This window comes from Schistocerca gregaria, unplaced genomic scaffold (genome assembly GCF_023897955.1).
Source record: "Schistocerca gregaria isolate iqSchGreg1 unplaced genomic scaffold, iqSchGreg1.2 ptg000294l, whole genome shotgun sequence".
Taxonomy (NCBI): Eukaryota; Metazoa; Arthropoda; class Insecta; order Orthoptera; family Acrididae; genus Schistocerca; species Schistocerca gregaria.
In genome coordinates this window covers 70,219-214,397 of record NW_026061782.1, presented here as the reverse complement: position 1 = coordinate 214,397, position 144,179 = coordinate 70,219, and the positions used below count along the sequence as shown (strand labels likewise).

The following is a 144,179-nucleotide window of genomic DNA, read 5'->3' as shown; positions in this document are numbered from 1 at the left end:
CCTGTAGATACCAAACTAGTGACATATCGGTTCGGTTACACTGGCCACATATTCACAAAAAATGTAAAATTATTTGAGCAACTGGTGCGAGTAAGTATGACTCTGTTAAGGTAGCCAATTCCTCGACACCAGGAATAATGCATCAGTAAATTAGAGTGATCACTGAGGTGAAATAACGATGAGTTTCTTATGTTACACAACAAGTCACAACTAGCTTCTGGTAGACTGGCCACATTATCTAATAGTATGAAACGGTGAGACCAAATGGGACGAGTGAGAATGTCTCTTGTAAGGTAGTCAAAGACTCGTCACCAGGTGTATTGTATCAGTAAACTGGAGTAAACCCTGTCAGGCTAAGCGATGACCCTCTTAAGATACACACCTAGTTACATATCGCTACTGAAAGACTGTCCTCAGTAACAATGAATGTGAAACTCGTTGAGAAACTGGGATGAGTAAATAACTCTCTTAAGGTTGTCAAAGTTTCGTCACCTGGAGAATTGCATTAGTAAACTCAGGTAAACCATGGAATTAGTAACGATGACTGCCTGTAGATACCCATCTAGTGACATATCGGTTCGGTTACACTGGCCACATATCCACAAAAAATGTAAAATTATTTGAGCAACTGTTGCGAGTAAGTATGACTCTGTTAAGGTAGCCAATGCCTCGACACCAGGTATATTACATCAGTAAATTAGAGTGATCACTGAGGAGAAATAACGATGAGTGTCTTATGTTACACAACAAGTCAAATCTAGCTTCTGTTAGACTGGCCACAGTAACAAACAGTATTAAAAGGGGAGAGGAACTGATACGAGTGAGAATGACTCTCGTAAGGTAGTCAATGCCTCGTCACCAGGTGCATTGTATCAATAAACTAGATATACCCCTGTCAGGAGAAACGATGACTCTCTTAAGAAACACAACTAGTGACATATCGCTTCTGAAAGACTGGCCACAGTAACGAAAATAGTGAAGCTGTGTGAGAAACTGGGACGAGTAACTATGACTCTCTTAAGGTGAGTGTCTTATGTTACACAACTAGTCACATCTAGCTTCTGGTAGACTGGCCACATTAACTAAAAGTATGAAACGGGGAGTCCAAATGGGACGAGTGAGAATGACTCTCGTAAAGTAGTCAATGACTCGTCACCAGGTGCATTGTATAAATAAACTAGAGTTACTCCTCTCAGGAAAAACGATGACTCTCTTAAGCTACACATCTATTGACATATCGCTTCTGAAAGACTGGCCACAGTAACGAAAATTGTGAAACAGGGTGAGACACTGGGACGAGTAACTATGACTCTCTTAAGGTTGTCAATGCTTCGTCACCTGGAGTATTGCATCACGAAACTCAGGTAGACACTGCGATTAGTAACGATGACTGCCTTAAGATACTGGACTAGTTACATAGCTGTTCGGGCAGACTGGATACAATATCAAAAAACATGTAAAATTAATTTAGCAACTGGAACGAGTAAGTATGACTCTGTTAAGGTAGCCAATGCCTCGACTCCAGGAATATTGTATCAGTAAATTAGGGTGATCACTGAGAAAATGTAACAATGATTTTCTTATGTTACACAACTAGTCACATCTAGCTTCTGATAGACTGGCCACATTAACTAAAAGTATGAAACGGGGTGACCAAATGGGACGAGTGAGAATGACTGTCGTAAAGTAGTCAATGACTCGTCACCAGGTGCATTGTATAAATAAACTAGAGTTACTCCTGTCAGGAAAAACGATGACTCTCTTAAGCTACACATCTACTGACATATCGCTTCTGAAAGACTGGCCACAGTAACGAAAATTGTGAAACAGGGTGAGAAACTGGGACGAGTAGCTATGACTCTCTTAAGGTTGTCAATGCTTCGTCACCTGGAGTATTGCATCAGTAAACTCAGGTAAACCCTGCCTGTAGATACCCAACTAGTGACATATCGGTCCGGGAAGACTGGCCACATATTCACAAAAAATGTAAAATTATTTGACCAACTGGTACGAGTAAGTATGACTCTGTTAAGTATTGATGAGTGTCGTATGTTACACAACTAGTCACATGTAGCTTCTGGTAGACTGGCCACAGTAACTAAGAAAATTAAACGGGGAGAGGAACTGGAACGAGTGAGTATGACTCTCGTAGGGTAGTCAATGAGTAGTCAACAGGTGCATTGTATCACTAAACTGGTGTAAACCCTGTCAGGCTAAGCGATGACTCTCTTAAGATACACACCTAGTGACATATCGCTACTGAAAGACTGTCCTCAGTAACAATGAATGTGAAACTCGGTGAGAAACTGGGATGAGTAAATAACTCTCTTAAGGTTGTCAAAGTTTCGTCACCTGGAGAATTGAATTAGTAAACTCAGGTAAACCATGGCATTAGTAACGATGACTGCCTGTAGATACCCATCTAGTGACATATCGGTTCGGTTACACTGGCCACATATTCACAAAAAATGTAAAATTATTTGAGCAACTGTTGCGAGTAAGTATGACTATGTTAAGGTAGCCAATGCCTCGACACCAGGAATATTACATCAGTAAATTAGAGTGATCACTAAGGAGAAATAACGATGAGTGTCTTATGTTACACAACAAGTCAAATCTAGCTTCTGTTAGACTGGCCACAGTAACAAACAGTATTAAACGGGGAGAGGAACTGAAACGAGTGAGAATGACTCTCGTAACGTAGTCAATGCCTCGTCACCAGGGGCATTGTATCAATAAACTAGAGATACCCCTGTCAGGAGAAACGATGACTCTCTTAAGAAACACAACTAGTGACATATCGCTTCTGAAAGACTGGCCACAGTAACGAAAATTGTGAAGCTGTGTGAGAAACTGGGACGAGTAACTATGACTCTCTTAAGGTGAGTGTCTTATGTTACACAACTAGTCACATCTAGCTTCTGGTACACTGGCCACATTAACTAAAAGTATGAAACGGGGAGTCAAAATGGGACGAGTGAGAATGACTCTCGTAAAGTAGTCAATGACTCGTCTCCAGGTGCATTGTATAAATAAACTAGAGTTACTCCTCTCAGGAAAAACGATGACTCTCTTAAGCTACACATCTATTGACATATCGCTTCTGAAAGACTGGCCACAGTAACGAAAATTGTGAAACAGGGTGAGAAACTGGGACGAGTAACTATGACTCTCTTAAGGTTGTCAATGCTTCGTCACCTGGAGTATAGCATCACGAAACTCAGGTAGACACTGCGATTAGTAACGATGACTGCCTTAAGATACTGGACTAGTTACATAGCTGTTCGGGCAGACTGGATACAATATCAAAAAACATGTAAAATTAATTTAGCAACTGGAACGAGAAAGTATGACTCCGTTAAGGTAGCCAATGCCTCGACTCCAGCAATATTGTATCAGTAAATTAGGGTGATCACTGAGAAAATGGAACAATGAGTTTCTTATGTTACACAACTAGTCACATTTAGCTTCTGATAGACTGGCCACGTTAACTAAAAGTGTGAAACGGGAGGACAAAATGGGACGAGTGAGAATGACTCTCGTAAGGTAATCAATGACTCGTTACCAGGTGCATTGTATCAATAAACTAGAGTTACTCCTGTCACGAGAAACGAAGACTGTCTTAAGCTACACAACTATTGACATATCGCTTCTGAAAGACTGGCCACAGTAACGAAAATTGTGAAGCTGGGTGTGAAACTGGGACGAGTAAATAACTCTCTTAAGGTTGTCAAAGTTTCGTCACCTGGAGTATTGCATTAGTAAACTCAGGTAAGTCATGGCATTAGTAATGATGACTGCCTTAAGATACAGAACTAGCGATATATCGGATCGCGCAGGCTGGCCACAATATCACAAAAGATGTAAAATTATTTGAGCAACTGGTACGAGTAAGTATGACTGTGTTAAGGTAGCCAATGCCTCGACACCAGGAATATTACATCAGTAAATTACAGTGATCACTGAGGAGAAGTAATGATGAGTGTTTTATGTTACACAACTAGGCACATCTAGCTTCTGGTAGACTGGCCACAGTAACTAAGAGTGTGAAACGGGGAGATGAACTGGGACGAGTGAGAATGACTCTCGTAACGTAGTCAATGACTCGTCACAAGGTGCATTGTCTCAATAAACTAGATTTACTCCTTTCAGGAAAAACGATGACTCTCTTAAGCTACACAACTATTGACATATCGCTTCTGAAAGACTGGCCACAGTAACGAAAATTGTGAAGTTGGGTGTGAAACTGGGACGAGTAACTATGACTCTCTTAAGGTGAGTGTCTTATGTTACACAACTATTCACATCTAGCTTCTGGTAGACTGGCCACATTAACTAAAAGTATGAAACGGGGAGTCCAAACGGGACGAGAGAGAATGACTCACGTAAAGTAGTCAATGACTTGTCACCAGGTGCATTGTATCAATAAACTAGAATTACTCCTCTCAGGAAAAACGATGACTCTCTTAAGATACACAACTATTGACATATCGCTACTGAAAGACTGGCTACAGTAACGAAAATTGTGAAACTGGGTGAGAAACTGGAACGAGTGACTATGACTCTCTTAAGGTTGTCAATGCTTCGTCACCTGGAGTATTGCATCACGAAACTCAGGTAGACACTGCGATTAGTAACGATGACTGCCTTAAGACACAGGACTAGTTACACAGCTGTTCGGGCAGACTGGCCACAATATCAAAAAACATGTAAAATTAATTTAGCAACTGGAACAAGTAAGTATGACTCTGTTAAGGTAGCCAATGCCTCGACACCAGGAATATTGTATCAGTAAGTTAGGGTGATCACTGAGAAAATGTAACAATGAGTTTCTTATGTTACACAACTAGTCACATCTATCTTCTGATAGACTGGCCACATTAACTAAAAGTATGAAACGGGGTGACCAATTGGGACGAGTGAGAATGACTCTCGTAAGGTAATCAATGACTCGTTACCAGGTGCATTGTATCAATAAACTAGAGTTACTCCTGTCACGAGAAACGATGACTCTCTTAAGCTACACATCTATTGATATATAGCTTCTGAAAGACTGGCCACAGTAACGAAAATTGTGAAACAGTGTGAGAAACTGGGACGAGTAACTATGACTCTCTTAAGGTTGTCAATGCTTCGTCACCTGGACTATTGCATCAGTAAACTCAGGTAAACCCTGCCTGTAGATAACCAACTAGTGACATATCGGTCCGTGCAGACTGGCCACATATTCACAAAAAATATAAAATTATTTGAGCAACTGGTACGAGTAAGTATGACTCTGTTAAGAAACTATGAGTGTCGTATGTTACACAACTAGTCACATGTAGATTCTGGTAAACTGGCCACAATAACTAAGAGTATTAAACGGGGAGAGGAACTGGAACGAGTGAGTATGACTCTCGTAGTGTAGTCAATGAGTCGTCAACAGGTACATTGTATCAGTAAACTGGTGTAAACCCTGTCAGGCTAAGCGATGACTCTCTTAAGATACACACCTAGTGACATATAGCTACTGAAAGACTGGCCACAGTAACAATGAATGTGAAACTGGGTGAGAAACTGGGATGACTAAATAACTCTCTTAAGGTTGTTAAGTTTTGTCACCTGGAGTATTGCATTTGTAAACTCAGGTAAACCATGGCATTAGTAACGATGACTGCCTTAAGATACAGAACTAGTGACATATCGGATCGCGCAGACTGGCCACAATATCACAAAAAATGTAAAATTATTTCAGCAACTGGTACGAGTAAGTATGACTCTGTTAAGGTAGCCAATGCCTCGACACCAGGAATATTGCATCAGTAAATTAGAGGGATCACTGAGGAGAAGTAACGATGAGTGTCTTATGTTACACAACTAGTCACATCTACCTTCTGGTAGACTGGCCACATTAACTACAAGTATTAAACGAGGAGACCAAAAGGGACGAGTGAGAATGACTCTCGTAGGGTAGTCAATGACTCGTCACCAGGTGCATTGTATAAACTAGAGATACCCCTGTCAGCAGAAACGATGACTCTCTTAAGAAAGACTACTAGTGACATATCGCTTGTGAAAGACTGGCCACAGTAACAAAATGTGTAAAACTGGGTGAGGAACTAGGACGAGTAACTATGACTCTCTTAAAGTTGTGAATGCTTCGTCCCCTCGAGTTTTGCATCAGTAAAATCGACTAAACCCTGGCATTAGTAACTATGACTGCCTTAAGATACCCAACTAGTGACATAACATTTCGGGCAGACTGGCCACAATATCACAAAAAATGTAAAATTGTTTGAGCAACTGGTACGAGTAAGTACGACTCTGTTAAGGTAGCCAATACCTCGACAACAGGAATATTGCATCAGTAAATTAGAGTGATTACTGATTAGAAGTAACGATGAGTGTCTTATGTTACACAACTAATCACATATAGCTTCTGGTATACTGGCCACAGTAAGTAAAAGTATGAAACGGGGAGAGGAACTGGGACGAGAGGGAATGACTCTCATAAGGTAGTCAATGTCTCGTCACCAGGTGCATTGTATCAGTAACCTGGAGTAACGCCTGTCAGGCGAAGCGATGACTTTCTTGAGATACACAACTAGTCACATATCGCTCCTGAAAGAATGGGCACTGTAACAAAAAATGTGAAACTGGGTGAGAAACTTGGCCGAGTAACTATGACTCTCTTAATGTTGTCAATGCATCGTCACCTGGAGTATTGAATCAGTAAACTCAGGTATACCCTGCCTGTAGATAACCAACTAGTGACATATCGGTTCGGGAAGACTGGCCACATATTCACAATAAATGTAAAATTATTTGAGCAACTGGTACGAGTAAGTATGACTCTGTTAAGAAACGATGAGTGTCGTACGTTACACAACTAGTCACATATAGCTTCTGGTAAACTGGCCACATTAACTAAGAGTATTAAACGGGGAGAGGAACTGGAACGACTGAGTATGACTCTCGTAGTGTAGTCAATGACTCGTCACCAGGTGCATTGTATCAATAAACTAGAGTTACTCCTGTCAGGAAGAAGGACGACTCTCTTAAGATACACAACAATTGACATATCGCTACTGAAAGACTGGCCACAGTAACGAAAATTGTGAAACTGGGTGAGAAACTGCGACGAGTAACTATGACTCTCTTAATGTTGTCAATGCATCGTCACCTGGTCTATTGCATCAGTAAACTCGGGTAAACCCTGCCATTAGTTACGATGACTGCCTGTAGAAACCCATCTAGTGACATAACGGTTCGGACACACTGGCCACATATTCACAAAAAATTTAAAATTATTTGAACAACTTGTACGAGTAAGTATGACTCTGTTAAGGTAGCCAATGCCTCGGCACCAGGAATATTGCATCAGTAAATTAGAGTGATTACTGATTAGAAGTAACGATGAGTGTCTTATGTTACACAACTAATCACATATAGCTTCTGGTATACTGGCCACAGTAACTAAAAGTATGAAACGGGGAGAGGAACTGGGACGAGTGGGAATGACTCTCATAAGGTAGTCAATGTCTCGTCACCAGGTGCATTGTATCAGTAACCTGGAGTAACGCCTGTCAGGCGAAGCGATGAATTTCTTGAGATACACAACTAGTCACATATCGCTCCTGAAAGAATGGCCACTGTAACAAATAATGTGAAACTGGGTGAGAAACTTGGCCGAGTAACTATGACTCTCTTAAGGTTGTCAATGCTTCGTCACCTGGAGTATTGCGTCAGTAAACTTAGGTAACCCTGCCATTAGTAACGATGACTGCCTTTAGATACCCAACTAGTGACATATCGATTCGGGCCGACTGGCCACAATATCATAAAAAATGTAAAATTCTTTGAGCAAGTGGTACGAGTAAGTATGACTCTGTTAAGGTAGCCAATGCCTCGACACGAGGAATTTTGCATGAGTAAATTAGAGTGACCACTGAGGAGAAGTAACGTTGAGTGTCTTATGTTACACAACTAGACATAGATAGCTTCTGGTAGACTGGCCACAGTAACTAAAAATGTGAAACGGAGAGAGCAACTGGGACGAGTGAGAATGACTCTCGTAAAGTAGTCAGTGTGTCGTAACCTGGTGCATTGCATCAATAAACTGGAGTAACCCCTTTCAGGAAAAAACCATGACACTCTTACGCAACGCAGCTAGTTACATATCGCTTCTGAAAGACTGCCCACAATAATAAAAAATTGTGAAACTGGGTAGGGAACTGGGACGAGTAACAATGACTCTCGTAAGGTTGTCAGTGCTTCATCACGTGGAGTATTGCATCAGTAAACTCAGGTAAACCCTGCCTTTAGTAACGATGACTGCCGGAAGATACCCAACTAGTTACATATCGGTTCGGGCAAACTGGCCACAATATCACAAAAAATGTAAAACTATTTGAGCAAATGGTACGAATAAGTATGCCTCTGTTAAGGTAGCCAATGCCTCGACACCAGGAATAAATTAGAGTGATCACTGACGAGAAGTAACGATGAGTGAGAGGAACTGGAGCGAGTGAGAATGACTCTAGTAAGGTAGTCAATGAGTCGTCACCAGGTGCAGTGTATCACTAAACTGGAGTAACCCCTGTCAGGCGAAACGATGACTCTCTTAAAATACACAACTAGTGACATATCTCTTCTGAAATACTGGCCACAGTAACAAAAAAAGTGAAACTGGGTGTTAAACAGAGACGAGTAATTATGACTCTCTTAAGGTCGTAGCCTTCCGCGGTGTTCTCGTGGTTCAAGGCACGCAGTCCGGAACCGTGCGACTGCTACGGTCGCATGTTCGAATCCTTCCTCGGGCATGGATGTGTGTGATGTCCTTAGGTTAGTTAGGTTTAAGTAGTTCTATGTAAGTTCTGGGGTCTAATGACCACAGCAGTTGAGTCCCATAGTCCTCAGAGCCATTTGAACCCTTTGAAATATCTTGGGGTCGTCAATGCTTCGTCACCAGGAGTGTTGCATCAGTAAACTGGAGTAACGCCTGTCATGAGTAACGATGACTCTCTTAAGACACACAACTTGTGACATGTCGCTTCTGAAAGACTGGCGACAGTAACAAAAAATATGACTCTCGGTAAGGAACTGGGACTAGTAACTATGACTCACTTAAGTTCGACAATGCTTCGTTACCAGGAGTATTGCATCAATAAACTCGACTAAACCCTGGCATTAGTAACTATGACTGCCTTAAGATACCCAACTTGTCACATATCGGTTCGGGCAGACAGGCCACAGTAACACAAAAAATGTAAAATTATTTGAGCAAATTGTACGAGTAAGTACGACTCTGTTAAGGTAGCCAATGCCTCGACAACAGGAATATTGCATCAGTAAATTACAGTGATCACTGAGGAGAAGTAACGATGTGTGTCTTATGCTACACAACAAGTCACATCTACCTTCTGGTAGACTGGCCACATTAATTACAAGTATGAAACGAGGAGACCAAAAGGGACGAGTGAGAATGACTCTCGTAGGGTAGTCAATGACTCGTCACCAGGTGCATTGTATCAATAAACTAGAGATACCCCTGTCAGGAGAAACGATGATTCTCTTAAGATACAGAACTAGTGACATATCGCTTCTGCAAGACTGGCAACAGTAACAAAAAATGTGAAACTGGGTGAGGAACTGGGATGAGTAAATGACTCTCTTAAGGTTGTCAATGCTTCGTCACCTGGAGTATTGCATCAGTAAAGTCAGGTAAACCCTGGCATTAGTAACGATGACAGCCTTAAGATTCAGAACTAGTGACACATCGGTACGGGCAGACTGGCAGCAATATCACAAATAATGTAAAATTATTTGAGCAACTGGTACGAGTAAGTATGACTCTGTTAAGGTAGTCAACGCTTCGACCCAAGGAATATTACATCAGTAAATTAGAGTGAAGACTGATTAGAAGTAACGATGAGGGTCTTGTGTTACACTAGTAATCACATATAGCTTCTGGTAGACTGGCCACAGTAACAAAAAATGTGTAACTGCGTGAAAACTGGGAAGAGTAAATGACTTACTTAAGGTTGTCAATGCTTCGTCACCTGGAGTATTGCATCAGTAATCTCAGGTAAACCCTGGCATTAGTAAAGTGGTCTGCGTTAAGATACAGAACTAGTGACATATCGCTCCGGACAGTCTGCCCGCAATATCACAAAAAATGTAAAATTATTTGAGCAAATTGTACGACTAAGTATGGCTCTGTAAAGGTAGACAATGCCTCGACACATGGAATATTGCATCAGTAAATTAGAGTGATCACTGACTAGAATTAACGATGAGTGTTTTATGTTAGACAACTAATAACATCTAGCTTCTGGTAGACTGGCCACAGTAATTAAAAGTATGAAACTGGGAGACCAAATGAGACGAGTGAGAATGACTCTGGTAAGGTAGTCAATGACTCGTCACCAGGTGCATTGTATCAGTAAACTGGAGTAACCACTGTCAGGAGAAACGATGACTCTCTTAAGATACACAAGTAGTGACATATCGCTTCTGAAAAACTGGCCACAGTAACAAAAAAAAGTGAAAGTAGGTGTAAAGCAGGGACGAGTAATTATGACTCTCTTAAGGTCGTTGCCGTCCGCGGTGGTCTCGCGGTTCTGGGAGCGCAGTCCGGAACTGCGACTGCTACGGTCGCATGTTCACATCCTGCCTCGGGCATGGCTGTGTGTGATATCCTTAGGTTAGGTAGGTTTAAGTAGTTCTAAGATCTATGTGACTAATGACCACAGCAATTGTTTCCCATAGTGCTCAGAGCCATTTGAACCATCTTAAGAACATCAATCCTTCGCCACCAAGAGTATTGCATCAGTAAATTGGAGTAACCAGTGTCAGGAGTAACGATGACTCTCTTACAATACACAACTAGTGACATATCGCTTCTGAAAGACTGCCCGCAGTAACAAAAATGTGAAACTGGTTGAGAAACTGGGATGAGTACATGACTCTCTTCAGGTTGTCAATGCTTCGTCACCTGGAATATTGCGTCAGTAAACTCAGGTAACCCTGCCATTAGTAACGATGGCTGCCTGTAGATACCCAACTAGTGACATATCGATTCGGGCAGACTAGCCACAATATCATAAAAAATGTAAAATTGTTTGAGCAAGTGGTACGAGTGAGTATGACTCTGTTAAGATAGCCAATGCCTCGACACGAGGAATTTTGCATGAGTAAATTAGAGTGACCACTGAGGAGAAGTAACGTTGAGTGTCTTACGTTACACAACTAGTCATAGATAGCTTCTGGTAGACTGGCCACAGTACCTAAAAGGGTGAAACGGAGAGAGCAACTGGGACAAGTGAGAATGACTCTCGTAAGGTAGTCAATGACACGTCACCAGGTGCATTTTATCAGTACACTAGAGTTACTCCTGTCAGGAGAAACAATGACTCACTTAAGAAACACCACTAGTGACATATCGCTTCTGAAAGACTGGCCACAGTAACAAAAATTGTGAAACTTGGTTAGAAACTGGGACGAGTAACTATGACCCTCTTAAGGATGTCAATGCTTCTTCACCTGGATTTGCATCAGTAAACTTAGGTATACCCTGCCATTAGTAACGATCAGTGCCTGTACATACCCAACTAGTGACATATGGTTTCGGGCAGACTGGCCACAATATCACAAAAAATTTAAATTATTTGAGCAACTGGTACGAGTAAGTGCGACTCTGTTAAGGTAGCCAATGCCTCAACACAATGAATGTTGCATCAGTAAATTAGAGTGATGACTGATTATAAGTAACGATGAGTGTCTTATGTTACACAACTAGTCACATCTAGCCTCTGGTAGACTGGCAACAGTAACTAAGAGTATGAAACAGGGAGAGCAACTGGGACGAGTAAGAATGACTCTCGTAAGGTAGTCAATGACTCGTCTCCAGGTGCATTGTCTAAGTAAACTAGATTTACTCCTGTCAGGAGAAACGATGACTCTATTAAAAAACACAACTGATGACATATCGCTTGTGAAAGCCTGCCCACAGTAAAAAAATTTGTAAAACTGGGTAAGGAACTAGGACGAGTAACTATGACTCTCTTAAGGTTGTCAATGCTTCGTTGCCTCGAGTTTTGCATCAGTAAAATCGACTAAACCCTGAAATTAGTAACTATGACTGCCTTAAGATACCCAAGTAGTGAGGTATCGGTTCGGGCAGACTGGCCACAATGTCACAAAAAAATTTAAATTATTTGAGCAACTGGTACGTGTAAGTATGACTCTGTTAAGGTAGCCAATGCCTCGACAACAGGAATATTGCATCAGTAAATTAGAGTGATCACTGATTAGAAGTAACGATGAGTGCCTAATGTTACACACATAATCACATATAGCCTCTGGTATACTGGCCACAGTAACTAAAAGTATGATACGGGGAGAACAAATGGGACGAGTGAGAATGACTCTCGTAAGGTAGTCAATGACTCGTCACCAGGTGCATTGTATCAGTAAACTGCAGTAACCCCTGTCAGGAGAAACGATGACTCTCTTAAGATACACAAGTAGTGACATATCGCTTCTGAAAGACAGACCACAGTAACAAAAAATGTAAAACTGGGTGAGAAACTAGGACGAGTAACTATGTCTCTCTTAAGCAAGTCACTGCTTTGTCACCTGAAGTATTGCATCAGTAAACTCAGGTAAACCCTACGATTAGTAACGATGACTGCCTTAAGATACAGAAATAGTGACATATCGGTTCGGGCAGACTGGCCACAAAATCACAAAAAAATTAAAATTGTTTGAGCAACTGGTACGAGTAAGTATGACTCTGTTAAGGTAGAATCGCCTCGACACCAGGTATATTGCATCAGTTAATTAGTGTGACCACTAATTAGAAGTAACGATGAGTGTCTTCTATCACACAACTAATCACATATAGCTTCTGGTAGACTGGTCCCAGTAACTAAAACTATGAAACGGGGAGACCAAACGGGACGAGTGAGAATGACTCTCGTAAAGTAGTCTATGACTCGTCACCAGGTGCATTGTATCAGTAAACTGGAGCAACCCCTGTCAGGAGAAACGATGACTCTCTTAAGAGACACAACTAGTGACATATCGCTTCTGAAAGACTGCCCACAGTAACAAGAAATTTGAAACTGGATGAGGAACTGGGATGAGTAAATGACTCTCTTAAGTTTATAAATGTTTCGTCACCTGGAGTATTGCATCAGTAAACTCAGGTAAACCATGGCATTAGTAACGATGACTGCCTTAAGATACAGAACTAGTGACATATCGGTTCGGGCACACTAGCCACAATATCACAAAAAAATTAAAATTGTTTGAGCAACTGGTACGAGTAAGTATGACTCTGTTAAGGTAGCATCGCCTCGACACCAGGTATATTGCATCAGTTAATTAGTGTGACCACTAATTAGAAGTAACGATGAGTGTCTTCTATCACACAACTAATCACATATAGCTTCTGGTAGACTGGCCACAGTAATTAAAAGTATGAAACGGGAAGAGGATCTGGGACGAGTGAGAATGACTCTGGTAAGGTAGTCAATGACTCGTCACCAGGTGCATTGTATCAGTAAACTGGAGCAACCCCTGTCAGGAGAAACGATGACTCTCTTAAGAGACACAACTAGTGACATATCGCTTCTGAAAGATAGGCCACAGTAACGAAAAATGTAAAACTGGGTGAGAAACTGGGACGAGTAACTATGACTCTCTTAAGGTTGTCAATGCTTCGTCACCTGGAGTATTGCATCAGTAAACTCAGGTAAAACCTGCCATTGGTAACGATGACTGCGTTAAGATACCCAACTAGTGACATATCGGTTCCGAAAGACTGGCCACAGTAACGTAAAATGTGAAACAGGGTAAGGAAATTGGACGAGTATCTATGACTATCTTAAGGTTGTCAATGCTTCGTCACCAGGAGTATTGCATCAGTAAACTCAGGTCAACCCTGGAATTAGTAACGATGACTTCCTGAGGATACACAACTAGGGACATATCGATTCGCGCAGCCTGGTCACAATGCCACAAAAAATTAAAATTGTTTGAGCATGTGGTACGAGTAAGTATTATTCTGTTAAGGTAGGCAATTCCTCGACACCAGGAATGTTGCATCAGTAAATTAGAGACAACAATGAGGAGAAGTAACGGTGATTGTCTCATGTTACACAACTAGTCACATATACCTTCTGGTAGACTGGCCACAGTAAGTTAAAGTATGAAACGGGGAGATCAAATGGGACGAGTGAGAATGACTCTTGTAAGGTAGTCAATGACTCGTCACCAGGTGCATTGTATCAGTAAACTGGAGTAACCCATGTCAGGAGAAACATTGACTCTCTTAAGATACACAAGTAGTGACATATCGCTTCTGAAAAAATGGCCACAGTAACAAAAAAAAGTGAAACCAGGTGTAAGACAGGGACGAGTAATTATGACTCTCTTAAGGTCGTTGCCGTCCGCGGTGGTCTCGCGGTTCTGGGAGCGCAGGTCGGAACTGCGACTGCTACGGTCGCATGTTCGAATCCTCCCTCGGGCATGGATGTGTGTGATGTCCTTAGGTTAGTTAGGTTTAAGTAGTTCTAAGATCTATGTGACTAATGACCACAGCAATTGTTTCCCATAGTGCTCAGAGCCATTTGAACCATCTTAAGGACATCAATCCTTCGCCACCAGGAGTACTGTATCAGTAAATTGAAGTAACCAGTATCAGGAGTAACGATGACTCTCTTAAGATACACAACTAGTGACATATCGCTTCTGAAAGACTGCCCACAGTAACAAAAATGTGAAACTGGTTGAGAAACTGGGATGAGTACATGACTCTCTTCAGGTTGTCAATGCTTCGTCACCTGGAGTATTGCGTCAGGATACTCAGGCAACCCTGCCATTAGTAACGATGACTGCCTGTAGATACCCAACTAGTGACATATCGGTTCGGGCAGACTGGCCACAATATCACAAAAAATGTAAAATTGTTTGAGCAACTGGTACGAGTAAGTACGACTCTGTTAAGGTAGCCAATGCTTCAACACAAGGAATGTTGCATCAGTAAATTAGAGTGATGACTGATTATAAGTAACGATGAGTGTCTTATGTTACACAACTAGTCACATCTAGCCTCTGGTAGACTGGCAACAGTAACTAAGAGTATGAAACGGGGAGAGCAACTGGGACGAGTGAGAATGACTCTCGTAATGTAGTCAATGACTCGTCACCAGGTGCATTGTATCATTAAACTAGAGTAAACCCTGTCAGGAGAAGCGATGACTCTCTTAAGATACACAACTAGTCACATATCGCTTCTGAAGGACTGCCCACAGTAACAAGAAATGTGAAACTGGATGAGGAACTGGGATGAGTAAATGACTCTCTTAAGTTTATAAATGTTTCGTCATCTGGAGTATTGCATCAGTAAACTCAGGTAAACCATGGCATTAGTAACGATGACTGCCTTAAGATACAAAACTAGTGACATATCGGTTCGGGCACACTAGCCGCAATATCACAAAAATATGTAAAATTATTTGAGCAACTGGTACGACTAAGTATGGCTCTGTAAAGGTAGCCAATGCCTTGACACATGGAATACTGCATCAGTAAATTAGAGTGATCACTGATTAGAATTAACGATGAGTGTCTTATGTTACACAACTAATAACATCTAGCTTCTGGTATACTGGCCACAGTAACTAAAACTATGAAACGGGGAGACCAAATGGGACGAGTGAGAATGACTCTCGTAAGGTAGTCTATGACTCGTCACCAGGTGCATTGTATCAGTAAACTGGAGCAACCCCTGTCAGGAGAAACGATGACTCTCTTAAGAGACACAACTAGTGACATATCGCTTCTGAAAGATAGGCCACAGTAACGAAAATTGTAAAACTGGGTGAGAAACTGGGACGAGTAACTATGACTCTCTTAAGGTTGTCAATGCTTCGTCACCTGGAGTATTGCATCAGTAAACTCAGGTAAACCCTGCCATTGGTAACGATGACTCCGTTTAGATACCCAACTAGTGACATATCGGTTCCGAAAGACTGGCCACAGTAACATAAAATGTGAAACTGGGTAAGGAAATTGGACGAGTATCTATGACTATCTTAAGGTTGTCAATGCTTCGTCACCAGGGGTATTGCATCAGTAAACTCAGGTCAACCCTTGAATTAGTAACGATGACTTCCTGAGGATACACAACTAGGCACATATCGATTCGCGCAGCCTGGTCACAATGTCACAAAAAATTAAAATTGTTTGAGCATGTGGTACGAGTAAGTATTATTCTGTTAAGGTAGGCAATTCCTCGACACCAGGAATGTTGCATCAGTAAATTAGAGACAACAATGAGGAGAAGTAGCGGTGATTGTCTCATGTTACACAACTAGTCACATATAGCTTCTGGTAGACTGGCCACAGTAACTTAAAGTATGAAACGGGGAGATCAAATGGGACGAGTGAGAATGACTCTTGTAAGGTAGTCAATGACTCGTCACCAGGTGCATTGTATCAGTAAACTGGAGTAACCCATGTCAGGAGAAACATTGACTCTCTTAAGATACACAAGTAGTGACATATCGCTTCTGAAAAACTGGCCACAGTAACAAAAAAAAGTGAAACCAGGTGTAAGACAATGACGAGTAATTATGACTCTCTTAAGGTCGTTGCCGTCCGCGGTGGTCTCGCGGTTCTGGGAGCGCAGTCCGGAATTGCGACTGCTACGGTCGCATGTTCGAATCCTCCCTCGGGCATGGATGTGTGTGATATCCTTAGGTTAGTTAGGTTTAAGTAGTTCTAAGATCTAGGTGACTAATGACCACAGCAATTGTTTTCCATAGTGCTCTGAGCTATTTGAACCATCTTAAGGACATCAAACCTTCGTCACCAGGAGTACTGCATCAGTAAATTGGAGTAACCAGTGTCAGGAGTAACGATGACTCTCTTAAGATACACAACTAGTGACATATCGCTTCTGAAAGACTGCCCGCAGTAACAAAAATGTGAAACTGGTTGAGAAACTGGGATGAGTACATGACTCTCTTCAGGTTGTCAATGCTTCGTCACCTGGAATATTGCGTCAGTAAACTCAGGTAACACTGCCATTAGTAACGATGGCTGCCTGTAGATACCCAACTAGTGACATATCGATTCGGGCAGACTGGCCACAATATCATGAAAAATGTAAAATTGTTTGAGCAAGTGGTACGAGTGAGTATGACTCTGTTAAGGTAGCCATGCCTCGACACCAGGAATATTATATCAGTTAATTAGAGTGATCACTAATTAGAAGTAACGATGAGTGTCTTATGTTACACATCTTGTCATAGATAGCTTCTGGTAGACTGGCCACAGTAACTCAAAGTGTGAAACGGAGAGAGCAACTGGGACGAGTGAGAATGACTCTCGTAAAGTACTCAGTGACTCGTCACCAGGTGCATTGTATCAATAAACTGGAGTAACCCCTGTCAGGCGAAGCGATGACTCTCTTAAGATACACAACTAGCGACATATCACTTCTGAAAGACTGCCCACAGTAACAAAAAATGAGAAACTGGGTGAGGAACTAGGACGAGTAACTATGACTCTCTTAACGTTGTCAATGCTTCATCACCTGGAGTTTTGCATCAGTAAACTCGACTAAACCCTGGCACTAGTAACTATGACTGCCTTAAGATACCCAACTTGTCACATATCGGTTCGGGCAGACTGGCCACAGTAACACAAAAAATGTGTTACTGTGGCCAGTCACGTGGAGCTCTGCATCAGTAAACCTGATTAACCTCTGGCTGGAGTAACGAGACTCTCTTACGATTTACATCTAGTGACATATCGCTTCCGAAAGACTGGCCACAGTAACAAAAAATGTAAATTTGTTTGAGGAACTGGGACGAGTAATTATGACTCCGTTAACGGAAGCCAATGCCTCGACACCAGGACCATTGCATCAGTAAACTCGAGTAATCCCTGGCAGGAGTAAAGATAACTCACTTAAGATACACAACTAGTGACATATCGGTTCTGGCAGACTGGCCACAGTTACCAAAATTGTAAAATTGGGTGAGCCACTGGCTGGAATATATGTGACCCTCCTGAGGTAGATAAAGCCACGTCACCAAAAGGATCCCATCAGTAAAATCGAGTAGTACCTATCAGGAATAATGATGGCAATCTTATGTTTCACAAATAGTTACGTATCACTGCTGGCAGACTGGCCTCAGTAACAAAAAATATGAAACTGGCTGAGCAACTGGAACGAGAAACTACGACTCTCTTAAAGTAGCCAATGCCTCGTCACCAGAAGTATTGAATCACGAAAGTAGAGTATCCCCTGGAAGGTGTAACGATAACTCTGTTAAGATACGCAATTAGTAATAAATCGGTTCATGCAGACAGGCCAATGTAACAAAAGAATGTAAAATTTGGTGAGCAGCTTGCAGGAATCTTTAGAACCGCCCTGAGGTAGCCAATGCATCATCACCAGGAATATTGCATCAGTAAATTACAGTAATCCCTGGGAGAAAAAACGATGAGTCTCTTATGTTACACAACTAGTAACATATAGCATCTGGTAGACTGGCCACACTAACTAAAAGTGTGAAACGGGGAGAGCAGCTGGGACGAGTGAGTATGACTCTCCTAAGGTCACCAGTGACTCGTCACCAGGTGCATTGTATCAGTAAACTGGAGTAACCCCTGTCAGGAGTAACGATGACTATCTTAAGATACACAAGTAGTGACATATCGCTTTTGAAAGACTGGCCAAACAAAATATGTGAAATTGGGTGAGGAACTGGGACGAGTAACTATGACTATATTAAGGTCGTCAATGCTTCGTCACCAGGAGTAATGATCAGTAAATTCGAGTAAACCCTGTCATTAGAAACGATGACTGTCTAAAGATACCCAACTAGTGACATATCGGTCGGGGCAGACTGACAAGTTACAAAAATTGTAAAATTGGGTGAGCAACTGACAGGATTATATATGACCCTCCTGAGGTGGATAAAACCTCGTCACCAAGAGGATTCCATCAGTAAAATCGAGTAATACCTATGAGGAGTAACAATGGCTCTCTTTTGTTTCACAACTAGTTAGGTATCACTGCTGTCAGCCTGGCCGCAGGAACAAAAAATGTGAAATTGGGTGAGCACCTAGGGTGCTACCTTAAGGTAGATAATGTTTCGTCACCAGAAGTATTGAATCAGGAAACTCGAGTATCCTCTGCAAGGTGTAACGATGACTCTCTTAAGATAGACAACTAGTAACATATCGCTTCTGGCAGACAGGCCAAAGTAAAAAAAGAGTGTTAAATTCTGTGAGCAACTGTCAGGAATACCTATGACCCTCCCGACGTAGCCAATGGCTCGTCACCAGGAATATTGCATGAGTAAACTCGAGTAGCCCCTGGCAAGGGTAGCGATGACTCTCTTAAGATTCACATCTAGTGACATATCGGTTCTGGCAGACAGGCCACAGCAACAAAAAAATTTAAAATTGGGTTAGCAACTAGCAGGCATTACTATGACCCTCCTGAGGTAGCCAATGCTTCGTCACCAGGAGGTTTGCAGCAGTATTTCGAATAATCTCTGGCAGGTGTAACGACGTTTCTCTTATGATAGACAACTAGTTACGTGTCGCTACTGGCATACTGGCAACAGTAACAAAAAATGTGAAACTGGGTGAGCAACTGGGACGAGTAACTGTGAATATCTTTAGGTAGCCAATGTTTTGTCATCAGGAGTATTGTATCAGTAAACTCGAGTAAACCCTGGCAGTAGTAACGATGACTGTCTTAAGATACACAAGTAGTGACATATCGCTTCTGGCAGACTGGCCACAGTAACAAAAAATGTGAAACTGGGTGAGGAACTGTGACGAGAAACTGCTTATGGTAGCTAATGCCTTGTTCCATAGATCATGAATACTAAACTACGTAATGATGTGCAACGTGTCAGTTTAATAAAAGTTTTCTCTACAAGATATTACATTACACGAAATATTGCATGACGATTATGTTTAAGTTTTTTTTTTTTTTCCTTAATTTATATTTAGCAATTCAAACAATGAGTAGAAGGAGTTGTCATCTGGAAATTCTTTTCATTTATTTTTAAATGTTAGTTGGCTATCTGTCAGCCTTTTTATGCTGTGTGGTAGATTACCAAAACCTTTTGTGGCAGCATAAATTACCCCTTTCTGTGCCAAAGTGAGATTTAACGCTGCATAGTGAAGATCATCCTTTCTCCAGGTGTTATAGCTATGCACACTGCCATTACTTTTGAACTGGGTTGGATTGTTGTTGTTGTGGTCTTCAGTCTTGAGACTGGTTTGATGCAGCTCTCCATGCTACTCTATCCTGTGCAAGATTCTTCATCTGCAGTACCTACTGCAAGCTACATCCTCCTGAATCTGTTTAGTGTATTCATCTCTTGGTCTCCCGCTACGATTTTTACCCTCCACGCCGCCCTCTAATACTAAATTGGTGATCCCTCGATGTCTCAGAACATGTCCTACCAACGGATCCCTTCTTCTAGTCAAGTTGTGCCACAAACTCCTCTTCTCCCCAATTCTATTCAATACCTCCTCATTAGTTATGTGATCTACCCATCTAATCTTCAGCATTCTTCTGTAGCACCATATTTCGAAAACTTCTATTCTCTTCTTGTCCAAACTAGTTATCGTCCATGATTCACTTCCATACATGGCTACACTCCAAACAAATACTTTCAGAAACGACTTCCTGATACATAAATCTATATTCGATGTTAACAAATTTCTCTTCTGCAGAAACGCTTTCCTTGTCATTGCCAGTCTACATTTTATATCCTCTCTACTTCGACCATCGTCAGTTATTTTACTTCCTAAATAGCAAAACTCCTTTACTACTTTAAGTGTCTCATTTCATAATCTAATTCCCTCAGCATCACCCGACTTAATTCGACTACATTCCATTATCCTCGTTTTGCTTTTGTTGATGTTCATCTTATATCCTCCTTTCAAGACACTGTCCATTCCGTTCAACTGCTCTTCCAAGTCCATTGCTGTCTCTGACAGAATTACAATGTCATCGGCGAACCTCAAAGTTTTTATTTCTTCTCCATTGATTTTAATACCTACTCCGAACTTTTCTTTTGTTTCCTCTGTTGCTTGCTCAATATACAGATTGAATAACATTGGGGATAGGCTACAACCCTGTCTCACTCCCTTCCCAACCACTGCTTCCCTTTCATACCCCTCGACTCTTATATCTGCCATCTGGTTTCTGTACAAATTGTAAATAGCCTTTCGCTCCCTGTATTTTACTCCTGCCACGTTCAGAATTTGGAAGAGATTATTCCAATCGAGATTGCCAAAAGCTTTTTCTAAGTCTACAAATGCTAGAAACGTAGGTTTGCCTTTTCTTAATCTTTCTTCTAAGATAAGTCGTAGGGTTAGTATTGCCTCACGTGTTCCAACATTTCTACGGAATCCAAACTGATCTTCCCCGAGGTTGGCTACTATAAGTTTTTCCATTCGTCTGTAAAGAATTCCCGTTAGTATATTGCAGCTGTGACTTACTAAACTGATAGTTCTTTAATTTTCACATCTGTCAACACCTGCTTTCTTTGCTATTTGAATTGTTATACTGTTCTTGAAGTCTGAGTGCATTTCGCCTGTCTCATACATCTTGCTCACCAGATGGTAGAGTTTTGTCTGTACTGGCTCTCCCAAGACCTTCAGTAGTTCCAATGGAATGTTGTCTACTCCGGGGGCTTGATCCGACTCAGGTCTTTCAGTGCTCTGTCAAACTCTTCGCGCAGTATCATATCTCCCATTTCATCTTCATCTACATCCTCTTCCATTTCCATAATATTGTCCACAAGTACATCGCCATTGTAAAGGCCCTCTATATACTCCTTCCATCTATCTGCTTTCCCTTCTTTGCTTAGAACTGGTTTTCTATCATAGCTCTTGAAATTCATGCAAGTGGTTCTCCTTTCTCCAAAGAACTCTTTAATTTTCCTGTAGGCAGTATCTATCTTATCCCTAGTGAGATAAGCCTCTACATCCTTACCTTTGTCCTCTAGCCATCCCTGTTTAGCCATTTTGCACTTCCTGTCGATATTATTTTTTAGACGATTGTATTCCTTTTTGCCTGCTTCATTTACTGCATTTTTATACACTCCTGGAAATGGAAAAAAGAACACATTGACACCGGTGTGTCAGACCCACCATACTTGCTCCGGACACTGCGAGAGGGCTGTACAAGCAATGATCACACGCACGGCACAGCGGACACACCAGGAACCGCGGTGTTGGCCGTCGAATGGCGCTAGCTGCGCAGCATTTGTGCACCGCCGCCGTCAGTGTCAGCCAGTTTGCCATGGCATACGGAGCTCCATCGCCGTCTTTAACACTGGTAGCATGCCGCGACAGCGTGGACGTGAACCGTATGTGCAGTTGACGGACTTTGAGTGAGGGCGTATAGTGGGCATGCGGGAGGCCGGGTGGACGTACCGCCGAATTGCTCAACACGTGGGGCGTGAGGTCTCCACAGTACATCGATGTTGTCGCCAGTGGTCGGCGGAAGGAGCACGTGCCCGTCGACCTGGGACCGGACCGCAGCGACGCACTGATGCACGCCAAGACCGTAGGATCCTACGCAGTGCCGTAGGGGAGCGCACCGCCACTTCCCAGCAAATTAGGGACACTGTTGCTCCTGGGTTATCGGCGAGGACAATTCGCAACCGTCTCCATGAAGCTGGGCTACGGCCCCTCACACCGTTAGGCCGTCTTCCGCTCACGCCCCAACATCGTGCAGCCCGCCTCCAGTGGTGTCGCGACAGGCGTGAATGGAGGGACGAATGGAGACGTGTGGTCTTCAGCGATGAGAGTCGCTTCTGCCTTGGTGCCAATGATGGCCGTATGCGTGTTTGGCGCCGTGCAGGTGAGCGCCACAATCAGGACTTCCTAAGACCGAGGCACACAGGGCCAACACCCGGCATCATGGTGTGGGGAGCGATCTCCTACATTAGCCGACAACCTCTGGTGATCGTCGAGGGGACACTGAATAGTGCACGGTACATCCAAACCGTCATCGAACCCATCGTTCTACCATTCCTAGACCGGCAAGGGAACTTGCTGTTCCAACAGGACAATGCACGTCCGCACGTATCCCGTGCCACCCAACGTGCTCTAGAAGGTGTAAGTCAACTACTCTGGCCAGCAAGATCTCCGGATCTGTCCCCTATTGAGCATGTTTGGGACTGGATGAAGCGTCGTCTCACGCGGTCTGCACGTCCAGCACGAACGCTGGTCCAACTGAGGCGCCAGGTGGAAATGGCATGGCAAGCCGTTCCACAGGACTACATCCAGCATCTCTACAATCGTCTCCATGGGAGAATAGCAGCCTGCATTGCTGCGAAAGGTGGATATACACTGTACTAGTGCCGACATTGTACATGCTCTGATGCCTGTGTCTATGTGCCTGTGGTTCTGTCAGTGTGATCATGTGATGTCAATAAAGTTTCCCCTTCGTGGGACAATGAATTCACGGTGTTCTTATTTCAATTTCCAGGAGTGTATTTTATTCTTTCATCAATTAAATTCAATATTTCTTCTGTTACCCAAGGGTTTCTACTAACCCTCGTCTTTTTACCTATTTGATCCTCTGCTGCCTTCACTATTTTATCCCTCAAAGCTACCCATTCTTCTTCTACTGTATTTCTTTCCCCTATTCCTGTCAATTGTTCCCTTATGCTCTCCCCGAAACTCTGTACAATCTCTGGTTCTTTCAGTTTATCCAAGTCCCATCTCCTTAAATTCCCACGTTTTTGCAATTTCTTCACTTTTAATCTACAGTTTATAACCAATAGATTGTGGTCAGAGTCCACATCTGCCCCTGGAAATGTCTTACAATTTAAAACCTGGTTCCTAAATCTCTGTCTTACCATTATATAATCTATCTGATACCTTTTAGTATCTCCAGGATTCTTCCATGGATACAACCTCCTTTTATGATTCTTAAACCAAGTATTAGCTACGATTAAATTATGCTCTGCGCAAAATTCTACCAGGTGGCTTTCTCTTTCATTTCTTAGCCCCAATCCATATTCACCGACCATGTGCCCTTCTCTTCCGTTTTCCTACTGATGATTTCTAGTCACCCATGACTATTAAATTTTCATCTTCCTTCACTACCTGAATAATTTCTTTTATTTGATCATACATCTCTTCAATTTTTTCGTAATCTGCAGAGCTAGTTGGCATATAAACTTGTACTACTGTAGTAGGTGTGGGCTTCGTGTCTATCTTGGCCAGAATAATGCATTCACTATGCTGTTTGTAGTAGTTTACCCGTACACCTACTTTTTTATTCATTATTAAACCCACTCCTGCATTACCGCTATTTGATTTTGTATTTATAACCCTGTATTCACCTGGCCAAAAGTCTTGTTCCTCCTGCCATCGAACTTCACTAATTCCCACTATATCTAACTTTAACCTATCCATTTTGTTGTGGTTGGCAGGACATCCAACACCGTGTTACTAAAGGCGGCCGAAATGCACCGGTTTTAGCTCACGCAGGCTGGCGTGACAGTACATGATTCACAATATTAATGGTAGCTGATCATGGCGCCTCGCTAGGTCGTAGAAAATAACATAGCTGAATGCTATGCTAACTATCGTCTCGGCAAATGAGAGCGTATTTACTCAGTGAACCATCGCTAGCAAAGCCGGCTGTAAAACTGGGCGAGTGCTAGGAATTCTCTCTAGACCTGCTGTGTGGCGGCGCTCGGTCTGCAACCGCTGACAGTGGCGACACGCGGGTCCGACGTATACTAACGGACCGCGGCCGATTTAAAGGCTACCACCTAGCAAGTGTGGTGTCTGGCGGTGACACCACACGTTTCTCTTTTTAAATTTTCTAACCTACCTGCCCGATTAAGGGATCTGACATTCCACGCTCCGATCCACAGAATGCCAGTTTTCTTTCTCGTGATAACAACGTCCTCTCGAGTAGTCCCCGCCCGGAGATACGAATGGGGGACTATTTTACCTCTGGAATATTTTACCCAAGAGGACGTCATCATCATTTAATCATACAGTAAAGCTGCATGCCCTCGGAAAAAATTACCGCTGTAGTTTCCCCTTGATTTCAGCTTTTCGCAGTACCAGAACAGCAAGGCCATTTTGGTTAATGTTACAAAGCCAGATCAGTCAATTATCCAGACTGTTGCCCCGGAAACTACCAAAAAGGCTGCTGCCCCTCTTCAGGAACAACACGTTTGTCTGGCATCTCAACAGATACCCCTCCGTTGTGGTTGCAGCTACGGTACGGCTTTCTGTATCGTTGAGGCACGCAAGCCTACCCATCAACGGCAAGGTCCATGGTTCATGGGGGTGGAGGTCGGTTGGAGTATAAACAACAAATTTCTTAAGTGAATATATACACTGTGAGGTTACTCTGAGGAACCCTAGACCGTTAAATAGATGTCTGCAGGATGACCGTGGGTGGGCTCCAGCAATTATTCTGATTACACGTTTTGAGCAATGAATACTTTTCTGCTCAGCGATGAATTACCCCAGAATATGATGCCATACGTCAGCAGTGAATGAAAGTAGGCATAGTAAGCTAATTTAATGAGATTCTTCTCACCAAAATTTGCAATAACGCTAATAGCATACGTATCTGAACTCAGACGTTTCAGCAGACCATCAATGTCTTGCTTACAGTTTAACCTCTCATCAATGGACACATGTAAAAATTTTGAAAATTCTACCTTAGCTACAGACTTCTGTTCAAAGTCTATATTTGTTACTGGAGTTGTGTCATTTACTGTACAGAACTGTATATACTGTGTTTTGTCAAAATTTAAAGAGAGTCCGTTTGCTGAGAACCACTTAATAATGTGAAAAACATCATTTACAATTACATGTTGGTTTTTGGATGTTATTACTACACTTGTATCATCAGCAAAAAGAACCAACTTTGCATCTCCATCAATGTAGAATGGTAAGTCATTAATGTATATCAAGAACAGTAAAGGACCTAAGACCGAACCCGGTGGGACCCCGTACTTGATAGCCCCACAGTTTGTGGAATCAACTGTTTTTTAACATTACATGATCCAGTTATTTCAACTAGCTGCATTCTTCCAGTTAAGTAAGAATTAAATCGTTTGTGCACTGCCCCCCTCAAACGATAATGATTTAGCTTATCTAAAAGAATTCTCTGATTTAGACAATCAAAGGCCTTTCAGACAACTACTGACGTATCGCTTCTGGCAGACTGGCCACACTAACAAAAAAAGGGGAATATGTTGAGCAACTGAGGTGTGTAACTATGACCATCTTAAGGTAGCCAATGCCTCCTCACTAAGTGTATTGCATAAATAAAATCGAGTAAACCCTGGCAGAAGTAACAATGATTCTCTTAATATACACAACTAGTGACATATCGGTTCTGGAAACTGGCCACAGTTACAAAAATTGTAAAATTGGCGGAGTAACTGGCGGAAAATATATGACCCACCTGAGGTAGATAATGCCTCGTTACCAAAAGCACTGCATCTGTAAATTCGTATAATCCCTATTAGTACTGATGACGGCTCTCTTATGATACACAACTAGTTACGTATCACTTTTGGAAGACTGACCACAGTAACAAAAATTATGAAACTAGGTGAGCAACTGGGACGAGTAACTATGAGTCTCTTAAGGTAACCAATGCTTTATCAACAGGAGTATTGTATCAGTAAACTCGAGTAAACCCTGGCAGTAGTAACGATGACTCTCTTAAGATACACAACTAGTAACATATCGTTTCTGGCAGACTGGCCACAGTACCAAAAGAACGTAAAATTTGGTGCGCAACTGGCAGGAATATCTATTACACTCCTGAGGTTGCCAGTGCCTCATCACCAGGAACATTGCATCAGTAAATTAGAGTAATCCATGGGGGAAGTAATGATGACTCTCTTATGATACACAACTATTGACATGAAGCTTCTGGTAGACTAGCCACTGTAACTAAAAGTGAGAAACGGGGAGAGTAACTGGGACGAGTAAGTATGACTCTCTTAAGGTAGTCAATCAGTAGTCATCAGGCGCATTGTATCAGTAAACTCGAGTAACCCCTAGCATAAGTAACGATGAATCTCTTAAGATACACAACTAGTGACATATCGGTTCGGGCATACTGGACACAGTTACAAAAATTGTTAAATTGTGCGAGCAACTGGCAGGAATAACTATGACCCTCCTGAGGTAGATAACGCCTCGTCAACCGGAGGATTGCATCAGTAAATTCGAGTAATCCCTATCAGGAGTAACGATGGCTCTCTTATGACGCACAACTAGTGATGTATCGCTTCTAGCAGACTGGTCACAGTAACAAAAAATGTGAAACTGGGAGAGCAACTGGGACGAGTTGCTATGAGTCTCTTAAGGTATCCAATGACTCGTCATCAGGAGTACTGAATCAGAAAACTCGAGTAACCCCTGGCAGGAGTAACAATTGCTCTCTTAAGGGTATACGGAACGCCCTATGCTTCCTATGTTAAATTGAGCTAAAAGTTAGGAATATTTTCTCATTTGTTATTTGGACGATACTCTGGATTTTTTTACAGAATGCAGAGATAAGTTCTGCTTTTATGCTGAATTATTAATTTTGAAAAAATAATGTATAGTTTTTCAGATATTTTATTTTTTGTAAATGTTAAAAAAGTTGCACATTTTAACAAGCATTTTAAAATTTACATCCATTAATACAAATAATTCCCCATATCTTTTAATTCAGATATAGTAGAAGGTCTTAAGGAACAACTACAGGAAATTTCACCTTTCTACTATAAATAGGCCCTGAGAAAATGTACCTTATACACGAAAAAACTAAAGTTACAGGGAATTAGCTTCAAAGTTTTTATTTCAGTACAAGCCTGCTCCATAGCTTGTATCATCAGAATGGTCCAACAGCTTCTCTTGATGGCTCTGCTATGCTGTCTAGCCATCTTTCAATATACTTTTATGGCATCATTTGAAGACCTGAGCCGTTCCTTGTCCAAACAAAGCATAGCTTCGGCAGTTCGTACTCCTACACAGAGCCCAAACTTCTGCAGAACTTTGCACTTTGTTATATTGTCCTGATTGAATGATGAAACAGCATGATAAACGCCAAAGTGAGGTGTGCTTATACCCACAAACACTGTTTTAGGTAGTCTATTCCATGTCACATGGTCCTCACACTCATTTGGATTTTGAGTCCGGCCATGAAGACATTTCTTTAGTAGACTAATATCTGCGAGGTCTCGGAATATTAGTTTTATTTCATCCATTATAGCAGGTGGCAGTTGATGAGGGTGATTGTGTTGTTTCTTAGTTACCTTGCCTCTGTTGTACTTGCACCAACTATCGTCTCCTTTTGGACATAGCCCATGTTGGGGATTCTCATTGTTTGAAGCTGTATGAAAAAACAGAGCCCAGACTGCTCTTCTCATTAATTCTGCATCTGCTGTATTCTGTCTTATTGCTAGATCATAGCACTTCTGAATATGATCTATTGTAGCATTTATCAGTCTATTTTTCCCATCTAAAGTTTTTCCATCGCTCAATTTCTTGCCTTTCATGCTAGCCTTGAGCCGTCGAAGTCTTGATCCCATCCTTTTCTGAACATGGCCAACACACTCCGGTTTGCAAATTTTAACATCGTGACCATAGGGTTTCAGTTCCTCAATTTCTTTGAAAGCCTTTGAGTCACCAATTTATGTATCTAACGTTGTACCATTTTACTGAGTGTTGATAAATACTTCTAACACCAGCAACTTCCATACCACCACTTGACCCATAGTAATTTGCCATGCACTCCTCTTCATGTTTAGTTTTCATTTTCTCCTTGCATCTGCAATGCTTGGAAAGTATTGCCACATCAACTACCTTACCAGCGTCCACCCTTGTAGCTGTTACTACACCATTCAGAGATGTGTGGCCTCTCTGCCAGTTTCATTTTGAAGGTGGAGGATTGAGGTTCATCACACCACACGACATGGCACCTGCAGCCCTGCCCTTTCCTATACACCATAATCCATAAACCAGTCTAACGTTTATATCGTATAGTTTACCTGTATCTGCAGTAACATGTGAGGAATTGAAGAAAGTAACACTGTGTTTGCAATAAGTGCACATCAACTCTAATTCACAAGCAAGTCCTACATGTAAGTTTGTTTTCAATGAAACAACACACTTTTCCACATTGTTTGCAGCACACATTGTTCTCCAAAGCGTCAGATCATAAATAGACGTTAATTACCTCGTATTTTGTAGTCCCAGCATTTAGTTTCTTGTATTCTTCTTCAATTACAGCTAGTTTTCTTCTTGAAGCACTTTCCGGTGTAGTGGCAGCAGTATCAGTCAATGTATCACTACCAGTGTTGACGGTAGTCGCTACTGGGACATCAGATACTGATGAAGATGAATTAGACGAATTTTTAGTACACTTTACTTTCTTGCGCCAATGTACACGCTTTCTAAATAACTTCAGACTAGGTCTTGGCATGTTGAAGGAAAGAAAACTCAATGACTTCTCCACATACGACTTTCACAACAATGACATGTATTTATTCACTAAGGAAACAATACAAGTGGTGCAGAATCTATTGTCAACTGTCTAGCAGTGTAGCCAACAGAAAAGATAACTCTCTTGTGCTAAATTATATCACTGGCAAGGCTGTCTATATCAGGTATATTTCCCCTCTCATATACAATGTGCCGAACATCGTGTCTTGAAATTATTTTAAAAAATTATTTAAAACATTTCTATTCACGTCATCCAAATATTTTATACATGGTATTAAATGGAAGAGTCTAAATTTTTCGAAAATGCATTTACCGAAAAATCGATTTTTTCATCGAAAAACTCATTCCGTATACCCTTAAGATACCCTGAGATAGCCAACGCCTCAGTATTTCGAGTAGTCCCTGGCAGGTACAACGACGACTCTCTCATGATAGACAACTAGTGACGTGTCGCTTCTGGCAGACTGGCCACAGTAACAAAAAATGTGAAAGTGGGTGAGCAACTGGGACGAGAAACTACTTATGGTAGCTAATACCTCACACCAGGAGTATTGCATGAGTAAACTCGAGTAACCCCTAGCAGGAGTAACGATGACTCTCTTAAGATACACATATAGTGACATATCGGTTCTCGCAGACTGGCCACAGTAACAAAAGAATGTAAAATTTGGTTAGCAAATGGCAAAAATTTCTATGACACTCCTGAGGTAGCCAGCGCCTCATCACCAGGAATATTGCATCAGTAAATTAGAGTAATCCCTGCCAGGTGTAACGATGACTCTCTTATAATATACTACTAGAGACGTGTCGCTACTGTCAGACTGGCAACAGTAACAAAAAATGTGAAACTGGGTGAGCAACTGGGACGAGTAACTATGACCCTTTTAAGGTAGCCAAGGCCTCGTCACCATGTGTATTGCATCACTAGTTGTGTATCATAAGAGAGTCATCATCACTTCTCCCAGGGATTACTCTAATTTACTGATGTAGTATTCCTCGTGATGAGGCACTGGCTACTTCAGGAGTGTCATAGATATTTTTGCCAGTTGTTCACCAATTTCTACATTCCTTTGTTACTGTGTGTCTGCGAGAACCGATATGTCACTAGGTTTGTATCTTAAGAGAGTCATCGTTACTCCTACCAGGGGTTACTCGTGTTTACTCACGCAATACTCCTGGTGTCAGGCATTAGCTACCGTAAGTAGTTTCTCGTCGCAGTTCCTCACCCAGTTTCACATTTTTTGTTACTGCAGCCAGTCTGCCAGAAGCGACACGTCACTAGTTGTCTATCATGAGAGAGTCATCGTTGTACCTGCCAGGGATTACTCGAAATACTGATGCGTTGGCTACCTCAGGAGGGTCATAGTAATTCCTGGCAGTTGCTCTCTTATGATACACAACTAGTGACGTATCTCTTCTGTCAGTGGGGCTACAGTAACAAAAATGTGTCACTGGTTGAGCAACTGGGACGGGTAACTATGAATCTCTTAAGGTAGCCAATGCCTTGTCACCAGGAGTATTGAATCAGCAATCTCGAGTATCCCGTGGCAGGAGTAACGAAGACTCTCTTAACATACACAACTAGTGACATATTCGTTCTGGAAACTGGCCACAGCTACAAAAATTGTAAAATTGCGTGAGCAACTGGTAGGAATATATATATGACCCTTCTGAGGTAGATACTGCCTCGTCACCAGGAGGATTGCATCAGTAAATTCGAGTAATCCCTATCAGGAGTGATGACGGCTCTCTTATGATACACAACTAGTTACGTATCACATCTGGCAGACTGACCACAGTAACAAAAAATGTGAAACTAGATGAGCAACTGGGACGAGTAACTATGACTTTCTTAAGGTAGCCAATGCTTTGTCATGAGGAGTATTGTATCAGTAAACTCGAGTAAACCCTGGCAGTAGTAACGATGACACTCTTAAGATACACAACTAGTGACATATCGGTTCTGGCAGACAGGCCACAGTAACAAAAAAAATGTAAAATTGGGAGAGCAACTGGCAGGAATATACAGGGTGAGTCACCTAACATTACCGCTGGATATATTTCGTAAACCACATCAAATACTGACGAATCGATTCCACAGACCGAACGTGAGGAGATAGGCTAGTGTAATTGGTTAATACAAATCATAAAAAATGCACGGAAGTACGTTTTTTAACACAAACCTACGTTTTTTGAAATGGAACCCCGTTAGTTTTGTTAGCACATCTGGACATATAAACAAATACGTAATCAGTACCGTTTGTTGCATTGTAAAATGTTAATTACATCCGGAGATATTGTAACCTAAATTTGACGCTTGAGTACCACTCCTCCGCTGTTCGATCGTGTGTATCGGAGAGCACCGAATAACGTAGGGATCCAAAGGGAACGGTAATGGACCTTAAGTACAGAAGAGACTGGAACAGCACATTTCGTCCACATGCTAATACCTTTTTTTTTGGTCTTTTTCACTGACGCACATGTACATTACCATGAGGGTTGAGGTACACGTACACACGTTGTTTCCGTTTTCAATTACTGTGTGGAGTAAAGTGTGTCCCGACATGTCAGGTCAATAGGTGTTCAATGTGGTGGCCATCATTTGCTGCACACAACTGCAATCTCTGGCGTAATGAATGTCGTACACGCCGCAGTACATCTGGTGTAACGTCGCCGCAGGTTGCCAAAATACGTTGTTTCATATCCTCTGAGGTTGTAGGCACATCACGGTACACATTTTACTTTAACGTGCCCCACAGAAAGAAGTCCAGAGGTGTAAGATCAGGAGAACGGACTGGCCAATTTATGCGTCCTCCACGTCCTATGAAACGGCCGTCGAATATCCTGTCAAGGGTCAGCCTAGTGTTAATCGCGGAATGTGCAGGTGCACCATCATGCTAATACCACATACGTCGACGCGTTTCCAGTGGGACATTTTCGAGCAACGTTGGCAGATCATTCTGTAGAAACGCGATGTATGTTGCAGCTGTTTGGGCCCCTGCAATGAAGTGAGGGTCAATGAGGTGGTCGCCAATGATTCCGCACCATGCATTTACAGTCCACGGTCGCTGTCGCTCTACCTGTCTGAGCAAGAGAGGATTGTCCATGGACCAGTAATGCATGTTCCGTAGATTCACTGCCCCGTGGTTTGTGAAACCCGTTTCATCGGTAAACAGATAGAACTGCAACGCATTCTCTGTTAATGCCCATTGACAGAATTGCACTCGATGATTAAAGTCATCACCATGTAATTGCTGATGTAGCGACACATGAAACGGGTGAAAGCGGTGACGATGCAGAACGCGCATGACATTACTTTGACTAAGTCCACCGGCTCTCGCAATGTCCTGTGTACTCATGTGTGGGTTCGTGGCAACAGCAGCTAGCACACCAACTGCACCCGCTTCTCCTGTGGCGGGCCTGTTACGGACCCGTTTGCGTGCTACGACCATACCTGTTGCATACAGTTGGCGGTAGATGTTTTGCGATGTGCGGCACGTTGGATGCTCTCTGTCCGGGTACCGTTCTGCATACACCCTGCAGGCTTCAGCTGCCATTCGTCGGCACTCGCCATAGATGAGTATCATCTGCGCCTTTTCAGAGTTCGAATACACCATGGTCACAGTTCCTACAACACTACACTATCACAGACGTTTGGTAACACTGTGTACTACAGTTCGTCTGCGTGCGGAGACGAATGCAGAATAACAATAGCAGCAAGCGCTAAAATTGGACACTGCGGCAGCTATACCAAACCCCAAAAGTGCACTACAGCCACACTCGTAAACACGGTCGTCATCGTAAACATGAACCTGCAGGTACTGCTCGCCGACCGTGGCCCGTGTTTGTTACAACGTCGGAGGTTTCAAGCGTCAACATTAGGTTACAATATCTCTGGATGTAATTAACATTTTACAATGTAACAAACGGCACTGGTTACGTATTTATTTATATGATCAGATGTGCTAACAAAACTAACGTGGTACCATTTTAAAAAAACGTAGGTTTGTGTTAAATAAACATACTTCCGTGCATTTTTGTATGGTTTGTATTAAACAATTACACTAGCCCCTTTCCTGAAGTTCGGTCTGTGGAATCGGTTCGACAGTATTTGATGTGGTTTACGAAATATATCCGGCGGTAACGTTATGTGACTCACCCTGTATATGACCCTCCTGAGGTAGATAATACCTCGTCACCAGGAGGATTGCATCAGTAAATTCGAGTAATCCCTATCAGGAGTGATGACGGCTCTCTAATGATACACAACTAGTTACGTATAACTTCTGGCAGATTGACCACAGTAACAAAAAATGTGAAACTAGGTGAGCAACTGGGACGACTCTCTTAAGGTAACCAATGCTTTGTCATCAGGAGTATTGTATCAGTAAACTCGAGTAAACCCTGGCAGTAGTAACGATGACTCTCTTAAGATTCACAACTACTGACATATCGCTTCTGGCTGACTGCCCACAATCACAAAAAATTTGAAACTGGGACAGCAACTGGGACGAGTAGCTATAAGTCTCTTAAGGTTGTCAATGCCTCGTAATCTGGAGTATTGAATCAGAAAACTCGAGTAACCCCTGGCAGGAGTAACGATGGCTCTCTTATGATACACAACTAGTGACATATCGTTTCTGGCAGACTGGCCACAGTAACGAAAAATGTGAAACTGTGTGAGCAACTGGGACTAGTAATTATGACTCTCTTAAGGTAGTCAATGCCTCGTAACCAGGAGTACTGAATCAGAAAAATCGAGTAACCCCTGGCAGGAGAAACGATAAATATCTTAAGATACACAACTGGTGACATATCGCTTCTAACAGACTGGCCACGGTAAGAAAAAATGGGAAACAGCGTGAGCAACTGAGACGAGAAACTATGACTCTCTTAAGGTAGTCAATGCCTCGTAACCAGGAGTACTGAATCAGAAAAATCGAGTAACCCCTGGCAGGAGAAACGATAAATATCTTAAGATACACAACTGGTGACATATCGCTTCTAACAGACTGGCCACGGTAAGAAAAAATGGGAAACAGCGTGAGCAACTGAGACGAGAAACTATGACTCTCTTAAGGTGGCAATGCCTCGTCACTAGAAACATTGTGTCAGAAAAATCGAGTAACACCTGGCAGCAGTAACGATTACTCTCTTGAGATACACAACTTGTGACATATTGCATCTGGCAGACTGGCCACAGTAACAAAAAATGCGAAACTGGGTTAGTAACTGGGACACGTAACTATGGCTTTCTTAAGGAAGCCAATGCCTCGTCACCAGCAGAATTGCAACAGTAAACTCTGGTAATTCCGGCCAGGAGTAACAATGACCATCTTAAGATACACAACTATTGATATATCGATTCTGGCAGACTTGCAACACTAACAAAAAATGTGGAATTTGTTGAGCACCTGGGAGCTGTTACTATGACTCTCTTAAGGTAAGCAATGTTTCGTCTTTAGGAGAATCACATCAGCAAATTGAAGGAACCCTTGGCAGAGGTAAACACGACTCTTTTAAGATACACAACTAGTGACATATTGGTTCTGGCAGACTGGTCACAGTAACAAAAAAAATGTAAAATTTTTGTGTGCAACTGCCAGGAGTAACTATAACCCTCCAAAGGTAGGCATTGCCTCTTCACCAGGAGTATTGTATGAGTAAACTCGTGTAACCCCTGGCAGGAGTAACGACACGTATTAAAATCCCCAAGTAGAAGGATGGGAGGTAGGAGTTGCTGAACCAGGGCAGTTACGGTAGCAGATTTTGGTGACCTGTCAGGAGGGTGGGAAGATTGCAAACCGTGATTGCACAGTCAATGGACCTGTATATATTTTCACTTCTCTGCGAAGGATGTACTGTGAAGCGTTGGAGGTATGCATCTATAGTCGCTACTGGGTATCACAACAAGCATGGAATGAACACAGTTGAAGCAAGTTTACATTAGTTCACATGGAGTGAAACAGTGACAACCTCGGTTCCATTAAGTCACGTATGTGCTGCAAATCGACTGTTGTGCCTTGCTGTAGTTTTTGTGACCTGGCTTGACACTGTTGTGTGTTAGCAGCTCAACACCTAACCGTTAGTTAATTGCACAGTGTACTGCTTCTTGCAACATTGCTACTTCAATTTTTTAATCACTGAAACTGTCCACCAAAGGGTGTAGTAACCTTTCATCCAAGAAATTTAGTAAAGTTTGCACTCAATAAAATTTGTTATTCAATGTGCCACAGACATATGTGAGGGTGTGGTGAAGTGGCTTTGGGGCCGAGTGGCCCACAAATCCCATAATTTATAAAACTTAACTCGTATTCACTGGCAGAGATAATTGAATACCACAACGCTCATGGTTATTGTCTGTGACAACGCTGTATACAAATTATGAATCCAGTTAAAAAAGCTTTAAAACAAATAAAGTGGTATTTTGAATAAGATCATATGAAAAGGGAGTGTCTCTTGTTCATGATTAACAAGACAGCTTTATAAAATATAGGTATTAAGCTGGGCATCTATGATGCCCATTTGCCTATGATAGTTAAAAGTCTCTTTTATGTTAAAATTATCCACAAGTAATAAGATTTAGTGCAAAATCGGCATGCACTGTCGGAAGCTGATTAAAAAGACATTCAAACAACATCTTACTTATCCCTATATGATTCTTGTGTGTCCAGGAAAAGGAACGTTGGCTTCAAATGGCTCTGAGAACTATGGGAGTTAACATCTATGGTCATCAGTCCCCTAGAACTTCGAACCATTTAAACCTAACTAACCTCAGGACAACACAGAACACCCAGTCATCGCGACGCAGAGAAAATCCCTGACCCGGCCGGGAATCGCACCCGGGAACCCGGGCGTGGGAAAAGGGACGTTGGTTTGAGAAATAAATTATATGAATAGAAACGGGTAGCTTTCTGAGTAAAGGCGGAACAGGATCAAATAGACAAAAGATGAGGCGTAGTGGAAGTCCTTAAATATCTTCAGAGATACTCTGCTTCAAGTAGATGATCCCATGGTGCATTCACTGCTCTCCCCCTGAAGAGGAATTACACAATATCAGATTTTATTATGGTAAAAACTGTATCAGGTACTTTGGTTACTGTGCTGTACGTAGGAACCAAAGACATGGGTCCTTGGATAAGAAAAGCGACCATTATAACTGAATGATCTCTGACGGTTTTATTCTCACTGTTGTTGAATGTAATGTTAACGAATCCATTTTTTTGAATGGAAAGTTAATCAACCCAATTTTTACTGTAATGTTAATGAGCCTAATTTTGTTTATCCTATGATAAATATGAAGGAAGCTTTCTCACACAAAGAAAATGTATGGCCTTCACCACACTTCCCTCACGTCATACATTGGAAATTTTTTTTACATATGCATAATTGAGTGAGATAGTCCATGAACCCTTAACTGCATCCATGATTCACAATTAAGATGATCCACATGTTTGAAAAACAAGACTATAATCATCTTGAAGGAGGTTAGCCTTGACTGGCTACCTCTCAGTCCTGCTTTGGACACCTCGATTCCCATTTGTATTATGAAGAGTATCATCTCTCTGCTAATGCACTCTGTCTTCAGGCCACGAGTGGCCTTCCTGGACCATCCTCAGTGGAGGATGCGGATAGGAGGGGCGTGGGTTCAGCACATTTGGCATCAAGACGCTGAGTGCACCCCGAAAAATGGCAACAGCGCATGGCGGCCTGCATGGTCACCCATCCAAGAGCCGACCACGTCCGACAGCGCTTAACTTCGATGATCTCACAGAAACTCTCTGGTAATGGGGCCAACATAATATTAATATACAGCGTGCAATGCAATCTACAGGAGCATGGTTATTATCTGACCTAAAACAAGTCTTGTTATATTTACATCAAAATCGAGGTCCATCATCCTATTTCTAAAATCAAAATGTGATGCAGACTATCCAGGTCTATCTACATAACACCAATGAGCCCAGGTAACTTACAAAAACCTCGTGTTTTGTGGAATTTTCTGAAATAAATGTAATTAAGAGGCGACACTGTGTTGCGAAGATTTGAATAATCTACATAGAAATTTGTCCTCAGTTGTTCCCTTATCGTATTTACATACTGAGATGTTTATGGTAGCATTAACTGCAGGGCTCTTGTAAACAGCGTTGATCAAATTATCTGAATACACTGTAAGGTCAGGCATAACAACGTTGTGGTACCTGTTGATAGTGTTTGTGTGTGCCAACAGGTCAATTGATGCAGCACAATAATACATGAACAGAAGATATTTGGCAATGCTAAGGTGTCAAACAGGAACAGGGTGCATCTCTTTTATACTAATGGGTAAGATACGTAATTCAAATTGTGTAGACTTAAGACAAAATAAAATTTCCTAGATTTGATAATCACTTGCAATCAATCTTGATTTAGTGTGGAAGTTAATCCTTACTTGATATTCATACTATTCAGGCTTTCAGAAAGACAAAAGAAAGATTTTATTGCCATAATTAAACCTTTACAGAGACGCAGCAATCTGTCATCACTAACTAGTGTAGTTTCAACGTATCCAAGAATCTCTTTTATAGTATTCTTCTGAGTTGCAAGACTGTTCGTATCTGTGTAGTGGATTTGGAATCATTTATCTTTTCAAGGTGGAGTTCAATACACCAGAGATGTCACTAATGACTTGAATAGTGATTCGCGTAGAACTAACTCCAAGGGCTGAAAGTGTTAATCATGAAAATGGGAATGATACCATACATTCTTCCTCGCTTATCCAGTTCAACGAAAGTGCACTTAGGTGATGTAGTGTACAATTGTTAGGTCACTCTTTTGCTGTTAACAAAGGCTATGGTAGAGGAACTCTTCTATTTTTTAAACTGTTATGTAGCACAATGCCTCTGTCAGTGAAATAGCTCCACTGCAGCTTTAACAGATATGGTGTGCTGAAGAAAACCGACATGTTCTCTGTGTCATCTGCTTCATTAAGAATATGTTTTATTTGTATGTTTTTCTCTATCCATACCATATGTGACAGGTACAGCATATGTTGCAGATTCTTAGACAGCCTTGATGATAACCTGAAGCAAACTACTAGTTATGACTGTATACTAATTGTGACAAACCAGTTGCTCATACAACACTTGAATCATGACAAACTAAACGTTGGAATGTGGACTGACAACTGTGTCCTTCAACGAAAAATGTAGGACATCTTCGAGGTTACCAGATCTGCCATCAAATTCCCTAATGCATTTGAGAAGTGTTTCCCTGCATGGCAAAGGAACTGCTCGCTTTTACAACTAGGCATATGATTTTGAGTAGTGCTCTTGACTGCAATGTGTGGGCAGTGTCTTCTGAATTCTATGTTAGCCTCTGTTCCTGCGTACCAGATGTCACATAAGTGTTGACAGTGTTGTGTCAAAGTGTTTTCTACCAGCACAAATATGACAGGTAGTTGTAACTTTCAGATTGGTTAACCCATTTGCCCCTCCCCCCATGAACCATTGACATTGCCACTGGAGGGGAGGCTTGTGTGCCTCAGTGATACAGATATCCGTACAGTAGGTGCAACCACAACAGAAGGGTATCTGTTGAGAGGCCAGACAGACTGTTGGTTCCTGAAGAGGGCAACAGCCTTTTCAGTAGTTACAGGGGCAACAGTCTGGATGATAGACTAATCTAGCTTTGTGACATTAACCAAAACAGCCTTGCCGTGCTGGTACTCCGAATGGCTGAAAGCAAGGGGAAACTAAAGCCATAATTTCTCCTGAGGGTTTACAGGTTTACTAAATGGTTAAACGATGATGGATTCCTCTTGAGTAAAATATTCCAGAGCTAAAATTATCCCCCATTTGGATCTCCGGGTGGGGTCTACTCAGGAGGACGTTGTTAACGTCATTATCAGAAGGAAGAAAACTGGCGTTCTATGGATTAGAGCGTGGAATGTCAGCTCCCTTAATCGGGAAGGTAGGTTAGAAAATTTAAAAAGGTAAATGGGTAGGTCAAAGTTAGATATAGTGGGAAGTAGAGAAGTTCGGTGGCAGGAGGAACAAGACTTCTGGTCAGCTACTGCAGAAGTAGGTTTAGTAACGAATTAAAAAAAATAGGAGCGCTGGTAAACTACTACGAACAGCATAGTGAACTCATTATTGTAGCAAAGATAGGTACAAGGCCGAGTCCTGCCACAGTAGTACAAGTTTATTTGCAAACTAGTGCAGACCGGTGTGGTCATGCGGTTCTAGGCACTATAGTCTGGAACCGCGCGGCCGCTATGGTCGCAGGTTCGAATCCTGACTTGGGAATGGATGTGTGTTATGTCCTTAGGTTAGTTAGGTTTAAGTAGTTCTAAGTTCTAGGGGACTGATGACGTAAGGTGTTGAGTCCCACAGTGCTCAGAGCCATTTGAACCATTTTTTGCAAACTAGTTTTGTAGACAAGTAAGAGATTGAAGAAATGTATGATGAGATAAAAGGAATTATTCAGATAGTGAAGGGAGACGAAAATTTAATGGTCTTGGGGGACTGGAATTCGATAGTAGAAAAAGCAAGAGAAAGAAAAGTTGTAGGTGAAAACGGAATGGGGGTAAGGATTGAAAGAGGAAGCTACCAGGTAGAATTCTGCATAGAGCATAACTTAATCATAGCTAACACTTGGTTTAGGAATCATGGAAAAAGATTGTATACATGGAAGAGGCCTGGAGACACTAGAAGGTTACAGATAGATTATATAATGGTAAGACAGAGATGTAGGAAGAAGGTTTTAAATTGGAAATTTAAGGAGATGGGATCTGGATAAACTGAAAGAACAAGAGGTTGTAGAGAGTTTCAGAGAGACCTTTAGGGAACGATTGACAAGTACAGGGGAGAGAAGTACAGAAGAAAAAGAATGGGTAGCTTTGAGAGATGAAATAGTAAAGGCAGCAGGGGGTCAAGTAGGTGAAACGACGAGATCTAGTATAAATCCTTGGGTAATTGAACTTAATTGATCAAACGAGAAAATATAAGAATGCAACAAATGAAGTATGTAAAAAGGAATATAAATGTCTAAAAAATGAGATCGATAGGAAGTGTAAAAAGGCTAAGCAGGGATGGCTAGAGGACTCCCTACTTGAAAGTTAAAGAGACCGTTGGAGAAAACAGAACCACCTGTTTGACAATCAAGAACTCAGATGGAAAACCAGTTATAAGCAAAGAGAGGAAAGCAGAAAGGTGGAAGCAGTATATAGAGGGTCTATACAAGGGCGATGTACACTCGACAGCAAAAAAAGTGGGTGACCCCTGAATTCCAACGTGTAGGCTGCACCTGAATGTATGCAACCAACATAGCGTATCTGTGTTTCACATAGTAGCAAACCCTCCACGGTACAGTCGTTGTAAGATACACAATGGGTACCGCTAGAGACTACTAGAGAACACCGGTCTTTATGACAGTCCGTCCAGATGTAAACTAACAACTCTATAGTACAGAAGAGATCAGACAGTCCTTAACATTTGTAAACTAAACTTAATTACAATAAGTGACACTTCAAATGTTATGGGACAACTAGTTTTGTCACATAAATCGTTCAGTAATCCTTAGGCACAATTAAATATTTGAGACAGTACATGGATTTATAAAGTGGTATGGCAATTGGAAACAAGTTCTTTGCTGTCTAAAAGGTTTACCCAACACATGCTGAAGGTCATTCAACGTTCAACGGTGAGTGGTTTCGCATCAACTTTATGTAATACTAAGCTGTTAAAAGAAATCGTGATTAACGGCAGCAACGACTCTATGGAAATCCCAACATTAACAGCGAATCACAAGTAATATCATTGTTCACATTACTCATCAAGAGTTACTTGTACACGAAGTTTTACTTTAAATGACATGACCAACGTCTTCGTTCAGGATCCGGATGGAAACCTAGCACGTAAAGCCATTGTTAACCAAGCAAAGCTTTGTGCCTTATAGAGACTCGATCACTAGGCAGAAAGAGACGTCAAATATTGACGTTTGCACCAGAACCAGTTATCAATTCTCAACTAGAACTAAATGACGATAATGTTTGTACGAAAGCAGGAACCCTAACATGACAATTACATTCTTGGTAATTAACCTTGAAAGACGTTGCATTGTCAAGGAATAAAGGATGCACATGTTTAAAATTTAAATGCCATCATGTAATGCTGGGGACAAGGATTCGAACCCAGCACCTAATCGGATTGTAGAATAAGTCCGTAAAATCAGAATGTAGACATCACAGTTTGTCACCAGTAGTGGGTTGGAACCTTAAATGACGACTGAAGTTGTATTGCCTGACCGGGATTCGAAACCGGCGCCTACCGCCGTCGTTGTCTAACCAGGAACAGACGAGAAATGTCCAATGTTGGTCCACCATCAGCGAGATGTGCACACGTTTAGCTAGAAATAAGGTGACGAAAACGTCTATGCTGTCTGAGAGTCGAACGTCGCACACATGGTTATGAAGACACGTTAATAAACAACTTCATATTCAGTAGTAGCTAGCAGTAGCATGTTTAGTTGCAAACCTTAAGGCCTTTCTCATCCCTAGTAACGTGTTGCCTAATATCTGCGATATCATGATGTTAATTTACAAGTGGATTGACGTAAAGAGCAATATTATCTAGTAGTCGTGTATCATTGAGATGTAAATGAAGTGCCTCAGCAGAAAGTAATTTCCGTCGTGCAGCACGTATTGTTTCAGACATGCTGAGTACATGTTACAAGTGCACAAAACGTGTATTATATACTAAGCATATACTATTATTTAGAGAAGCTGCCACCAAACCTGTTTACTTTTACATTCCGCTTAGTTGTCGTGGTTGAATACAGGTTTTCTTAAGGCTACATCTAATGCACAGCGCTTACAAGAAAATATAGTTTCCTGCGTCATGCTATTGCTAGCTAGGTGAAATATTTTGTGGTAGCTATGTTTAAAATGAATGTATTTTTGAAAGTATTGAACGTCAAATATTTGAATAAATCGTCAACTGTAGGTGTACCTGCACATGTTATAGCATAATAGCTGTAGCTGCGTTAGTTTGTACTAGAGACTTGGGTAGGTTAAGTGTAACTTTTGATCCCTCAAGGGGTGATCATGACTATACGGCCCAGGTCTGTACTAGACGCGGCTCGCGAGCTACGGGCCAGCCAGGGTGGCCGAGGCAAGACGCAAGTGAGCGAGCTGGTGGTAGCGTTGGTGGGCCAACAGCCCGGGACGAGCCAGCACGGCTGCGCCTCATGCCACTGGCTCTGCCGCTCCGCTTGACGTAAATATGTTTACCTCCTCTCCTGGAATCAGTATAAGAGCGGAGGGCAGAAATACACACCAAGCTGTCTGCCGTAATGGCTCACTGGGAGAGGTCTCTTCGAGGTAGAGTCAAAAAATGGTTCAAATGGCTCTGAGCACTATGGGACTTAACATCTGAGGTCATCAGTCCCCTAGAACTCAGAACTACTTAAATCTAACTAACCTAAGGACGTCACACACATCCATGCCCGAGGCAGGATTCGAACCTGCGACCGTAGCGGTCGCGCGGTTCCAGACTGAAGCTCCTAGAACCGCTCGGCCACTCTGGCCGGCCGAGGTAGAGTCGTCGCTCTCATGGAGGAAGGAGGATGTTCCACCAGAGAAGCTGGCAGACGGTATGGCGTACCACATACCACTGCAACGAGATGGTGTAGGATCTGCCTTGAAAGAGGCACCACCAACAGGGCTCCTGGCTCAGGCCGGAAGAGAGTGATCTCACAGCAGGAAGACAGGGACCTAGTGTCTGGGAGCAGAGAAAATCCCTTTCTGAACTCGAAGCAGTTGCGGCGGGAGACCAGCTTCCCAGGCTCCAGCGACACGATTCGCCGAAGGCTGAGGGACGCTGGACTGCATGCACGACGATCCGCCGTGTAACAAGAGCTCAGTGAAGACAACGTTTTATACCGGCTAGCATTTGCGGAGCTCCATCTGAGGGCGTCGTGGGACAACGTCATTTTCACTGATGAGAAGGTGTTTTCCACCAATAACGACGGTCCACGTATTGCTTACAGGCCGCAAGGGACTCGCCATCGACGCTAATATGTAACCATGACGAGAAGAAGTGGACGACTATCTGTTACCTGCTGGGGTTGGAATTGTGCGAGACGGGCGGGAATTCTTCTCATGATAGAAGGAACTGTGAACAGCGCGCAGTATGCCCACATACTGGAAAATGTGATGCTTCCGTCAGTGCGAATGCTGTGAGCAGAAGGGGACGTCACATTGGAAGAGGACCATTCTCCCATTCACAAGTCTGCATTTGTCCAGCAGCGTCTCTCCACGATTGGCGTCAACGTCATGGACTGGCCGCCACGGGTGGCTGATATGAACTCCATGGAAAACATGTTGGCTGAGGTCGCCAGAACATTAACAGAGAACTGGCCACGAAACCAACCAACTACTGCGGACGCTCTTTGGGACTGCGTCCTGGAAGCCTGGGAGGAAGTTGCTTTTTCAGGCTGTTACGTCCGACGGCTCATACATTCTATGCCAAGACGCGTGATAGAAATACAAAATAATGAAGGATTCTGGATAAAATATTAGAGTTCTTAAAATGTTTTGTTATGTCTTCTTTTTCGTCATTTTTCCTCATTGGAAGCTAGTGGAGGATCGCGTGGCAACAGAAAAGATACAATATGGGTTAGCTTTCCTTTGAGTTGCACTTTTAATTCAAGTGGGTTTCTTTTGAATATACAGTTTGTTAAGTATTCTATTTTGATTTCATTTATACCCTGTCTACATACTTACAAACTAATCAGCGTAGATGAACTCTGTCACAGTAGTTTTTGTTATTTCAAATACGTCTCTCTCTTCCCCTCCATCCATGAATACACCGGCCGTCCTCCACACAATACGCCAACGATTTCATATTATGTTTACTCGCCGTGCGGGATTAGCCGAGCGGTCTCAGGCGTTGCAGTCATGGACTGTGAGGCTGGTCCCGGCGGACGTTCGAGACCTCCCTTGGGCATGGGTGTGTATGTTTGTTCTTAGGATAATTTAGGTTAAGTAGTGTGTAAGATTAGGGACTAATGACCTTAGCAGTTAAGTCCCATAAGATTTCACACACAGTTGAACATTTATGTTTACTCGTTGTTAATATCTCTTCCATTCTCTCTCACACCCTCTCTCTCTGACACTACCGCCGCAAGTGCCCTTCTATTACACTCCCACAAAACTTCGTAAACAAATCTTGCGGTTTCCAATGACGCTACATTTTCTCTTTTAATTGCTGCTGTCTTTACTCTCTATCATTCCTCTCGCCACCTACGAAACCGTATTCTATGATCTCCCCTTCCATACAACCCATTCTTCGTTCTGTGAACAGTCATTCCTTATCTCTCGGTCCTAAGATAAAACGAACTGTGGCACACATCTACGTAAGCAATACTTTGCAAGCATTTCACGCTTATATTTTGCACTTATGCACTTCTATCCATTCCCAGATCCCGCCCTCCTTCCAGTTACGCGTCCCTTGACATCTGCATCTACATCTAAATGAATACTCTGCAATACATAAATATGTGCTTGGCAGGGGGTTCTGTGGTCTGGTGGATTGATCTTGTATTGATGTGTAAAACGTGTAAGTTCACATCTCACGTCAGGCATAGATTTTTAATACACACAAGTAGCTCTCCTTCACCCCTAGTAACGCCAAGTGCAGAACTCCAGTAAGCTCCGTAGTTCAATATAAGAAGTAAAGATAACATCCCTTCGCTGCCGACTGGGCATTCGTTTGAGCTGTGACAGATGGAGAAACCCCGTACGTAAGGCGGAGACTCTGTCACCAGCAAGCCGTCATAAATTAGAAAACGTATTTCATTTAATGAACAAATGGCCATGTAAGTTCACAAGGCTCTTACTTTATTTACTATGAGACGTTGAAAATTGTGGCGCTGGACTGGGATTAGAATTCGATTTCACTGTGTTCCGAAGATTGCAAACTCTTCTAGGCGTCCTCAAAAGGCACCTATCTGGTTTCGAATCCTGATCAGCACAAAATATTCATTATTTCATTTCAAGCCCTAGCATGTGCACTCCGAACTACTGGTGAGAAATAGTTGCATTTTCAACGTCTCTTCGTGCATTGTCAGCTGTAACGTGTTCGTTTCAACTCACAGCCACATGATGAGCTTTTCAGCACAACATTACAAGATCAAACGTTTCCTTACATATTTTCAAGTTCAAACATTCATCTCCATCCTACTGGTGAAAACGGATTTGGGTTTGACGCTGTGTTCGTTGTGATCACCAACAACGACATTTTGTGGATTCAACTTCTAGCCAGCAGAGTATTTTCCATCACATTATTGACAGTACAAACATGCCATTCCTAGCTATTATTGGAAAATAATATCATAGTTAAAGTTTCGTCATGACCACGTGTGCGGGGTTTGAATTCCATTCAGCACAGAACTTTTCGTTGCTTGATGTCTAGCTAAACATGCGCCCATCTCGCTACTGGTGAACCAACAATAGCTATTTATCGTCTGTTCCTGGCTAGAAAACGACGGTGCTAGATGCTGGGTTCGAATACCAGTCAGGCAAAAACAATTCTATCGTCAATAACGATTTACAGCATTTCGCTATTGGTGAAAACATTTGATATTTAACTTCTGATTTTATGTACAGTCGTGTTCAAAAGTATCCAAACTACCTGAATTGCATTTTACGGCAACAGCAAAAGAAATGCTGTAACTGTCTGTGTCTGAGAAGTCTAGATCCGGCCATATGCATTATCTCACAGCACTGTGGAATGCCGAATATCTGGAGGAACTGTTGTTCACTTCCAGAGCTGCTGTAGCTACGTCACAGCTAGTAGCGTAACGGTAAGCGTCCCGCACTGTTGATAAGACGTCGCATGTTCTATTACATTCGCTACTACATTTTTTTAAAAGGCAATTCTGCTGTCTGCTGAAGTTAACAATTTAATGGAACTTTGAACATAATTCTCTTCACTTCTCAACCCAAAATAGTCGCATGTGGAAAAAAGGCTAACTTCTGCGTCATTTTGTTCTTTTCAGGTTTAATAGACGACCAGGCAGCAGATGCGCTCCAAGCTTTTGTATTATGTATGGGGAGAACGCATCGTGCCTAAATAGTCAGAAAAGTAATTTCTACATTAGCTGTCGTCAGACTGTTATAGATAACATCAGAGAATTCGCATTTATCGTTGATGATTAATTTCTCTCTCATCTTTAGTATTGTTTTAACAATACTAAAAGAAACCTTACGAAAACTGTGCACTGTATTGTAAGAAATGAAATAAAACTACCCACGATAACCTTACGACGAAAGTAAGTCTGTTTTAACAAAACTGAGTATCTGTACACAAGCGTGTCTCTATCTGCACGAAATAGTAAAATACTACTCACGTATATTTCGATTGGGTCTGTGTTTAAACGGTATGCTGTGTCATAATCAACAGGTATGCAAATGTGGCATTTCATAAATAAAGTTACGTATTCCTAGAAACCCAAAATTTGCTTGTCAGCAGCGGAAAGAGGCGTTACCTGTTGTGCAGCATTGTAAGTGTTTCATCATTGCACTTTGAGCTGAAAGTTTTTTCTTGCGATTTGCTAATCAATTTATTTCCTTCACACTTATCACCCTGGCATGGGAGTCTTAAGTGAAGAACATTATTGAATTTCGTATCGTTGACGGTCGATTCGAATTTCCTCAGAGACGCTTGTATTCTATAGCAGCTTGGCAGTCAGAAAGCCGAGATCTACGACCATTAACACAACTTACTGAGTCGAGCTGGCAAGAGGATTTGATGTGTAAAGGTTTTCTTCTGATTTTGTTACAGAATTTTTTCTGGGAATTCGCAGCTCCATGAAATAATACACAAAAAAAACCTCGCACGCGCTGCTTCTACCACGGTTAGAACTGACGATTTTCTAAACCGTTGGAACACGAGATACGGGCGGTTCCACGGGGCTACGGACACACTGTTCGCAGCACGCCACTCTCGTTATGGTATTAGTCGCTCAGCCTCATAACGCATCGTGAAATATATTAAAAGTTGTCACTTATATGAAGAATAGAATTTCTTTAGACAAAAAAATTTAAATTTCTGTCTCAGTGTCTTACTTTACGTGAGGATTATATACCAAGAGTCATTCAAATGGAAAGGGAGAATCAAGCGAATTTAGCGAGTCAGTTCAGTACCATATGCGGAAGTGATTGCACTGTCACAGTGTTGCCAAATGTTTGTGACGATGTTGCCAATTCTCAGCTGCGCTAGGAACAGCTCTGTAGCGTTATAGGAGGAGAATCCTGTGCTCGTGTCATAGGAGGATACGGAGAGAAGGCGCTGGGTTTGGTTAATATGCTGCGTTTTCTCCTACCAGATGTATCAAACATTCATCTTCCATCACGGTTACAGTTCCCCACAAAATATACACTCCTGGAAATGGAAAAAAGAACACATTGACACCGGTGTGTCAGACCCACCATACTTGCTCCGGACACTGCGAGAGGGCTGTACAAGCAATGATCACACGCACGGCACAGCGGACACACCAGGAACCGCGGTGTTGGCCGTCGAATGGCGCTAGCTGCGCAGCATTTGTGCACCGCCGCCGTCAGTGTCAGCCAGTTTGCCATGGCATACGGAGCTCCATCGCAGTCTTTAACACTGGTAGCATGCCGCGACAGCGTGGACGTGAACCGTATGTGCAGTTGACGGACTTTGAGCGAGGGCGTATAGTGGGCATGCGGGAGGCCGGGTGGACGTACTGCCGAATTGCTCAACACGTGGGGCGTGAGGTCTCCACAGTACATCGATGTTGTCACCAGTGGTCGGCGGAAGGTGCACGTGCCCGTCGACCTGGGACCGGACCGCAGCGACGCACGGATGCACGCCAAGACCGTAGGATCCTACGCAGTGCTGTAGGGGACCGCACCGCCACTTCCCAGCAAATTAGGGACACTGTTGCTCCTGGGGTATCGGCGAGGAACATTCGCAACCGTCTCCATGAAGCTGGGCTACGGTCCCGCACACCGTTAGGCCGTCTTCCGCTCACGCCCCAACATCGTGCAGCCCGCCTCCAGTGGTGTCGCGACAGGCGTGAATGGAGGGACGAATGGAGACGTGTGGTCTTCAGCGATGAGAGTCGCTTCTGCCTTGGTGCCAATGATGGTCGTATGCGTGTTTGGCGCCGTTCAGGTGAGCGCCACAATCAGGACTGCATACGACCGAGGCACACAGGGCCAACACCCTGCATCATGGTGTGGGAGCGATCTCCTACATTGGCCATACACCTCTGGTGATCGTCGAGGGGACACTGATTAGTGCACGGTATATCCAAACCGTCATCGAACCCATCGTTCTACCATTCCTAGACTGGAAAGGGAACTTGCTGTTCCAACAGGACAATGCACGTCCGCATGTATCCCGTGCCACCCAACGTGCTCTAGAAGTTGTAAGTCAACTACCCTAGCCAGCAAGATCTCCGGATCTGTCCCCCATTGAGCATGTTTGGGACTGGATGAAGCGTCGTCTCACGCGGTCTGCACGTCCAGCACGAACGCTGGTCCAACTGAGGCGCCAGGTGGAAATGGCATGGCAAGCCGTTCCACAGGACTACATCCAGCATCTCTACGATCGTCTCCATGGGAGAATAGCAGCCTGCATTGCTGCGAAAGGTAGATATACACTGTACTAGTGCCGACATTGTGCATGCTCTGTTGCCTGTGTCTATGTGCCTGTGGTTCTGTCAGTGTGATCATGTGATGTATCTGACCCCAGGAATGTGTCAATAAAGTTTCCCCTTCCTGGGACAATGAATTCACGGTGTTCTTATTTCAATTTCCAGGAGTGTATATGAATAAAACACTTACCTAATTACTTTGTTACAAAAGATTATTTCAGTACAATAAAAAGTCTTTGGAAATCAACTTTGCCAACCTGTCACGAAAAGTAAGATAACAAACACTTTGCACCTCGAAATCTATTGCATCTATGTGCAGTCTTGCCATCATACAAGTAGAATTTCATGAATTGCACGAGTATGTAGAAAAATGTTGGTGCGAATTGAAGCTGTAAGATACACAGTTACCTATTTATTCTGTACCACGTAATAATCAATTCATTTGATAATTCAGAAGAAAAGAAACTGAAAATTATGCCCATTAAGACAGAAACTAAAGTACAGATGTGGGCATTGTGCAGATCTGTGCTTTTTCGTCTTCAGATCTATACAAATAATGTATACTAACCAACGTATTCATTGCTTTCGTAATGTTTCCCTCTTGTTTAGTCTTCTGATGATGAACTGGATCCACACCTATGAGTCTGATTTTTTCTTTCTATCCTTCCATCTACTATCTTTGTGTGTTATTGTTCAAAAAGCAAAATATTATGCCTGTTCCCACGAGGTGTTAAAGTGAGGTCGCAAAAAGGCTAACGAATTATAATCAAAATACAGTGAGACGCCAATTTGTCTGTCGTCATGATGTTAAGTGGACAGAAATAGTTGGGTGTTATTGTCGTCTTTTCTTATTGAGATTTTCATATTACCCTGACACAAGACGCCGAGATAAATGTGTATATTCTCCGTGACGAAACATCCCACATTCCATTCATCCTGATCCATTCGTTACGTGCATCGGCGGCAATGAGTGATAGGAAGCTGTTGTGGGGTGACGAATAACAATAGCAATGGTGGTAATTAGAAATCAATAATCAAGGATGCTTACTGCATTACAGACGATTAACAAAATAACCAAGAATGGCTGAGTGTTTAATTGGCGCACTGAGTAGGTGTTCTTACCACTTTGTTACTGAATTCTGTTCTAGTTGTTTGCAGAGAGATAACAAAGATTTCTGTTTTCTCTCTCTTTTTATTTTAATTTTAATTTTTTGAGGGAAGCATCGAGAAGCGCAGTAATAAGCAAGTAGGCATATAACCAGTTTACAGTTATTTTCATCGGGATACATAAAGCAAAAATACAACTTTTAAGTGTGTTATTGCGTAATTCCAGCTATTGACAGTCTATTCGTGAGCTCGCTCGCATTCAGTGGGGTGAAACCTATCACAGAAGCAAGCAAAAAACGAATATTTCTTGCACCATGCGCAACACATAAACGAAATCCCGCTGCACTGACGTGTTGTCCGATATATTGCAAGGAAAACATATCTGATTCAAGTTGCTAAATACAGCTCTATAAGATATCAATTTGGAAGCGTACCAGGTGTATAAAAGTATATCTTGAAATACGCAGAAAGGCCCATAGAGGTATTAGATTGAAACATAGCCATGAACAGTGGCCCAGGGGAAATATGTGTAAAGCGGCACATAGAAATCGTGGGACTGGTGAAGGATCGAACCTGAGACCTTTCTATCCACAGTCTTGCTCTTTATCACCTTGCCACCAGGCAGCCAACACTGTGGTTTCTGCTTGCCATTAAAATTAAGGATCTCTCGTTTGTGCCTGCGTTGGCACTTGCGTGTCCCTTAGGAGACCTTACCTTTGGGATTACCCACATATACGTGTGTGTAGTACTCGCTTCGGTGGTACATATACTAAAATTGGAACGATACAGAGAAGATTAGCATGGCCCCTGCGCAACGATGACACGCAAAATCGTGAAGCGTTCCACATTCCCCCCCCCCCCCCCCCTTTGAACCATGGACCTGGCCGTTGGTGGGGAGTCTTGCGTGCCTCAGCGATACAGATAGCCGTAGCGTAGGTGCAACCACAACGGAAGGGTATCTGTTGAGAGGCCAGACAAACTTGTGGTTCCTGAAGAGGGGCAGCAGCCTTTTCAGTAGTTGCAGGGGCAACAGTCTGGATGATTGACTGATCTGGCCTTGTAACAATAACCAAAACAGCCTTGCTGTGCTGGTAGCAAGCAAGGGGAAACTACAGCCGTAATTATTCCCCGGGGCATGCAGCTTTACTGTACGATTAAATGATATTGGCGTCCTCTTGGGTAAAATATTCCGGAGGTAAAATAGTCCCCCATTCGGATCTCCGGGCGGGGACTACTCAGGAGGATGTTGTTATCAGCAGAAAGAAAACTGGCGTTCCACGAATCGGAGCGTGGAATGTCAGATCCCTTAATCGGGCAGGTAGGTTAGAAAATTTAAAAAGGGAAATAGATAGGTTAAAGTTAGATATAGTGGGAATTAGTGAAGTTCGGTGGCAGGAGGAACAAGACTTTTGGTCAGATGACTACAGGGTTATAAACACAACATCAAATAGGGGTAATGCAGGAGTAGGTTTAATATCGAATAGGAAATAGGAATGAGGGTAAGCTACTACAAACAGCATAGTGAACGCATTATTGTGGCCAAGATAGATACGAAGCCCACACATACTACAGTAGTACAAGTTTATATGCCAACTAGCTCTGCAGATGACGAAGAAATTGAAGAAATGTACGATCAAATAAAAGAAATTATTCAGATAGTGAAGGCTGACGAAAATTTAACAGTCATGGGTGACTGGAATTCGGTAATAGGAAAATGGAGAGAAGGAAACGTAGTAGGTGAATATGGACTGGGGCAAAGAAATGAAAGAGGGAGCCGCCTGGTAGAATTTTGCACAGAACACAAATTAATAATAGCTAACACTTGGTTCAAGAATCATAAGAGAAGGCTGTATATATGGAAGAACCCTGGAGATACTGACAGGTTTCAGATAGATTATATAACGGTAAGACAGAGATTTAGGAACCAGGTTTTAAATTGTAAGACATTTCCAGCGGCAGATGTGGACACTGAGCACAATCTATTGGTTATGACCTGCAGATTAAAACTAAAGAAACTGCAAAAACGTGGGAATTTAAGCAGTGTGACCTGGATAAACTAAAAGAACCGGAGGTTGTACAGAGTTTCAGGGAGAGCACAAGGGAGCAATTGACAGGACTGGGGGAAAGAAATACGGTGGAAGAAGAATGGGTAGCTTTGAGGGATGAAGTAGTGAAGGCAGCAGAGGATCAAGTAGGTACAAAGACGAGGGTTAGTAGAAATCCTTGGGTAACAGAATATATATTGAATTTAATTGATGAAAGGAGAAAATACAGTAAATGAAGCAGGCAAAAAGGAATACAGACGTCTCAAAAATGAAATCGACAGGAAGTGCAAAATGGCTAAGCAGGGACGGCTAGAGGACAGATGTAAGGATGTAGAGGCTTATCTCACTAGGGGTAAGGTAGATACTGCCTACAGGAAAATGAAAGAGACTTTTGGAGATAAGAGAACCACTTGTATGAACATCAAGAGATCAGATGGAAACCCAGTTCTAAGCAAAGAAGGGAAAGCAGAAAGGTGGAAGGAGTATATAGAGGGACTATACAAGGGCGATGTACTTGAGGACAATATTATTAAAATGGAAGAGGATGTAGATGAAGATGAAATGGGAGATATGATACTGCGTGAAGAGTTTGATACAGCACTGAAAGACCTGAGTCGGATCAAGCCCCCGGAGTAGACAACATTCCATTGGAACTACTGAAGGCCTTGGGAGAGCCAGTCCTGACAAAACTCTACCACCTGGTGAGCAAGATGTATGAGACAGGCGAAATACCCTCAGACTTCAACAGGAATATAATAATTCCAATCCCAAAGAAAGCAGGTGTTGACAGATGTGAAAATTACCGAACTATCAGTTTAATAAGTCACATCTGCAATATACTAACGCAAATTCTTTACAGACGAATGGAATAACTATAGAAGCCCACCTCGGGGAAGATCAGTTTGGATTCTGTAGAAATGTTGGAACACGTGAGGCAATACTGTCCCTACGACTTATCTTAGAAGCTAGATTAAGGAAGGGCAAACCCACGTTTCTAGCATTTGTAGACTTAGAGAAAGCTTTTGACAATGTTGATTGGAATACTCTCTTTCAAATTCTGAAGTTAGCAGGGGTAAAATACAGGGAGTGGAAGGCTATTTACAATTTGTACAGAAACCAGATGGCAGTTATAAGAGTCGAGGGACATGAAAAGGAAGCTGTGGTTGGGAAGGGAGTGAGACAGGGTTGTAGTCTCTCCCCAATGTTATTCAATCTGCATATTGAGCAAGCAGTGAAGGATACAAAAGAAAAATTCGGAGTAGGTATTAAAATCCATGGAGAAGAAATAAAAATGTTGACGTTCGCCGATGACATCGTAATTCTGTCAGAGACAGCAAAGGACTTGGAAGAGCAGTTGAACGGAATGGATAGTGCCTTGAAAGGAGGATATAAGATGAACATCAACAAAAGCAAAACGAGGAGATGCTGAGGGAATTATATTAGGAAATGAGACACTTAAAGTAGTAAAGGAGGTTTGCTATTTGGGGAGCAAAATAACTGATGATGGTCGAAGTAGAGACGATATAAAATGTAGACTGGCAATGACAAGGAAAGCTTTTCTGAAGAAGAGAAATTTGTTAACATCGAGTATAGATTTAAGTGTCAGGAAGTCATTTCTGAAAGTATTTGTATGGAGTGTAGCCATGTATGAAAGTGAAACATGGACGATAAATAGTTTGGACAAGAAGAGAATAGAAGCTTTAGAAATGTGGTGCTACAGAAGAATGCTGAAGATTAGATAGGTATATCACATAACTAATGAGGAAGTATTGAATAGGATTGGGGAGAAGAGAAGTTTGTGGCACAACTTGACCAGAAGAAGGGAACGGTTGGTAGGACATGTTCTGAGGCATCAGGGGATCACCAACTTAGTACTGGAGGGCAGCGTGGAGCGTAAAAATCGTAGAGGGAGACCAAGAGATGACTACATTAAGCAGATTCAGAAGGATGTAGGTTGTAGTAGGTACTGGAAAATGAAGAAGCTTGCACAAGATACAGTAGCATGGAGAGCTGCATTAAACCAGTCTCAGGACTGAAGACCACAACAACAACAACCTGTGTGTAAACTCCTTCTAATGCCCACTCATGGAAGACAAGGATACCTAGTCTAGCTTTAATATTACAAATACGCCTCTGTTTCTGGGTAAACGCAGACTTAGGTTGATAATCATTTTGAATATTTATCAGTACTGCACCCATTGGTGTGAAACTCGTTTTCTACCAATGATTCCCACAGCTACAGGAACAGTACTTTAATACCTCTTACACAAAGTACTTACACAGTGCTATCAGACGAAAAGATCAACCTGACACAAACGGTGGGAAGTTTGTTTTACAACCTGCGTACCTGGATAAAGAGCTTTTCCTATTTGAGATATCTGTGAACGTTGCTACATAAGACGATTTAAGAAGAAACTAAATTCCTTCAGCTACGCCATTGCTTAAAGAAATCGTGTTAACGGCACTAAATCGTGGTTTTGTAAATCGTTTACCAGAGATACTCTGCCGCATTTCGCTGGTTCGAAGGCAAAAAGCTTACTGACAAATTTCACAGAAGGAAAAGGGAGACGAAATGTCTCCCACTAGAAAGTCATGTTGTTTTACTTAAATGGCCCGTTTAGGACAGGCATATTGTACACAGAAGTGGAAGATTAGATTAGATTAGTTTTCGTTCCATAGATCCGTGTTGAGGAGATCCTCGTGGATGTGGAACATGTCACCTTTATTTTATTTTTTTAAAGCTGAAATAACAATACTAATAATATAAATATGTACAACACATCATTTGGTTCTATTAAAAAATTCGTCAATGGACTAGAAGGAGTTGGTCACTAGTAAGTCTTTCACGCTCCTTTTAAACTGATCTCTATTTGTAACTAAATGTTTTATGATTGCTGGCAAATTATTGAAGATGAGTGTTCCTGAATAGTGGACCCCTTTTTGAATTAAAGTAAGTGCTTTTTAGTCCTTGTGCAAATCATTTTTGTTCCTGGTATTGTATGTATGAACTGAGCTGTTTGTTGGAAAAAGAGATATATTATTTAGGACAAATTTCATTAAGGAATAAATATACTGAGAGGCAGTAGTTAGTATACCCAGTTCTTTGAAGACGTCCGAGAGTTTACTCCACAAATAATACGTATTACACGCTTTTGGACTCTGAAAACTTTTGTTTGACTTGAAGAGTTACCCCAAAATATTATACCATATGACATTATGGAATGAAAGTAGGCAAAGTATGCAAGAGAGAGCACCACTAAATTCTACAATCCGTATGCATTGCATACACACAGAAATTACTGTTACAGTGTACTTATGGAGTCCAATGAGTGTATTCCATATTTTCCGGTGAGAAAGAGCACTGACAAACAGTCTTCGCTACATTAGGTTACTTAAACTGGCGTCACTTTGAGCTACAATTTATGGCCAGCGACTAAGTGTAAGGACAGTGAGTCGGATGTGGGTTTTGCAACTGTGAAATACTTTCCTTACATTACGAAAGCGAATATTAGATTTGAACTAATATTGCGAAAATTTTGGACTTGGATAGCTTAGAATGAAAATCTTGCTGTTTATGGCAAAGGAAAACAATAGATTTTCTAAAACATTCTGTGTCATACACAACTTGAAACAGGCCACGTCGACCAAATCATATGGAACAACCGACAGCGACGTATATTGGAAGGCAGTAAGCTCCCTTGGCTTTTGGTTTGGCAGTATTCGACAGCCATTTCTAGGCGCAAGTAAATGAAGAAAGGCAGCGCTTTTTCGTTATCAAGTAACGTCTTCATCAATTACCTTAGTTTTAATGTAATCTACGAGTAACTGTTGATGTTTGATATTAACATGAAAAGAATTTCGTTGACAGGGAAAGAACCTGTTATTGGGCAACTACTTCTATAATGATCAAAATGCAGTAAATGATCTTCAAGCACATGTGTTCCAGCAGCAGTATGAAGAAAATGATAGTAATAATGACGGTGATAATCGAATTATCCGGTAACTTCGCACTTCACAGTGGATTTTCTCGAACGAAGAAATTTCCTGAATTAGTGAAAATTTCAAAATGGCTTCAAATCGAGGCTATGACGCCTAGAAGAGTCTTTACATCCTGCTGACATGAGAATAGCAAAATCTTCACGTTAGAAGCTTGCTTCTACTTAACCATTTAATAGACTCGCGTTTTTTTCCACCGTGCCTAGTTTAGTAAGCTAAGCACATCATCCATTTCAGCACACTTCTGGGGCTGGGAAATGTGGCCACAATGGTCTGGTGGAACGAACTATCACAAGTACAATGCGTGGGTGCAGGCATTTACTTTTAAGAGGCACAAACAGATTTACTTTACCTCTCGTAACCTCAAGAGAAAGCTGTTATAATCCAGAATCGGCATTAAACATCACGTTCCTTCATTCCAAACTGGGCAGAGCCGGTTTACGTTGGAAAATGACATAGGTGGGGGTCAGGGTAAACAGAAATACTGTCACGAGTAAACTTACTTACATTAGAAAATTTTATTTTATTTGATGAACATATAGCTGTCTAAATGAACAGGGCTTTTATTTTACTTGTACTTGATTGAACTAGAGACTGGACTGGACTGTGATTCGAAGTCGTATCTCCTCTTTCGAGGATCATGAATACGACATTTCGTAACGATGTGGAACGAGTCATTTTAATGACAGATTTCTTTACATACAAGTATTCAATTTCTTTCAACAATTTTTTACCCTCTTTCTTTCTTTCTTTCTTTCTTTCTCTACCTCTCTCTCTCTCTCTCTCTCTCTCTCTCTCTCACACACACACACACACACACACACATACATTCTTTTTCTATTTTTATTTGTTTGTTGTGATCGACTATCGGCGAAGCACGGAAACGTCCGCGAATGAATTTCTTAGTTTTGAGTACAGTTACGAAAGAAATATAAAAACAACTATGAGAGTTACATATTTATGATGCTAAGTAGCAGTCAGTTCTGAGTATTATTAGTAACTAAGCTTCAGTCCCTAAACCTAGTTGCAGAAATGCGATTCAGACGCATTACGTATTCCAGGCCGTAGCAGCCGCGTCTTTGAGGCGCCAGCTATGGTCACTTCCCAGCCCGCTGTAGGATCACATCGGTTCGGCTTCTTCCTGCTGGTAATGTAGCTTAATTTGGCCACAACGCAAGGTATGTTTGGCAACTCTGTGATCGACGAGTTACTTCCTGGTGTGCACGGAATTAAGCCTCAAAGTTCACTTGATTTCTCGTCTCATTTCCATTGAATAAACTGAGTTTTTATCGCTTGAGGTGTAACAGAAGACTGTAAATTTACGGTTTTCAGCCCAGGAAAACCGTTGAACGTTGCAATCGCAACTAATCTCGTCCTGTAAATAGCGGTTTACGAGTTGTAGCCACTAATGGCATCGTAAGAGGAAAACTCAAACCAAATCTGTCCGCTAGCTCTGTGTTGACGTGCTGACCTGTAAAAAACGCGACTGTTATGGTTCATGGTTCCAGCCTCGCAGAATGTAATGTTTTTTATCCCTTCCGTGTAAGAGCTGCAATCAGTCAGATCAAACATCGATAAGCAAATCGTAAGAAAATACTTTCAGCTCATAGTGCAATGGTGAAGAACTTACAATTCTGCACAACAGGTAACGCCACTTTCCGCTGCTGACAAGCAAATTTTGGGTTTCTAGGAATACGTAACTTTATTTATGAAATACCACGATTGCTTACCTGTTGAGTATGACACAGCAGACCATTTAAACACAGACCCAATCGAAATCTAAGTGAGTAGTGTTTTACTAATTCGTGCAGATAGAGGCACGCTTGTGTACAGATACTCAGTTTTGTTAAAACAGACTTACTTTCGTCGTAAGGTTATCGTGGGTAGTTTTATTTCGTTTCTTACAATACAGTGCACAGTTTTCGTAAGGTTTCTTTTAGTATTGTTAAAACAATACTAAACATAAGAGAGAAATTAATCATCAACGATAAATGCGAATTCTCTGATGTTATCTATAACAGTCTGACGACAGCTAATGTAGAAAATACTTTTCTGACTATTTTGGCACGATTCGCTCTCCCCATACATAATACAAAAGCTTGGAGCGCATCTGCTGCCTGGCCGTCTATTAAACCTGAAAAGAACAAAATGACGCAGAAGTTAGCCTTTTTTCCACATGTGACTATTTTGGGTTGAGAAGTGAAGAGAATTATGATCAAAGTTCCATTAAATTGTTAACTTCAGCAGATAGCAGAACTGCGTTTTAAAAAAAAAATGTAGTAGCGAATGTAATAGAATATGCGGCGTCTTATCAACAGTGCGAGACACTTACCGTTACGCTTCTAGTTGTGACGTAGCTACAGCAGCTCTGGAAGTGAACAACAGTTCCTCCAGATATTCGGCATTCCACAGTGCTGTGAGATAATGCATATGGCCGGATCTAGACTTCTGAGAGACAGACAGTTACAGCATTTTCTTTTTTTTTTTTTTCACTGCACGATGGTTTCAACTAACAGATAGCGCAACAGAGTAGCTCAAATGTAAAGGAACACTTCCTATTTAAATTTCTGCATCCTACGCTGTTGGCAGTTCTGTGTAGGTGGCAGTTACGTTATTTTATTTCGGTGATTACAAAGTACAGTCGAATGTATGCACAGAGTAGCCAAGGCAGCTAGTTCATGGCGATTCGGTCAACCAAGTAAATGAATGTCCTGAACATCCTGCAAACCACTACAGGAAGCCTGTGTGTCAGAATTCTTGTGTGCCGCAACGGTATTATGATAGAGAAATGAGTCGTAGAGAAGCGGGTTTGGTGGTCTGTTGGACTGATGATAGTTTCATTTGATGTTGCCGGCACGGTAGCCTCAGCGTGTTCGGTCAGAGGGTTACGTACCCTCTGTAATAAAAAAAAACTGAGTTAATCGATCATAAAACGAACTTAATCGGATGTCTTACGACGTCCGCCCCGAGCAGATACAACGACCAAATGCGGAAAAAAAATGTTGGTCGCGGTTCGATTCCAACTTCTGCCGATGTTTTTTGATAGGGAGAGGCAGATTCTATTCTCTTCTGGCTACGCCAAGTGAAGAAGGTATAATGGCATTGTGGTCTGAAAATCACATTAAACATGATATTCCTTCTCTACCAAGTAGACGTTAGATGGAACCACAATAAAGAAGGAGTGGCGACATGTAGAAACTCTATCACCAGTAACCTTTCTTATACTAGTTATTTGTTTCTAGTGACGAAACAAACCCTTTGTATGGTCACAGGACACTTATTCCGTCTTTTATTTGAGCTTCTGTGTGTCGATAAAACTGATTCTGAACTGGGAATGCAACTGAGACCGTCCTTAACGTGGAATTTGATCCCTTCGTGGCAATACAACTCTACTACAACTTGTTGTTTGTTCAGAGCTTTAGATTCCTCAACATTTCCACATATTGCGCATGAATGGGTTGGAATCCTAGCCCAGCACTAAACTTTTCACTAAGTATTATCAAGCTCTAGCATGAGAACACCTATCTGCTGGTGGACAATAATTTTTATTTTTAATGCATTTTCGTTCGTTGTCAACACTAACGATATCTGACGTTTTTGAAGCCCAGTGAGACACAGAACTATTTTCGAGATCACTGGAAGTTCAAGGATGTTATTCCGAGCTGCTGGTGGAGAAAAATTCGGTAGCCGACGTCCCTTTTTTGTGTAGTCAACAACGATATGTTTGGGGTTCGATTCCTAGTCAGCACTGAACTCTTTCTCATATTATTTCTAGTTCAAACATGCTCACATGTCGCTGCTGGTGTAACAAACCCATACTTAACGTTCCTTTTCTCTAGAATATAACAGCGATATGTGCCGGGTTCGAGTCCTGGGAAGGAAAATATTAATGTTTCGTCTCTTCATTTCAGTTAATATAGCTACTGCCAAGAAAATCCGATATGTCAAAGTCGATTGTGCTTCGATAACAATCTCATTAGGTTCTGGGTTCGAATCCCTCTCCAACACAAAGCTTTACCTCACTGCATTTCAAGTAAGTTATTTCAATATTGAACATCTCTCGTAGTTGTTGGAACCATTTTCAATAGTCAAACGACTGTAACAAGGAGCGATTAGAGGACCTGCTAGACAGCTGCGTTATGTGGATTGCATGGGAAACAGACGAAATGCAATCCAGGTCGTTCGGATACTTTTGAGCATGACTGTACTTCGTTAACAATCCGATTAGGTGCTGGGTTCGCATCCCTGTCACAAGCTTTATGTGATGGCATTTCAATTTTAAACATGAGCGTACCTTGTTCCTTGTGAATGACACCATATTAAACGTCGCTGGGGGTAGTTCCCAGGACGTTAACTGTTATGACAGGATTCCGAGTTCAGTACAAACATTTTCGTCATTTATTTTTAGTATCTGAACTGATAACTGATACTGGTGCCAACGTCTATACTTCACGTCTCTTTATGCCTAGTGATCCGGTCTCAATAAGGCACAACCAAAGCTTAGCTTAGTTAGCAATGGCTATAAGTGCTGGGTTTGAATTCAGGTCCAGAACGACAACGTTGGCCATGTCATTTAAAGTTCAAATTTGTGTACACGTAGCTGTTGATGTGTTACGAGAACAATGATATTACTGGTGATTCGCTGTTAATGTTGAGATTTCCTTAGAGTGCTTGTTGCCATTAATCGCGTTTTTCTACTGGTTCGTCCAATTTCCAGTTTCCAGAGCCACTCGCCGTAGAGCGACCTTCAGCATGTGGATGGAAAACTTTTTAGAGAGCGAAAAACTTTTTTCCAGTTGCCGTACAGCTTTGTAACTCCATATATTGTCTCAAGTATTTAATTTTGACTAAGGATTACTGTACAATATATGTAAAATAATCCATTTTCTCAGAACTTTTCGAATGTCACCTGTTGTAATTAAGGTCAGTTTATGAGTGTTATGGGGTGTCTCATCACTAAGAGCGTGTTTTCTAATATGTTTTATATGACGATATTAGTTGATGCTTAGACTGACTGCCATAAAGACCTTCAGTCTCTTAGTAGTCTCTTGAGGTACCCATTGTGTGTAGTCAAACGACTGTACCCCAAGGGGTTTTCGTGTTTAGAGGACCTGCAACACAGCTACGTTATGTTGGTTGTATTCGGCAGTGACTCACTTTTGTTGCTGTCAAGTGTACTTGAGGGCGATATTGTGGAAATGGAAGAGAACGTATATGATGATGAAATGGGAAATGTGATACTCCATGAAGTATTTCGCAGAGCACTGAAAGACCTAAGTCGAAACAAGGCCCCAGGTGTAGTCAGCATTCCATTTACACTGCTAATAGCCCTGGGACAGCCAGTCCTGACAAAACTTTACCATGTGGTGAGCAAGATGTATCAGAGAGGCGAAATACCCTCAGACTTCCAGAAGAATATAATAATTCCAATTCTAAAGAAAGCAGGTGATGACAGGTGTGAAAATTATTGGACTATCATTTTGATAAGTCACGGTTGCAAAATACTACCACAAGTTATTTACAGACGAATGGAAAAACTGGTAGAAGCTGACCTCAGGGAGGATCAGTTTGTTTTCCGTAGAAATGTTGGAACACGTGAGGCAATACTGACCCTACAGCTTATGTCAGAAGATAGATTAAGAAAAGGCAAACCTACGTTTCTAGCATTTATAGACTTAGAGCAGACTTTTGATAATGTTGACTGGCATACTCTGTTTCAAATTCTGAAGGTGGCAGTGGTCAAATACAGGAAGCAAAAGGCTATTTACAATTTGTACAGAAACCAGATGGCAGTTATAAGAGTCGAGGGACATGAAAGGGAAGCAGTGTTTGGGCAGGGAGTGAGAGAGGGTTGTAGCCTATCCCCAATGTTATTCAGTCTGTATATGGAACAAGCAGTAAACGAAACAAAACAAAAATTTGTAGTAGAAATTAAAATCCATGGAGAAGAAATAAAAACTTTGTGGTTTGCCGATGACATTGTAATTCTGTCAGACACAGCAAAGGACCTGGAAGAGCTGTAAGTTGAATGGAATGGGCAGTGTCTTGAAGGAAGATATGACATGAACATCAACAAAAGAAAAACAAGGATAATGGAATGTAGTCGAATTACATTCGGCGATGCTAAGGGAATTAGAATAGGAAATGAGACACTTAAAGTAGTAGATGAGTTTTGCTATTTGGGGGTCAAAAAAACTGATGATAGTCAAAGTAGAGAGGATACAAAATGTAGACTGGCAATGGCAAGGAAAGCGTTACCGAAGAAGAGAAATTTGTTAATATCGAGTGGAGTGTAGCCAAATATGGAAGTGAAACATGGAAAATAACTAGTTTAGACAAGAAGAGAATAGAAGCTTTCGAAATGTGGTGGCACAGAATGCTGAAGATTAGATGGGTAGATCATGTAACTAATGGGGAGGTGCTGAATAGAATTGCGGAGAAGAGGAATTGGTGACACAACCAGACTAAAAGAAGGCATCTGTTGGTAGAACACGTTCTGACGCACCAAGGGATCACCAATTTAGTACTGGAGGGAAGCGTGGAGGGTAGAAATTGGAGAGGGAGACCAAGAGATGAATACACTAAGCAGATTCAGAAGGATGTAGGTTGCAGTAGTTCCTCGGAGATAAAGAGCTTTTCACAGGATAGAGTAGCGAGGAGAGCTGCTTCAAACCAGTCTCTGGACTGAAGACCACAGCAACAACAACAGTATCAGTACTGTGATGCTCGAGACAATCTACATCCATGTGATTAGTCTGTAGTTCAAAATAGTGAGTGGCAGAGAGTTCATTGACCCACCTTCGAGCTATGTATTCTGTTCCACTTAGGAAAAGTGCGCAGGAAAAACGAACACTTCTGTTTTACCATACGAGCTCTGATTTATTTTGATAATGATCTCTATGTACATGGATGCCAACAAAATACAGGGTGTTAAGTAAATAGCTATGCCGTTCATAAGTCGCCGTATTAAAGTCATGGAAGTTATAAGAGATGCTGGAAGTGATCCCCTTGAAGTTGAAGACAGAGTTGCACACTTTTCTGCATGTTTTTGAAGACCTTGTGTAGAACATTGGGCTAAATAGTCAGAATGTGACGTATCAGTGCTGCTTGGAGTTCTTGTATATTGTGTGGATAGCCATCATAGACCTTTCCCTTCAACACACCCCATAGAAGGTAATCCAATGGAGCCAAGTCTGGTGAATGCAGATTCCAGAGTCCTCGAGAGATGATGCAGCCACTGAAGGTGTCCTTTAAAAAGTTCCTGGCCTTGTGGGTGCCCCATCCTGTTGGAACCAGGCATTCTCAATTTCGTCCTCATTCAGTTCATCTAGGAAGGGCTCCAGAATACAGGTGCAATACCATTCTGCATTTATGATGTCCTGAAAGAAGATCAGCCCAAAAATGCTTTTACGAGTCACCAAACGCCAACCGTTTGAATATGCAGTGGGGACACCTTAAATTTATGTGGATTCTCCATAGTCGACACACGATTATTCTGGCTGGCTATTCACGTAACCGGAGAGGTGAAACAATGCTTCATCTGTGAAAAAAATTGTCAAGAATCCCCTCACCATTGACCTGCAGAAAGGACAGAAACCAGTTATATAAAGTTCACATAAGCCAGGCGATCAGTGTCTCTCAGTTCATGCACAACCAACATTTTGTACGGATACATGGACAGTAACTTCCGGAGACTATTTTGAGCAGAACCCATGGACAAGTGGGCTTGCTGTGCTACTCGTCTATCCGATTTCTTTGGACTTTTCAGCATCATGTCTTGCACCTCCAACACCTTCTCTTCGTATATGGATGTGGATGGCCTCCCTGACTTTGGCATTATGAACGTTTCCAGTCTTTCGAAACTTGGTGATGAGGTTCCGTACAGCATTGTAATTAGGCCTTTTAACTCATGAGAACGTTTCTCCTAATCAAGCTTCTACTGCTGAGGTAAACGTGTCTCCATTGCGGAAAACATGCTCCACAAGAAAAACTCTTTGTTCAATCTTCAGCATGATGACCTTGATCACAATTATATCACACAAGACGTTGGGTGTCAATCAAACCCGACCTGCGAACAAATAAAAAACATGGTCAAATATTATTCGAATACTTTAAACAACGGAAAATGTTGTGTTAATAATTGTCAATCGTATCAGTCGTTAGTTACTTTCTGAACTTCCGGTATTTTCACACTCTGGGAGAAAGTTGGTGATTGAAATGTCAACAGAAGATCTCACTACAACGAAAAAGACCTGTGTTGTAATGATCACCACCCCAGGTCGTGTATATTATCTATCACACTGTATCCCCTATTTCATGATAATATGAAACGAGCTAGTCTTCTTTGAACTTCTTGTTATCTTCTGTCAATCCAATGTGACGCAGATCCCACAATGCACAGTAATACTCCAGAAAAGGGCAGACAAGCTTAATGTAAACAGTCCATTTAGTAGACCTGTTGCACTCTCCAAGTGTTCTGCCAGTAAATCGCAGTCGTCATTTTGATTTCCTCACAACATTATGTATATGATTGTTCCAGTTTAATTCGTCTGTAATTGTAATTTTTAGGTATTAAACTGAACTGACAGCTTTTAGATTGATGTATCGTCAAATCGTAATTTACCATACCGGTACCGTACTCATGTGGATGATCTCACTTCTCTTACTGAGAGACAATAGCCACTCTTTGCAGCATACAGATATCTTTTTAATTTAATCAACTGTGAGTTCTTGGTGAAACATTGTAAATTAACTAAACAAACACTGTTATTAGCCTTGTTTCACAATTTATTATTAATGTTACTGCACAACCTAGGTTTCGGGTTATAAGGGCATTTTCAAGTACATTACTGATTCCCAAAGATGATAATACACAGATAAACATGATGGCAAGGCAAAGATAACCTTCTCAACTTCTTAAGGTATCGATCCATAGCTTAATATACAATTACGTCAATGATTAATTTGTTACAAATTACATATGTTATTACACATTTGCCAAGTAACTACAATGACTGGACTTAAGTTATGCATCTGCCAAGAGCTTTTTAAGTATGATTGACTGATACCCAAGGGTTTGTTTCATTCCTCGGTTTGTGATCCCATCTGAAACGTGAATAATTGATTGGGTTTGCTAGTTTAATAATAGGTGTTGGGATATACACATCTGTTTTTTAATGTGTAAAAACTTCAAATTGGTTGAGTTTGGCTCCCTTTTTCTCTGTGTGTAGGACTTTGGCTAAAAACAGTGTTTGCTTAGTTAATTTAATTTTACAGATATATTGTGTAAATCACTGTGCAATTCGTTTTGATCATGTGACGTCCTAACACGACGGTAGATGATGGCATCATCAGACTACCAATTTAAGAGGACTGCTCAAATTGTCTCCTAAATCGCCTGTCTAGATCAAGAACAGGAGAGGGCCTATAACACCTCCTTGGGGAATACCAGGTACTACTTCTGCTTCACTCGATATCTTTCCGCCAGTTACTAAAATCTGACAGGAAGTCATAATTCCAGCGCACAACCGAGACGATAATACATAGCCAAGGAATTTTATTAGTGTACGCATCTGAGGACAATGTCAAAAACCTTCAGGAAATCTAAACATGTGAAATCAGTTTGAGATCCCACTCTCGATAGCACTCATCACTTCGTGAAACTGAAGCACTGGTTGTGTTGTTTTGTATTGTGTTGTGTTGTGTTTCACGAGAAAGATATTTTCTGAATCCGTGCTCACTGGGTGTTAACAGATGTTTACTCGAGGTAATTCATGATGTACGTACACAGTTTGTTCCAAAATCCTGCTGCTAATCTGTGTTAGTGATATGGCTCTGTAAGTGAGCGGATTACTCATGTTTCCTTTGTTTGGTATTGGCGTGACTTGCACAACTTTCCAGCCTTTAGGTGTGGATCGAACGGTTGTATATGATTGCTAAATACGGAGTTATTGTATCAGTATACTCTGAAACTAACCTTACTGATATACAATCTGGCCCGGAGGGCTTCTTATTATTAAGTGATTTAAGCTGCTTGTCAACACAGAGGACATCTACTTCTAAGTTTGTCATATTGGCGGTAGTTCTTGATTTCAATTCTGGAATGTTTGCATAGTTTTCTTTGCTGAAAAAATATAACAAGACCATGTATGGTCACTCAGCTTCAGTGGAACTTCATCAGTAACATCATCATTGTTATCGCGTTGCGAAGATGTTGATTGTGTCTTGCTGCTGTTGTACTTTACATACAACCAGAATATTTTCGGTTACTGCCATATTTCGGGACAATTTCGTTGTATAAACTCTCAAAAGCATCCCACATCAAACTTAGCGTTAAATATCCAACTGTTGCAAAACTTTTTTTTTTGCCAACTTGGGATTTTATGTTCCAAATTTGGCATGGTCTTCTTTATTGCTTCTGTAAAAGAAGCAACGAAGAAGAGCAACAGTGTTCTGAACTGTTTTACGTACCATGCAGGATCAGTATTATTCCATATTAATTTATGTGGTCTATATCTCTCAACAGCCGACGGCCTTGGTGAAGCGGTAACACCGTTTCCCGTCAGATCACCGTAGTTAAGTGCCGGCAGGATTGACTACCACTTCTATGGGTCACCGCCTGAGTCTGCCGAGCGCTTTTGACAAGTGGGGTGTACTCAACTCTTTTCAGGCCACTTGCGGAGCTACTTGACAAAAGTAGCGACGGTTGACAACGGGCGACAGAGCAGTGTGCTGACCACATGCTCATCCACATCCAGTGACGCCTGTGGGCTGAGGATGACACGACGGCCGGTTGATACCGTTGAACCTTCAAGACCTGTTCGGATGGAGTTTAATTTTTATGTCTCTCTCAAGTGCCGTATTTATTTGAATCCAAACGACGCCTGGTCTAGGCTTACATATTCAGACTGGAAGGAGCTGAGGCTGCCACTTAGAAAGGCGTCAAGCGACGTCCTGTTCACTTTTTTTAATATACATACTTTTCATTTATTTTGGGCGGGTTTGGAACTTAGGATATTTTGACTCACTACAATAACTGTGTGGACGCTAACCCTAGTATCCGTCATGATGCTCCCTATTTGGTTGTGATTATTTGTTGCTAAGAGGTCAGCTACATTTTTGCAAAAATTTACACTTAAAGTGGGCACCTGGACAAATAATTATTGTTCAAAATACTTCCTTAAGAAAGCTTTTGGTACGATTTTGGGTGACGTTTTATGCCTATAACCAACTTGAAATACATATTTTCACCAACATACAGATGGTGGATTGAAGTCCTCACCAACTGTAATACTCTGTTTGGGGTATCTGTTTGAAAGAATGAGCTCGTCTTCGAACTATTTGACAACTGATTCAGGTGGTCGATAAAATGAAGCAATTATTAATTTGTTCTTGTTCTCAGATATAACCTACCCATACTAACTCACAGGTTGTATCTACTTAAATTTCACTACATGGTAAATTACTACCGGGAGAAATAAACATTCCACCACCTACTGTACTTACTCTATCTTTATGAACACGCTTCACTCCTCCATAAAAATTAGGGCTCAGTTTATTTGTGGATTTATCCGGTTTCCCATACCTATAATGACTTGAGGTTCAGTGCTTTATATTAGCGATTGGAGCTTTGAATTGTTGTAGCTGTACTGGGAAAGAACCACAGTTACATTGCCAATTGTAGTTAGATCTACCTTCGTCCTGTTTTCACTGTGCACCGTTTTAGACCGATGCCCTTCCTATAGCTTATGGATACCCTCTAACCTAAGAAGTCGGCCAATCCTCTCCACACAGCCCCTGCTACCCGCTACCCGTGCAGCCACATCCTGTGTGTAGTGGACCCCTGACATATTAAGCATATCCCAGGAATCCCACCACACTATGGCTCAAGTCAAAGAATCTGCAGACCACACAGGTGCAGAACTGTCTTAGCCCTGATACAGAGCTGATTTGAGGGTTGAATCAATAACCATGGGGTCAGTTCTGTCATGATGCTACAGATGGTGAGCTCCGCCTTCAAATAGCAAGACTGGTAGTCTTTACCAGTTCAGTTAACGTACCAAAACTGGATACACACTCTTCTCACCCAAAGCGACAGACAGCTTTAGCATCGACATAATCCACCACCTTCAGTTCAATGCAGCCTGTACTCTTCGTGGCATCCAGAAGCACCTGTTCGACGTCTAGAATGACTCCTGGTATGCATCCATTGTGCCCATGGATTTCTTTCCCTCCTTGGCAACCATATACCTAATGGGCCCCATTACACCTCTAATGTCGGAGCTCCCAGTAATCCCCACCCTTAGTGAATGCCCAGACCTTGGCAGGTCGAGAGGCTTCCTCTGGAGCAGTCCGAGTGACAGCAACTAACTCATTATCTTTGTAAGCCACAGATAGCGCCCAAAACTTGTTCATTGGATGAACTGGGGCAGCCCTCCATTTGGTCCCTAGGAAGCACTTTTTCTGCTTGCCACACCTCAGAACCTCTGCCCATTAGACAATGAGTGGAAGTTCCACGAATCTCCATGTCCAGCCCCCTGCAGTGATACGCATTGGCAACAGCATCGAGATGTGTGATTGAAGCAAACACCCCCTGGAGCTGTGAGTGAATGGTCACAAACTCAGCTCACATCTGAACACAGCAATCACAGTTCTTATTCATATTAAAGAAGGTGGAAGTATACTCTAGACAGTCAATAAAAGGAAGACCTTTGCATGATTAATATACTCACATATACAAGATGCTGATGATTAAGCTAAAGAGCATAGAGGAAATTTAGAATAAATAGCCTCCAATGAGATGCTGAACCGTGCAGTGAATGAAACGGTGTCCATCAGTGCTCTGCTGTAGTAATGAAAGCTGCCACATGACACTCGTTGATTGATTATCTAAGCATAATATTGCAAAGTGATATGAAATGAAACGAGCACTTAACAGAAATGTTGGTGGTCATGGAATATGGACAGGGAAAAAGAATAGCAGAAACAATATTCAATGAAATTCTCTCTCAGACACAAAAATCGCAAATATAGTGATGTTTATCGCAACCAGAACTCTCTGCATGGGTTCACATTTCGCACATTTCACATTGTACCCAGGAAAATTATGCCCCACAAAACATGCATTCTGTATATCCACTTCCTTGATTGAATGCATTCTTGCCACCTCGTCATTGGAAACTTACGGCTCCACTGTATCTGAAACACTGGAGTCAGTAGTTCGGCGCTCTTTCCCCCATTCAATTTCCTTTGAGGTTTTATTTGTCCTGATCGTTTCTGTTAGAGATTGATGCGATTCGACGTCTTCTTGTTTTGCATTATAGGCGATATGTCATAGGGACTCCCAGTAACTGGGACAGCAGACCACCCTGTCAGAAATAAAATATTTTGTGTTTATTTATGAAGTGCAGCTTGTTTTGAACATTGTACAATAGCAAATCAAAGCTTCGTATTAGTAGACAATTAATAAAGTCTACTAACCAGCTTTAGTTCGATCCTGATCTAGCTACTCCTGATTTTCCTGCCCAACAGGACGTTGCGTAGGTCTATTCCAAAGTCTTTGATTGTTTTCAGCAATGAAGTCACGACCTGCAAACATTTCTGTTGGGCAGGAAAATGACTGTGACCCTGAACACACTGACCACAATTTCAGCTGTCTGAACGTTCATATAGGCTCGACCAAAGAGTTTTGTAACATCAGTTGGAAGTAGGGTTCTGTCGTGTGCTCGAAGCCATTGCTCGAACTCTTTGCTATAGTATGTCTTCAGTGGTCCAGTAAACATTTTATCCAATGGCTGGGACTTACAGGTGCAGTGTGAATGGAGGATACCTAGATGAACATGATTAACCCTAGCCAATTCAGCTACCTGAGTGTTTTTCGTATGACTGTAATGGCCATCTAATATGAGAAGCACATGAGACTCCAAACTCCGATAGGTTTTGAAAATAAAACGTTCAAAAAACTGTTCAGCGGGTTGCTCTATACCCAACAAGAGGGATGACACGTGTAAATAGACCCATATGGTGCTCCTCTCATTATCTCCTAGTTCATGTTGTTTTCAGGAAGCTAATCAATGGAGGAACGAAGAAACCACCAACGCTGAAGCACAGAATGACGGTAATGAGTGAGCCTCTTTGTGTCACAGTGAGAGCTCATATCTGGCTTTCCTCATTGCGACTTACACTTTGAATGAGCAACCAACATCTTCTCTGTCAGTCCTTTCCTGCAATCCCAGTGCTACCAAATGGATTGTTCATACCATTCCTAATAGCCACTTTATAAGCCATATGGGTAATATCACTTCTTGTTCACACACAGAAAAGAGACTCCACACTTAGGACTGTGCTTCCAGCGAATCTCCAAGAGGCGCTAAATGCCTCCTGCCTAAGTGCTAATTTCGTTGTAGCTGCATCAGGCTCAACCAGCAGAAATGTGTCGTCCAAGGGACTTCAGACATTGTGGCAGCCTTCAAATATCTCATCTTCTTATCCCTCACTAATTTAACACCTTTTGCGATTTGCTCACAATCCAGTTTCTTTCATTGCTGGTGGTCTGGCGGTACAAGTTTCTTGTGACTGGGTATTACTGAGCTGTCGAAAAACATGGCGATTGTATTAGCAGACTACATTTACCAGTAATTGTTTAAAATACATCAAACAGCTTTGGAAACAGGAATTATGATTTACACAGTTGTGTAAATATGGAAGGTTTTTTTTTAATACTGGCAGCTTTCAAATCCCCTCAGGGGACATGTCGCTCTATGCCGAGTTTGTCTTTGGCTACCACTGGGGCCAGCCTTTGCAGCCTTCTGTGCTTCATGTCTATCCTCTTGATATTCTGTCTGCCCTACCTTGGGGAACATATCTGGGATGTTGTTGGAGATGTGTTCTGCATATTCAGATACCGATATCAGAACAGTCTCTCCACTGTTGTTTGTTCCTTTTTTCCTTCCTTCCTTTCTTCCTTCACCTTCTCCTATCCATCGTCCACTTCGGTGTTTGAGGTTCCTATTTTTCTTCTTCCTCCCTCTGCCCTCCTGAAGGCCAGCCCACGTGTCTGACACGTAACAGGCGTCTGGGTAACGTGCAATTCCCAGTCCCACGTCGACAGGTATGATTCACATGTACCCTCTGGTACAGATGAGGCCCAGGGAGGGGTGATAGCCTGAGCTGCTACATTCAAATTGCTGATTGGTCCCTCTGTCTGGTGTTCAGGAGGTGTGACCTGAGGTGAGAACCATCACATAAGGCCGGTAAGCCTCCCTCTGGAAGTACCACATTATCTGAGACACTGGCTGTCATGGGGGATTTTCTCCCAATAAGCCAATCACCATCTTTCCAGTCCATGTCTACCAAACGTAAATGGAATGAACCTCCCAATACAGAGACCCTCCCAGCTGCATCACGATTCCTTGTGGTTCAATGTACAGAAGATGGTCAGTCCTTGGCAATGGTAAAACCCTTTGTTATTCAGAAAAGTGTTTCTTTAGTTGCCAGCCCTGTTAAATCCAGCTCATGTTTTCGCAGTGGCACCTTGTTTTTCGAGTCTAATTCTAATTCTCAAGCACAAAAACATCTTGCCACTACACTCTTCCATGGCTATCCTGTTCATGTCGAGGCCCACTGAAATTTAAATTCTTCCCATGGTCTTAGTTATTTACACTAGGCTGCTCGATGGTATGACCAAGGTATAAATCCAAAAGTACCTCTCTGATCAGGGTGTCACTGCCATCCATCAGGTGATGAAAAAGGTGGATGCATCCTTAATGCCCACACACACACTCTTTTATTGCATCTCATCCATCCAAAATCAAAGCCGTCTATGAAGTTATCCATCCAAAATCAAAGCAGTCTATGAAGTTATCACAGTCAGACTGTACATTCTAAACCTGATGCACTGCTACTAGTGCCATCAAGTCAACCACACTTAAATGTCTTATCGACACCCAGCCTAATGTGTAACCTGCGGTAGGGATGGTTATGAGGGCAGTTGTCTGTATCCTTCTCCCTGCTATATCAACTGCAATGGTGACCATGCTGCCTACTCCCGAGATTGTTCCATGTGTCTTGATGAGTGGGCTGTCCAGGAGATGTGGGTGAAGGAAAAAGTGCCTTACCCGGTCACTCGGAAATTACTGGCCAGTCACAAAACCTAAGTTCTGCCATCTGACACTTATAGTTCCGTTCTTGCTCTATAAAGGATATGGCCATGCAGACATGCTACCTCAAATTTAGCACTGCGGTTATGAAATCGCCCAGTGTCATGATAGCATTGCTATCTCCTCGTCCAGATGTCCAACAAGCCAGCAAACATTTGCCTCCTGGCGCGATGTCACCTGCTACACACCTGGCAGAACATAAAGGACAGAAGGAATACTTCTGCAAAGCATTCCTATGTCCCTCCATCCAACAAACATCTAAGTCTTCCTCTGCCAACCGGAAAGGCTCCAAGAAGTCAAACAAAGGAAGATCTTAGAATCAGAGAATCCGCTTGTTCTCTGTTCTCTGTCTCCAGGAAAAAAAGTCATGTCCTACCGATCGAATTGAGCTCTTTCATTTCTTCCTGGTCCCTTTTATCTCCCCCCCCCCCCCAGCTCCCACCCCAAGGACGGCATTCCATCTCCTGGCGGAGTCATGCTGCCCATCCACCTGACTAATGGCCTTCAAGTTGTTGCAGATTGCCTTTTCCTTCCTCACTTGACCTTTGCCCTTGTAACATTCAATTATGGAAGAAAGTAAATGGTACAAAGGGAAAACTTTGTCCTCTTTCACATGCTGGGTGACTTTAATGTGCACTATTCCCTTTGGGGTTCTTCCAGAACCTGTCCAAGACGTGCCCTCTTGGCTGGCCTTCTCAGTCAACTTAACCTCTTTTGCCTTAACATAGGAGCAGCCATGCCCCTTTCAGACTCCACGCACAATTATTCCCATTTGTACTTATCCTTCTGCACCTCCCAGCTTGCTCATCATCTCAAGTGGTCCCTTCTCTTTGACACATACTCGATCAATCATTCCCCGTGTTTGTTAACTCCTATCCCACCTGCGTGCCCACCAACTAGCACCTTACTAAGGCTGACTGGAGGCTTTATTCTCTCCTGGCGACCTTCGAACAACAACATTTCCGCCGTTGTGATAACCAAGTAGAATATTTTACAAACGTTATCCTTACTACCACAGAATGTTCCTCGCATTGGCCCTTTAGCACGCCAAGTCCTGGTCTCTTGGTTGGAGGACTGAGGTGTGCCACTACGCAATTCGCACTTGGAGACATTGTCTCCGTGTTTGTAACCATCACCCTACGATGGCAAACTGCATTCATTATAAACATTTATGCACACAGTGTCGTCGCATTCATCGGGATACCAAAAAAGCTAGCTGGATTACATTCACTAGTTCTTTTCACAGTTCCTCTTTTCCGACATGTGGGCCAACCTCTGACGGATCTCCGGGACCGAGATCCATTACCCAGTTTCCGGGCTGACAGTAGCAGACGATATCATAGTGGACCCTAGTTCTATCTCCAAAACACTGGGCCGCCATTTTGCGGAGATTTCGAGCTCCTCCCGCTATCATCGTGCCTTCCTACTTTGGAAACGAATGGAGGCGGCTCGGGCGATATCCGTATCTTCACAGAATCGTAAGTGCTACAATGCCGCCTTTACTATGAGAGAGCTACATCATGCTCTCACTTCATACCGATCCTCTGCATTAGGGCCAGATGATGTTCACATTCAGATGCTGCAGCGCCGTTCTCTTACAGGCAAGCAGTTGCTGCTTAATATGGACAAGTGCACCTGGGCAGAGGGCATATTTACCAGACACTGACGTGAAGCCACTGTCATACTCATGTGTAAGACCAATAAGGAGGAGCACCTTCCTTCTAGATTCTACGCCATTTCTCTCACCAGCTGTGTTTGCAAGGTGCTGGAACGTTTGATTCATACCCATTTGATAATGAAGCTTGAGCCTCGCAATTTACTAACCAGTGCAAATTGTAGATTTTCAGCGCACCGTTCAGCAGTTGACCTTCTCGTCACTTTGTCCACCCATGTAATGAATGACTTTCTACGGTAATACAAGACTGTGACCACGTTTTTCGATTTGAAGAAAGTCTACGACACGTGCTGGAGCACTGGTATCCTCAGTACGCTCCACACATGGGGCTTCTGTGGCCACCTGTCCCGCTGGTTCAGGAATTTTTAAAAGATCGACTTTTCGAGGTACGTGCCGGTTCTCCCTTCTCAGAAATTTTTATCCAGGTAAATGGTGAGCTCCAGGGTTCTTCCTGAACGTCATCCTCTTTGTTAACGCCATTAACCCTATAACAGCTTGTCTCCTGCCGGGCATCTCTAGCTCCCTTTGCGTTGGTAATTTCACCATTTATTGCAGTTTCCCACTGACTTGTCTCATTGAGCAGCGTCTTCAGCCAGGTCTTGATCGTCTTTACTCATAGAAGATCGAAAATGGCTTTCCTTTTTTCACTGATAAAACCGTTTGTATGAATTTCTGATGGCGCCATTGGTTTCTCCCACCATCTTTACATCTTGGTCCTGTTACTCTTCCATTCGTTGAAACTACGAAATTCCTGGGGCTCATGCTCTCGATGGGAAGCACTGTTGGTCCTCCCACGTGTCTTACCTGGCAGTCCACTGTACGCATTCCCTCTATGTCCTACGTGTCCTCAGTGGTGCTTCCTGGGGAGGAAATCGAACCAACCCCTCCATTTTTACTGGTCCCTTGTCCGTTCAAAACTAGACTATGGGAGTTTCGTTTATGCATCTGCATGTCCATCCCTCTAACGCTGTCTCAATACTATGCACCATTGTGGCATTCATTTTGTCACTGGCGCCTTTTACACCAGCCCTGTTAAGAGTCTGTATGCAGAAGCAGCCCATCTACTGTTGTGCTACCGCCATGACTTCCTCTTGGGCAGATATGCATGCCATTTGTCTGCCACGCATGGCTACCCCTCATATACCTCAACCTTTGATGACTCCTTTGATCGCCAGAAAAGGGTATGTCCCTCTTCTGTTACCTCCTGGGGTTCACATTCGGCCCTTGGTGCGGCAGCTTAACTCCACGCTACCAGCAAGTTTCCTGGTGGGTGTAAACCCTTCACCACCTTGGCTTTCACTCCCTTTCTAAAGACACTACACTAACCTTGCTCTATCGTCTTTAGGCTCATGACCTTCACACAGAAGTTTGTGACAGTATGTATGCACTGATGGCTCTCGGGCTGACCATGGTTTCAGGTGTGTCTTTGTCATTGGCACCGAAGGGTTCAGTATTGGCTGCTGTAACACTGCTCAGTATTTACAGCAGAGCTCTTTGCCCTGTATCAGGCCCCGCAGTACTTCCAGCGACACAGTCTTTCCAATTGTGCCATCTGCTCCGACTCTCTGAGCACCCTTCAAAGCCTCTGTGCACTGTACACCACCCATCCGTTAGTGTAATGTGTCCAGGAAAGCTGTCACTTGCTCACTCTTGCTGGAGCCACTGTGATATTTATGTGGGTTCTTGGTAACGTCGGTGTGACAGGAAACGAGGTCGCTGACCCTGCTGCTAAGGTTGGAGTCCTCGTACCTCAGCCTGCTATTTATCACACTCCCTCAGATGATCTCTGTGTTGCCGTTTGTCAGCAGGTCATGTCACTTTGGCATCACCACTGGTCCTCCCTTCATAAGTACAAGCTCCAGACTATTATACCTCTTCAAGTGGCTTGGATGACATCCTCTCGGTCCTCTTGCTGCAAGGAGATTATTTTAACTAGGTTGCGTATTGGGTTCTGTCTCTTTAGCCATTGTCATTTGCTCAGTTGTGGTCCCCCAACACTTTGTGCACATTGCGTCCTAGTTTAACTGTCCACCATTTCTTGATGGAATGTTTTTTTTTTTTTTATCACTTACGTTCCCGTTTGTGTTTTTCATCTGAATCATAGGCGATTTTAGCGGACAACGCGCGGGCTGTCGACTGCATTTTGATTTTTATCCGTCGTAGCAATATGGCAATGGACATTTAATTTTTAGTTCTGGACGTTCATTTCTCTATGGTGTATTTTAAAGACCTTTATGCATGCCCCTGTGTTTATCTGTCCTCTATTACTTTGATTGGGATTGACGTGTAGTCATTTTTACATCCTCTCTGTGTTCTTGTTCTATAGTTTTGATATGGGTGTGTATGACCCTAGGTGTTTCTGGACACTAAAACAAAACAATCCAATCCACTACCAAATTCACTGCTAACCAAAAATACACTGGTCGAAATTGAAGCCTAAGGAGCAACAACATTGTCGGTTTGCTAGACCTGCAGTTCTTGCCCTGTGGCATCTTGATGCTTCCTACCTACACCAGGTTTTCCAAATTGCAAGGGTGGGAACTGTCCCTGCTACATAACCCATGTTCCCATAACCCCTTTGGCCTCACTGTTAGTCACTGTCCTTCACCCACCCACCCCTTCCCTGTTCCCACTCCAGCACTACACAGCCTTCTGTACCATCAACTCAACTACCACATCGCCCATCATCTGACTGCACTTAGCTGCCACCATACTATCTCCTGACCATGCTCCTGTATGCTTCCATAAGCAGCACTTCACTGTCCGCCACCCTTACTCTACTATTTCTTCCCCTCCATGAAACAGCCTCCTCCTTCCCATCACCAACCAGAAAGCTTCTCCCATCGTGCACAATGCTAGCAGTATGTCCTTGGCAGCCTGAGAGAGTGATTGTATGTGTTGGTTGTGCTTTTAGGTGATGCCTTCAAAGCTGAAGAAATTGTGGGTCATGGGACAACCAGGAAGGAGGTTCTAGATCTGGAATCTATTGTGTAATGCCAAAAGATTGCTTGGTCAACAGTCTTTTTATGTACTGGTCTGCAACTCTGCAATTCAGCTATATGGTGAGTAGTAATCTATCTTTTCATAACGTTGCCATTATTCCATGCTGGATTTTCAGTTGTTTCATTACACGCCAATAATTCTCATATGATTATTCTCATAACCAAGAGAGAGAAACAAAAGTAAGATGGTGACAGCTGTGACATAGCCATTCAGTTCATTTCCGGTGTTTTTCATTTTTGGTGTTTTGGTTGAATTTTACACGTATTTTCCACTAGTCTCGTTTCAGGCTTCTGTCAATTAGGCAGTTCTTATGCTGGGTCTTTTAAATGTAAATTGCACTGCTGGATTCCTGGGCCACTGAAGAAAGACAGCAGTTGTGGAAATGTGTTCCTTTTAGTTGCAAGAGCGGGTGGGACCTGGCAGTGTAGTAGAATGTGTGTGGCAACCTTGTGACAGTTATTTCTCTTGAGTTTCCAACAGACTGATACTATTAGCAGACTAATTAGGTTTGTTTTACTAAATTAAGGAAAATACTGAGATCAGTAAACATAGTTTTCCTTTTGTGCTGCTTGACTTTGTCATGAGCAGATAGTTCAGCACAGTAGCTCTAGTGAAAGGCAGCCGTTTCTAAAAAACTTACACATCCCACAGTGTCAACTGTTTCTGTAGCTGGCCATTATGACCTTTTATTTAAGTGATTACAAAATCAAGTTAAATTTACACATTAGGTAGCTACAGCAGTTGGGTAATTGTGATTTGATCAAACAAGGAAACAAATGTATTGAACAGGCTGTAGTCCACTCCAAGGATTCTGGGAGTCAGAATTCTCATCCATTGTTGCATAACTGTGTTAGGAAAACATCATTACCAGAGCAATTTTGGTGTTTGGTAGTCTGGTGTGTTGATGGTAGATTTGTATAAATAGTGTGTGGGTTCAACTACCTCTTAAGACAATGGTTATTAATGTTCACAAACAGACCCTGTTCAGCTCTTGTAGCACAAAGTGACTAACATAAAACTGTACTCAGGTTCCAAATTTACATCAAACCTAAAGCTATTTCGCTACTGGCCAGAGATTACTTTGTGATACTTTTGCTTGTATTGTGGCCCAATGTGCAGACTCCATCACAGGTAACGTTACTTACACTTGTAACTTTACTTTTGTTAATGAATCAAGTGCCATGTAATGTCACTGAACGCTTATACCATCTTTTGAGCTTGAGATGTTGAGAGTATTGGATCTGGACTTGGATTTGAGATTTTATCTTACCTGTTGCAAGATTTTATTCTACAGTGACAAAACAGTTCCACAAATTCGTTGCCTCCTCAAGAATCCAAACACCTCAATGTCTTCGCATGATGTGGATGTCTGCATTAGAACCCTGGACCAGCACAAAAATTTTCATTGTGTCTTTTCAAGCTCTAACATGACCACATGTATGTGCTCATGGAAAAATATTTTGATTTTAAATGTACAAAAACTGTTCAAAAAATTCTGGAACATTCATAATTTTGCACCAATGGTGTATTGGAGTAAAATGTGGGTCACAGTCCTGCACACACCCCTGTTTAATGTGTTACTGCCAGAAGTTTCATGGTTGTGCATTAGTTAATTATTGTTCAGTGCTATATTGAGTAGAACATTTTGTCACACAGTCTGCGAGTTTCGAGATAGTAGAGTTAGAGCAGTAATGCACCTGCATTAAATTTTGCATGAAACTTAAGAAAACCTTTACACAGACACACCACATAATGCAGAAAGCATAGGTGATGAGGGCTTATGCCATACTTGGTGTTATGAGTGGTTCTCACAGTTCAAAAATGGCCAGACGAATGTTCTCTGCCCCAACTGAACTGATTATTGACTGGAGATGCTCCTCTTCAGATACTTGGAGACCATTTGCAACCGTTCATTGACTTGACTTTCCCAAACATGTCACTCAGCCACATTTGTTCGCAAATGGTTTTAAGAACATTCTGGACAATTCAAGCAAATTATATGGCCACCCAGATTGCCTGACATGAATTCATCAAATGTTTATGGGACATAATTGAGAAGTCAGTGTGTGCATAAAATCCTGCACCAGATACTCTTTGGATGCTTATAGAGGCTGCATGTCCAATATTTCTGAAGGGGATTTCTAATGACTTGTTGAGTCCATGGCACATTGACTAGATGCATTATGCCAGGCAAAAGGAGGTCTGACATGATATTAAGAGATACCCAACAACTTGTCACCTCCCAGTGTGTATATATGCAGACTTAAGTGACAAATGAATTTCTGTAACGCAGTTTTTGCACTTCATCTCCATGACTTCTTACCTGTTCACAAAGTTCATTTTCAAGTCCAGTAACATTACAATGCACCACAGTAAGTCTATTTGAGTAAGTTTCTCTTGTATGTGATGGTCCATTTATCTGAACAAGGCTCCTCCCTTTGAGAAGGTAACAGGCTATTTCCAAACTTTAGCTCTCTTTGCTCTCTCCTTTCTTGGGACCTCTGCCCACTTCCTACCTTCTCTTTTTTCTCTTCAAATGTTCTAATTGAGTTTCTTTTTTCCATCAGACAGGTTAAAGTGCCAAATCTTTGCTTCTTGTCCCATGATCTTCATGTCTTTTAGAAACACAACTTACATAGCCATCGGAGTGTGTCACAGAATCCCTTCTCCTGCTCCACTACAGTAGTCCAACTGGAACTCCAAAACACAGTCACCATACACACACCTCTCCACCTCTGTCACATAATATTACAAATAATTACACACGTCATGTGTGTTTCTATATAATGGGCCTGTTACAGTTGTGAATATGTGTAAAGAAAGTAGACCTATTAATCAAGACTTCAAACAGCCAGTAACAGTGAAACCTGCATTAACTCCTGCAGAAAAATACAAAGTGAGGTTATATGTAGCACTTTAAATGAAACACAAGGAAAAGAAATATCAGGAGACAAACTTTATCACACACACACACACACACACACACACACACACACACACACACACACACACACACACACACACACACACACACATATAGGGAAAGAGGTTGTGCAGAAATAAAATTGTCGTAACTTCTGAATGGTTTGTGTAACGACATTCAAACTGCATGGTTGGCCATGGGGCATGACGGGAATTAGTATGCACATTCACGATTCGGTTTAACAATGAAGCTCACTTTCATTTCGATGGGTTCGTCAATAAGCAAAATTCATGTATTTGGTGGACTGAGAATCCACATTTCATGATCAGAAAGTCTCTTCACCCTCAATGTGTGACTGTGTGCTGCGCAATGTCTAGTCACAGAATAATTGGTGCAATATTCCTCAATGGCACGGTGACTACCGAATGGTATGTGAAAGTTTTGCATGAGGTTTCCATCCCCATTATCCAAAGTGACCCGAATTTCGATAAGACAGTGTTTGACCCCATCAAAGCAGGAGAGTGTTTGATGTCCTGGTGGAGCTCTTAGGGTACTGCATTCTGGCTCGGGGACATAGGGGCCACTGGCATTGGCCTCGATTGGCCGCCATATTCTACAGGTCTGAACACGTGCTACTCCTTTTTGTGGGGCTATATTAAAGATAAAGTGTATACACATAACCTTGAAACCATTGCTGAGCTGAAAACTGCCATTCAGGAGCTCATCAACAGCATCAACCTTCAACAGGTCGTGCAGAAGTTTGCTATTTGTCTGTGGCACATCCTCACCAATGATGGCAGGCATATCAGTCATTTCAGAACCTAGATCTGAATAACTGTTGTGATATTTACATGTTGAACAAAGTGTGTGCATGCCCTAGTTTGTAACTAATTTATGTTTCTTTTCCAAATAGTTTAATGATTGTTACCATTTATAAATTACTATTTGTAATATCAGAAGAGGGAAACTGCTGTGACTCAACTTTAAGAAAATGTTAACAGTAGGAGACAGGTAGCTGATACTTCCAAAATCTCCTGCCTTAGTGAATTTATTTTCAATAAACAAAAAATTACTCTAACTCTTGATAAAAGTGTGCGAAGAGCAATGAAACATGAGACAAATTCTTCTTATAAAGCTATTAAAATTATCAGATTAGGGAGAATATAATTTATGATCAAGAGAAATGTACAGAAAGGTAATATTACAAACGAAGTTTTGGAAAATCAACTGCACAAACATAAATGAAAGGATCCATAGGTCCATTAAATTTAATTATGAGGGCAAAAGTCATAATTAAGATAATATGTATGACAAGTTTCATAATTCAGCATAAAAATTAATAACATAAAAATATTTGGCAATCACATCATCAGCAGTTCTCATTTAACCATTTTTTTATGTTTAACAGTATGCGAATGACATGGTAAGAGCAATCTTTCATTATAATAGAATAGTAATAATAATATTTGGGGCAGTACTGATCATTTGTCGTATTGTAGTCATAAATGAATTTAGATGTCACTACTAGTTTTAGGTAGTTACAATATCGACAACTGGTGCATGAGGAAGTGAAACTTAATATCAACTGGGACCCTGAGAAGCTGGGTATGCTGCTTTTAGGCTAAAGTAGAAAGACTACATAGCGAGAAACAGAAAATATGGGACAGAAATATTGATCTCTGCATGTCTCGTTTGTGGACTACATAAGCAGCACAACTGATGCTGGGTTAAGTCAGATGACAGCTGTGTTACTCTGCCTACTGGATGGAATTTATTTTCATTTCATTTTTCATTTTATTATCTTCTTGTAAATCATTTACATGATGTAGGAATTGTCACACAAAGTTATTATAATAGTACAAGTACTACAGGCATAATAGTGGAATATCACTCTCAAGGCATTTTTTAAAAGTACAAATTTAGACACATAAATTAAAATTTTTGGCAAAAATTTACACACAATCAAAGTACTCATCTACGACATAACATAAAAACTGGCAGTATCTCCAACATCCAAGCAAAACATTCTGAGTCCATTTTTGTAACTGATGTTCCAATTGATACTGGAACATTATCTGAAATTGTATTTTTGTTTAAATCTTGAACTACAGTTGGCAAGTTTCTTGTGGCACTTTGCTGCACAGGGCAGATCCAGGACTGTTCAACTTAGAAAAAAAACTGCTATTGAATCCCGTAAGGCAATAACACACAGACTACCTATCTATTTATATGATCTCAGTTATTTTTCAGAGCTTTTTCATACTTTTTCACTAAGTTCCCCGACTGAAAATATATCAGCTTGTAGCTTCAGGCACCTGGACTGCAAGTTAGACAAGATCACTACACAACTGGAATTTAGTGTCAGTCAGTTCTAATACCCATTTGTTCACAGCATTCTATTTGTGCATTAAAGTGGTAACAATAGAACATACGAATATGTATTTATTTTACAGCTTATTACATATCTTCCAATTTATCTCTGTAAAATTTGCATTTCTTCACAGATGCATAAATGTAAGATGGTAATTAAGAGTAGGTATTAGCAAAAAAATTAATGAACTTTCCCTTAAACGAGTGGTCTCCTTTACTCCTAAATTATTTCTATTAAGCCAGAGTCAGAAATATCAGAAGATGTATGATACACTTTCCCAGAAACTTATAATTCCTTCAAGGTAAGATGTATAACCTTAGAAATAGCTACCATTGTCATCTGACATTTGGCTGAGTTTGCATAATGATCCACTGACAACTCTAACCACTTTCGGCCTGATAATTGATTTTATTTCTCTAATTTTGTATATCCTCCCACTTCCAATGCATGGAAGTAGCACAAAATATAAAAGAAAAAATTTTATATATTCACATATATTGCAGACAAATTACATGCAGTAAAAGAATATGCTGAAAGAACAGTTAGGCATAAAATTCTTCAGAAACATAGCAGTTACACAACTAAAAACTCTTAAGAGGCCAAAATATGTTGTGTTTAACATCACATAAAATGTAGATGCTTGCCTAACCCTTTCATATGCATGAACTGTGAAATGATCATTAAATAAAAGTTGGTTGTTTTATATTTTTATGTAGTCTTGTTTGCAGAGGTAAGGTTAAAGGAGAGATGCGGAGAAATGTTAACTGTCAGGTGTCTGCAGCAAACAAGCCTCCTGAGTCACCAGATAAGATTACACAATCCCCCAAGGATCCATTCTAAGGCCAATCCTCTTTTTCCCATATATAAATGATCTAGACCTGAACACTTATTCACAAACAAATACTTTTTCTGCAGATGACACAAGCATCTTAATTACAGGAAATACTCCAATTCAGCTTCAAACAGCTGTTAATAAGACTACACCTAAATAGATGGTTTGAGGGGAATAAACTTACGGTAAACACAAAAAACAACATTTCTAAATTTCTGTTTAAAAGGTGATGTATGCTCCACCAGTGTGACATTAAGTACAACAAAATTTCATCTTCTCCAGAAACAAAGTTTTTAGGCTTATGGCTTCAAAATAACTTTAAATGGCAGACACACATAAAAAAAAATTAATGGAACACTAGATAAAATATGTTACAGTCTGCGTGTACTCTCTGTCAAATCAAGTTATAGCACTGTCGGAACTGCCTGCTTTGCTCAATTCCACAGCATCCTACTGTACAGAATTATATACTGGGGTAACAGACCACCTAGTTCAGTCACCTTTTAACTCATAAACGAGCTTTAAGACCAATGCAATGTGCTCGACAAACAGATTCTTCCAAACCTGTCTTTCAAAAGTCATCAATTCTCCCTCTTCCCTATGTGTATGCACTAGAAATCTGTAAATATATATTAGCAGGAATTTAAAAGATGTTAATGAAAATTTTAATATCCATGAACGTAATACAAGACAAAAGGAAAAGTTTCATAACCAGTCAATAAGGATATCAACCTATAAAACTTAACAGTAAAACAGCGCTATACAAATTTACAATAGTCTTCTGTATAAAGTAAAAGATGTATCATCATTCTTATTCTTTTGTAAAACCCCAAGAGCATTCTTATTGGATCATTGCCTCTATTCACTAGCAGAATTTCTAGATCATATATCAATGAACAAACTATTTGAAATATGACTCTCATTATTACCACATAATTCATGATGTGCAAAGACGTGACTGGGAACATTGAGAATACACTGTGGTTAACAAAATGTAAACAAGACATTGAAATTTTATTTAAAATTGAAAACAGGATGATATCTCATGCTTTTCCCACATGAGTTAGATGCTAGAGTGTAATCTTACATATTTAACTTTTCTAACCCTGTTATTTGGTGTTCAGATAGGCACAGGATATGTATCTTTTCAGAAACTTGTAAATTTCCCAAGCAGATGAGAGAGAGAGATCCAGGTCACCTCTAATGCTGTAGTTACTAGCCTTAGCCAGGCTGCTCCCAGCTCCATCTACTATGACAACCTGATCCTCTTTGTTGAAAGCTTTCTCAAAATTTTCTGTTTCCTCTTGAAGCCATGAGCAAGCGTCAGCTAGGTGACAAAAACTTCTGACCTGGTACCCTGCACTAAATTTATTCTCTACCATGTAGCCTATTCCTCTGGTATGGTAACTACTTAGCAGCAACACTGTTTTTCTTCCTACCCCCCTTTGCTACTGACCTACAGGGCTTTGCATTGAGTTGCCCTGCTTTTAGTGGCTGTCAATGGTCTAGCTCCAGTTGTGGGGTCTGCAGTGTAACACTCCCTTATGCAGATGACTTTTGCATCTACTATTGCTTCTCAGTTGTGGGAAATATTGAACGTGCAACTGCAGGGTGCCGTATGAAAGCCACAGGCCTAGGCTCTTATCCATTGCTTCCGGTTTATCACTGCCAAGATGTTTGCCATGCAGTTCTGCCACCACATACAGTCCATCACCAAACAAAATTCTACATCAAGAACCAAATGCTCAGTGTGGTGGAGTCTCACTGTATTTTGGTATTGGTCGATGATGTCCAGTTGCAGTAGCTTCCCTGTCTCCTCCAACTTAAGCAAACATTCTGGTCACATTTTAATGCTCCTCACTGTCTTATTAACACTAGCTGGGTTGCATACCGTTCTACATTTTTGCAGCTCTATGAAGCTCCACTCTCACATTGTGGATGCCAGACACAGTACACCATTGTGGGATGCAACTTTTAACAGGTGTACTTATTGGATCAGCCCTCTGAACAACCTATTCACAGAAGCTGTAATCTATCCCATACAGATCAGGCACCAACAGCTGTTGCTCAACTACACAGTTGCTTCTCTCCTTAGCATCCAAATTACTGTGTCCTTTTTCTTGATTGGGAGATCTACCTCCCACAACAGAAGCCGAGGTCTGGAGCAATGATCCCCATTAACGTACAGAATCTCTGCTCTGAACTCACTCTTTTACCACTGTCACCTTTTGTCAGGGAGAAATCACATGCACCACATGGTGTGCACACCATCTTCTGATCTACCTCAACCTCTCCTCTCGGACAGATAGGCCAAATACACTTTCTTGTTTTTTGTGCCTGTTACTGGACAGCCTTGGGGCATTTCCTGGCTTAATGTGGTACACAGTGATGGTTCTACAGTTGGTGGTGTTGGCTGCACACATACAAGGTGCAGTGAAGTACACTCCCTGCTGCACAGGTGGAGTGTATTCACTTCAGAATTTGTGGCAATTGCTCAAGGCATTATCTACCCTTATTATTGCACTGGTGAGTAATTCTTAATTGGCAGTGACTCCACAAAAACTTGCTGACATGCTATCTTTGATGCTAGCGCTCAACACCAATGTGGCTCATTTGGTTTTGCGTATTACCTGTGAAGGTGGTTTTTACTCCTGTCTGTGATGTGGGGCACATTAGCCTTACCAGCCCCTTGGAGGACAGGAGAGGCACCCTGTTGCCTGCTCCAACCTGAGGGGCCCACGGTTCTTTCTTGATGGTCCAACCTGGTATTCCTGATTACATGAAAAACAGTGTATTAAAAATATTTCACTTCCTCTTGCAGATGTAGTAACTTCAAGATAGGCACATTTCCAGTCAATTTAAAAATTGCTAAAGTGATCCCTATTGATAAGAAAGGAGACAACACAAATACAGAAAGCTATAGACCAGTTTCACTACTATCAGGCTTTAGTAAAATCTTAGAAAAAGTAATGTATAATAGTTTGATGAAATTCTTAGAGAAAAACAAAATTTTCATCTACTCTCTGCATGGATTCAGGAAAAATAAGTCAACAACCAGAGCAATCTATGATTTTGTAGAAAATTCCCTGAATGTGATAGACAAAAACCAAAGAGCCACGGGCATTTTTTAGACTTAAGGAAAGCCTTTGACCTACTGGACCTTACCATAATGTTGGAGAAGCTACAAGTATATGGCATTAGAGGCACTGAACTAAAATGGTTCACTTCATACTTGACAAACAGGAAACAAAAAATACAAATAAAATATGAACTAAAGGAAACCAATAGTACATGTTTCTCAGATGCAGAGGTTTTTATTTTATTTATTTATTTATTTATTCATCCGTGAAACAATATATATTGTATGGATGTTGTTAGTTTTTAATACATGAGCACACAATTACATTTACAATGAAACAGATTTCTCATACTCTGTGTAGTTTTTATAACTAGTCACACATACATTCATAGTTACATCATATTTTGGGGATAATGTCATATGTTGCTAATAATCTACATCTACGTTAAATATTCCTTTACAGATAACAACTTTTACTTACTAAGAAGGTTTTAAGCTTTTGTCTGAAAGTGAGGGGCTCATTTATTTCTTTAATTTCCTGTGGAAATTTATTATACAGTTGTACCCCATTATAAAATTTATTTTTATGTGTCTTTGCCTTGTTCTTTGTATCTAGATGGAGTTGTTGACAAGATCTGGTTTCATGGTCATATATTAGGCTGTTTGTGTTATACATGTTGAGATTTTTCTTAATGAATATTATGTTCTGAAAGATATACTCACAAGAAACAGTTACAATGCCTAGCTTTCTAAATAATTCTAAACAGTGGGCCCTGTTGTTGCTGTTTGTCATTATCCTTATGGCTCTTTTTTGTACTTTGAACACAATTTGTATGTTACTGGCACTTGTTCCACAAAACATGATCCCATAGCTGAGGACTGAGTCTAGATATCCGTAATATGTTATTTTAAGACAGGTATTATTGCATACCAGTGCAAGATTCTAAGAGCATAGCATGATGTGGATAATTTCTTTGCCAAAATGTTGACATGGTTTGTCCAGTTCAGTTGGCTGTCTACATTCATTCCTAAGAATTTGGTACATGTTACACAATATAATTCATTATTATTGACTTTTATTCTAGTGGCATTTTGTTTTTTGTTCAATTGGAAGTTCATATAGATAGTTTTCTTTACATTTAGGGTTAGTTTATTTTTTAATGACCAGTTTTGGACATCATTGAGAGCCTTGTTTGCTCTTTCTGACAGTTGTGTTGGATTTTCACCTATTACTATGTTGCTGTCATCAGCAAAAAATATTTTTTCTCCAGGTCTGATACTTTGGGAAGTTGTTAATGTATGTAAGAAACAATATTGTGCCTAAAACTCTTCGATGTGGGACGCCTATATACAAATATTCTAGGTCAGACAGGCATTTTACAATTGAATTGTTTGAAACTTGTGATATCTAAACTTGTTGAACTCTGTTTTCCAAGTATGATTTGAACCACTTCTTTGTCACACCTCTTATTCCTATTTGCCCTAATTTATGAAGTAAGATTTTGTGGTCAAATGTATCAAAGGCTTTTGGTAAGTCTACAAAGATACCACTTACATTTTCACCATTGTCCAGTGCTTCTAAAATTACTTTAGTGAACTGTGCTATAGCAGATTGTGTGCCTTTTCCAGACCTAAAACCCAATTGGCCATTGGAAAGAAAGTTAAATTTAGTCAGGTAATTTAGCAGTCTCTTTTTGACTAGTATTTCTAGTACTTTAGAAATAATAGACAGTATGGAAATCGGCCCGTAGTTCTCAACATTTTCCACATCTCCGTTTTTAAAGAAAGGTATAAATCTTGCTTATTTTAGGTACCCCAGAAAGTATCCACATTAGAAAGATTCATTAATTATATCTGTTAATGGGTCCTTTATGGAGTCTATACATTCTGTAATTATGCAGACTGGGATTTCATCATCATGAGTTTCTGTTCAGAACACTCTTGCAAGGAAGAGTAGCTTCTTGTCATATATGGGATCAGTTGGTGAATGGTATTGAGCTCGTGAGGCAGATTCGAGCCCATTGTATTATATTAGAAGGTACTTGTTAATTGATTACGGAATTTGAGGTTTGTAATACACTGCTGTCACCCAGGAAGTTGTTCAAAAATCTTTTCAATTTGAGAAGAGTTCATTGCATCTGAAGGATCCATTAATTGAAATGTGTTTCATATCATTAACTTTTAAATAAAACAATTGAGTGTTCACAAAAAGCTGTAACATACTGAGGGGAAGAGCGGTTGTTAGCCACTGTTACTTGAGGAGGAATAGCTTTGTTTGCATATTTTAATGTTCAGGTTGTTGTTGTTGTTTTTGTTGTTGTTGTGGTGGTGGTCTTCAGTTCTGAGGCTGGTTTGATTCAGCTCTCCATGGTACTCTATTCTGTGCAAGCTGCTTCATCTCCCAGTACGTACTGCAACCTACATCCTTCTGAATCTGCTTAGTGTTTTCACCTCTTGGTCTCCCTCTACGAGTTTTACCCTCCACGCTGCCCTCCAATACTAAATTGGTGATCCCTTGATGCCTCAGAACATGTTCTACCAACCGATGCCTTTTTCTTGTCAAGTTGTGCCACAATCTCCCCTTCTCCCCAATTCTATTCAATAACTCCTCATTAGTTATGTGATCTGCCCATCTAATCTTCAGCATTCTTCTGTAGCACTACATTTCCAAAGCTTCTATTCTCTTCGTGTTCAAACTATTTATCGTCCATGTTTCACTTCCATACATGGCTACACTCCATACAAATACTGTCAGAAATGATTTCCTGACACTTAAATCTATACTCAATGTTAACAAATTTTTCTTCTTCAGAAACGTTTCCTTGCCGCTGCCAGTTTCAGGTAAGAGGTCAGAATTATTGGCTAGTTTGGAGTTACATTGGCACTTGCTCACAGCAACTGTTGTGTGTAATGAAGAAAATACTCAAAATCTCACTGTGTTACAGTCAAAATTAAGCTCCTGACTTCATTTCATAAGGTTATTTAATCCCAATGGTTTATGATTAGTATTAAAGGAAAGATCATAACAACATTGAAGGAAAAGTAGTACATGGCAAATAGAGAAATGAAGATTACTGTTGTAGTATTATGTGATCATTTTAAGGATAAAAGGACACCAGTAATCTCAACAGATAGTAGCTTTAGCGTACATAATTTTACGGTTAGAATTTAACATAACCATTGAGTTTGCTTATACTGATAGAGTTGTGTTTCTCAAGGTACTTAAAGAAAGAACAACACTGAATGATTCAAAACATTCCCTATAAAAGAAATATTCATAAAATACAAGTAAGCAAAAGAAAGAAGGTAATATAAAACAAGAATATACTTACAATTATTAATATCACTAGACACAGCACAGCCGAAAACAAGAATAAGCAATAACATTTCACACCATTCAGGTTCGGTCATGACAATCCTTGCATGCTACTTCAGATATTCAATACTCAATTTCATCATTATTTTATTGGTTGTATATCAGAAACTGTGTGTTATGACAGCAGGCTACTTCAAGACAATGGTGCATTGGAGATTAACACAAACTCCAGTCTTGGTACAGTTTGTTATAATTGTCAGGTAATGACAACACTGGCAAAAAGGTGTTGGAGACCCTAAGATAAACAGTACTGCAGAGAGTTTTATGTGATGGGCATGGTGCTGTTGTTTGAGACATGTGGTTATTGTGCCAGAAGAAATAGGTTTGCATCCTGCAACATGCTAATATTTTTTTCCATGTCTAGAACATAGAACTACTCAAACCTAAGTAAGAAATCAAACACATCCATGCCCGAGGCAGGATTCGAACCTGCGACTGTAGAGGTCGCACGGTTCCAGACTCAAGCGACTAGAATCGCTCAGCCACACCTGCCGGCCATGTTTTGCATTTGTAACTTATTCTGGTTATATCTAACCCACATAATACAAGCACATTCTGTTACTTACATATAAGAATGTGCTCTCTCAGGAATGAATTTCGTCTATTTTGTGACTACCGTCTGATTAAAAATTGAAACATGAAATACCCCCAAGAGAGACAAAAAACAAAAATATTTTTATTCTAACTCATTAAAAATACTCTGCTATATATCCTGAATACCTTGCAATTCCCAAAGGTGTGGACAGGCAGGAAACTAAGATAACAGGTTTAACTGCTGGGAGTGAAATGAGCAGAAATGAAATTTATATTCTTGCTTGTCACAAATATTTAGCTGCAGTTCAATGTTTAACAACACTTTCATAAATTCAGCAGTCAAGACAAACATCACACCACACAGTGAGTTACAATGAACTTTATGTAAGGTGGAGAATGGTGATCAACTGTGAATCGTACTATAATTTCCATATTTCACATTTTACATCTCATTGACTTATCATTTAATGACAAACTATACGCTTGAATGAAGGAAGCAACTCTGTCTGTTAAGACAGCTGTTCATTACACTGACTGATAAAAGTCAAAATAAAGTTTTGGTGAATCTTCACAATATGTGAATGTTCCTAAAATGTAAGCCAGCAACCCAAGCACTATGGTATTCAGAATACGGATGGATGGATGGGTTTAGAGGGACCAAACTATGAGGCCATCAGTCCTTTAATCCTTCATGTGTTAAGCCAGGAATAGCCCCTAGAGAGGAAGGACACAAAAGACAATTCCCAGTGCACTCAACCGTATCTGAAGAACAAGGAAGCAAAGAAGTAGAAGGAAATAGAAATGCAGGAGGTGAAAGTGGAAGAGTAGTTCTACCCAGAAAGCTGCTGGAGGCCTCCAGGGTGTTAACCAACCAGAGAGACACAGTCTGCATCCAACCAACACTTCCACACTCTCCATTACCACATGAAAACTAGCCACACACACAAGCTAAAAATCTCAGGAAAGAATGATGACGATGAATCTGTGATCCGATGACAGGTATAAAAGGATAATAAAAAGGGTATGGGCCAGGTCGGACCATCAAAAAAGAACCGTGGGCCCCTCAGGTTGGAGCAGGCAACAGTGTGCCTCTCCTGTCCTCCAAGGGGCTGGTAAGGCTAATGTGCCCCACACCACAGATAGGAGTAAAAACCACCTTCACAGGTAATACGCAAAACAAAATCAGCCACATTGGTGTTGAGCGCTAGCATCAAAGATAGCATGTCAGCAAGTTTTTGTGGAGTCACTGCCAATTAAGAATTACTCACCAGTGCAATAATAAGGGTAGATAATGCCTTGAGCAATTGCCACAAATTCTGAAGTGAATACACTCCACCTGTGCAGTAGGGAGTGTAGTTCACGGCACCTTGTATGTGTGCAGCCAACACCACCAACTGTAGAACCATCACTGTACCACATTAAGCCAGGAAATGCCCCAAGGCTGTCCAGTAACAGGCACAAAAAACAAGAAAGTGTATTTGGCCTATCAGTCCGAGAGGAGAGGTTGAGGTAGATCAGAAGATGATGTGCACACCATGTGGTGCATGTGATTTCTCCCTGACAAAAGGTGACAGTGGTAAAAGAGTGAGTTCAGAGCAGAGATTCCGTACGTTAATGGGGATCATTGCTCCAGACCTCGGCTTCTGTTGTGGGAGGTAGATCTCCCAATCAAGAAAAAGGACACAGTAATTTGGATGCTAAGGAGAGAAGCAACTGTGTAGTTGAGCAACAGCTGTTGGTGCCTGATCTGTATGGGATAGATTACAGCTTCTGTGAATAGGTTTTTCAGAGGGCTGATCCAATAAGTACACCTGTTAAAAGTTGCATCCCACAATGGTGTATTGTGTCTGGCATCCACAATGTGAGAGTGGAGCTTCATAGAGCTGCAAAAATGTAGAACAGTATGCAACCCAGCTAGTGTTAATAAGACAGTGAGGAGCATTAAAATGTGACCAGAATGTTTGCTTAAGTTGGAGGAGACAGGGAAGCTACTGCAACTGGACATCATCGACCAATACCAAAAAACAGTGAGACTCCACCACACTGAGCATTTGGTTCTTGATGTAGAATTTTGTTTGGTGATGGACTGTATGTGGTGACAGAACTGCATGGCAAACATCTTGGCAGTGATAAACCGGAAGCAATGGATAAGAGCCTAGGCCTGTGGCTTTCATACGGCACCCTGCAGTTGCACGTTCAGTATTTCCCACAACTGAGAAGCAATAGTAGATGCAAAAGTCATCTGCATAAGGGAGTGTTACACTGCAGACCCCACAACTGGAGCTAGACCATTGACAGCCACTAAAAGCAGGGCAACTCAATGCAAAGCCCTATAGGTCAGTAGCAAAGGGGGTAAGAAGAAAAACAGTGTTGCTGCTAAGTAGTTACCATACCAGAGGAATAGGCTACATGATAGAGAATAAATTTAGTGCAGGGTACCAGGTCAGAAGTTTTTGTCACCTAGCTGACGCTTGCTCATGGCTTCAAGAGGAAACAGAAAATTTTGAGAAAGCTTTCAACAAAGAGGATCAGGTTGTCATAGTAGATGGAGCTGGGAGCAGCCTGGCTAAGGCTAGTAACTACAGCATTAGAGGTGACCTGGATCTCTCTCTCTCATCTGCTTGGGAAATTTACAAGTTTCTGAAAAGATACATATCCTGTGCCTATCTGAACACCAAATAACAGGGTTAGAAAAGTTAAATATGTAAGATTACACTCTAGCATCTAACTCATGTGGGAAAAGCATGAGATATCATCCTGTTTTCAATTTTAAATAAAATTTCAATGTCTTGTTTACATTTTGTTAACCACAGTGTATTCTCAATGTTCCCAGTCACGTCTTTGCACATCATGAATTATGTGGTAATAATGAGAGTCATATTTCAAATAGTTTGTTCATTGATATATGATCTAGAAATTCTGCTAGTGAATAGAGGCAATGATCCAATAAGAATGCTCTTGGAGTTTTACAAAAGAATAAGAATGATGATACATCTTTTACTTTATACAGAAGACTATTGTAAATTTGTATAGCGCTGTTTTACTGTTAAGTTTTATAGGTTGATATCCTTATTGACTGGTTATGAAACTTTTCCTTTTGTCTTGTATTACGTTCATGGATATTAAAATTTTCATTAACATCTTTTAAATTCCTGCTAATATATATTTACAGATTTCTAGTGCATACACATAGGGAAGAGGGAGAATTGATGACTTTTGAAAGACAGGTTTGGAAGAATCTGTTTGTCGAGCACATTGCATTGGTCTTAAAGCTCGTTTATGAGTTAAAAGGTGACTGAACTAGGTGGTCTGTTACCCCAGTATATAATTCTGTACAGTAGGATGCTGTGGAATTGAGCAAAGCAGGCAGTTCCGACAGTGCTATAACTTGATTTGACAGAGAGTACACGCAGACTGTAACATATTTTATTTAGTGTTCCATTAATTTTTTTTTATGTGTGTCTGCCATTTAAAGTTATTTTGAAGCCATAAGCATAAAAACTTTGTTTCTGGAGAAGATGAAATTTTGTTGTACTTAATGTCACACTGGTGGAGCATACATCACCTTTTAAACAGAAATTTAGAAATGTTGTTTTTTGTGTTTACCGTAAGTTTATTCCCCTCAAACCATCTATTTAGGTGTAGTCTTATTAACAGCTGTTTGAAGCTGAACTGGGGTATTTCCTGTAATTAGGATGCTTGTGTCATCTGCAGAAAAGTTATTTGTTTGTGAATCAGTGTTCAGGGAAAAAGAGGATTGGCCTGAGAATGGATTCTTGAGGGACTCTTAAGCCTCAGAAACTCTTAGATATCTCAACTCCATAAAAAATAATCAATCTACCCCAGAAGTTCTGCAATTCTACAGAAAGTACAGGAAAATATACAGAAAGGTGCTGTTGGCTACAAAAAAACTTTCAAACAACAAAATATTACTTCAATCTGAAAACAAGAGCAAAGCAGCCTGGAACATCGTCAAACAGGAAACTTCTAACTCTGCTAAAAAGGACCTCAATTCATACATTAAAAAGAAAGATGTGCCAGTTGATAACCCTAAAAAAATTAGCTGATTTTGTAAACTCATATTTCAGTAGTATTACAAAAAAAAAAAATACAGCAGAAATTTCCAGATACATATGATTTACCGACTCAGAACCAGCCATCAAACTCAACGGTGCTCTTTCCAACTATACAAAGGGAAGTGGCACTAGTAGTACACCAACTAAAAAATAAAACTTCAGTAGGACTTGATGAAATCCTAGTCTGCATAATTTAAGAATGTATAGACTCCATAAAGGGTCCATTAACAGATATAATTAATGAATCTTTCGAATCTAGATACATTCTGGAGCACCTAAAACAAGCAAAAGTTATACCTTTCTTTAAAAACGGAGATGTGGAAAATGCAGAGAACTACAGGCCAATTTCCATACTGTCTATCATTTCTAAAATACTAGAAACACTAGTCAAAAAGAGACTGCTAAATTACCTGAATAAATATAACCTACTTTCCAATGACCAGTTTGGTTTTAGGCCTGGAAAAGGCACACAATCTGCTATAGCACAGTTCACTAAAGTAATTTTAGAAGCACTGGACAATGGTGAAAATGTAAGTGGTATCTTTTTAGACTTGTTAAAAGCCTTTGATACAGTTGACCACAAAATCTCACTTCATAAATTAGGGCAATTAGGAATAAGAGGTGTGACAAAGAAGTGGTTCAAATCATACTTGGAAAACAGAGTTCAACAAGTTTAGATATCACAAGTTTCAAACAATTCAATTGTAAAATGCCTGTCTGACCTAGAACATGTGAATACAGGCGTCACACACTGAAGAGTTTTAGGCACAATATTGTTTCTTATATACATTAACGACTTGCCAAAGTATCAGACCTGGAGAAAAAATATTTTCTGCTGATGACAGCAACATAGTAATAACAGGTGAAAATCCAGCACAACTGTCAGAAAGAGCAAACAAGGCTCTCAATGATGTCCAAAACTGGTCATTAAAAAATAAACTAACCCTAAATGTAAAGAAAACTATCTATATGAACTTCCAATTGAACAAAAAACTAAATGCCACTAGAATAAAAGTCAATAATAATGAATTATATTGTGTAACATGTACCAAAATTTTAGGGATGAATGTAGACAGCCAACTGAACTGGACAAACCATGTCAACATTTTGGCAAAGAAATTATCCACATCATGCTATGCTCTTAGAATCTTGCACTGGTATGCAATAATACCTGTCTTAAAATAACATATTACGGATATCTAGACTCAGTCCTCAGCTATGGGATCATGTTTTGTGGAACAAGTGCCAGTAACATACAAACTGTGTTCAAAGTACAAAAAAGAGCCATAAGGATAATGACAAACAGCAACAACAGGGCCCACTGTTTAGAATTATTTAGAAAGCTAGGCATTGTAACTGTTTCTTGTGAGTATATCTTTCAGAACATAATGTTCATTAAGAAAAATCTCAACATGTATAACACAAACAGCCTAATATATGACCATGAAACAAGATCTTGTCAACACCTCCATCTAGATAGAAAGCACAATTCAAAGATGAAAAAAGTAAATTTTATGGTGGGATACAACTGTACAACAAATTTCCACAGGAAATTAAAGAAATAAATGAGCCCCTCACTTTCAGACAAAAGCTTAAAACCTTCTTACTAAGTAAAAGTTGTTATCTGTAAAGGAATATTTAACGTAGATGTAGATTATTAGCAACATATGACATTATCCTCAAAATATGATGTAATTATAAATGTGTGTGTGACTAGTTATAAAAACTACACAGAATATGAGAAATCTGTTTCATTGTAAATGTAATTGTGTGCTCATGTATTAAAAACTAACAACATCCATACAATATATATTGTTCCATGGACGAATAAATAAATAAATAAGTAAATAAAATAAAAACCTCTGCATCTGAGAAACATGTACTATTGGTTTCCTTTAGTTCATATTTTATTTGTATTTTTGTTTCCTGTTCATCAAGTATGAAGTGAAGCATTTTAGTTCAGTGCCTCTAATGCCATATACTTGGAGCTTCTCCAACAGTATGTTAAGGTCCAGTATGTCAAAGGCTTTCCTGAAGTCTAAAAAAATTCCCGTGGCTCTTTGGTTTTTGTCTATCGCTTGCAGGGAATTTTCTACAAAATCTTAGATTGCTCTGGTTGTTGACTTATTTTTCCTGAATCCATGCTGTGAATCAGTGAGAATTTTGTTTTTCTCTAAGAATTTCATCAAACTATTATACATTACTTTTTCTAAGACTTTACTAAAGCCTGATAATAATGAAACTGGTCTATAGCTTTCTATATTTGTGTTATCTCCTTTCTTATGGACAGGGATCACTTAAGCAATTTTTAAATTAACTGGAAATGTGCTTACCTTGAATTTACTACATCTGCAAGAGGAAGTGAAATGTTTTTAATACATTGCTTTTTATGTAATCAGGAATACCATCAATCCCTGATGACATTTTCCTATGAGATGATGCAGCATTGATGATTTCATATGGGGTTGTTCCATCAATGTAGATTGAAGAAGAACATGAGTACACTTTGTTTGTCTGTTTCTTTCTAGTATCTGTTTTGCCACTGACTATTAAATTATTTGAGATCTCTGCAAAAGTAACATTTAAAAAGATTTGCGATGTATTGGGAATCAGTTATACTCTAGTTCTCATGGTTGAGAGTAATATTTTCCATTTTATGGGACACTTTATTTGCTTAATTCTTTATGACTTTCTCCATACTGCTTGGCTTTTATTAGCGACTCTGTTACAAACTTATCAGTGACACCCCCCCCCCCCCCTCGTCATATCACTCTTCTGTAGATTTGAATGTATTTCCATATGCAGCTGTTTGGAAGAATTGTATGTTATTGTTTTTCCTGTATTTGAGTAATGCTCTTTTCCTCACACTTGATATTTGAGCCCTGTTGTTATCCAAAGCTTTGCTTTTTTTAGTTTTGCCCCTTATTTCTTGTGTTTTGAGAGGGAATGCAATTTCAAAGTAATCAATGAAGATGATAGAGAGTTTCTCAAACTTTTTGTTGGTGTCTTCTATTTGCCAAACTACTTCTCCCATTTCTCCTGATAACAGGGAGTTGAATGTTTCTATATTGTGTGTATTAAACTGCTTGCTGTTACAGTCCAGTGATCACTAAGGCTTGTACTTTTACATTTTGCAGTACAATTTATATTCACAAATACCTGATCCAACACAGTAGCAGTAGTTTTTGTGATTATTGTTGGTGTGTTGTAGTCTGTTTTGAGTTGAAAGTATCTGTGAGGTTAAGCAATACTTCTTTTCTTTGGCTGGTTCCAAGAAAATCGAGGTGAAATCCCCTAAAAACACTCCTGATTTTTTATCTAGATGAAGCCTGTTTAGTATATATACAAGCTTATTTAGAATTGAGTAAAAATTTCCATTTGAGGAATGATAAATACATGCTACCAATGTATTTTCCTCACTGCCTTCAACGAGTGCCTGCTCAAAGCCTCTTTCTGCACTGAGGCTTTCAAACTTATTGACTGATTTATGTTTTAACCCATGCTTGATTAAAATTGCAGTATGGTACCTTAATTTTTATAGCTGTTTCTACAGAAATAATTTGTTAGTGTGTATCCTGGTATAGAAAAAGAGTCAATTTGGTCATTATTTAGTCAGTGTTCTGTAATGCACAGAACATTAATAAAGTTAAGTTCTGTATTTAGTAAGATCTCTACATCTAAAACTTTGTTATTGACTGAATATTTTGATGGCAGAAAGAAAGATGTTTGTTCCAGTAACTTATTTGATTAACCGTACTGGGCTTTACATTAACATCTGAAATTCCTAAGGGCCTCTTTATTATATCACTGACTTCATTCTTGCTTGGTAAGGGTCTGTCCATAAAAAACCATCTTGTGGGAGCCTGGAGTCTTCTTCTGCATTGATGAAGCCTGCTTCTTTTCTTCCAATGTGGTGTGTGTAACTTCTGCATAACAGGGAGATGATTGCTGTTTTGGCAAACAGAGAAGATGTGATGATGTATCTGTTTATTTGATGCTGTATGTCTTATCTCTGATTTATTGACTACACATATGTTTATTTTTTCCACAACAAGTTGTCTCCCTAGCCCATTTAGGTGTAGTCTGTATCCAGTGTGGAATCTACATCCTGTATCACTCAGATCAATGGCTTCTATGTTTTTGTATTGTGTGCATATTTTTGAGAGTAACACGTTTGCAGCACTTATCTCTCTGTTTACACATGACCGTGGTGGTAGGTCGTATTAGTATGGAACAGTCATTAACAGGGCATTTGTATGAGTCAAGTGTCCTGAAAACTTCTTTAATTCATCAGTAGCTTCTGGAGTTTAATTTTTAAATATGTCATTTGCTGCTCCAAACAAGACAATAAAATCATTATTAGTTAATCTGCCAACTTAAGGCAGGTGCATGAGATTTCTTATTTCAGATATGCTGTTGCTTTTTCAGATGCTCTGTCACCAATCCGTGTGGCAGTCCCACAAGCATGACTGTCAGCAAGGACTTTATGTTACTTTTTCATGTTTTGTCACACTGGGTCTGTGCATTGTTACGACTTTTGGAATTTGTGATATATAGGTGTGAATCTTCATTAAACATTAGAGAGATGCATTTCTGTGAGTCCTTTTTCTTTGTGTACACTTTGAAGCTCAATATGATTCGTAGTAGCAATCAGGACATCCTGATTTCTGTTTCCTCATCGCTGTATGCTGGAATTGTTTATATCGTCAGAGTTATTTTCGAGATTAGTAACAGAATAGATTGTCTTGTCTTGTAAAATTACACTCCAAACTGTTGGGCTTTAATGGCAAATCGTGTGCACCTTAACCCTCTTCTCTAATTCTATCTTATATTTTTTAGGCACTTTATTATTAGTATAACGCAAAATGCATTGTTGATCGACATACATAATCCTAGTTTTACAAGTCTGTGGCACATTTCAATACTGTTATCAGCATTAGAATTAAGAATCACACTGTAGACATTTAACATAGAGCACTTGGTTATTCACTTCAAAACACAGATGGCACAGAAACTGTATCACCATACTCATCTGATAATGTGGTGCTGGACATTCAAAACTTAGCACACAGCCAAGTAAGGTACAAGAAAAAATGTAAAATCAAGATTTATTCAGACAGTTACACCAGAGGATTAACAGCTATGTTAACAGAAAATGGATCTCATGTGATTACTGAGCTTGAAATAGAAGGTACCGTTAAATCAGGAGCTGAGTTACAAGATGTTTCAACATCAATCAAGAACTTGGACACTGAAGAAGACTCTCGGAGTGTTAACCCACACCAACGCGATTGTCATTAATGTGCCTCATCGACGTGATTTGCCTCAGTGGTCATGTGTGAATAAGAAAGTCAAGCAGACCAACAAGGAGCAAAAAACTATCTGTAAGCACTTTAAGAATGTTTCCTTAATTAACACCAATAGTTGTAGCAGAGAATGGCATACCAAGCATGGTCAGCATTTCAATAATCTAGGTAAACGTGTTTTAAGTGATAGAATTCTCAGAATGGTATTGGATAAACTACAGAAGGAAAAAAGACCAGTAATGTGTTTGGATTATGTTTCAACTTGTATGCATAGACCAGGTTGTGTGTTCTAGTAACATAAGGACACAACCTGGTCAACTTTCACGCACTAACATTAGGTCATGTCAACTATGAGAATATGAAAAAAAAAAAATTAAAAAAAAAAGAAATGCCTAAAGTGGAGTTTAAAATATGCTACCTCAATATTCAGGGTATGGCAGATAAAAACTTAATAGTCAACGAATTTTCAAATGAAAACATGGTATATATTCTATGTTTAACTGAACACTGGTGTAAAAAGGATGCGCTCGGGTACAAAGTATTGGATGATTACACACTACTTAGTTGCTATTGCAGAAAACAGCACTTACAGCAATATATGCAAAAACATGTCTTGCACCAAACTGTGGCAGGACAGATCTCAATACCCTTTGTGATGAAATGCATTTTGAAATATCAGGTCTAGTAATTGAGAGCCTTAAGCTAATGGTAGTAGTAGCAGTAGTAGTAGTAGTAGTAGTAGTAGTAGTGTACAGGCCACCTAGTGGTGACTCCCATATCTTTCTGGAGAAACTTGAGGAACTCTTAACGTACATATGCATACCGAAATGGAAAAAATACAATATTGTCATTGTAGGGGATATCAATTCAAGTTTTTATGTCCTGAAGGACAGAAAAATTGTGACAGAGCTCAAAAATGTGCTTTGACAATTTAACCTGTACTATGTTAACTGCAAACCTACCAGAGGCTCACCCTGTCTAGACCATATATTTACAAATATTAAGAGAACTTGTATGTCCACTGATGTAATTATTTTCCCTTTCTCAGACCATGATGCAGTATATCTTAGTCTTAATAATGTAACTTCAGACTGCACCAAACCAGAATCTAAAATTGTGATTACTAGAGACTAGCAGAGAGAGTATGGATAGGTTTAGACATGCCCTCACCTGTTTCAGTTGTGACACACATTTTATTAGGCTTCAACACTATTCATCTGATATTGTTTTCACCAAGTCTTTCTCGGCATTTTTAAATATATTTAAAAATAACATCCCCCTGAAAAAATGTACAGTGAATAGTAGTAGTAATTAAAAGGAAAGGAAAATGAAGGAATGGTATACTCCATGGTTAGAACAACTGAAAAATACTGTTGGGCTGTATTCTAGTCCTGTACAAAACGAGTAAATCAGAACGGTATAAAAACTGTATGCTAAAGCTAAATACAAGTATAGGGAGGCAATAAGTGAAGCAAAAAAAAAAAAAAACTGCATGACATAGTAACCATTGAAAAATCTAAAAATAAATGCAAAAAGGCCTAGAGTGTAATAAACTTCATTTTACACACTAAACACAAAGAGGAAATTGCCATTACCCCAGAAGAATTTAATAAATATTGCATTCAGTCCATTGAAGAAAGTAGTAGTTCAATAAACAAACCCCCTGAAAAAGCACTTAGTATTATGGACAGCGGCTTTGAAAAGCTTCCCCCAAGCACCTTCACTTTCATAGAAGTGAGCCCAAAATAATATCCTAAAAATAGTGAAAAAATTCAAACCTTCAGTTAGTGTTGAGTACTATGATATGTCATGTAATTTGTTGTTGTGTGATTTATCATTTAACTTTTTGTGTTAACAAATGCCTACTTGAAAGTAAGTTCCCCAGCATACTAAAAATTTCTAGAGTTGTGCCCATATATAAAAAAGGGGGGAAAAACTGTCCTGCTAGTTACAGGCCTATATCCATCGCCTTTTACCACCGACCTTGCCGTTAGTGGGGAGGCTTGCATGCCTCAGTGATACAGATAGCCGTACCGTAGGTGCAACCACAATGGAGGTGTATCTGTTGAGAAGCCTGACAAACATGTGGTTCCTAAAGAGGAGCAGCAGCCTTTTCAGTAGTTGCAGGGGCAACAGTCTGGATGATTGACTGGTCTGGCCTTGTAACACTAACCAAAACGGCTTAGCTGTGCTGGTACTGCGAACAGCTGAAAGCAAGGGGAAACTACAGCCATAATTTTTCCCGAGGACATGCAGCTTTACTGTATGGTTAAATGATGATGGTGTAATCTTGGGTAAAATATTCCGGAGGTAAAATAGTACCCCATTTGGATCTCCAGGCGGGAACTACTCAAGAGGATGTCGTTATCAGGAGAAAGAAAACTAGCACTCTACGGATTGGAGCATGGAATGTTGGATCCCTTAATCGGGCAGGTACGTCAGAAAATTTAAAAACAGAAATGGATAGGTTAAAGTTAGATATAGTGAGAATTAGCAAAGTTCAGTGGCAGGAGGAACAAGACTTTTGGTCAGGTCAATACAGGGCTACAAATATGAAATCAAATAGGAGTAATGCAGGAGTAGATTTAGTAATGAATAAAAAAATAGGAGTGCAGGTAAGCTACTACAAACAGTATAGTGAATGCATTATTGTGGCCAAGATAGACATGAAGCCCACGCCTACTACAGTAGATCAAGTTTATATGTCAACATTCTCTGCTGATGATGAAGAAATTGAAGAAATGTAGGACAAGATAACAGAAATTCTTCAGATACTGAAGGGAGACGAAAATTTAATAGTCATGGGTGACTGTAATTTGATAGTAGTAAAAGAAGAGAAGGAAACGTAGTAGGTGAATATGAATTGGGAGTAAGAAATGAAAGAGGAAGCCACTTGGTAGAATTTTGTGCAGAGCATAACTTAATCATAGCTAACACATGGTTCAAGACTCATAAAAGAAGGTTGTATATGTGAAAGAAGCCTGGAGGTGCTGACAGGTTTCAGATAGTTTATATAATGGTAAGAGAGAGATTTAGGAACCAGGTTGTAAATTCTAAGACATTTAAAGGAGCACATGTGGACTCTGACTACAGTCTATTGGTTATGAACTGTAGATTAAAACTGAAGAACACTGCAAAAAGGTGGAAATTTTGGGAGATGGGACCTGGATAAACTGACTAAACTGGAGGTTGTACAGAGAGAGCATAAGGGAACAATTGACCAAAATGGTGGAAAGAAATACAGTAGAAGAAGAATGGGTAGCTCTGAGGGATGAAGTAGTGAAGGCAGCAAAGGATCAAATAGGTAAAAAGATGAGGCCTAGTAGAAATCCTTGGGTGACAGAACGAATATTGAATTTACTTTATGAAAGGAGAAAATATAAAAATGCAGTAAACAAAACATGCAAAAAGGAATATAAACGTCTCAAAAATGCGATAGACAGGAAGTGCAAAATGGCTAACAAGGGATGGTTAGAGGACAAATGTAAGGATGTAGAGGCTTATCTCACTAGGGGTAAGATAGATACTGCCTACAGGAAAGTTAAAGAGGCCTTTGGAGAAAAGAGAACCACTTATATCAAGAGCTCAGATGGAAACCTAGTTCTAAGGAAAGAAGGGAAAGCATAAAGGTGGAAGGAGTATATAGAGGGTCTATACAAGGGTGAGGTACTTGAGGGCAGTATTATGGAAATGGAAGAGGGTGTAGATGAAGATGAAATGGGAGATATGATACTGCGTGAAGAGTTTGACAGAGCACTGAAAGACCTAAGTCGAAACAAGGCCCCAGGAGTAGACAACATTCCATTAGAACTACTGACAGCCTCGAGAGAGCCCATCCTGACAAAACTTTACCATCTGGCGAGCAAAATGTATGAGAGAGTCGAAATACCCTCAGACTTCAAGAAGAATATAATAATTCCAATCCCAAAGAAAGCAGGTGTTGACAGATCGAAAATTACCAAACCATCAGTTTAATAAGTCACGACTGCTAAATACTAACATGAATTCTTTACAGACGAATGGAAAAACTGGTAGATGCCGACCTCGAGGAAGATCAGTTTGGATTTCATAGAAATATTGGAATACATGAGGCAATACTGACCCTATGACTTATCATAGAAACTAGATTAAGAAAATGCAAACCTACATTTCTAGCATTTGTAGACTTAGAGAAAGCTTTTGACAATGTTGACTGGAATACTCTCTTTCAAATTCTGAAGGTGGCAGGGGTAAAATACAGGGAGCAAAAGGCTATTTACAATTTGTACAGAAACCAGATGGCAGTTATAAGAGTCGAGGGGCACGAAAGGGAAGCAGTGGTTGGGAAAGGAGTGAGACAGGGATGTAGCCTCTCCCCAATGTTATTCAATCTGTGTATTGAGCAAGCAATAAAGGAAACAAAAGAAAAAATTGGAGTAGGTATTAAAATCCATGGAGAAGAAATAAAAACATTAAGGTTCGCTGATTACATTGTAATTCTGTCAGAGACAGCAAAGGACTTGGAAGAGCAGTTGAAGGATATAAGATGAACATCAACAAAAGAAAAATGAGGATAATGGAATGTAGTCAAGTTAACTCAGGTGATGATGAGGGAATTAGATTAGGCAATGAAACACTTAAAGTAGTAAAGGAGCTTTTCTGTTTGGGGAGTAAAATAACTGATGATGGTTGAAGTAAAGAGGATATAAAATGTAGACTGGCAATGGCAAGGAAAGTGTTTCTGAAGAAGAGAACTTTGTTAACATCGAGTATTGATTTAAGTGTCAGGAAGTCATTTCTGAGAGTATGAGTATGGAGTGTAGCCATGTATGGAAGTGAAACATGGACGATAAATAGTTAGGACAAGAAGAGAATAGAACCTTTCAAAATGTGGTGCTACAGAAGAATGCTGAAGTTAGATGTGTAGATCACATAACTAATGAGGAGGTATTGAAAAGATTTGGGGAGAAGTGGAATTGTTGCACAACTTGACTAGAAGGGTTCGGTTGATAGGACATGCTGCGAGGCATTAAGGGATCACCAATTTAGTATTGGAAGGTAAAAATCATAGAGGGAGACCAAGAGATGAATACACTAAGCCGATTCAGAAGGATGTAGGCTGCAGTATGTACTGGGAGATGAAACAGCTTGCACAGGATAGAGTAGCATGGAGAGCTGCATCAAACCAGTGTCAGGACTGAAGACCACAACAACAACAACAACAACAACAACAACAATAACAACCACCCCAGTTTTTTTTCAAATATTTTGGAAACAATTATATATGAGCAATTTTGTGTCTTCTTGGATCAACCAAATAGAATTAGTTATAAACAGTTTGGATTTAAGAAAGGTAAATCCACAATAGATCTAATGGACTCCCTCGTAAAATTAGTCCTAGATGTGTTAGAGGCTAGGGACTATGCCCAGGCTACATTTGTGGCCTGAGCAGAGCCTTTGACTGTGTAGAGCATGACACTGAGCTGAATAAGCTAGTTTACTATGGTTTTGATGACAACTGTATAAATATGTTCAGGTCTTTTCTAGAGAACCATCAACAAGTTGTGTGCATTGGTTGGGAGAAATCAAATTTGGTTAATGTTAGGTACAGAGTGCCTCAAGGGTCAGTGCCTGGACCTTTACTGTTTATACTAATGATTAATGACCTGCCCTCATTCATAAATTCTCACACAATATTGTCTGCTAATGGCACAACTTTTCTACATAAAAGCTCTGATCTAGGTACACTAAAAACACTGACCAAAAATACCCTTGCTCACTCTTAATTATGGTTCAAAGCTAATGGGTTCTTACTACATGAAAACAAGGCCCAGACACTTTACTTTAGCCTCAAAGAAATTCGTAACTACCAAGAATTAGAAACTGTAAAATTTTTAGGTGTTACTATTGACAATAAATTGACATGTGAACCACACATTAGAAACATATTGGTTAGAATTTCAAGATTTGTTTATCTAATTAGAAATTTAAAAAGACATGCTCCCAATGGCTATGTGAGATCAGCATATTTTGCCTTCTTCCAAAGCATCATCTCTTATTGAATCTTACTGTGGGATAGTAGCTGTCTTGTAAATGACATTTTACTTTTACAGAAGAAAGCAATAAGAATAATAATAGATTCTGATAAAACAGAACATTGTAAACCTCTGTTTATTAAATTGCAGTGTCTTACAGTAGTAAACTTATTCATCTATAATGTTTTATTGTACATTAGAAATAATGTCTCTAATTTTGTGTTGAGGAGTAATATTCTTAGCCATAATACTAGAAACAGAACACTTGCAGACATGCCATATCATAGATTATCAAAATTTCAGAACTCCTACCTAGTTCTAGGACTAAGTGCTGACCTTAAAGAACTGTCTGTAAATATTTTTAAAGCTAAATTATACAAGCTACTAGTGAACAATTCATTTTAGACCATTGATGAATTTTCTGAAGATTAAAATACTGTATTCTAACGTGTACCTATTTTATGTAAACCAATTTACATCGATATAGTAGTTTATGTAGAAATATATGCTCTTGACTTTGTTTATTGCTTTTATCAGCTGAATGTCAATAAAATTATTATTATTATTATTATTATTATTATTATTATTATTATTATTATTATTATTATTCCATAAATTAGCCACATCCTTCTGAGGCTTTGAATTTCATCAACTAACTTCTGGCACATTAGTGATAGTTCACAATTTAAGTCAGTTTCCTTTACTTTCACTGTTTTCGTTGTTTTTGCTGCAGCATTTGATGCACTTCCAGAGTGCTAGCAGTTTCGGATTTTCTTTCACTGAAGGATCAATTCTTCCACGGTGAAAATGGAAGACAGTTTTACACAGCACACAGATAATGGCATTCATAACTGTTTTGTTGCACTTTTGTGACTTTTTGCCAGTTAGATAAGATTTTTCATGGGAGCCCACATGAATTATTCTAGTTACCGGCATATAGAAACTCATTAATGATTTAATTAAAGATATCAAAACAAGGTTTTTTGCAAATGATATCATGCAATGAGGCACATGTGTTGTATGGTAAACCCTCCAAATTTTTTATTCAACGAGATATGGAAGGAACTTGACAGCAGTGATGTGAGGTCAGTAGCTCAGGATGCATTCATCCACAGCACAGTAGGAAAACCCAAGTGACGCATTTATATGTTTCAACACCTGGGGACTGCATAGCAGGGCATGTATGCACACCCACACCCACAGGATTGAAAGGGTTAAATAACAACATGGACACTTCTTGTAGAGTTTGAACACAGATTGGGTTAATATTTAGGAGAGACCTGAGAAGTGTGCTACGTCAGATATGTAAACACAAATCTACACAGTTTTTGAGATCCCTCCCAGCAGCACAGTAGGTGTGCATATGCCACGCACCACTGGGGGCTGCTGCTGTTGCTACTGCTGCTGCTGCTGTATTAAGGACAGCTGTGCAGTGAAGCAACTGCAACAAACCAGATATTTACATATAGCAAAATGTATGTCCACTATTCTGTAAGTCACATATGCTAAAACGTACTGTTTGTGTATCATTAAAACTGTTCTTAGCACTCACAAAGAGTTCTTTAGACCCTTGTGGTCAGAGGGAGAGGGGGGAGAAAAAAGAAAAAAAATGATATGTATTGTTTGGCTCTAAGGTACTGCAGTGTCAAAAACAGAAGTGACAATCCATTTTTTTCATGAGAGACAGCACTATAAACATTCACTTTAGGTAATTCTCTTTCAGGCTCAATAATTTCATGAAGATTCTGGAGTCGCCACATGCACACGTTATGTTGTTTTACTTTGTTGCTACCATGATACGTTGCTTCATCACTGAACATTAATTTATTGTCTTTCATGTCCTCTAATATTGGATTGTTAAAGTCAGCTTGTTTCCTTTTATCACCAACCTGAAGAGCTTGCACTAATTGTAGCCTGTATTGTTTATAGACCAAACAGCACCTAAACACCTGACATACAGTCATTTGAGGAACTGACAGTTATCTCATCCACGGCTAGTAGACTTCTGTGGATTCCATTCATCAGAAGAGGATGTCGACTTGGACTCTCACCTATGCACACTCATTCTCTCTCCTCAAACAGGTGATACCAATGACAATTGCTTTTATATGCAGACAGATCAGTGCCAAAATGCCAGTGAAAAGGATGCTGGACTGAAATCACTGACTCCTACTGGCATCTGCATATCAGAAGGCATTATGTATGCTGCAGTGTGCAATCTTACCTTTGACTGACTGCAAACTGAGAAGATGAATTGGCTGACATGTAATGGCCATTTTCTGAGTCTTTAGGCCACACCCAATCAAGCAACAGGTATTTTCTTGCTGGCACAAACCATACTTTATGATTATTACCATCAAACATCAGGTTGTTCTTTTTGAAACACCCTGTATTATGAGGTACAATATCTCTCAGTGAGTGTCCCCTTGTTTTCCACTCAGGAAACCGAATGAGAGGACAAGAATGTAGTACTGTGTTTTTCTGCTTCACTTGGCAATTTTAAGATCCTTTGTGAACATACAAAGTGGATGTTAATTGTGTGCCATTGAACAAATTGTTACCTGACAGTCTTTAAGCATCTACTTGTGCTCTAGTTTTGTGTTCTTTGGTGGAAGTCCCAAATTGCTTCTCATGTGTGACATGAGACTCCATGTAGATACTCTCCAATTTAGAGCTAAAATGTGCATAATATATTACTAACTCACAGTTAAAAAAAAGCCTTGTCATTTATTATGGTCCACATTTATGACTTAAGGGCCAATTTTACCCCCACAAAGTGTCGGTTGTGCTCCCGACATCCAGCATGGACAGTTCAATAGCTCCAGTGTCGGACACTGTTCCTCAGCTACTACTATTATATTGTTAAATATAAGCCAAAAGCCTGAGTCACAAATGCCAATACCTTACCTTGCCTATGCGCAGCCCCAGACCCACCTTTGAACCACAGGAAATCTCTTGTTCCCACACAAATGTGGTGTTGCAGCACACCTTATTGTAGCAGTTTGGGCAGGCATAATGGGAAACCAGACACATGATGCAACCCTATTTGATGGTGCATCATAAACTAAGGGCTTTGCTGGGGGTAAGGCCAGGGACTGGGGGACTGGTAGCTAATGTATTTTTCAAAGGGTGGCAATGTCGAACTCTGCAACTGGACTCACCTCACCTGGCATTTATCACTCATCTCCAGTGTTCTCTTGCTCATTGTGGAGGCAGATACCACCTGTGTCATCATCCCCATCCCCCTGCCCCTCCCCCTCCCCCCCCCCCCCCCATGCCCCCAATAACCAGAGCTCTTACGTTTTGCAACTCCTCTGCAATGGGCATAGGGGTATGTCATAGATGAAAGCCTTCGGCAGGCAACACAGGCACTGGCTGCTACTGAACAAAGACATGGAAGCCACAGCACATGGCTGTTCCTCTTATTCTAACTTCCCCTACACAGTCAGCAGAACTTGCACTATCACTAGTTAACTTTCCTAAAACGATTTTAAAGGGGAAGAATCTGGCATTCCAAGCTCGTGAGTTTGAATGCTTGCCAAAATCCGTGGATCTCGATGACAGACACTAGACGGTACTGCTATGAGCTGCAAGCACTGCTGTAGCACAGAATACTGAGCCACATCTGACTGGCAAGCACTTGTAGCTACCCTTTGAATCACTGTGCTACCAGCTATAGTCAGTCAGTTGTGATTCACTGCAGTCTATCACTGATCTCACTACACATCATTGTCTCAATTCTGAATTTGCTACATCCTAGGTTTGCAATCTGGGTTACTTGCAGGGCTTGTTATTTTTCCATGCCATCTCTAATGTCTATCCTCTTGTCATAATCCTGCCATTTAAATTTTAGGACTCACTGTTGATGTACTCTGTCAGTTCTTTCAGCTCTCGAGTCATTCGATGTCTTGGCAGATTCCAGACACAGTAACACTGAAGACTTGTTCTCATATAATAAGCCCTGTCTTTACTGAAATAAATTATGTATTACTAACTCCATGCATTTTTCCAGAGAGAAGGAAGTATGAAATTGTCAAACACCTCTATAAGCAAGGTGCTAGGAGAGATTTCATAACTACTGACCTGTTTTACCATTGACACCTGTTCAAAAATGTTTGGTTTAGTAAGGATTTTATTGTTGCTCAGGGGGATGATATTCTAGAATACTGCACCTCCTCACAGTTAGCACCAGCTGGCATACTTCACAACACATCCAAGGCCTTTGGCTCTGTAAATCACAATATTCACCTAGATACACTGGGGTTTTATGAAACTTACAGTTTAGCCAACCAATGGGTAATGTCATATCTAACTTAAAAGAATGGAGAAGTTTGTATATACAAGGGAAACTACCCATTGCACCCCACTCAGATTAAGTGGTGAGATGGGTCAGTGGATAGCCTGTCAAAAACTAAACACAGATCAAGCATGAAAACTGGAAAGAGGTGAAAAATGCAAAATAGAAACAGTTAATGGTCAAATGATAACCATGTAATATAGAGCAGCCTGTAACAGCAACAAAATAGTGGTTAAGTCGTTACAGTGATTGACTGCCCTGCTGGTGAGCCATGAGCCATGTTCAACTCAATATCATGTCGTCCTTTTTTCCCCCACAATATTATGATCTGTGTGTCTGGTCTCTGAAACATTTGGTGTCATTCTGTAGTCTTGGCAGTGTCACACATTAGTTATAGAATACAAGTCATGTGGTAAAAATACGTTACCATCACAAGTAAGCATGATGAATAGTGCGAGCAGTTGAGATACCACATATATGTCTCACAGAAATGAAAACAAGAAATAGATAGGTGTGAACTATGCTAGAACAAAGGAATTCAAAAGTCAAAACTCTGAAAACTGGAATGCAACTTCAGAAATGTTAGAAACATATGAAGGGCTTATTTCAATAGTGGTACAAGTCCATTACCTCCACTTTTCTGCCTATAATGCTTCTGAAATTAATGATCCAAACAAACAGACAGATAGGTTCATCTCTAGCAAGAAGCCATATGCTTGAATATTTCTGGTATCTCAACTGCAGATTCTTCAGTGTTCATTTAGCTTTAGGACTCTGTATCTCAAAATGAACAAAAATGAACTTGTACCACTATTGAAATACGCCCTTCACATGTTTTAACAGAGCACAGAGAAACTGTGTGATTGTTATGTTCATTTGTTCCAGCTGCTGTGACAGTTTCACAAACTATTATGTTTTCATCATTTCCTTGAGAGTGATCACATTTGCATTCATACAAATACCTAAATTGGACAAGGAGACAAATTTCATGCACTTACTGGCATACAAATTAGGTGCGTTGGTAATGAGATTCCTATTGTATAACACACTTGCTCTCACTAATGACACATATGACAAACCAGATGTGTTTTCTGGTGGAGGATTTGGTTAACCTGTCATCAAATGTTTGCAGTTCCCATTGGAAAGCCACTTCCTTTCAACTGCTAATAGAGTAGTTATGCAGAGTAAACTGTCATTATGGCTCCCTTCCTTACACTTTGCTGTTGCAAATGGATGTTACACTACGAAACAGATACAAATTTGAATACACTGAACAGTTGAAGGAAAAATAAAATAAAATTAGCACAAGGCAGGTTTAAACACAGCTTGTGTGCATGGATGTCCAACACCATAACCACTTAATGACAAAATTGCTGTTATACCCTGCTCTGTATGTCACGTCTTGTCCTTTGACCATTCACTGTTTCCATTTTGCTTTCTCTCACTGTTCAGTACAGCTTCTTCTGTTTCTATGCACGATCTGTGTTCACTTTTTGATGGGCTATCCATTGAGCCATCTTACCACTAAATCAAAGGGTGATGCAATGGAGAGTTTCCCTTGTTAGTATTTCAATCAGTGTAATCTTGGGCGATTATTGTCCTGGGGAGAAACCATATGGAACCCCCCCCCCCCCCCCCCCCAAGGCTCAATGCTAGATCCACTCTTGTTCATCATACATATAGACATTCTTCCATTTAATATACAACAAGGAGAATTAGTTCTTTTTATGGATTACAATAATATTGTAATAAATCCAGTCATACATAAAGCAATAGAATAAATAGTAAACAACATTGTTAAAAGTATCATTGATTGGTTTTCATTGTGTTTAAAACTGCACAACTGAACATGTTGTGTCTTTTTGAAAGTGTCCATATTGATGAGGTTTAAACCAAAAAAAGCTTATTTTGGAAGTCATAAAACAACGTAGATCAGCCACACTTTTCATTTAGAATCATTTTAGTTTTTGGGGAAGAGACAGATTGGTAGGTTGACATTTCTGCACACTTTCATTCAGTTATGTCATATGGAATAATATTCTGGGGAAACATATCTTTAAGAAAGAGCCTCATTATTATTCAAACATGCTGCAAGGCAACATGTGGTGCTGACCAACAATTATCATCTACAGATCTTTATAACGAGCTGAGCATTCATACTAAGTTCACAGTACATTTATATCCTCATGATGTTTGCTGTCAATAATTCACTGCAGTTCAGATGGAACAATGATGCAGATTATTATAACACCAGAATATAAAATGATATTCATTACTCCATATTAAGACTGTCTTTAACACAAAAATGACACCACAATGCTGCAACCAAAATTTTGGATCAGTTACCCAGTAATATAAATTTTCATATACAGCAAAGTAAAACTTTAAAGCAAATGAAAAAAGTTTCTCCTTGACCTTTCCATCTATTCAAAGTCATCAAATCCTTCTATTCTGTACCAGTAGAAGAATCTTTAATGTTGTAATGCATGAAAGGCAGTATATGGAAATTACTAACTTTCATACATATATTTAAAAAATATAAAGGTTGAGCCTGTAGCCATATTTACAAATTGATCTGTGATATTGACTGTTATATCTCTCCCACCAAATCATTACAATTTATCATGCAAATAATCAATGGACTTTATGTGACCAAACATGGAACTAACTCATTTCCAAGGACTGATAAAATGAAATAAGAGAGTATTTATAGTCAAAGCATGTATACCTTACAAGGTCACTTCCTCTTTTGTGTTGGTACTGACCTGCTTTCAGACACCAGCCATTCTTCTTGCATGCTCTGTTAGCCTCTATCCACCACCTTCTACAGAAAGTACATTGTGTGTAAAGACAGATACACATAAATAGTTAAAATATTAGCAGAGCAGACATTATTCTAATGCTATGACTGTTTGTGTGAACTGGCAGAAATAAAACTGAAGAAAGCTTGTGAGTTACACTTCCATAGTTAATTCGGTAATAGAACAAACCACAAAATGCAAAGTTTCTGTGTTTTATTCCCAGTCCTACACACAATTTTCCAGCAACCTTCATGTTGGGACACACACAGTTTAGAGTGAAGCAATTTCATAGCTTCTGTGATCTCAAATATGTGGCACTTAGCTCCTTGCCACAAAAATTTGAACTGAAAGGCTCATTTTGGTCAGGAATGTGTATCATAAAATTGCTTACAAACAACAGAGATGTAAAAGAGCCCCTGGCACTATGCTTCAGCCCTACCTCCTTATCCAGGAGGGGTTTAGTGATTGCCATGTAACAAAGAAATTCAGTGTTTCACTTAATTATGAGATTAGTTATCCTAACATGAAACCTATAAATTGTTTCAGATATGTAACAAGGGGTTCGGTTGTTTGGGGGAAGAGACCAAACAGCAAGGTCGTCGGTCTCATCGGATTAGGGAAGGATGGGGAAGGAAGTTGGCCGTGCCCTTTCAAAGGCACCATTCCACTGCTTCCCTGGAGCAATTTAGGGAAATAACGGAAAACCTAAATCAGGATGGCCAGATGTGGGATTCAACCTACGTAACAAGATATTCTGAAAAATAAAAATAGTGCACCCATAATATGCTGATGGACTACACATTAAATGTAAAAAAAAAAAAAATACTAGTTTTAATATACACCAAGGAAAGCTTTTTTTATTTGGAGAAAAGGGACTCCAAGAACAAAGGAAAGATGCACAGGTACTAGACGAAGGAAACTATGTTTTAGGAGGCATAAAGGGTAGCAAAACCTCCAAAGCACGTCCAATTTTCAAGGTTGGTAACATTTATATTTTGTTTCATATGATGTGGTACACCCATATTTTTACAGTGACATCAGAAATTAATTTGCTTTTCTTAAGAGTACACTGGAGATAAGTAAGAACATATTGTGCTACACAATATACTAGTACTGATTATTTTAATTTTACAAACCTTAATTGTTACTAGTACATTCTGTTCATATATGGAGGAGGATGGTGGGGACAGCAGCACATGCCAACAACTATTGGGTTGTAGTCACAATGGGCAGATCTACAAGACTTTTGACTGCCATCTCTCGTTAGTTGCTCCAGAACAGAACAAAAGTGGAGATTTCAGATATTTTGTATTTCAGAGACTCACAACCTCGTTCCAAGACTTACAAAAATAATTAAGTAAACAACATATCGAGTAGTCTAATATGTCTGACTAATGATCTTAATTGTGTACAAAGTGTCAGTGGTATAAGGTGTGCAAAACATGCTCTGTAGGAATTCCATCACAAAAGAGCATCATACAAATATATAGAACAGGACCAAGAGAATCTCAGAGAGTGAATATGGAGGAATTGGACCAGGACTGTGAATAGGTGGCAATTGGTGGGAATGTGGATCACTGTGTCCTGGATGGTACCGTGGTTAATGCAGCTGAGTGGTAAGCAGGAGATCCCGGATTTGAATCCTGGTCTGGTACACATTTACAATCATCGCTGCTGATTCCACATAATATACTGATGTAGCTGACAGCAATGATCACCTCCATTTCTTTTTACCCCCCCTCTCCACCTCCAATTTACATATAATGTATAACATCTGTGGATTCAGTGTGGTATCTTTTCTTTTGGACATGCATGTGTACAACAATAATTGGAGATAATGGTAAGGTAGGTTTTTAATTATGAATGGCAGCAGCAATTGTCACAAAGAAAGTGGTGGAAGAGGGAGGAAAAGAGGAAGATGATATCACACAGTTAAAGAACTCAAGGGAATAGAAGGTGGCATGACTCATAGAAACAGGAAAAGAGAAAGGAGCATAAATGGAAGAAGGCAGGTGAATTGGCTTCAATTTTTGACAGAGGAAAAGTCAACCATATATGTTAATTTTGTTGAAGTCCTATGAGGATGCCAGAAGAAAGAACTTTTCTTAAAAATAGCAGTACAATGAACTGTGGGGTCAACTTGTTCCAGAAATGGATAACAACAATACAAAAGGAGTTTGCAGTTGTTTTTGTTTTGTGATTTGGCACAGCTAGGACTGAAACACTGTGTTTATACAATGTGTTCCACCTAAAACCAGCATGGCTCACGCCTGAGATTCACGTAACAATGAACTAACTAAAAAAGAATAAATAACAGTAATGGTAAAAAAAGTGTAGTTACCTGTTTATAAGAGATGCTGGAGGTGGTGGCCATGGACATCCAGGCATCGCTGACATCCTGTGATTGTGTCACCAGTGAGACATTGTAATTCTGCAGGTGTGATGATGTTAATTTCTCTAGAAACATTAAATTTAAGATCATATAACATGTGAGGATTGTCAGCATACACATGGCTTTTTAATGTACCCTAAAATAAATAAAATCACACAATGTATAGTTCTGGAACCTTAGGGAGGGGGGGGGGGGGGGGGGGCAGAGGCCTCTACTGGTAAGTACGTCTTCAGGGAACAAATTGGTGATGTGGGTCATACTCTGGTTGGATGTATGAGCAGTTGCTCCATCTTATTTAAATACTGCATAGGGCTTCTCTGCATCTGTTTAACTGTGAGTAGGAAGAGTCAAAGTTCTCTAGATGTCTGGCACTGTTTAAGGTGTAATGTAAGAATATGGGGCCAATAATGCACATTCCAGACAATGTACATGAAATACCTATATCGTTTAGTACATGATGCACATTTAGTACAAGATACACCAACATGCTGCAATAATCTCCTTACTGACTTGTGGGGATTCTCATAATGTCCGTCCATGCATCCATGCAAATTCTGTCTATATTTTTAGGGGTCCTCACTGTTGGTCACTTATTCCTCTGCACATTCTGTATGGATCCTATAATCCTCCATTTCTTGTACAGATCTTGAATAGTGTTGGTCATAGGGAGTTTCCTACCAGGATACTTTGCTTGAAACATGTCTTTACATTCCTTTGTGAAGACTGTCTGTATGTAACACTCCAAAATATCGGTTTGCTGTTCTAATGCAACATGCCTCATTTCTATAACAACTCAACAACATGAGCTTCTCACAACTGACACATGAACACACAGCTACACTCAACGTTCCAATAGAATGCAGTGTAGCCAACCCTTAAGACAGTGTTAACACTTCACAAGCAGTTTGACTAGAGATTATCAACTGGTATGTGTAGCATACTGTTTTTATGTAGGATGCGCTGTATTACAATGCAATGACAGGTGTTCAATCTCTGGCACTAAGGAACAGTGGAGTAGACATACTGCATGGTAGTCCTCTAACTTGTCGGGTCACAACCACCCTCACTTTATTTATATAGCCACGAAATCATGTTCATGATATGGAATACATTACAGAAATACCTAGTAGAAGTAAACCTTTGTCTTATATATATTTATAAATATACGTTAACTGCAAAGTAGTAGTTTACATTTTGGACAAAATTAAAGTTATATGTGTGGCTGATTAACATCATTATGAGCATGATGATCATGCACATAATTATTTGTTTAAAGGAGATGGAGGTTATTTTTTATAAATGAAACTTTCTCTAGAATATACAAGCATGGAAGAGGTAATATTTCCAGTTCATTAAAGATTTGCTTGATAGGTGTGTGAGGTGGCACTCTTATCACGATCTTGACAATTTGCTTTTGTATAACATTGTGTCTATTGACGACGAAAAAGGAATTACGTATGAGATGACTGAGTTGACAAGTGCACAGATTTAATGGCACACCACTGACAGAACTTTAAACGCACAGCAAAGGCTTTTAATTTTATGCTGTAGTTTGTGATGAAGCAAGGTGGGATCTTTTTACTTCCTCCCTTTTTTGCCACCTGCCGTCTTAAATTCATTTTACTTTCATTTTTGACTAATAACCATTAATATACGTGAGTATAATCAGCATTTTCATAAAGGAGAAAGGTTCGCACTCAGTCTTCAGAAATATAGCAAAAGATTTCATTTTGTGGTTAGCTTTGTGTATGCTCTCAATTTCGTAATATATTTTGACTATTCCCAGTTAACATATTTTGTTATAGGGTGAAATCAGTAATTTTTCGTGACTTAGATTCTATTGTTGACTTACAAACAACTATAAATACTGTACTAACTATAAACATTTTGAAGAAGAACTACCAGCATTCTTAAAATATTTATTTGGCTCTATTCAAAAACCTATTAGCGAAGCCAGCCCTTAATTAGTTCCAAAATAATGACCAGTTTTGTCAAAAGTATTATTTGTATGACTGTATCTGTTAATTTCAACATTTGAACAAATAATTTGGCCTAACTCTTGTAGTAAAAGAAAGTGTTAGAAAGAAGGAATTTTTCTATATATTCAGTTAATTGAAATTTCTGTAACTTAAACATGAAACAATGTATAGTTTTAGTATCTGTTGTTGTGAGGATATATAAAGGGCAAATTTTTGGTCCTGAGACAGTCAGTCCACGGCCGAATTTCAGACAAGAAACCTGTGCCGCTTAAAACAACAACAATGCATCAACTTAACTGTGAAATAAATGTAACATTATAGGCTGTGTGTTAAAACAATGACGGTGTCTGTTCAATCGTGTCACATGTACTGTATTGTTCTGCAATAACTGTGTAGCTAGGTTTTTACTGCTCGTAGATGTTCAACAGTTAACGGTTGTACCAGTATGCTCACATTTGACAGCAGACTATTAATGAGTGAAATGGCCTTTTTTTTTTTCTTGTCATTAGTCTAATGATTGGTTTCATGTGGCCCGCCACGAATTCCTTTCCTGTGCTAACCTCTTCATCTCAGAGTAGCACTTGCAACCTACGTCCTCAATTATTTGCTTGACGTATTCCAATCTCTGTTTTCCTCTACAGTTTTGGCCCTCTACAGTTCCCTCTAGTACCATGGAAGTCATGCCCTCATGTCTTAGCAGATGTCCTATCATCCTGTCCCTTCTCCTTATCAGTGTTTTCCACATATTTCTTTCCTCTCCAATTCTGCATAGAACCTCTTCATTCCTTACCTTATCAGTCCACCTAATTTTCAACATTCGTCTATAGCACCACATCTCAAATGCTTCGATTCTCTTCTGTTACGGTTTTCCCACAGTCCATGTTTCACTACCATACAATGCTGTACTCCAGACATACATCCTCAGAAATTTCCTCCTCAAATTAAGGCCGGTATTTGATATTAGTAGACTTCTCTTGGCCAGAAATGCCTTTTTTGCCATAGTGAGTCTGCTTTTGATGTCTTCCTTGCTCCGTCCATCATTGGTTATTTTACTGCCTAGGTAGCAGAATTCCTTAACTTCATTGACTTTGTGACCATCAATCCTGATGTTAAGTTTCTCACTGTTCTCATTTCTACTACTTCTAATTACCTTCGTCTTTCTCCGATTTACTCTCAAACCATACTCTGTATTCATTAGACTGTTCAATCCGTTCAGCAGATCATTTAATTCTTCTTCACTTTCACTCAGGATAGCAATGTCATCAGCTATTCGTATCATTGATATCCTTTCACCTTGTATTTTAATTCCACTCCTGAACCTTTCTTTTATTCCCATCATTGCTTCCTCGATGTACAGATTGAAGAGTAGTGGCGAAAGGCTACAGCCTTGTCTTACACCCTTCTTAATACAAGCACTTCGTTCTTGATCGTCCACTCTTGTTATTCCCTCTTGGTTGTTGTACATATTGTATATGACCCGTCTCTCCCTATAGCTTACTCCTACTTTTTTCAGTATCTCAAACAGCTTGCACCATTGTATATTGTCGAACGCTTTTTACAGGTCGACAAATCCTATGAACGTGTCTTGATTTTTCTTTAGCCTTGCTTCCAATATTAGCCGTAACGTCAGAATTGCCTCTCTCGTGCCTTTACTTTTCCTAAAGCCAAACTGATCGTCACCTAGCGCATTCTCATTTTTCTTTTCCATTCTTCTGTATATTATTCTTGTAAGCGACTTCGATGCATGAGCTGTTAAGCTGATTGTGCAATAATTCTCGCACTTGTCAGATCGTGCTGTCTTCGGAATTGTGTGGATGATGCTTTTCCGAAAGTCAGATGGTATGTCGCCAGACTCATATATTCTACACAACAATGTGAATAGTCGTTTTTTTGCCACTTCCCCTAATGATTTTAGAAATTCTGATGGAATGTTATCTATCCCTTCTGCCTTATTTGACCGTAAGTCCTCCAAAGCTCTTTTAAATTCTGATTCTAATACTGGATCCCCTATCTCTTCTAAATCGACTCCTGTTTCTTCTTCTATCACATCAGACAAATCTTCACCCTGATAGAGGCTTTCAATGTATTCTTTCCACCTATCTGCTCTCTCCGCTGCATTTAACAGTGGAATTCCCGATGCACTCTTAATGTTACCACCGTTGCTTTTAATGTCACCAAAGGTTGTTTTGACTTTCCTGTATGCTGAGTCTGTCCTTCAGACAATCATACCTTTTTCGATGTCTTCACATTTTTCCTGCAGCCATTTTGTCTTAGCTTCCCTGGACTTCCTATTTATTTCATTCCTCAGCGACTTGTATTTCTGTATTCCTGATTTTCCCGGAACATGTTTGTACTTCCTCCTTTCATCAATCAACTGAAGTGTTTCTTCTGTTACCCATGGTTTCTTCGCAGCTACGTTCTTTGTACCTACGTTTTCCTTCCCAACTTCTGTGATGGCCCTTCTTAGAGATGTCCATTCCTCTTCAACTGTACTGCCTACTGTGCTATTCCTTATCGCTGTATCTATAGCGTTAGAGAATTTCAAATGTATCTCGTCATTCCTTAGAACTTCCGTATCCCACTTCTTTGCGTACTGATTCTTCCAGACAAATGTCTTGAACTTCAGCCTACTCTTCATCACTACTATTTGTGATCTGAGTCTATATATGCACCTGGGTACGCCTTACAATCTAATATCTGATTTCGGAATCTCTGTCTGACCATGATGTAATCTAATTGAAATCTTCCCGTATCTCCTGGCCTTTTCCAAGTATACCTCCTCCTCTTGTGATTCTTGAACAGAGTATTCGCTATTACTAGCTGGAACTTGTTACAGAACTCAATTAGTCTTTCTCTTCTTTCATTCCTTGTCCCAAGCCCATATTCTCCTGTAACCTTTTCTTCTACTCCTTCCCCTACAACTGCATTCCAGTCGCCCATGACTATAAGATTTTTGTCCCCCTTTACATACTGCATTACCCTTTCAGTATCCTCATACACTCTCTCTATCTGTTCATCTTCAGCTTGCGACGTCGGCATGTATACCTGAACTATCGTTGTCAGTGTTGGTCTGCTGTCGATTCTGATTAGAACAACCTGGTCACTGAACTGTTCACAATAACACACCCCCTGCCCTACCTTCCTATTCATAACGAATCCTACACCTGTTATACCATTTTCTGCTGCTGTTGATATTACCCGATACTCATCTGACCAGAAATCCTTGTCTTCCTTCCACTTCACTTCCACTGTCCCCTACTATATCTAGATTGAGCCTTTGCATTTCCCTTTTCAGATTTTCTAGTTTCCCTACCACGTTCAAGCTTCTGACATTTCACACCCCGAATAGTAGGACGTTATCCTTTCGTTGATTATTCAATCCTTTTCTCATGGTAACCTCCCCCTTGGCAGTCCCCTCCCGGAGATCCAAATGGGGGACTATTCCGGAATCTTTTGCCAATGGAGAGATCATCATGACACTTCTTCAACCACAGGCCACATGTCCTGTGGATACACATTACGTGTCTTTAATGCAGTGGTTTCCATTGCCTTCTGCATCCTCATGTCATTGATCGTTGCTGATTCTTCCGCCTTTAGGGGCAATTTCCCACCCCTAGAACAAGAAAGTGCCCTGAACTTCTGTTGGCTCCTCTGCCCTCTTTGGCAAGGCCGTTGGCAGAATGAGACTGATTTCTTATGCCAGAAGTCTTCGGCAGCCAATGCTGATTATTTATCAAAATTTAGGCAGTGGTGGGAATTGAACCCGGGACCAAAGACGTTTTGATTATGAATCAAAGACGCTACCCCTAGATCACAGGTACTTCATGAAATGGTCATATAACTATGTAATATTGCGGGGTTGTGAACATTGAAAGTAAAGAACTGTGAAAAGCAACTGTGCAAGTGTCGGCTACATCATTTCAGTAGTCAGTGTTGAAATACCCCCCCCCCCTCCCTCCCTCCCTCATTTTTCAGCCAGTTTTACAACGCAGTACATTAACGCCAAGGACAATCAACAAAGAAATAAAGCTGGCAAATGTCACAAGTTAATCTCTGTGGATATTCCATTGTAGAGAGTTGTCTATCCAGAGTCCCAGAATTTTGTCTCACTGACCTGTTCAGTAAGTATTTTGTCTGTGACTAATGGTTCTTTTATATGTGATGTATGGGTCTTTAATGGACAAAAGATCATATGTTCTGTTTTTTGTCCATATTAAGTAAGAGGTTGTCATCATAGAGCCAGTATAGGTGCCTTTCACAGCTGTCAGCTAAGTTGTTTCTTATCTGCTCTGAAGAAATGCTAGAAGAAGGGAAGTTTGAATAATCAGTGAATAGCACACATGTTCTTCATAGTTGTTCATAAACAGAAGGAAGAGAAGGGGGCCTAAGGTTGAGCCTCCTAATGTGGCTGTATTATATCTGAACGGGTTATTCTTCCATCATGTGTTGTTATTTACTCCAGCTGGCCTTGGATGAGATACCACTGAAACCATTCGTTACTGACTTCTCTTATACCATAAGCATCCAGTTAGTGAATAAGCAGTGTGTGATTGACTAAATCAAATTATGAAAATCCAGAAACATAGTGTTCTTCATTAAATACATGTATTATCTGGTCAATAAATGAAAAGAGAGCCTCACTGCTGGGTTCATTTTACGAAAGCCAAACAAACAGCTGTGCTGTTGATGAGGAGTTATTTCCACGACAAGACATTACTTGAGTACCAGCTCCAGATCTTTGATATTTCCAAACCAGGGCAAAAATGTGATTGTGCCATCCCCACCTGAGCATTTGTGATAGGACACCCAAAACTTAAGAAAAATCGATTTTTCAAAAATACATTCATTTTGTATCACACATCTTTGTGAAGAGTTTGATGTATAAAACATATATCTTCAAGGAAATGTACGACATGTTATTTGGTTTTAAGTGTGCCAAAGTGCAGTGCCACACTTCATCACATAGCATTCCTTTGTCACACGTCATCACTGCATTTCACTCCATGGAATTCCAGCATGCTAAGGCGCTGCAGCCACAGACTGTGCATGCAACTAATCCTGATGGAGGTTTGAGTCCTCCCTCGGGCATGAGTGTGTGTATTTGTCCTTAGGATAATTTGGGTAAAGTATTGTGTAATCTTAGGGACTGTTGACCTAAGCAGTTAAGTCCCATAAGATTTCACACACAATTGAACAATTACAGCATGTATATTTTGTAATGGGATCCATCGAACTTATATTGAAGACAGTGGAAATTAAAATGTGTGATGGTGCCTCTACTGCTCCCAGTTGGTCAGTTTGTCATCCTACACCTCTTACACAAAGAACTCACAATTAGAAGTGGGTGGGATTATTTATAATTGGGAGAATAAGAACTCTACAGAAAATGTGCACTCTTTATTGCCTATTAGCTAATAACTTTCTCTTTTGTGTGACATAAAATTAAACATAAGAAACATTAAATCAGTAAAGCCAAGACACAAGCAAGGCAGTATACATTTCTTCCATCCTTAGGTCCCAACATTTTTTTTTCTCTCAGATCTTGCTGCAACTTTACACAGAACATTTCCCTTTCTGTGAAAGAATCTATTACCTCATCAAACAGGAAAGTAGTAGTACTTAATTTTTTTATAAATTTGGAATCATCATATACTTCCACATAATGTGCGTCATGTCCCCATTTCTCCTCCTTCCTCATTCTAACAATCAGTCTTGTCATCACTAATTCTGTAACTATTCATGCCGTTGTCAAAACTTACTCTCCAGTTAACTTCACTAACCCTGCCAGAAGCACCAGTTTAGTTATCTTGCACTTATTCTCCAGTTAGGCATCACTGTGTTTTGATACAATGCGTTTTCCACATTGAACTTAAGTGGCTCCTAACCGGCGGCTGTCAACTGACTCTTAGTAGTGTAGTGATCGGAAAAAATATTCTGACAAAATTTCATTTTCTTGGATACACTGAGAATATTAGATATTAATTACTCTTACCTGTTATTCTTGTTAGTCATTTATTTCCAGTGTGTTAGTTTGAATCTGCTACTACTATTTATAACAATGCCAATCATTTGCACATCCAGTCAATCACATAAACAAAGAGTAGTTGGCATCACCCATTTAGGTTTGTTTGGATCAGCTTGTATAGCCCTGTTTTTTATTTCTAGATTTGATGAGGATTCCCTTGGGAGACACATCACATACACTGTGCATGCATTCAAAAATAGCCTTATGATTAATTCAAAATAACAACTTAGAATGTGTTAAAAAATGTTCAACAACCTACAAGGATGCATTTAAAAATCATATGAACAATTGATAGACCAACATATTCTGGATGGTAGGTGCTTTATGAAATAAGATTTATTTTCTTCAACAGTATGAATTTGGTGTCCTCTGAAATTTCCACCCAGGGCAGATACCCCAATTACCCCCCCCCCTCCCCCCTCCCCCCCCTCCCCCCTCCCCCCTCCCAATCTGGGCCTGTTGAGTACATAACAATTTTTTTTCCTATTATTTTGGACACCGTTGGGAGTGATACATGTTGGTATTGTCAACCTCATTCTTGGCGCTGTCCTTGTGTAATAGAACTATCTTGGATGTTTTGAGTGCTTGAGTGAAAATACCAATACTCATGGAGCAGCTGATTATGTTACCAAGTGGTTGTACTATGTCATCAACAAACTATGTTATTATATAGGTATGTAAATCCAGACAAGAGGGGATGTTCCATGTTCCAAATAATTGGGAGAACTTCCTTCAAATTTACAGGTATTAGAAAATGCAATTAGTCAGATATTTTACTTTATGGACGGAAAGATTTTGTTGGTGGATAGTGAACCACTGAAAGATTGCTAGCCATTCCAGAAAAATGTTTATTGAATGTATTGCAATTATGTTTGATGTCTTATTTGTTGATAATTATGCTGAAGAGATTCTCATGTTTTCTGTTTGACATCAGTTTGTACAGTTTGTGTGCCTATAACCCACACGGGTTTCCATTTGTTATTAGCTTTCTGTATTCTTCATGAAGTTTGGGTTTTGGATTTGCCTTCAATTGTCTATGAGCAGCATCCCTGTAGGTCATCATTTGATATAATTCTGTCATCAGCAATAGAGCAGGGTGGTTTTCTTACACAAAGTGTGTGTATAGGGACGTGTTTTCCATAGAGACTAGTGAGTTTATTAGCATGTTCATGGATTTTACCATCCACTTGTGGGTGCTCTGAAAATTATTTGATGTTATGAGGTTTCTGAGTAATCAGCTGCTAGTGCATCATGATTATCTATATCTTTAATGTTCTTACAAATTATATAACACAATTTGAGCTTTGGGTGCTGCTGGAGTAAGCTATGAACACTACATCATGTGATGCGAGGCCTGGAAGCAAAGTCTGACATATCTGTTACTTTATTGACCTTTTTCATTGAAATCACATCTATGAGAGTGTGACTGTGTATTGTATATCTCCCCTTATTGGATAGCAGCTCTATATTAAAGGCTTCAGTTAATGGAAATGAAAATTGTATCACAAGACAATCTTTTTAACTGAGGGAGAAATTGTTGCTCACTTGAAAGTAATGTATGAAAGAGGAGAAATGCTTTTGAGAGTGCTGTCAGCCACACACCAATCGTCAATCCTTGCAAATCTTTCTACAGATTGCTGCATTCCTCTTGGAGTTACAACCTCACTCATTCTGGAACCCTCACAATAGGTTGCAATATTTGCAAGACCTTCATAGAACTTCTGCCACTTAATTTATTGAGTATTTGTTTCTAGCATATACTGCATAAATGCCTTATGAGATGTTTTGGGTATTTTTAATGCACTCAAATGTCATTGTATAAAGTTGACCATGTACGTTTCATCCCTCTTCAACAAATCACAGATAGATTTTACACATTAATGCATTATATATATTTTGAGCCTTTGAGAATGGAATAAGACTGGAATGCACAAGGCAGAATAAAATTAATAAATACTTTTATCAAGATTAATATCAGTTTGTGTATATGAATCTTTTGCAGTCGCACAGTATTTACAACTTCTTTACATTGTTTGTCTTGAGCAATATTCTTTCACTGTAGCTGACAATTGTCTTGAGAGATTCAGCAACTGTATCAGTATTAAAAATAACTCTCATTTATTGTTCCATCTCAGTTCAACATTTTCAGTTTGATTATTATGTCTGAGTCTCTCTGGATTATCTTCAGATTGAAGTAGTTGCATCAGCAACCCATCTTGTCTACTCAGAGCTACGTATCAGAGTATTCCGATATGTGGTTCTAATTACATAAGGCACAACTAGTTAGATCTGAAGATGGTCCACAGTGACTGAATCATGTTATCTAATTAAAGATGTGCTACTAAGAGGGAACAATAAATGAGCATTATTTGAAATATTCTGTCAGGTTAATTTTCACTGCAAGAAATTAAAAAAAAAAAAAAAAAATTCACCCCCTGGTAACAGGAAATGCCAACTGACCAAAATCCAGGATATTGGAAAAGTCAGTATTGTTTTTTCAATGATAATTTGTTACATTTACTTAGGTCGATGACTGCTAGTCCTTGCAACATTTGTATACATTATGAACACTAATGACTGTATAATACTCTCAGAATGGTTAAAAAATTATTTCCTGATGTCTATCAATTTACAACTCTTAAGAACAACATGTTTTCTATCTTTAGAAAGTTCTGAATCAAAACAAAGTAGATAAGATATTCCATAAGCTTGAAACTGGGTCACTAGGTGCCAGTGAAAAACTTCTTGAAATCAAGGAACATTGCATTAGCTTAAGAGTCATCATCTGAATCTTATGGATGAATGAAATGAGCTGAGTTTCATGAGATCACTGTTTTCAGGATACATTTTAGTTCCTGCAGAGGAGATTTTAGTTTTATATATCATAATACATGAGCTTAAATTGATTCACAATTCTGCAACAACAGATTGATACAAGTGATATTGGCCCATATGTGCATCTGTTCTATTACCAGTTTTTGAAATTGGAATGACTTGCTCCTCTTTTGATTTGCATGGAAAACTTGCTTTCTCCAGTCACCTACAATAAACTGCTCCCAGAAGGGAAGTAAATTCTTTTCTGCACTATCAAAATTGTATACATGGTAGAGGATACTAACCTGAGTGCTTTGATATAAGGAACTAAATGTCAGAAATGACAGATTAGTTCTTTACTGAAATAAACAACTCACAATTTGGTGCAACAAGCAAAGCTAATAGCAGGTGTCTAAAGTGAGGACCACCAGTCTGCATCCGTGCATTACAGGAGTGCACAAAATTTTGCAGCTTTCTCTCAAACCTACTTAGTAACTGCGTTTTGACACTAGAGAACAGCATTAGGTAACCTGTTTATAGAACTGAATACTGAATCCAAACCATTTGGGTCTCTTGCTTGCTAAGATTATTTGAATAACTGCTGCTCCACTAGTGCTCTCCACAATTTGTTCTTTGAGCTACACAATTCATGAACATGTGGATGGGTGTTTGTTGATAAATCTTCTCCAACATATTCCGGTATCATGTTTTGAAATTTTACTGTCAGAATATTTCTCTCTGTGGCCTGAACAACCCAGTTTCTCATAAGAGATTATGAACAGTGATAGATTCCTTCTAAGTATGATGATGCCCTCTGTGAAACTTCCCTCTTTTCTTCCAGCTTTCGTGGTGTAACATTCTGCTACTGCATGCCTACAAGTTTTTGTAGCAAGTAATGTAGCAAGTAATTCTTCATCTGTGCCACTGAACCAATCTGTAAACAAAATTTTACTCCACAGATGATCAAAGATTTGTTATTAAGGTAGCACCACCAATGTCAATGTAGCAGGCTGGTGTTCATTATCAAACAATAATAGTTTATTTCTGCTGTTTATTATGAAAAAGTAATAGTTTATATACACAGCCCAACAAAAAAGAAGCATCCAGAAGACATTATCAATGTTGATGTACCTTCATGCATGTACACACCATTGATGGGCATGTAAATGATTTAGTGTTGCAATTCTCTCTGAGAGGTATAATGGCCACCTGAGCACATGAGTGCTGTTCATGTTTAGTGTTCTCACCAGGCCTGATATGATATATAAGGGGCATAAAGAGAATCAGATTTTTCATGATTACTGTGAAGGACACGGAGATACCCTGTGCTCATGTGAGACAGTATTATCAGCACCTGACAGAGTTTGAAAGGATCCTCACTGAGGGTCTCCGTTTGGCCAGCTGATCAAATAGTGGAATACCCTTATTTGAGAGGCATTTGGATGTATAGAGGCCTGATGTTGGACTGTATTGGAACATGAGGGCAAGCAATCATGTTCTAGTTGACCACATATGACCACCACAGGAGGAGGATCACTGAATTGTGCACGAAGGATGTCATAAACCTGTCACATCTGTGCATGCCATCTGAGATCAAGTAATGGAATCCTTACAAAAATCTGTGGCATTCCAAATCATTGATCAGAGATTAATAGCTGCTCGACTGGGGATGTACCATCCATACATAGGCTGCTGTTAACATCACAATGCAAATGGCTGCTTTTGAAATGGTACTATGACCAGAAAGGATGGACTGCTGATGTAGGGCATCACACTGTGTTGAGTGATTAATTGTGACTCTGCGCTAACTCAGATGGCCATTGTTGGTGCGTAAGGCAATAACCTGAAGAGTGTCATTCTTTCAATGATTAGGAGAGGCACAGCAGTGTCACTTGTGGTGTCATAGTTTGGGGAGTCATCAAGTATGGCTTCAGTTCATGGGTGGTAGTGACTGAGGGAACCTGATTGTGCTGTGAAACATCAGGGACAATGTGTGTCCACATGTGTTACACCTAATGCTACGGTATCATGGTGCCATTTTTCAATAGGACAAAGTTTGTCCACACATGCCATGTGTCTGAATGAACTGTATGCATGACATTGAGGTACTCCTGTGGCCAGAAAGGTACCAAGATATGACCATGATAGAACATGTGTACGACCAACTCAAACATCAAGAGCAAGTTACAGGAGTTGTGGGCCAGGTTGCCTCATGAGACAATACAATTTATTTATGGCACCCTTCCCATCCAAAAGATTAAAAATTGTCAGAATTTTTGTCAGGTCAGTAGCCAGTAGTCCGTTATGCTCACTTTGGCTTAATGCAGACTTTGTAAACTAGCTGTTAATTTTGTTTAAATATTTGAGTATTTATGAAACTGGAGAGAGCTTCATAACTCTGGTACTGAACTATGATGGGACTCTCCCATCCTCACATCTTCCTTAGCACACACATATTTTAAGTGTATTCTGGAATATTTTTTAAACTTATCTATTGATATTCCATGTGCCCAGAGGAAAATGAATGATTAAAACATCTCAGATAAATTGATGTGTGTTTCCTGTCACACTTACTAAGCAAAAATATGCCATCCAATTTTTTAACCTTCCTTTTCATGCTTGACGTCACTGATGCTATAAGAGAATAATGGTCAGTGATTCCCTCCTCTAAATTAACTGAATCAAGAAGTTTGGGTTTGTTACTTGCTAGGAGATTTAGAAAAACTCAGTTCTTTTACTGTTCAATTAAGTTTTCTGAAAACAACATAGAGAATAATCTCCCACAAATAATGCTATACTACCAGTTTTAATAACATGCACCTCCTATTATACAGCCAAAAGGATTTGTGTTTTTTATTCAGTACACATTTTGAGTCCAAATGATTTTTATTCAACCATTTTCAATTACATAAGATACAATGGTTTAAGGCACAAAAATGTACTGTGTTACCACTTGAGCTCAAAACACAAAAGTGAACTGTGTAGTAGTGGCGCTGAGAATACATACATATGCTATTTTTCGCATCATTACATTAGCAAATAAGGTTATTACGTAAACAAATAATTTAATTCTTTCGAAATACTTGATACTGAATCATCATCTAGTTCTCAGGAGAGGCTGTGTCTGCTTCAGTTTGAAAATCTTTCTTAGTATCTACCAAGTCATTTTCAAATTTCTGATCAGTTTCACTGATAGATCCTTTCTCCCCAGCTGGCCCATCTTTCTTAACCACAAATTCTTTCATCAGATCAGCATATTTCTTTTGATCCAGATGGTCATAATTTTGTGTCTTCCTTCTTATGCGTTCTTCAATCTCTTCTCTGGTTTCAAGTATGGGTGAACTAGTTTCAACATTTCCCATCATTGCTGTAAAAGCAGATTGAAGTATATTCATGAGTGAATATGCTGATCCATGTTCCCCAATTTCCTTTATTTTAATCCTTCTCCTCCCCCTCCTTTTCATTGTGTCCTTGTTGTTTGGTAATGGAAGCAAATTATCATCACTAATTTCATCCTGTATGTCCTCTAGTATTTCATACTCGAGATCACTTTCCAGTAATTTTTGTTGTTCTGGAGAGACCTTGGCATATGTTTTTGGGTTAATTGTCATGCTTTCTGTGCAGTCATGTACTTTAAAAATTCCAACAGTACGATCAGCAAGTTCAAACATATTGGATCGTAAGGAGATGACAATGAATTGTGCATTCTTGCAACGGTTCTAAAAAAGTAAAGAGAAGAGAAGAAAAATTGTTGTCATCAATGAGCAAGTAATATGGATTAGTAAATTTATTTTTAAACAAGGCAGTGTGAAAAAATATATAACATAAATACATTAAATAAAAAATTCCATTAATGACTTGCCACTTTTTATGAGAAACAATACAGATGGTACACAAATACGAAATAGAGATAATGGGAAGGCAGGATGTGATGAGGAAGAGTGTGAAATGAAGTATACATCAGATGACGTCTGAGCAGGAATGAAAGGGAACTGATGTAGGCCAGAGTAAAAGATAAACAAAATAAATTTTGGCTGAGAAAGGGAGCACAGTAAAACAAATGTAATTGTCGTGTGACTAGGGCCTCCTGTCAGGTGGATCATACGCCAGATGCAAGTCTTCCAATTTGATGCTACTTTGGTGACTTGTGCGTCAATGGGGATGAAATGATGATGATTAGGACGACACAACACCCAGTCCCTGAGCGGGGAGAATCTCCAGCCGGAAATAAAACACAGGCCCTTAGGACTAACATTCTGTCACACACACCACTCAGCTACCAGGGGTGGATGGGAGCACAGTAATATAACAGGGTTGGAAGAGTTAGGTTATGGGTACTGTAAAAAGCAGGAGAGAGTGTCAGTTTGCTGGATGGTCTCACAGTAAACAAAGAGGTGGCCACTAGGGCAGAGAGTAAGGTGGGTGTTGAGCAAGAGGGGCCTGAAATAAGGGCTTCTTAGGTGACAAGGGCAGAGGAATGGGTCATTTAGGGGAGAGGTTGGACAGATGGATGGTGTGGGGTAAGAGTTGGATGGTGTGGGGCAAGAGTTGGAAAGCTGGGGCACAAACATGAGGAGGGTGGGGGAGGGCACTGAAAGAGGGGTAGTGCTAGGGAGTGGTTTAAAAGATGGGTGACTACTAAGTGGGGGGAGGGGGGGGGGGAGGTCACCAGAGAGTAGCAATTGTAAAGAGAGCTGGCATCAGGGGAGGCGATGGGAAAATGAGTGTCACAGGAAGAGGTACAGACTGTGAGTTGGTGTGGGAGAAGTGGCCGAGAGATAGGTGGTGTAGTGGACAGGCACAAATATGGTTGACACCAGTTAGGGGCTTTTGTTTTGGATGTGGCAAGGAGTATAGGTATGTGGGGGGGGGGGGGGGGGGGGGAGGAACGGCACAGACGGGAGGGGGGGGAGGCGGCAAAGACGGGGAGAGAGAGAGAGAGAGAGAGAGAGAGAGAGAGAGAGAGAGAGAGAGAGAGAGAGAGAGAGAAGCAAATTCACACAGTGCTATGTAAAGCCTTACCTACATTGTCCCACCAATAAATGCATATTACGTATAGTAAAGTCATGTACATTCATCTGTGTAATTTATGAAGAACACAAAGCCACATATCATGTATAAAATGATGACATAAGCACACACACAGTTTTGTGAGGCACTGAGAAGCTAGCCAGGCAATTGGAATTATCTTGAGGCAAATTATTTGCTAAAGGTGTATTTATCTCAGTTCTGGTGTTACAATGATTATAAAGAGGACACATGGTTACATTTTTGAAGGTCTGTTTTTGAGAGGTCAAACTGCTATCAATGTTGAAGATTATTCAATAACTTTAATTTCTTTACTGTAGCAGAGAACTAAAGATAAAATTGACTAGTTAAAAATTTGGCTTGTGGAATTTAATGATTTCAGTAAGCTGTTGTTCACCCTGTTGTGTCACCACATGAACTGATTGCTAGTATAAATACAGTTCTAGCAATATTGCTGTCCCCACACCTCCCACTCACATTATTCCATCTCTCTGTCCTATCACTTTTTTACCCCTTCACCATTCCCACTCTCCCCCCTCCCCCCTCCCCTGCCCACCTAATGTCCCCATGTTGATTACTGCATTCACTGCTCCATACGGATTTTAATACCCATGCATAAAATGGATATCTCATGCACTTGCCACCCCTCCCTCCTGCATTTCTAGTTGGCAAAATGGCAGCCTTCCTCTGAGCCACTACTCACCTATCCCCAACCCCTCATCGTGCCACCCTCCTCTCTCTTGCTCCATCCACCCTACCTAACACAACCCCCACCCCAATGTAGTCCACCTACCAAACTGCAACAGTGGCTTTGTGCATTCAGCTGGTATCATGTAAGAGCACAGGTGCATGAGTTTGTGCATGTATTTGTACTCTACCTCATAAAAGGATTACTCCAAAAACTAGCAAGTTTCCTTTCTATTCTTTTGTGTGTCTCGCATTGACTCAACACTTCTGCTCTTCAGTGAGTGGTCCTCTCTTTTACCCCAAAATATCCATCCCTACTTCTAGTACTACAGCTGTCACTATAGAGGATTTCTGAATTAGGATATTAACGAAGGGATGAAAGAAACAGCCATCTGATGTTAGAGTGTGTGTTCTCTTTAGGTGCACATAGCAGGTCAAGACATTTTCAGGCAGACTACACAGAAAAGTGTGTAGTGAGAAACAAGTTTGTGCAGCAATTTTGTGTGTGTGTGGAGGGGGGGGGGGGGGGGGGGGGAAGAGGGGGGGGGTGAAGGAGGGGGGTGAAGAGCATTCCTTTAAGTACTCCAGTCAAACTCCAGCTGGTCTATTAGACTTGAAGCAGTTCATGTGAAGTCTAGGCTTCAGATTGCCAAATAGAACTGGGTAGCATGACATAGATGGCTAGACATTCAGTGAATTGTTATTGCACAATTAAGAGAAAGTGCTGCTGGCTGATTTGCAGCAGTGGTGTACCCACTTCTACCAGAAGGCTGGGCAATGGGATTTGGACAGAAGGCTCCATTTGTGAGTCTCATGCCACTATGGTGAACAAGCTGAGGCTAAGGATTTTTAGGGTTGTAAAAGAATTATATGATGAACTCCCCAGAAGATGCCATTGAGGCATTGGAGGGTGTTTATTTTTTTCATATAGTCAACAATCAACTGTCATATATATGGTATACATGTTGTTAGCTTCTCATCAAAAACCAGACCTAGGCAGCAAAATTGTCCCATCTATTTTTACGGGAGTTGGATGGTTCTATCTTGGCCATGTTAAATTATATGACTTTTGTAACATTTTTCTCCCTAACTAATTGACATATTATAATACTTCTTTTGTTGTGTTCCTCATATCTTTATCTTCATTCTAAGCTGATAAGTCTTAAAAATAATAACAACTTATATTTAAAAAAAGATTTTTTTAAAGTAGCCATAAAAACGGCAATTTTTTTACTTTAATTAAATTTATACCATAGTTCTTTAAAAGATATTCATATTTCCTCAGTATATATCAACAACTAACAAATATGAAACAATTTTTAAAAAATCATGTTGATAACATTAACAGTAGCCAAGAAAAATTTTCCTAACCTTTGAAAAACACTGTTGTCGGGGAAACGCAAATAAAGATAAGACTATTAAACAATGATTTTATTCTTACTTTAGTACATTCCATTTTCATATAAAGGTCTATCTGGATCTTCTAGTTCTCAATCTTTCTTCTTGCTTGCTGGGTGGCCTGGTGACATTTTTTCTCAATTTCTGAGACAGCTTTTTCCGCTTTTTTAATCCAAAGTTTGTCATGCTCTTTCAAAAACTTGACACAGTTCTTGCCTGAAGATATGCCTAGATGACTCAAAATTTTACACTTTCCTAAATTTGAAACTTGCAATAGCTTCATACACTTCCAACTGAAATGTAGTCATCAAAATAAAAGTTGCTTTTCGTATCCACAACCATACAACATTGTTGAACGAATGTGATGGGTTTTGCGTTCCACCATGTAGGCACTTACGCAAGAGGTCAGGATGGGCCAAGTCTCTAAATATGGGTTTTATTTGTTTCATGTCAGCAAAAGGAAGATGACTGTGGTCATAAGGCTCATTTATTTCTTAGGCTTTTTGGAATTTGCACTAGTTTGACTCACCTTTGAGGCATAGTTCGTGTCCAGATGTGTCGTCATTGGTAGCCGTCAAATGAAAATATTCTTCCCAGATCACTGCCTTCATGTCCTTTAGAGTTTTGTAGCATTCCTTCTTATATCTAAGCCATAATATAGTTGTATTTGATTTATAGCCTCATCAGTATGGTGGCCATGACCCCTTATGTTTTTGCCTTCAGAAAGTTTTGTTTTCCCAAGTTTCTGTTTCAATTTCCCGAGGCAACTACCCATCCACTTCTGGACATGACCGCAACATTCCAATTTCTCATTTGAGAAGTCGGGACCATATGGTTTGGCCTCACAAACCTTAGGGTAAGAAGCACTGCCCCATCTCCTAAATAATACTTGTACCGCAATCCATATTTTGGCAGCAATTCTTGGAACATTTCCACAACTCCTTTTACCTCCATTCCTCCACTTACTCCAGAAATGTTAGCTAGGCAATCAGCATCATGATTGTTGGTCATTCTATTTTTACATCTGCAATATTTGGGTAAAATTTTAACGTCAATTACTTTGCCTGTGTTTTCTGCTATTGCAGTTACAATGCCATTGAGGGAATTGTGGCCCCTATGTTGCCACGATCGATCAAATATTGCTGTCAAGTCTCTATTACCATCATTTTCATCAACACTTTCTTCAACAGCAGCCTTCATGCCTTCTTCACAGACCTCTTTGGCAGCATCTCGTAGCATCTTGTTGTAATATTTGAAAGCTGGCAGAGTTGGCAAGTTCATTACACTGCAGAAAGTTTTTGCTGCTTCTTCACCTTTTCCACTACATTGGAATGCATAGGCTAATTGAACTTTCACTTCTGATTGTTTAGAGTCTGGTAAGCATGGAGAATTAGTAGTGGACATTTCAAAAGAACAGTCACTGCACATTTTCACTATCGGTACTTGTAAGGCTAGCCTGGTTCCAGTAAAGATGGTAAGGGATCCTTTACATTTTATGCACACCGCAATTTGGCTATCTAGGCTACCTAAATTGTTTATATTCACAATCTCATAGCAACCTTCTTGTTTTCCAGATATCTCATATTTAGCCAAGTTAAGGGTAAGCTTCTTAGAAGAAGAGTTTATTTTAGAAGCACAAGCAGCTTGAGTACTAGTACTAGGCCTACGCTCACCTTCAGAATGAAGTTCCACTTCAGATTCACAGTGATGGAAAAATTGTTTTTTGTTACATCTCCCCCCACTTTTCTTGTTTTGTATTTGCAGCATTTTTACATAATATAAACTTATTTGCTGAGATCTAAACACTGAAATACGAATATCATAAACAAACTCCACTTTCAATCTCCACAAAGAAAGAACTGAAAACAACAAACTAAACTGGCAGCTGTTTTCATCATTATTGTCAACAGTATTTCATCAGTGTTGCCAACTAAGCTTACAAACAGCTGTACTATAACAAGTAGTCACTAGCGGGTAAAAAGAAGGTCGAGTTCATGAGAGGTGTGCATTGCAGCGTTTTACTAAAACACTTGTAAAACGGAAACCACTCAACATAAATTAATAAATTTTGTATCAATTTAAACTGAAATATATGTGTAACAAAAAAAGTGCAAAAAATAAAAAATTTTGAACCAAACAACCATCCGACTCCCCTAAGACACTGCCTGACAAAAGAAAGTGAAGCACCCAGAAGGAAAGGATGACATCAAATGAAACTTCACGGAATAAGAGAGTATGTAATGTTACTTAAGTGATTACAGAATCCAGTTGAATTTAGAAAGACCTTGGCGGTACGGGACCACTTATTAGTATGACACTGCATCCCTTCTGGCCTGGATGCATGCATTGATTCAATTGGGAAGAATACCAAGGCTCTTGTATCCTCTCCTGAGGCAAACTGGTAGACAACTGTTTCAAATGGTCCTTGATAGTCCGGATACTGGTACTGGGACGGAGTTGGTATCTGACCTGGTTCCAGATATATTCTTTTGGGGACAGATCAAGGGATCTTGCTGCCCATGGAAGTACTTCAGCATCGCACAAACTGTTCACAGAGGTATACGTAATGTTTGGAGGAGCATTGTTTCGTTGAAAAGTGTCACAATCAAACTGTAGCATTATAGGTGACACATGTGGATGCAGGATGCCCCTGATGTATCACAGCACCATCACAGTTCCCTCAATCACTACCAGCCATGATCTGAAGTTACACTCAATTTTTCCACATACTATGATGCCACACGTGACACCACTGTGGCTCTACACATCACCGGAAGAATAAAACTCTCTCCAGTTCACCACCATACTCACCAATGGTGGTCATTTGAAGTAGTGCAGACTCAAGGTTCACTGCTGAACACAATGTGTTCAGTGATCCATGCTCTCTGGTCATGGCACCACTCCAAACACAGCTATTTCTGTTGAGATGCAAATGCATGATGGTAATTCCCTAGTCCAGCCACTGATAGTCTCCAACCAATCATGTGGAATTGCACAGAATGCTTCAAGGAGCCCATTACATGATCTTGGATGGCAGGCAGAGATATGAAGGCTTTATATTGTTCCTGGAGCACAGTACAGCAATCCATGCTTGTCGTGGTTAGAAATGGTGAACAGGAATCTTGCCTGCCCTTATTTTCTTATGTAGTGAAACATCAGGTCACTGTCATATCTAAATGCCCCAAAATGTAGATACTGTGTCCTTCTACCAGTCTACCAAGTAGACAGCCACTTAGAGGCCCCTTTTGAACTCCTTCAGGTGCTGTTAGTGCTGTATCTTGAGTATGTGGCATCTCCGTGGCCTTCACAGTGACCTTATGGTGTTCACACTCCTCATATAGCCTAACAGGCTTTCTATAACACTGAACACCAACAACACTAATGCACTTTTGAGGTAATTCTGCCTGTCAGAGAGAAATTCAACTCTAATAATTTACAAACCCACTGGTAGTGTGAGAGTGTAATGAAGTTACTTTGACATCCGATCATGTCTTCTGTGTGCTCTCCTGTTTTATCAGTCAGAGTACTTGAGTATGGAGGTAAAGTTCATGATACTGATATATAGTTCAAAGTCTACAAAACTGCATAATGTGGGGTTTTTGCAGAGGAGAACTTGATGCCATGCTTTAGAGTTCAGTCTTCATCACTTTGAATGGCTTTCTGCAGGTGGTATTCAGCTATACCCATTGACATGGAGCTCTAAAGTGGGCAGATTTCAAAACATTCAGCAGTGGAGAAATTATGGGACCCACAATAAACACAGTGTCATGATAGCATATATGAAAAATGAAACAACTAGGATTGGTCCCTGGAGGTCACCGTTCCCTGGGGGAAATTTGTTGCTGAAGGTTGTTCTGACTTGTACATGAAACAGTCACAGAACTAAAATGCCCTGGATAAATACTGACAAGCAACTTTGGAATCCACACTCACGATGTGCATAAAAGATGTGGTAGCACCAGCTACTATTATACACATTTTCAAGTTGCAAAATACATCCCAGTGGTCATGAATGTGTTCCAGATTGTGTGTTCCAAGTGAATAAGGTGGTAAGTGGTGAAACAAATTCTTGAAAACCACATTAATATTAGGATGGTTGTTTCTTGGATCCAAAGCACCAAAGCAATTATCATTTCACTATCCTTTTGGCTAGCTTATACATTCCATTCATGAGACGGTTATGTCTGTAATTGTCCTTAATACAGGGATTCTTTCCTGGCTCGAAAACTGGGATAACAACAATTCCATACACTGGGAGGAAGGCTATCCTTATCATATGCAATTAAAAATCTCAAGAAGATGTATTTTACAGTCATTGCTGAGATAATTCAGTTTTTGGTTATGAATTTATTCACGTCCTGATGATAATTCTTGGTATAGTATCAGTGCAGTATATAACTCCCATCTAATCTGTTCCTTTTCATCTCCTGTTTTGCATTTTCTAGCTTTCCTGCTTGCAGTAGTGTCCTCACATTCCATGTCCCAATCATTATCTTTCCTTCCCTCACTGTCCCTTTCTTCCTTTCAAATATGTCTACTCTCAATGTGTTCCCATCCAACAGAGCCGAATAAGGGGAAGCTTTAAATCCAGAATTTTTCACATGGAGAGACATACCATGTAATGCTCGGTAATGTAATGTGGTAGTTTCCCATTACTTTCCACATACGCAGTAGGATACCCAGACTAAAATCAGCCACTCACTATTAGTCAAATGCTGTCTGTAGCCACCCCTCTGGGTACAGTCACTATGTGTACTCTTTTTGTACCCAAAGAGAAAAGGTGCCTCTTATGCCAGCTTCACCGTCCCAAAAGACTCTTTCTCTGCTGTCGCTGCCATTGAGGTCTTACACATATAACAGGAAAAGGACATGTTCAGGACAGGTTTCCTATAGGAAAGAGGGAGCAATAGGCTGCTGTGGGACACACTTTTTCTGGCTCCTCCCCTTTGGCCTGTCCAGTTTGGGTGACCCCCCTGGTTGCTAAGCTACCAGCAGCATAGCCCTCCGGATCCAGAGCACGCAAACCTCCTCACCCACATGGACAGTGCCACATTAAGGCAATGTCCCCTGAGGAGTGTTGTGGAAGAATGACATTGGAACCATTGAAGGGCACACTTGTGCATTTTGATGGCTGTGGTAATTTCTTCTGATCACCATGGCAGAAATTTCCAATAGGGCTGCCATGAGAAGTGTGGGATTGCCTTTTCTGCTTTAAAAAAGAAACATTGACAATCAACATTTCTGAATGGACTTTCTGCTGTCTGGTAGCTGAGAAGTGAAACAATTATGTGAAAATTGTCATTGTGACCTAGATGATCATGGGAGATCCACTGGAATAAGGAAGTAACATTGGGCTACAAATTGTGAGATTTACAGTGAAGTGCCATGAGCTATGCTGAAATAAGGAGAAATTCTGGTATTGAGTAGATGTAAATCAAATTCTATAATTTCATGTTTCTATTATCCAACCACTCTTTGGCTTAATTGTATTCTTTATGATAGGTTGCTAGCTAGTGTCCCAGTAGTAGGTAGGAAAGATGACACTACTACACAAGGCCCATTTACTGGAATATAAACATTGCATATTGTTCAACTGTTTGGAGTGAACACAGATTGAAACTGTTCAGAAACACTCTCTCACCAAAGATATTGGAGCAAATCAGTTCACATATTAATCCAGATACTCTGTTAGCATTAGTGAGGTTCTTATGGTATGCGTTTCTTATAGAGGCATTGTTATTTTCTCAGTTGGTGAAGTTTCACTAGGTGTAATTAAAAACCATTACATTGATGCTGTATTAATGAAGTGAAAAGGATTTTAGTTTAAGGTGGTTGGTTGGTTGTTGGAGTTAGACAGACCAAACTGCAAGGTCATCAGTCCATTCATACTATACGTATCCAGCCAGGAATAATACTCATAAGAAGGATACAAAAGCAAATCCTGAGAGACCTGATTGTAAGCCAGATACAATAAGACAGAGATAAAAAATCAAGAAATTGGAGAGGTGGGAGAGCAGTAAGGTGGGTGGGCCGTTCTGCCCAGAATGCAGTTGGCGGGCACTGAGCATTGTATGTGGTGGGAGATGCAACCTCTGCATCCCACCACCTCACTGCTCGTAACCTCTAAGAAAGTGAGTAGCACAGATAGGATCATAAAATTTTAGGAAAGATAAAACATTAAAAATGGCAAACACGAAAGAGTAAGGAGAATAAAAAGATAGTAAGTGTAGGGGCCAAGCCAGACTGCTGAGCAAGGGCTGCCATGGGTCCCCTGGGTCAGAGCAGGTGAGGGATGCTCCCACAGTCCCTCAGGTAGTCAATGAGGCTGAAGTGACCTACCTCACAGAGGTGAGTAGAAACTACCTTCATGAGTGAAACATAAAACCGAGGCAGCTGCTTTATTGTCATCTGCTGGCACCAGAGGTAGAATGGCAGGAAGGTTAAAATCTCTCTGTAAAGCAGCCAAATTTGGGCAGTATAGTAGGATGTAAAGTTGGCCTCCATCAGGCAGGCAACACATCAGCAGTGAGGTGGGTCCTTACATTGGTGAACACTGCCATGGGTCAGCCAAGTGTGGTCAATGTGTAGCTGACAAAAGACAGTAGATTCCATGTGAGAAGCATGAAAAGAAGACTGTCAGGTGGTCATGGTCTCCTTCATTGCTCTCAGTTTGTTTGAGGAGTCCAGGGTGGACAATTCAGAGTTCCAGACCTCCAACAATTTATGACATAAGGTCAACCAAAGGTCCAGTTCTAGGACACCCATTGGTGTGCTCATTCAGCAAGATCCTTAAATGTCCAATGATCACACATAGATGACTGGCCATCCAGCCTGATGGAGATCAGAAAGAAGATCCTGGATAGCTGTAACTAATGGGTGACACCAATTCAGCAGTAAAGACACTGCATGCATTTGGCAGGGAGCGTAGTTCCCTATACATTGCATGTGTATGCAAAACCAGTTCATTCTTCGAGCACTGAGCCATCGGTGTATACTGCTTCTGAAACTGTAAATGCATTGAGGATAGCCAAGAATAGGTGGCTAAACATCATGAGGTCAAATGAATCTTTTGGTCCAAAGGATAAATTGATAAACATCTCAGGTCTAGGTACATGCCATGGAGGCATACACAATTGCTCCCTGACAAGAGGTGACGGTGGAGAGAGTTGGAGTTCACAGTAGAGACACTGTAGTCTAATTACAGTTGTGACTCCAGCTTTGGGTCTCTGTCATGGGAGGTGGATCTCCCTACTAGGAAACAGGACACAGTAGTTTGAATGCTTAGGGGAATGTGTATAGCATAACTGAGTAGCTGTTGTTGGCACCTGATCTATACTGGAGGGACCCCAGCCTCTGTGAGTAGGCTGTTCACAGGGCTAGTTCAAAAGACTCCATAGCAAGTCAGACCCTACAGTAGTGTATTGGGTTGAGTGAACACAATGCTGAGGGCAATACTGAAACATATGCCAGACTCCCTTAATCAAGGTAGGAGAGGATCAGGGCTTTCTAAAGCTGCTGTCGGGTAGTGCAGTCTGATTCCCAGCTAGTGTTACTGTGGCAGCAAAGCGTATTAAGCTGTAGCCAGCACTTATGCATAAGTTGGTGAAGATGGAGACTTACATCAGCCAGGCATTGAAGACCAAGCCCAAAAAAGCGATACACCTCCACCACATTGAGTAATTGGTTGTTGAGGCTGAGTTCTGGTTGTGGATCAACAATACAATGGCAACAGAAGAACATGCTGTGTGTCTTGGTGCTGGAAACTGAAAATCATGGTTGAGGGACCATGACTGTGCCTTTTAAATGGCTCCTACAATCTGCATTCAGCAACAACCTTACTGAAAGAACAATAGTAAAAGCAAATATCATCAGCACAGAAGGATGATGATACTGAAGAGCCCATAGCTGCTGCTAGATTGTTGATAGCCACTAGTAAGAGAGGGGCACTTAATACAGAGCCCTGTGGGACCTCAGTCTTTTGGATATGGGGACTACTGTGGGAAGCACCGACTCGAACACAGAAATAACTGTGTAATAAGAAGCACTGGACAAAAATAAGAAGCAGGCCCCAGAGACTCCACTTATTTAAAATAGCAAGCAAATTGTGTCTCCATGTGATGCCATAAGCATTGTGTAGGTTGACAACAATAAGGTGTTGATGTCAGGCAAAAGCTCCACCAGGTGGCACACTCCAGGCAACTTGGTGAAAACCACTCTATGACAGAGCCAGAAGGCCCCAAGACCCAAGGAGCCAACTCAGTTGCCAGCTCGCCACGAATTTAAACAACTTACAAAGAACATTGGTGAAACTAATTGGGTGACAGACGTCCACATCTAGGTGACGCTTACCTGGTTTCAGTACTGGGAAAATGTGCTTTCTAGCATTTGATATAAGAACTCACACTCACTCCAGATATAATTGAAAGTGGTAAGGAGATATCATTGACAATTCACTGGTAGGTGTTGGAGCATTTGGTTGTGGATGCAGTCTGGCCCTAGGGCTGTATCAGGGCAAAGGGGTAGGGCAGTGAAGAGTTCCCACTCACTGAATGGAGCATAATAGGGATCCAGGTGGAGTGTAGTGAAAGATGAGTGCAATCGCTCCATTTGATGTTTGAGGACATGAAAGGCAGGTTGATAGTTCTTGGACACAGAGGCTCAATCATATTGCACAGCTATGGCATCTGAGCCAGTGAAAACAGCAATGTTAAAGGAAATACCAAGTGCACCTGCAGAGTTGTGGTATCCATAGAGACATCTGATCTTCACCCAAACATGTGAAGGATGTGTACATGATTCAGTGATTGAAATGTACCATTCCCAGCATTCTCGCTTTTGTCATTTTATTAACTGGTGTACCTGGGTATGGGGCTGTTTGAAGACAATGAGGAACTCGAATGATGGATGTCACTTATGGCATTGGTGAGACTGCGCCTGTGATGTTTAATTGCCAGAGTGATTTCTAATGTCTACCAAGGTACTGTCCTCTGATGGGGGGACTCCCAAAGAACAAGGGATCATTAAGTAAGCTATTGATGGAATGGCTACTGTTGCACTCTGGACAGCAGTGTCAATGCCTCCATGTAACTTTGAGCTCAAACAACACTGGAGATGGAACCACCCCAATCAGCAATAAGCAATGTGGAGAGCCCATCCAAGTGGGTGAATGTCCAGGGGAGTGGCACTGAGGGAGGAACAGGAAGGTCAAGAAATGGCCACAACCTCACATATCATCGTGTTCCTTCCAGTGGATGTATGGGGAAGATAAAGGCTGCGGATGGATAGGTCAGTGATTGAGTATGTTCCACATGCCACACAGAAGTTTGTAGTGGCACCAGAGAGAGAGAGAGAGAGAGAGAGAGAGAGAGAGAGAGAGAGAGAGAGAGAGAGAGAGATCAAGATCTGCCAGGAAGTTTTCAGTTCCTTTGCTCTGGCCAGGGATCACTGTTCCACCATACAAAGGGTTATGGGCATTAAAGTCACCCAAGATTAGGAAAGGTGGGTGGAGTTGAGAAACCAATGCAGACAATATGTTCTGAGGCACTCCATCATTTGGAATGAGATTAACATTACAGATTGAAAAAACATGAAATGCCCTGTGTGCTGGCATAAGCTGTCACCAGCACACCATTCAGCAAAGATTGATAGTAGGCACTGGATCACGCACACCTATCATGAGAGAGACCAAAGACACACAGACACACAGACACACACACACACACACACACACACACACACACACACACACACACACCATCGAGCAACATGCCACCAATGCCCTCTCGACTGCATGTAGTTAGGCCGCCACTGCTGACTGGGGTTGTCACTGACTCACACTCCAATTTGGCATCTGTCAGTTTGATCACTGAGTGGGTGTAGTTCATCATAGGTTATACAGTACATAATGACTAAATTAGAGAGTAAAGTTTGTAATAGTAAGAAAACTGATATTTTCTGCTAGATGACTATTACTGATGAGCTTGTACCACAAAACATGGGCTCTATTCAAGATAAGTAAATGTTTATGTAAATAAAGAACCATATTAATCCACATGTGTATTTGTGTTGTAGGAAGAGGATACCAACCACCCATAGCAACATCCCCTCCCTTGCTTCCTCACAGTACAAGGCTCTACAATGGCAATGAGAATACAACAGTGGTGATGAGAATAATTTGGTGGTGATCAAAGTTATTCAACTTGGCCAAAGATTTTGCTTGCTTATCTTGTGTTTTAGCCTTGCAGGGGTGATTGTATTCAAGTGTTCCTATTTGCTAAGTTGTTGCTGTGCTCTTCCATGTATTCCAGGAGGCATGCTGCAGAACTAATCAACAGTCTCTTTTCAGAGGTTTTGCTTGCTTTTTGATATAACGCATTTGTGTAAACCATGAATTCCCTGCCCCCTCCGCCCCCTGTCCCCCATGTTCAAAGTACTGCTAAGTTACAGTACTTCCTTTTGATTGTGGGATCTCCCAATGAACTCAGCTATGACTAAGTAATCACTGCATTTACTCAACACTGTGACCAGCAAGTCCAAGTAGCTGCAGCTAAATTCAGTTCTTTTGCTTGCAGAAAAAGCCGGAACATACATACTGTCAGTGGTACACAGAATTAGCAGACATGACTAGGAAATGTAAATTTAAGTGTAGTTGTGGCAGCCTTTACAGTGATCTCATGATGTGCGATGCAACAAGATACAATTTCCCAGATAGTAGAATACAGGAACATATTTTGAAGTACTCTGATCCATCACTTCCTGAAGTATTGCTAATCTTAGAGCAATATGATTTGGGTGCCATAGCAGCCTATAAGTTTGATCAGGCCCCAATTCGTCGGGTTGAGTTGTCCTTTGTTCACCACCACTCCAAGCAGCCACAACAATGAGTATGTACACAGTCATGTAGATAGCCATGTAAACAGACCGGTGGATTTAATGAAGTCTTGCCCTAGATGTTTTGCTCACCATAAAAGACAGAAACCCAGATCACATAATGCAACGTGTTACACATGTGGACAAAAAGGCCATGTCCAAGCAGTTTCTTTTTGCAATGGCACAAAATCATCA

The 144,179-nt window shown here is 40.5% G+C and overlaps 1 non-coding gene across 1 annotated transcript; it reads left to right on the top strand.

Annotated features, from left to right (window-relative positions):
• Positions 1-51,052: 51,052 nt before the first annotated feature.
• Positions 51,053-51,159, top strand: LOC126305255 (U6 spliceosomal RNA). The gene has a single exon (XR_007553349.1). It is a non-coding gene; the product is annotated as a U6 spliceosomal RNA (small nuclear RNA).
• The last annotated feature ends 93,020 nt before the right edge of the window (positions 51,160-144,179 follow it).